This window comes from Dasypus novemcinctus, chromosome 7 (assembly GCF_030445035.2).
Source record: "Dasypus novemcinctus isolate mDasNov1 chromosome 7, mDasNov1.1.hap2, whole genome shotgun sequence".
Lineage (NCBI taxonomy): Eukaryota > Metazoa > Chordata > Mammalia > Cingulata > Dasypodidae > Dasypus > Dasypus novemcinctus.
Genome location: NC_080679.1, coordinates 25,364,582 through 25,505,210, shown reverse-complemented (window position 1 = coordinate 25,505,210; position 140,629 = coordinate 25,364,582). Strand labels below are relative to the sequence as shown.

The 140,629-nt window shown below is 40.5% G+C and overlaps 1 protein-coding gene and 1 pseudogene across 6 annotated transcripts; both read left to right on the top strand.

The window, feature by feature from the left end:
- Positions 1 to 30,744: 30,744 nt before the first annotated feature.
- TTLL4 (tubulin tyrosine ligase like 4) lies at positions 30,745 to 91,503 on the top strand. Of its 6 annotated transcripts, none has more exons than XM_004469547.5 (19): positions 30,745 to 31,029; positions 70,941 to 72,549; positions 73,435 to 73,541; positions 73,862 to 73,925; positions 80,136 to 80,260; positions 80,684 to 80,794; positions 81,155 to 81,231; positions 81,896 to 82,087; positions 82,188 to 82,270; positions 82,516 to 82,644; positions 83,236 to 83,358; positions 83,653 to 83,751; positions 84,266 to 84,400; positions 84,851 to 84,988; positions 86,058 to 86,160; positions 87,512 to 87,722; positions 87,860 to 87,930; positions 88,307 to 88,392; positions 88,966 to 91,503. In XM_004469547.5, exons 2-19 carry the CDS (start codon positions 71,039 to 71,041, stop codon positions 89,222 to 89,224), a joined length of 3,624 nt encoding a protein of 1,207 aa, XP_004469604.1. In that variant the 5' UTR covers positions 30,745 to 31,029; positions 70,941 to 71,038; the 3' UTR covers positions 89,225 to 91,503. The 6 variants fall into 6 exon arrangements, with proteins under 6 accessions (XP_004469604.1, XP_012384916.1, XP_012384913.1 ...); XM_012529462.4 differs by having other exon boundaries at positions 30,773 to 31,029; positions 73,417 to 73,541; XM_012529459.4 differs by having other exon boundaries at positions 30,774 to 31,029; positions 73,417 to 73,541; positions 84,203 to 84,400.
- Positions 91,504 to 129,504: 38,001 nt separating this feature from the next.
- On the top strand, positions 129,505 to 137,825 carry LOC101410673 (SMC5-SMC6 complex localization factor protein 2-like; annotated as a pseudogene).
- The last annotated feature ends 2,804 nt before the right edge of the window (positions 137,826 to 140,629 follow it).

Genomic DNA, 140,629 nt, shown 5'->3' with positions numbered 1-140,629 from the left:
TTTTAAGTCTTAGGCCTAGTCACTAGTTTTAATATTTAGTGGAGTTTCAATGTATAGGGCATCCCAGCTGCTACAGAAGGGCAACTGTTTGTGGAGGTTGTGCAACTTACCAGAAAAGCATATTTGGCAGATCCATTGTTAGAATTGTAATTAGCTAGAAACATACTGGAAAGCTTAAAAGCCTTGACTCACTGGATGACATGGGACAACATTCCCAGGGCCCTAATTTCTCCAGCTGCAAAATGGAGAGACTACTTTGTCCTTCTTTAAATTCCAAATGTTTTAGAAATGAAAGGTGAGTGAGGTGCCATTGTTTGTTTATTTTTTAGGAGGTACCGGGGATTGAAACTAGAACCTTATACATGGGAAGCAGGTACTCAACCACCGAGCTACATCCGCTCCCCAATAAGAGTTGTTTTTTTTGTTTTGTTTTGTTTTTAGGAGGTACTAGGAATCAAACCTAGGACATTGTGTGCAGGAAGCAGGTGATCAACCACTTCAGCCATAATATTAATACATCCACTCCCCCCTTATTTTTATTTTTCATTTAATTTTTTTAGATTTATTTCTCTCCCCTTCCATGCCCCCCCTCAGCCCCCCCCTCCCAGTTGTCTGTTCTCTGTCCATTCACTGTATGTTCTTCTGTGTCTGCTTGTATTCTTGTCAGTGGCACTGGGAATCTGTGTCTCTCTTTGTTGCGTCATCTTGCTGCATCAGCTCTCCGTGTGTGCGGCGCCACCCTGGGCAGGCTGCACTTTTTTCGCTCTGGGCGGCTCTCCTTACGGGGCTCACTCCTTGTGCATGGGGCTCCCCTATGCAGGGGACACCCCTGCATGGCAGGGTGCTCCTTGTGCACATCAGCACTGCATGTGGGCCAGCTCATCACACGGGTCAGGAGGCCCTGGGTTTGAACCCCATGTGGAAGGCAGATGCTCTATCCATTGGGCCAAATCCACTCCCCCCCCTTATTTTTATAAAGTATTTGATTTAGTCCTCATCTTCATTGCCCACTGTCTGTGTTTATACCTGAAAAAAAACAAACATTTTCCTGGGGACCACCATAATTTCCTCCTATCCAGATTATTTCAGTTCAACATATATTTATTGGGAGCCCTCTATGTGCCAGATACTCTTCTAGGCACTGGAGATCCAACAGTGAATGAAATTAGACAACAGTCTATCTGTCAGAGTTTCCATTCTAGTGTGGGAGACAGTGGACTTATTAAAATAAATGAATTATATATAATATGTAGGAACGTAGTAAAAACTCTGGAGAAAAATTAAGCAAGGAAAGGGTGATGAGAAGTGCTGAATTGAATGGTCAGGGTAGGCCTCATTGAGAAAGCAACATTTGAGCAGACTTGAAGAAGGAGAGTAGTACAGCTATCTGAGGGAAAAGCCTGATCAGAGAAGATGATTTCTTTAGAGGCCCTGAGATAGACACATGCCTGGCATGCTTGAGGAGTCATGACAAGGCATGGATGAAGCAGAATGAAGATGCGGGGAGAATAGGAAAGAAATGAGAACGGAAATGTAATGGGTGGCAGATTGATGTAGATCTTTGGGTCCTTGGTGAAGTGTGGGGTTTTACTTTGAATGAAGTAGGGATCTATTGGAGGGTTGCTGTTTTTTTTGAAAGGTTTATTTATTTATTTCTCCCCCACCATGTTGTGCTCACTGTCTGCTCTCTGTGTCCATTCATTGTGGGCATTCTGTGTCTTCTCATTTTCTCTTTAGGAGGCACCGGGGACCAAACTGGGATCTCCTATGTGGGAGAGAGGCATTCAATCATTGAGCCACCTCCACTCCCTACTTTGTTGTATCTCTCATCATGTTTCCTCTTTGTGGCTCCTTGTGTCATCTTGTTGTGTCAGCTGGCTGCACCAGCCTGTTGCATCAGCTTGCTGTCTTGCTTCTCTTCTCTAGGAGGTACCATGAACTGAACCCAGGACCTCCTATGTGGTAGGTGGGCGCCCAAATTCTTGAGCCACTTCCGCTTCCTATTGGAGTGTTTTGAACAGAGGAGTGATGTGATCTACCTTATATTCGAAAAGGTTTACTCTTAATTCTGGTAGTGCAAATGGACTGTACAGAGTAGGGAAGGGTGGGAAGAAGGGTGAGCAGTTAGGAAACTATTGTAAGAATCCAGGTAAGAGACAATGATATCCTAGACTGGGGTGGTAGTGGTAGAGATGAGAAGTAGACAGATTTTGAATATGTTTTAGAGGACAATTTTGCTGGATAAAGAATTCTTGGCTTGTGGTTTTTCTCTTTCAGGATCCTAATTGTATCATAGCACTGTCTTCTCACCTTCATGATTTCTGAAGAGAAATCCACACTAAGTCTTAGTGAGTGTAATGGTTTGCTTCTCCCTTGCTGCTCTGAGAATTTTCTCTTTATCTTTGGCATTTGACATTCTGAGTAGTATGTGTCTTGGAGTAGTTCTTTTTGGATTTTTTCTGATTGGAGTATAGTATGCTTCTTGGACTTGTAAATTCATTTCTTTTGTGAGAAATTTTCAGCTATTATTTCCTCAAATACTCTTTCTGCCCTTTTTTCCTTCTCTTCTTGTGGAACCTCCATGACACATATGTTGTTGCATTTCATGTTGCCATTCAACTCTCTGAGCCCCTTCTCTATTTTTTCCATTCTTTTCTTTCTTCAATTTCAGCTGTTCTGTCTTCTGTATCAGTTATTCTTTCTTCTTTCTAGTCCGCTGTTGTAGTTTTTAATGTGTTTTTTTTTAAAGATTTATTTTTAAAAATTTATTTCTCTCCCTTTCCCCTTTCCGCCCCCCAGTTGTCTGCTCTCTGTGTCTATTCTCTGTGTGTTCTTCTGTGACAGCTTCTATCCTTATCAGTGGCACTGGAAATCTGTGTTTCTTTTTGTTGTGATCTCTTGTGCCAGCTCTCTGTGTGTGTGGCACCATTCTTGGACAGGCTGCACTTTCTTTCATGCTGGACAGCTCTCCTTACGGGGTGTACTCCTTGCACTTGGGGCTCCCCTACGTGGGGGACACCCCTGTGTGGCAGGGTACTCCTTGCGTGCATCAGCACTGCACATGGGCAGCTCCACATGGGTCAAGGAGGTCCGGAGTTTGAACCACGGACCTCCCGTGTGGTAGGCAGATGCCCTATGCATTGGGCCAAGTGTGCTTCCCTTAATGTGTTTTTGATCTCTCCCATTATGTCCTTCACTTCCATGACCTCTTACTTTTCTGTTCAGGATTTCAAATTCATCTTTGTGCTCATTCATGTCTTTTTTTTAAAAAGATTTATTTATTTATTTCTTTTCCCCCCGGTTGTCTGTTCTCTGTGTCTATTTGCTGCATCTTCTTCTTTGTCCGCTTCTGTTGTTGTCAGCAGCATGGGAATCTGTGTTTCTTTTGTTGCGTCATCTTGTTGTGTCAGCTCTCCGTGTGCGCAGCGCCATTCTTGGGCAGGCTGCACTTTCTTTCGCGCTGGGCAGCTCTCCTTACGGGGCGCACTCCTTGCGCGTGGGGCTCCCCTATGCGGGGGACACCCCTGCGTGGCATGGCACACCTTGTGTGCATCAGCACTGCACATGGGCCAGCTCCACACAGGTCATGGAATCCCGGGGTTTGAACCGCGGACCTCCCATGTGGTAGATGGATGCCCTAACCACTGGGCCAAGTCCGTTTCCCCATACATGTCTTCTTTTTTTTTTAAAGATTTATTTATTTATTCTCCCCCGCCCCAGTTGTGTGCTCTCTGTGTCCATTCACTGTGTGTTCTTCTGTGACTGCTTCTATCCTTATCAGCGGCACCGGGAATCTGTGTTTCTTTTTGTTGTGTCATTTTGCTGTGTCAGCTCTCCGTGTGTGCGGCACCATTCTTGGGCAAGCTGCACTTTCTTTTGCGCTGGGTGGCTCTCCTTATGGGGCGCACTCCTTGCACGTGGGACTTCCTTACACTAGGGACACCCCTGTGTGGCACGGCACTCCTTGTGTGCATCAGCACTGCACATGGGCCAGCTCCACGCTAGGTCAAGGAGGCCAGGGGTTTGAACTGTGGACCTCCCATGTGGTAGGCTGATGCCCAATCCATTGGGCCAAGTCCACTTCCCCATTCATGTCTTCTTGATGTCATTTATCTCTTTAGCCATATTATCTTTCAACTCATTAATTTAATTTTGGAAATTTGTGCATATCTCACTAATTAGTTCTCTCAAACCTGGTGTCTGTTCTGGGGCTTTTAAATATTCCTTTTCGGGAAACAGACTTTGGCCCAGTGGTTAGGGCGTCCGTCTACCACATGGGAGGCCTGCGGTTCAAGCCCCGGGCCTCCTTGACCCGTGTGCCGCTGACGACAACAGAAGCGGACAAAGAAACAAGACACAGCAAAAAGACACAGAAAACAGACAACCAGGGGAGGGGAGGGGAATTAATTAAATAAAAATAAATCTTAAATAAATAAATAAATAAATAAATAAATAAATAAATAAATATTCCTTTTCTTGGATCATATCTTCTATTTTCTTAGTATGGCTCATAATTTTTTGCTAATATCTAGGCATCTGATTAGAATGTAGTTTAATCAGATGCTCAATTTCTTTCTCTTTTGTAGGGATTTATAGCAGGAGGCTGCGTATTACCACTGCTCTTTGATTCTTGGCTCAACCTGGATTGTTAGGACTGTCCCTGATGTTGCTTGAAACTGGGCTCTGGAGCCAATAATTGGTTGTAGACCAACTTCCTAGGGCCTTCCATAGGGAGGCTGTAGAGGCCAGAAAAAGGCTCTCTTACCTATTTTTAATTTTCTCATGTGCACTTTCTTGGTCTGCCAACAGGTGGACATTCTTTGGCAGCTCTCAGTTCAATTCCTGGTTGGAATGTATTTGTTGCAACACAGAAAAGATCAGTGTGATAGAGCTTCCTCGCCTGGAGGCTAAGAGCCTAGTAATTCAAACTTTCTCAGAGATAGTTCTTCAGCCTTCTATGGTAGCCCCCTCCTCTTTCCTGGTTGGAAACACCTCCACTCCTCTCTGAGTCCTCAACAATCAGTCCTAGTTAGTAGAGATGGAGAGATGAAGGGTTGTGTATCTTTAGCCCCCCTTGCTGGCTCCCAAGGCAAACAATGGTGTGGCCCCATCCAGCCTGGAAACGCTCCTGGGACATAGCCAACCAAATTTGTGAGTCAAAAGCTGAATTCCCTTTCCTGGGGAGATGAGTCCTTAAGAATCAGTTTTGGGAAGTGGATGTGGCTCAACTGAAAGAGCGTCCACCTACTATATAGGAGGTCCAGGGTTCAAACCCAGGGCCTCCTGGCCCATGTGGTGAGCTGGCTCATGCGAAGTGCTGCCACATGTAAGGAGTGCCATGCCATGCAGGGGTGTCCCCTGCGTAGGGGAGCCCCACGCTCAAGAAGTGCACGCTGCAAGGAGAGCTGCCCCACACAAGAAAAGAGCAGCCTGCCCAGGAGTGGTGCCGCACACATGGAAAGCTGACACAGCAAGATGGTGCAACAACAAAAAAAGAAACACAGATTCCTGGTACCATTGAGAATGCAAGTAGACACAGAAGAACACACAGCAAATGGACACAAGAGAGCAGACAACGGGGCGGGGGAGGGAAGGGGAGAGAAATAAAAAAAGAATCAGTTCTGGCTAGAAGAGAGGGAGATTGTGAGGGTGGGATTTCTCCAGTCCTGTGTTGGCTCCCAGGGCAAACCATTGTGTGGTCCCACCTGGCCTGGAAGGGCTGTTGGGAAACAGCAAACCAAATTTGTGGGTCAGAAGTTGAATCAGCCTTAGGCTGTGTCCCTTTCTCTCCCCTTTCCTGCAGTGGTGAATCCCTGGAGCCCCCTTTATCTGTAGTCGCAGGCCCAGAGGCCTGAGAATTCTAAAGTGTCTTTGTGTGGGGAAGGGTGCCAGCAGCAGAACCACTGGTTTCAACTCTGGTTTCAGTTCTGTGGTTGCAATTCCTCTCCTTTGTCCCTCTCTCTAGGTGGTGTCCAACCTTCACCTGGTGTCCTAAACCCTAGAAAATGTTTTTCCAGGCTGTTTCAGTCTGTCCTCTAGCTATTTTTCTGTGTCTTTCTAGTCTGCCATCTTTCCAGAAGTCAGTCCCAAATAAATTTTATTGATATATATTAATAAATCATACAGTTCACCCAAAGAGTACAATCAATGGTATTTGGTATAATCATAAAGTTGTGTAGTCATCACTTCAGTCAGTAGTGCATTTTCATTATTTTAATACTACTACTACTAATAAAAAACAAACAAGAAACTTCTTCACCCCTCAATCTCTCTTTCCCCTACTGTACATAGCAGCTATTTCTGATTATTCTTGCACAATTATTTATTAAGTAGTTTTATTCAGATATATTCACATACCATACAGTCTTTCTAAAGTATATAATCAATGGCTTTTAGTATAATCACAATGTGATATCCCGGGACTGGGGATTGAACCCAGGACCTCGTATGCAGGAGCTGGCACTCAGTCATAGAGCCACATCAGCTCCCTAGAGTTCAGTTTTAAACATGTTAAGTTGGCAAGATATGTTAATTGGGTAATTTCTTTTTTTTTTTTTCTTGGATATTTTAAAGCAAATCCCAGGCAACAAGACTGTTACCCATAAGTACTTCAGTATATATTTCTAACAGATGAAGAGTGTTTCTGTTTTAAACAAAACCACAGTACCTTACCACCTGTATTAGTGAGCCAAAGGGGTGCTGGTGCAAAACTCCAGAAATTGGCTGGCTTTCATAAAGGGTATTTATTTGGGGTAGGAGCTTACAGATACCAGGCCATAAAGCATAAGTTACTTTTCTCACCAAAGTCTATTTTCATCTTTTGGAGCAAGATGGCTGCTGATGTCTGCAAGGGTTCAGGCTTCCTAGGTTCATCTCTTCCAAGGTCTTGCTTCTCTCTGGATTCAGGGTTCCTCTCTTCCTAGGGCTGCTTCTTCCTTGGCTCAGGGTTCCTCTTTTTCTGGGACTTGCTTCCGTTTCCTCTGTGAGCTTACTTCTCGGGGCTCCAGCTTAAGACTTCAGCATCAAACTCCAAGCCCCACCAGAGGCAGGGCTGAAGCCTAGTCTAGGGCTGCAGGCTGACCTGTGTGAAAGAAACCGATTCCTACCACCACTGTTATTTTCAGTCAGCCTGGCTTCCCCTCAGGCTGGGGGTGGAGTCAAAATGGCGGCCACTGGCCTCTTTCTGACTTGGGCAGATTCACACCCCAGCTGTTCCCAGGGTTATATCTTAGTCAGCCGAGTCTACCAATCACTAGCCAAAATTGGCAGCCAACCATCTCCTCCTCCCCTGTTTTTGGGAAACGGAACTTCCAATTCCAGCCACAGAATAGCTCCTGGGGTGGCTCATCTGCCAGAGTAGTATAATCACCACCCTCCTCGGCTTGACCAGTAATTTCCCCAAGAGGCTGGCGCAGGTCCCCGCAGCTTCCTTCCTGCTGGAGGTGACTTAGGCTAGAGCTGAAGTCTGTTCTGGATGGAAAGAAGCTGGTCCCTACCAGCTTCCCTTGTGCCAGGCGTGGAGTTAAGATGCTGGCTCCTGGCCTCTTTCTGACTTGGACAGGCTCAAACTTTAGCTGTTCTCAGGGTTATACTTTATTTTATTAACACATTTTTAAAAATTATTAAAGTTAATAGATCACATAGAACTTAACATTAAAAAAACATGAGGTTCCCATATAACCCACTCCCCACCCCCCACCCCCATCATTTTTGTAAATTGTATTTTTTTGAAGACACATCACAAAAAAGGTTACATTATAAAAAATTTAAGAGGTTCCCATATACCCCCAACCCCCCACCCTACTCCTCCCACACTAACAACCTCCCCCATCATTGTGGCACACTCATTGCACTCGTCGAACATGTTTTGGAGCACTGCCACACCATGTGGATAGTAGTTTACCCTGTAGTTCACTCTATCCCCCTGTACATTCAGTGGGTTATGGCAGGATATATAATGTCCAGCATCTGACCCTGCAGTATCATTTAGGACAACTCCAAGTCCCATAAATGCCCACTCATCACATCTCTTCTTCCCTCTCCCTGCCCTCAGCAACTACTGTGGTCACTTTCTCCACCTCAATGATACAGTTTCTTCTATTACTAGTCATAATAGTTTTATAGTAGAATATCAGTAAGTCCACTCTAATCCATATTTTATCCCTCCATTCTGTGGACCCTGGGATGGTGATGTCTACCCACTTCTATATCAAGAGGGGGCTTAGATTCCACATGGCTGATGGATGCAATTCTCCTGCTTGCAGTTCTAGATACTCTCAGTTCCCTGGTGTGGTGGTTGACCATGTTCACCTCCCTGTTAGCTGACCTGCGTAAATCCAATGAACCAGAAAATAGGAGTTGCAACTCTGCTGAGACTCAGGGCCCAGCTGGTACATGGGCAGTCCAGAGATTCAAGACCCCTGAGTATACACCATCCCTAGCACCAACCAAAGGTTCAGTAAAAGTGACAGAAGAGGCATATGTAGAAAGGTCACATCTGAGTCCAACTCCATCACACTCAGGGACACAGATTCCAAAGTAGGGCCCACTGACATGGTACTGACCTCCAGTGCTATCTGCTATGATCATATCCTTGTGGGCCTCAGGAGCCGTCAGGAAAACCAGTACCTGGGGTTGTATCCACCTTTGCTGTTTCTGGGGTCCTCCTGAGGAGTGCATAAGTGTAACCCCTCTGATGACCTCCTGGCTCTTTTTTGAAGACTCTTAGCCATATAACTCACGTGTCTTTGCCATTTCCCCCTTTTATTCAAGGTCAAAAAGCAGTTTTTAACATATGAGCCTACATGTGGGCTGCGATATTCTGCTGGTCTGAGTTGACCCTTTCATTTATTTTTTTATTTTTTACTTATTTCTCTCCCCTTCACCCCCCGCCCCAGTTGTCTGCTCTCTGTGTCCATTTGCTGTGTGTTCTTCTGTGACCGCTTCTATCCTTATCAGCGGCACCAGGAATCTGTGTTTCTTTTTGTTGCATCATCTTGTTGTGTCAGCTCTCCATGTGTGCAGTGCCATTCTTGGGCAGGCTGCACTTTCTTTTGTGCTGTGTGGCTCTCCTTATGGGGCACACTCCTTGTGTGTGGGGCTCCCCTATGCGGGGGACACCCCTGTGTGGCACAGCGCTCCTTGCGTGCTTCAGCACTACACATAGGCCAGCTCCACACAGGTCAAGGAGACCCTATCCATTGGGCAAGTCCGCTTCCCTGAGTTGACCCTTTTATTCAAAGTCATTTTCTATTTACATCACCAGCTAGTGCTTGGTAGTAATCCCTCAGCGCCAGGGAGGCTTTATCCCCAGGAGTCAGGTCCCATGCAGGGGGCAATGTAATGCATTTACATACTGAGTTTGGCTTAGAGAGTGGCCACATTTGAACAACATGGAGACTCTCAGGAGGTAACTCTTAGGCATCCTGCAGCTCTAGGCCTAGTTCATATTTCAGGCACACAGACTCATAAACATTGCCATGAGTATCAAGGGCTCATTGTTGGAAAATCCTTCTTTGTTGGTCTTTTCCGTTGTACTTGGGGGATTGTTGCTGTTCCATTGGAGAATGTGATAGAGCTCCCCTGGCTAGGAACTCTGTACTCCCTCAGTGTCGTTTGTAACTCTTATCCAAACATTTTTACGTCCCCTAAATACATGCCCTGGAGAACTCCCTCCCAACCATGTGCCCCCCCATCAATAATATTCCATACCAGTGTTCCTCCTCTGCCATTGTTGAACCTCTCTGTGTTCCAAAACTTCTTCAGCAATGAAGCCTAATATATTGCCAAATTCAATTAATAGAAATGAAATAGGAAATGAAATATAGTGATGGGTTTAAAGATCAGAAGTATACATATTAATTTAGAAATACTAAGATAAAATAAAAATAAATTGTTGTATTAAAAAATGAATTATAAAGATTTATTTTTAACGTTTTGCCTTTCATCACTGTAATAGGTGTTGCCCTGTATGTACAGTGTCAAGGCACTTTCTTTCATTTCATTCTCAATGTCTACATCTATTCCTTAAAAAATTTTTTTTCTAATTTTTGTCATCAAAAAGTTTTAGATCACAGTAATTCATGTATACAGTAGAGGGAACTCCCATATATCCAATATCAAACCCTTTCCCCCTTCCCCAGCAATGATCTTTTTACATGTCCAAGTTTCATTTGCTGCAGCTGATGTACAGATTTTGAAAGATAGCTTTCAAACATGGTTCCATTTTGGTTTACTTTACAGTTTATATTTTAGACTATACAATTTTCTAAATTTTTAGTTTCCTGATGTTTTACATTATGGTTTACATTTTAGTTTATAGACTTGTATACGTTTTTGGTGTATGTTAACATGTCCTATATCCATTGTTACATGATCTTGTGGAACACTTTCATTGTCCCCCAGATGCCCTGCTTCCATCTATTTTTTACCTCCCTCCCCCTCTCCTTGGGGCTCAAAGTGACAATCAATCTTCACTTCTTGAGGGACCAGATTTACAGATACTTGCAACGATGTTGAGGGCTTGACACACTAGAATGCCCTAACCCATTGGGAGCCACTGATTCTTTTGAGGGACAGAATTCTGTTTGAGAACATCAGGTCTCCCCAGGATGTAGGTACAACCTCACACTCATTGTATGGTCTCCACCCAATGATTTAACACACTACGACAAACTGAGCACTCACACCCTCCCTAGTAGCTGCCCCTGTGCCAGATGCCCCCCCCCCCTTAGGGACCTTAAACATGTAATCCTTCTGTATCATATTTTCTAAAGAGTTTTCTCAACCTTATAGTTTCAACCATATAACTGAAATTCTCTCATTTTCAACTGTTTCCCCTGGTCGTCCCCCCAATTCCTTGGGCCATCTGACCCATCCTCCCAACCCTAGTCCCCCTCAAGCCTGCAAAACTCCACCCAATGGTATCCCTATGTCCCCATCTTATCTCTTTCCTGTACAAATACTTATCTCCAGCTTATCATAGAATTCATCCATGTAGGCGTCCGCTCTCAACCTTCCTCGCCCCCTCCAAAGTTCCTTTAAGCCTATCTTCCGGTCTCTAGTTCTTTGAAACAGCTTGATTTTCTTGTTTCATATCAGAGAGGTCATGTAGTATTTGTTCTTCAATGCCTGGCTTGCTTCACTCAACATAACATCCTCAAGATTCATCAATGTTATCACGTGTGTTTGTACTGTATTCCTTCTTACAGCTGAGTAGTATTCCATTGTATGTATACACCACATTTTATTAATCCATTCATCTGTTGATGGGCATTTGGGTTGATTACAATTTTTGGCAATAGTGAATAATGCTGGTATGAACATTGGTGTGCATATATTGTTTTGTGTCCTTGTTTTCAGTTTTACTGAGTATATACCCAGCAGTGGAATTGCTGGGTCATATGGCAAATCTATACCTAATTTTTTGAGAAACTGCCAAACTGTCCTCCAGAATGGCTGGATCCTTCTGCATTCCCACCAGCAGTGGACGAGTATTGCCATTTCTCCACACCCTCTCCAGCACTTGTAGTCTTCTGTTTTTTTGATAGTTGCCAGTATTATGGGAGTAAGATGGTATCTCATTGTAGTTTTGATTTGCATTTCCCTAATAGCTAGAGATTTGGAGCATTTTTTCATGTGCTTTTTAGCCATTTGTATTTCTTCTTTGGAGAAGTGTCTGTTTACATCTTTTTCCCATTTTTTAAATGGGTTGTTTGTCTTTTTATTTTCGAGATATAGAAGTTCTTTATACATGCAAGTTATAAGTCTCCTATCAGATATATGGTTACCAAATATTTTCTCCCATTGTGTAGGCTCTCTTTTCACTTTCTTGACAAACTCCTGTGAGATGCAGAAGGCTTTAATTTTGAGGAAGTCCCATTTATCTATTTGTTCTTCTGCTCCTTGTGCTTTGGATATGAAGTTCACGAAGCCATTTCTTATTACAAGGTCCTGTAGATGCTTCCCTATACTGCTTTCCAAAGTCTTTATGGTCTTGGCTCTTATATTTAGGTCTCTGATCCATTTTGAGTTGGTTTTTGTATAAGGTGTGAGTTGGTAATCCTCTTTCATTCTTTTATATATGGATATCCAGTTGTCCAGGCACCATTAGTTGAATAGGCCATTCTCTCCCAGTTGAGAGGGTTTTTAGGCTTTATAGAATATTATGTGACTATACATATGAGGATCTATATCAGAACTCTCAATTCTGTTCCATTGGTCAGTGTGGCTCTCCTTGTGCCAATACTATGCTGTTTTCACTACTGTAGCTTTGTAGTGTGTTTTGAAGTCAGATAGTGTGATTCCTCCAATTTTGTTTTTCTTTTTCAATGTGTCTTTGGCTATTCGGGGCCTCTTTCCTTTTCAAATAAATTTCATAGCTAGTTTTTCTAGTTCCTTATAGAATGCTCTGTTGATTTTTATTGGAATTGCATTGAATGTATATATCAGTTTTGGTAGGATAGACATCTTAATAATATTTAGTCTCCCTATCTGTAGGGAGCCACCCGCTGTGAGACCTACTTACAGCCTCTCACAACATGGCGGATCTCACAACATGGCGGAGTTCACAAATCTGCCCTGTCATTTCCTTATTCTTCCTCCCTCCTTCTTTGTTCTCCCCTTCCCGCTGCAACTCAGGTGACCACAGCAATACACATGCGCAAGGCGCGAAACACTGCAGACCTGGCATGAACTTTCAACCAATCCCCTCCTTGGACATCTGCCACCCGCAAAACCAGCCTATCACCTATGTACACGTTCCCTTCCCTCTCTATATATCCCCATGTTTTACCCCCAATAAACGAGGCTTGATCAGAATCCTGTCTTGCCTCCATTCTTCGTGTCTCTTGTCCCCGTCTCTGTGTCGTTTGCTTTGTTTCTAGATCCCCGAGCTTGGTCGGACGGGAGACGTCCTGTCGTATTGGCCTGGCCCGCGGGCGGGTCCGGGTCACCTATCCATGAACAGGGAATGTTCTTCCATTTATTTAGGTCTTCTTTGATTTCCTTGAACAGTGTTGTGTAGTGTTCTGTGTATAAGTCTTTTATATCTTTAGTTAAATTAATTCCTAGGTATTAGATTTTTTAATTTACTATTGTAAATGGTATTTGTTTCTTGATTTCCTCCTCAGATTGCTTATCATTAGTGTACAGAAATGCTACTGATTTTTGTGGATTGATCTTATAACCTGCAACTTTACTGAACTCATTTATAAATTCTAGAAGCTTTATTGTAGATTTCTCAGGGCTTTTTATGTATAGGATCATGTCATCTGCAAACAGTGAAATTTTGACCTCTTCCTTTCCTATTCGGATCCTTTTATATCTGGTTCTTCCCTCGGTGCTCGAGCAAGTACTTCTAAGACAATGTTAAATAGCAGGGGAGATAGAGGGCATCCTTGCTTTGTTCCTGATTTTAGAGGGAAAGATTTTAGGATTTCACCATTGTTAGTGATGTTAGCTGTGGGTTTTTTCATATATACCCTTTATCATGTTCAGAAAGTTTCCTTCTATTCCTATGTTTTGCAGTGTTTTTATCAAGAAAGGGTGCTGCATTTTATCGAATGCTTTTTCTGCATCTATAGATATGATTATGTGTTTTTTTTTCCTTCAATCTGTTTATTCAGTTTATTACATTAATTGATTTTCTTATGTTGAACCATCCTTGCATACCAGGAATGAAACTCACTTGGTCATGGTGTATAATTCATTTAATGTATTGCTGAATGCGATTAGCAACTATTTTGTTGAGGATTTTTGCATCTAGGTTCATTAGAGAGATTGGTCTGTAATTTTCATTTCTTGTGGAGTCTTTGTTTGGCTTTGGTATTAGGGTAAAGTTGGCATCATAAAATGAGTTAGGCAATGTTCCTTCTATTTCAATTTTTTGGAAAAGTTTAAGCAAGATTGCTGCTAGTTCTTTCCAGAATGTTTGGTAGAATTCACTTGTGAAACCATCTGGTCCAGGACTCTTCTTAGTTGGGAGGTTTTTAATGACTGATTCTATCTCTTTACTTGTGATTGGTTTGTTGAGATCATAGATTTCTTCTTTTGTCAATGGAGGCTGCTTATGTGTTTCTAGGCATTTGTCCATTTCCTCTGAATTGTCATTTTTGTTGGAATATAGTTTTTCAAAGTATCCTCTTATGACAGTCTTTATTTCTGTGGGGTCAGTGGTGATATCTCCTTTCTCATTTCTTATTTTGTGTATTTGCATCTTCTCTCTTTTTTCTTTGTTAGTCTAGCTAAGGGTTTGTCAATTTTATTGATCTTCTCAAAGAACCAGCTCTTGGTTTTGTTTATCTTTTCTAGTGCTTTCTTATTTTCTATTTCATTTAGTTCTGCTCTGATCTTTGTTATTTCTTTCTTTCTTCTTTCTTTGGGATTAGTTTGTTGTTTTTCTACTAATTCCTTCAATTGTAAATTTAGTTCTTCAATTTTAGCTCTTTCTTCTTTTTTGATGTATGAATTTATGGCTATGAATTTCCCTTGCAGTGTAGCTTTTGCTGCATCCCATAAGTTTTGATATGTTGTGTTATCATTTTCATTAGTTTCAAGGTAGTTATTGATTTCTGTGGAGATTCCTTTCTTGACCCACTGGTTTTCTAAGAGTGTGTTGTTTAACTTCCATATCTTGGTGCCAAATCTGGGTCTCTGGCCCTTGCAGATTTCCAGCTTCATTCCTCTGTGGTCAGAGAAATTGTTTTGTATAATTTCAATCTTCCTGAATTCATTGTGACTTTCTCTGTGCCTAGCATGTGGTCTATCTTGGAGAATGATCCATGTGCACTTGAGAGAATGTATATCCTGCTGTATTTGGGTGTAATGTTCTATATATGTCTATGATGTCCAGATCCTCTAATCCCATATTTTGTTTGGACTTGTGTTTGTCATATTTTGTTTGTTTGTTTCCTTCTTTTTTCTTTTTTGTTACTCTTACACTCTCCTCCAACTCTGCCTCTCCTGTTTTTTTCTTTCTTTCTGCAGAATTCCCTTTAGTATTTCTTGAAGGGCAGGGTTCTTGTTGGCATACTCTTTTAATTTCTGTTTATCTGTGAACATTTTGAACTTTCCATCATTTTTGAATGCTAGCTTAGCTGGGTAGAGTATTCTTGGTTGGAAATTTTTTTCTTTTAATACCTTGACTATATCATACCACTGCCTTCTTGCCTCCATGGTTTCAGATGAGAAATCAGCACTTAATCTTATGGAGCCTCCCTTGTATGTGATGGTTCTCTTTTCTCTTGCTGCTTTTAGAATTTTCTCTTTGTCTTGAGCATTGGATAATTTCACAAGTATATGTCTTGGGGTAGGCCTGTTGGGATTTATGGTGTTTGGGGTTCATTGTGCTTCCTGGACATGTACATCCATCTCCCTCAGTAGATTTGGGAAGTTTTCAGCCATTATTTCCTCCAACACCCCTTCTGTCCCCTTTCCCTTCTCTTTCTTCTGGGATGCCTATAATATGTATGTTTGTGCATTTTGCGTTGTCATTCAGGTCCCTAAGTCCCAGCTGGATTTTTTCTATCTTTTTACCGATCTGTTCTACTATCTGTTTGATTGCAGGTGTACTGTCTTCCACATTGCTAATTCTCTCCTCTGTCTCTTCTAATCTGCTGCTATATGCTGAGAGTGTATTTTTGATTTCTTGAACTGTGGTGTTCATCCCCATCATATCTGTTGCCTTTTTGCATATGTCTGCAATTTCCTCTCCAAGTGTTTTCTTCATATTGTTAATCTCTTCCTTTACTTCATTAAGTTGGTCTCTAATCTATGTTTTGAGAGCTTTTATTGCTTGTCCAATGTTCTGCTCCTCTTCCTGGTTTTTAGTTTGTTCATTGGATTTGGCCATATTTTCCTGACTATTGGTTTGGTTTGTAGTTTTTTTGTTGCTCTCTGTTCATCATTTTATCTTGACGGGTTTAATCAGTTCCTTAGCTTCTTTGTCTAGTCTTGGGGATTAATTAGTTGTTGTTCATGTGTAAGTGTTATGTCTTCTCTTTGTCGCTTTGTTCTTCTTACTCTATTTTCTTGTTGTTGGCTAAGTTCACTTTGAAGGAAAAGATTAGGGCCAGGGAAAGCAAAGATGAGTAAGAAAAGAAAATGTATAAAGTAGTATTCATAATAAATGTTAACAGAGCAACAATGTGAGATCTAGGAGAATGGATATTAGACTCATGTAAGTTGTGTAGAGTTATAGCAGTAAGTAGAGTACCTATAATGAGACAGTCAACTGAATATGGGGAGGAATATAGTATGAATTAAAAGGCCAGTGTTTTCATGAGAGAGGGAAAGAGAAAAGAAAGACAATAATATCAAGAGTGGATAAGAGACAGAAAGCAGAACAAAGGTATTAGAAATAAAAAGTCATACAATTTGGGGGCCAAAGAAAGGGAGGTGGAATGTAAGAGAAAAAGCAGATGATGGAGGATAGAAAGATGTGGGAAAAGCGGATAGTGTAGGTGGCCAAAATCAATACAGACAGAAAAGAGGAAATGGAGGATGCGGAAACACAGCAAGTGTGAAGCGCTCCCTGTATATATATAGAAATATATATATTTCTATATATGTAGAAATATATAATAGAAATATATTTCTATTACATAAAGAAAATAAAATAAAAAAAGAAGAAAAAGAGAAAAGAAAAAAAAGAAGAGAAAAGGAGTGGGGGGCAAAGAAAAGGGGGTAAACAAGCAAGAAAAAGAAAAAGAGAAAAAAACCTAAATAAATGAAAAAGTACCTTGGGGGATAAAACAGGAGAAAAGACCAGGAGACAATGCAATATTAGCAATCACATTAAAAAAAAAGAAAAAAAAAAGAACCAACATTTCAAGCTAGGAATCCTCTTTGCAGTTAAATAATATACTTAGGAATCTGACCTTCCCCCTTTCTCCTTTCCTCACTTCTCTCTCTCCCAGGGCAGCAGGAAAGCTGCCTGAGAGGTCTGATAGGAGATTCGAGTACGTCCTTGTTGAACCAATTCAACACAGAAGACTATGACTCTTTATTTCTAGTGTGAGAGAACCTACAGCTCATCAGAAACCCCAAATATGATATTGGAAGCTTGGATAGCACCTCCTATAGTCCCTCCCCCTTAGGTGTGCTAGGAGAGGTCTAATTGATTTTCTTTTTTCTTTTTTTTTTTTTTTAGGTTAAATTTAAGTTTTTATTTATTTATTTATTTATTTTTTTAATATTTATTTATTTTTTTAAATTACATTAAAAAATATATATGAGGTCCCATTCAACCCCACCGCCCTCGCCCCCCACTCCCCCCACAGCAACACTCTCTCCCATCATCGTGATACATCCATTGCACCTGGTAAGTTCATCTCTGAGCATCACTGCACCCCATAGTCAATGGTCCACATCATAGCCCAGACTCTCTCACGTTCCATCCAGTGGGCCCTGGGGGGATCTACAGTGTCCCGTAATTGTCCGTGAAGCACTATCCAGGACAACTCCACGTCCCGAAAACGCCTCCACATCTCATCTCTTCCTCCCGTTCCCCACTCCCAGCAGCCCCCATGGCTACCATTCCCACACCCATTCCACATTTTCTCTGTGGACATTGGATTGGTTGTGTCCATTGCACACCTATGTCAAGTGAGGGCTTAGATTGCACATGGGTACTGGATACACTCTTCCCGCTTCTAGTTGTAGACACTCTAGGCTCCATGTTGTGGTGGTTGACCTTCTTCAACTCCATGTTAGCTGAGTGGAGTAAGTCCAATAAGTCAAAGTGTAGGAGCTGAAGTCTGTTGAGGCTCTGGGCCTGGGTGTCATATTATCAGTCCAGAGATTCAAATCCCCTACATATATCTTAAACCCAGCACCAACTACAATTCCAATAAAGTAGCATGCAAGTCTTGTGAAAAGAGATCCCCTCGGAGTCCATTTCCATCATGCAGAAACACCAGCTCCAAAGAAGGGCCATCTGTCATGGCAGTGAACCCCTTCTGCCATGACCATAGAACCCGTGGGTCTCTTTATCCCTCAAAAGAACCAATACCTGGGGTTGTATCTACCTTATCTGTCTCTTAGACTCTGTTCGGTTGTACATAGGGGTATTCCTTCTGACAACCTCCAGACTCTTTTTTAGAGACTCACAGCCTTATAATCTCATTTCTCCTTTCCATTTCCCCCTTACATTAGGTCAAACCGCTTCCCGAAGTCATGTTATTATATGTAGACAGGTATATTCTGCTGTTCCGCATTGAATCTTTAATTCAAGGTCATTTTCTAGTTGCTTCTTCAGCTGGTATGTGGTAGTGATCCCTCAGTGCCAGGGAGGCTCATCCCCGGGTGTTGTGTCCCACGCTGGGGGGAATGCATCACGTCTACACGCTGAGTTTGGCTGTGAGAGTGGCCACATTTGAGTAACATGAAGGCTGTCAGGAGGAAACCCCCAGGCACAATGCTACTTTAGGCCTTGTTCTTATTGCAGGTGCATAGGCTCAAAAGTGTATCCATTAGTATCAAGAGCCCACTGTTGGGCCCTCCTTCCTTCCTGGTTCTTGCCGTTGCACCTGGAGGATTGCCACTGCTCTCCCAGGGCCCACAACAGTGACCCCCCGGCCAGGAGCCCAGTACCCCCCCAGCTGTTGTTTTTAATTGTTTCCACTATGAGTATATATAGACATTACCATATACCCTGGGCACATGCCCTGTATAACTCCCTGTCAACCATATATATCCTGTCAATAACATCCCATATCAGTATTCCTCCGCTGCCATTGTTGAACCACTCTGTGATCCAAAACTTCCCGTAAAGTGAATCCCAACATAATGTCAGCTTCAGAAGAGTCTTAGATAACCAAAATTCATATATACAATATACAGTATTTCCCCAGATCCACCATAAAACCTTTTCCCTTCCACAGCAATAATCTTTTAACTTATTCATATCATATTTCCTGAAACTGATGTACAGATTCCGAAACTATAGTTTTCAAACAAGGTAACATTTGTGCTTACTATGTGGTCCATACTTTAGGTTGTACAGTTTTCTAAATTTTTTAGTTATCCTATGTTTTGTCTTATGGTTTTCATTATTAGTCTGTCGTCCCCTATATGTTTTTTGGTGTAATATTAGCTGTTTTATATTCATCCTCGTGTACTCTCACATAACTCCTCTTTTGCCCCCTTATTTACCTTTGTTCCATCCATTGCACGTCCATTTTCCCCTCCCCTTAGGGCCCACAACGCCTGCCAATCTAATGCCCTGGGAGCCGTCCTTTCTCACGAGAGATACAGTTCTCTCTATTCGACGGCATTAGTCTTCCCCAGGATATGGGTCCACCCCACCCAATGGTAGAACCCACCTTGGCAAAATGAGCCTTCAGCTATTCCCTCCGGAGTCCGTCCCGCATCAGACCATACCCCCTGAGCGTCCTAACCAGGTGACCCTCCTACTTATACTTTGATACGTTTTACTCAACATTTAGTTCTCAATGAACTTCTGGCACTCTCCCATGTTTGTATGTTGCCCCTCCCTCCCACCTATTTCTTGGACCATATTACCCCTCTTCCCATCCCCAGCCCCCCTCAAACCCAGAAAACCCCACCCGAAGGTAACCCCTTGCCCCCATTTTGTCCCTTCTTTGTGCTCATACTTACCCCCAGCTCATCACAGATTCCACCCCTACAGACATTAACTCACAGCCTTCCTCCACCCCCCGATTTCCAGTAAGCCACTTTTCCAGACTCTAGCTCTCTGAGGTAGTTAACTTATTTCATATCATTGAGGTCATATAGTATTTGTCCTTCAATGCCTGGGTTGCTTCACTCAACATAAGATTCTCAAGGTTCATCCATGTTATCACGTGCGATTGTAGTGTATTGGTTCTTACAGCTGAGTAGTATTCCATTGTGTGTATATACCACATTTTATTGATCCACTCATCTGTTGATGGACTTTTGGATTGATTCCAACTTTTGGCGATGGTGAACAATGCTGCTATGAACATTGGTGTACATATATCGGTTTGTGTCCTTGTTTTCAGATCTGATGGGTATATACCCAGCAGTGGTATTGCTGGGTCATATGGCAAATCTATGGATAATTTTTTGAGAAACTGCCAACCTGTCCTCCAGAATGGTTGGATCCTTCTGCATTCCCACCAGCAATGGATGAGTGTTCCCCTTTCTTCACATCCTCTCCAGCATTTGTATTCTACTGTTTTTTTCATGGCTGCCAATCTTATGGGAGTAAGATGGTATCTCATTGTAGTTTTGATTTGCATTTCCCTGATAGCTAGGGATTTGGAGCATTTTTTCATGTGCTTTTTAGCCATTTGTATTTCTTCTTTGGAGAAGTGTCTGTTTAAATCTTTTTCCCATTTTTTAAATGGGTTGTTTATCTTTTTGTTTTTGAGATCTATGAGTTCTTTATATATGCAAGTTATAAGTCTCTTATCAGATATATGGTTGCCAAATATTTTCTCCCATTGTGTGGGTTCCCTTTTTACTTTCTTGACAAACTCCTTTGAGGTGCAGAAGGCTTTAATTTTGAGGTAGTCCCATTTATCTATTTGTTCTTTTGCTGCTCGTGCTTTTGGTGTGATATTCATGAAGCCATTTCCTATTACAAGGTCCTGTAGATGTTTCCCTACACTGCTTTCTAAGGTCTTTATGGTTTTGGCTCTTATATTTAGGTCTTTGATCCATCTTGAGTTGATCTTTGTATAAGGTGTGAGATGGTAATCCTCTTTCATTCTTCTACATATAGCTATCCAGTTCTCCAGGCACCATTTGTTGAATAGGCCATTCTCTCCCAGTTGTGAGGGTTTGGTGGCTTTATCGAATATTATATGGCTATATACATGAGGTTCTATATCTGAACTTTCAATTTGATTCCATTGGTCTGTGTGTCTCTCCTTATGCCAGTACCATGCTGTTTTCACTACTGTAGCTTTGTAGTATGTTTTGAAGTCAGGAAGTGTGATTCCTCCTATTTCATTTTTCTTTTTCAATTTGTCTTTGGCTATTCGGGGCCTCTTTTTATTCCAAATAAATTTCATAGTTAGTTTTTCTAGTTCCTTAAAGAAGGCTGTGTTGATTTTTATTGGGATTGCATTGAATGTGTAGATCAGTTTTGGTAGGATAGACATCTTAATAATATTCAGTCTTCCTATCCATGAACAGGGAATATTCTTCCATTTATTTAGGTCTTCTTTGATTTCCTTGAACAGTCTTGTATAGTTCTCGATGTATAAGTTTTTTACCTCTTTAGTTAAATTTATTCCTAAGTATTTGATTTTTTTATTTACTATTGTGAATGGTATTTGTTTCTTGATTTCCTCCTGATCTTGCTCATTATTGGTGTATAGAAATGCTACTGATTTTTGCACATTGATCTTATAACCTGCGACTTTGCTAAACTCATTTATGAGTTCTAGGAGCTTTGTTGTAGATCTCTCAGGGTTTTCTATATATAGGATCATCTCATCTGCAAATAATGAAATTTTGACTTCTTCCCTTCCAATTTGAATGCCTTTTATATCTGGTTCTTGTCTCAGTGCTCGAGCCAGTACTTCCAAGACAATGTTAAATAGGAGCGGAGACAATGGGCATCCTTGTCTTGTTCCTGATTTTAGAGGGAAAGATTTCAGGATTTTGCCATTGTAAACAATGTTGGCTTTAGGTTTTTCATATATACTCTTTATCATGTTCAAAAAGTTTCCTTGTATTCCGATCTTTTGGAGTGTTTTTATCAGGAAGGGGTGCTGTATTTTGTCAAATGCCTTTTCTGCATCTATAGATATAATCATGTGGTTTTTTTCTCTCAATCTGTTTATATGGTGTATTACATTGATTGATTTTCTTATGTTGAACCATCCTTGCATACCTGGAATAAATCCCACTTGGTCATGGTGTATAATTCGTTTAATGTGTTGTTGAATACGATTAGCAAGTATTTTGTTGAGGATTTTTGCATCTAGGTTCATTAGAGAAATTGGTCTGCAATTTTCCTTTCTTGTGGTGTCTTTGTTTGGCTTTGGTACTAGGGTAATGTTGGCATCATAGAAGGAATTAGGCAGTGTTCCTTCTGTTTCGATTTTTTGGAATAGTTTCAACAGGATTGGTGTTAGTTCTTTCCGGAATGTTTTGTAGAATTCACCTGTGAAGCCGTCTGGCCCTGGGCTCTTCTTAGTTGGGAGATTTTTAATGACTGATTCTATCTCTTTGCTTGTGATTGGTTTGTTAAGATCATCAATTTCTTCTTTCGTCAGTATGGGCTGCTTATGTATTTCTAGGAATTTGTCCATTTCCTCTAAATTGTCATTTTTGTTGGAATATAGTTTTTCAAAGTATCCTCTTATGATAGTCTTTATTTCTGTGGGGTCAGTGGTGATATCACCTTTCTCATTTCTTATTTTGTGTATTTGCATCTTTTCTCTTTTTTTCTTTGTTAGTCTCGCTAAAGGTTTGTCAATTTTGTTGATCTTCTCAAAAAACCAGCTCTTGGTCTTGTTTATTTTTTCAAGTGCTTTCTTATTTTCTATTTCATTTAGTTCTGCTCTTATCTTTGTTATTTCCTTCCTTCTTCTTCCTGTTGGGTTACTTTGTTGTTGTTTTTCTAATTCCTTCAAATGTGCAGTTAATTCTTCAATTTCTGCTCTTTCTTCTTTTTTGATATATGAATTTATGGCTATAAATTTCCCTCTCAGTACCGCTTTTGCTGCATCCCATAAATTTTGGTATGTTGTGTTATCATTGTCATTTGTTTCAAGGTAGTCATTGATTTCTTTTGAGATTTCCTCTTTGACCCACTGTTTTTCTAAGAGTGTGCTGTTTAATTTCCAAATTGTCGTGTGAAGTCTGGGTCTCTGTCCCTTGCAAATTTCCAGCTTGACTCCACTGTGGTCAGAGATATTGTTTTGTATGATTTCGATCTTTCTGAATTCATTAAGCCTTTCTTTGTGGCCTAGCATATGGTCAATCTTGGCGAATGTTCCATGTGCGTTTGAGAAAAATGTATATCCTGCTGTGTTTGGGTGTAATGATCTATATATGTCTATTAGATCCAGCTCTTCTAATATACTGTTCAAATGTTTTGTTTCTTTAGTGATTCTCTTTTGAGATGTTCTGTCCAGAGTTGATAGTGGTGTATTAAAATCCCCCACTATAATTGTAGATGCATCTATTCTTTCACTTAGTTTTTCCAGTGTTTGCCTCACATATTTAGAGGCACCCTTGTTAGGAGCATAAATATTTATGATTGTTCGATCTTCTTGACAAATTGTCCCTTTCACTAAAATATAGTACCCTTCTTTGTCTCTCACAATTGTTTCGGATTTAAAGTCTATTTTGTCTGATATTAATATAGCTACTCCTGCCTTTTTTTGGTTGTTGTTTGCTTGTATGAGTGTTTTCCAGCCATTCACTTTCTACCTCCATGAGTCTCTGGGTCTAAGATGTGTCTCTTGTAGGCAGCATATAGATGGGTTGTATTTCCTTATCCGGTGTCCCAGTCTGAATCTTTTGATAGGTGAGTTTAATCCGTTGACATTCAGTGTTATTACGTTTAGAGAGTTATTTATGGTAGCCATATTTTGGTTGGATTTGTGTTTGTTATATTTTGTTTGTATTATTTTATTTTCCCCTTCTATTTTTGTCTTTCTTGTTGCTTTTACACTCTCCTGCATCTCTGACTGTCCTGTTTTTTCCTTTCTTCCTGCAGAATTCCCTTAAGAATTTCTTGAAGGGGAGGTTTCTTGTTGATATACTCTTTCAGTTTCTGTTTATCTGTGAATATTTTGAACTCTCCATCATTTTTGAATGCTAGTTTAGCTGGATAGAGTATTCTTGGTTGGAAATTTTTTTCCTTTAGTACCTTGACTATATCATACCACTGCCTTCTTGCCTCCATCGTTTCAGATGAGAAATCAGCACTTAATCTTATGGAGTTTCCCTTGTATGTGATGGTTTTCTTTTCTCTTGCTGCTTTTAGAATTTTTTCTTTGTCTTGAGCATTGGATAATTTGACAAGTATATGTCTTGGGGTGGGCCTGTTGGGGTTTATGACCAGTGGAGTGCGCTGTGCTTCTTGGATATGTACATCTGTCTCTTTCAGTAGATTTGGGAAGTTTTCATTCATTATTTCCTGCAACACTCCTTCTGACCCCTTTCCCTTCTCTTCTCCTTCTGGAATGCCTATAATACGTATGTTTGAGCGTTTTGCGTTATCATTCAGGTCCCTAAGTCCTATCTGGATTTTTTCTACCTTTTTATTGACCACTTCTAGTATCTGTTTGATTTCCAATGCACTGTCTTCCACATCACTAATTCTCTGCTCTGCCTCTTCTAGTCTGCTGATATTTGCTGCAAGTGTATTTTTGATTTCTTGAACTGTGGTGTTCATTCCCATCATATCTGTTATTTTTTTGCGCATGTCTGCAATTTCCCCTCCAAGTGTTGTCTTCACGGTGTTAACCTCTTTCATTACTTCATCAAATTTGTCGGTGATAAATGTTCTGAGATCTTTCATTGCTTGTGCGAAGTCCTGCCCCCCTTCCTGATTTTCAGTTTGTTGATTGGATTCAGCTATGTTTTCCTGATTACTGGTTTGGTTTGTAGATTTTTGTTGCTGTCTTGTCAACATTTTTTCTTGACGGGTTTAATCAGTTCCTTAGCTTCTTTGTCTAGTCTTGGAGATTAATTAGCTGTTGTTTTTGCGTAAGTGTTATATCTTCTCTTTGTCACTTTGTTCTTCTTATTCCAATTTCTTATTGCTAGTTAAGCTCACTTTAAAGGAAAGTATTAGTGCTGGGGAAAATCAATTGTGTAAGGAAGGAAAAAGTGTGAAGTAGTATTGGTGATATATGTTTACAAAGCAACAATATGAGTTCTGGGAGGATGGAGGTTAGATCATGTAAATTGTGTAGAGTTATAGTAGTAGGAAAGTACCTATAATGAGGTAGACGACTGAATATGGGAGGAATGTGGTACGTACTAAGAGGCTATTGTTTTCATGAGAGAGGGAAAGAGAAAAGAAAGGTAATAGTTTCAGGGACGAATACCAGATGGAAAACTAAACAAAGGTATTAGAAATTAAGAGTTAGACACTTTGTGGATCAAAGAAAGGGAGATGGAATATAGGAGAGATAGCAGATGGTGGAGGATATCAAGTTGTAGGGGAAAGGGGATAGTGTAGATAGGCTAAATCTATTCACAGAGAAATGAGGCAGTGGAGGGTGAGGAAACCCAGCAAATATGAGGTATTTCCTGTAGGACCTATTGTATTGTTAAGGTAAAATAGTATAAGAAGAATATTGGGGACAAGAAAGAGAGGATTGAAAAAAAAAAAAAGAACAACAAGAACAACAACAACAAAAAATAAAAAAAAAAAAAACAAAAAAAAAAAACCAAAGAACATAAACCCCGCCGCCAGGCTCGGCTGGGCTCAGCTGGGCTCCGGTCCCCCGCCCGCCGCCCGCCGTGGCTCGGCTGGGCTCGGCTGGGCTCGGCTGGGCTCGGCTTTCCTGCCCGCCGCCCGGCGCGGTGCAGCGCGGCTCGGCTCTCCCGCTCGCCACCCGGCGCGGCGCGGCTGGGCTCGGCTGAGCTCAGCCGGGCTCCGCCCCCCCGCCCGCCGCGGCTCAGCCGGGCTCGGCCGGACTCGGCTACCCTGGCCGCCGCCCGCCGGGGCTCCGCACGGTGCTAGCTGCCTCGGCTCCACCTACCCAAGGAGGGAATCCTCCACACGTAGCTGGGATCTCCGTGTATATTTCACAGATGGATCCTCTCTGTTACCTTCCCTCCAAATCGATGTCCAGACACCTCCGGACCAGGAAAAATCCCGAAACAGCCAGTCCCAAAGAGTCTCCGACGCCTCCCATCCAATTCCCCCCAGGAGCTAGTAACCGGGAAGTTCACTCAGCCGCCATCTTGCCTCCCCCTCCTGAAAAGTCCCAATTTATATCTTATAGACCAGTCCTTCCCGTTACCTTCCCACCAAATCGATGTCCAGACACTTCCTGCCCTGAAAAAATCCTGAAAAAGCCTGGTCCCGGAGAACCTCCAGCGGTGCCCAGCTGCCTCTTCCCAGGAGAGACGGCAAGGCAAGCTCACTCAGCCACCATCTTGCCGGAAGTCCTAATTGATTTTCTGACTCCACTTTCTCCCAGATCAAGTTTCCTATCCCAGGACATTTAGGTAAATTGGGCTTTCTCAACAGATTCGCCTCTCCTTTCTTCCCAGACTCTCCCCAAGTCAGCTGTTATACTCCTCCAAGTTCAAGGAGAGAGAGAGAGAGAGAGAGAGAAACAACAACAAAAAACGCGGAGGGCTAGGGTAATCAAGGACCTCAGATGGACCTCAGGGCATGGTGGATTCGGGGATGGGAAGTCTGTGATATTGCAGACTCAGGGTGTGTGAGTCTCTGGAGCGTGGGTCACCAGGGTTTAGGGGACACAGACTTGGGAACCACATATCTGGTTAACATGGATCCTGGGAACCCCGCAGCTCAACAAAGCCTTCATGGATCACAGCTGCCGGCCGCCAGCCCTAGGAGGAGGGGTCCCGCCCACAACTTCTGACCTCTGTGTCAGAAACCCAAAATTCCACCTCTCACAGGAATCTCCTCCGTCACTGTCTCACGAAATCGACATCTGGACACTTCCTGCCCTGCAAGCTCCCAAAACAGCCCCTCAGGACTTGGGAAAACCCCAGCTCAACAAAGATTTCAGGGATCGCCATGGCCAGGCTGCCAGCCCCAGGGGAAAGGGCCCCGCCCACAACCTCCGACCTCCGTGCAAGAGACCCAAAATTCTAACTCTTGCAAGAATCTCCTCTGTCACCGTCCCACCAAATCGACGTCCAGACACCTCCTGCCCTGCAAACACTCAAAACAGCCCCATCCAGCAGGACTCCAACCCTACTCAGCTGCTTCTTTTCAGGAGAGATTATGAGGTGCACTCATTCAGATGCCATCTTGCCCCGCCTCCTCCTGAGGCTCTTTTTTTTTTTTTTTTTAATATTTATTTATTATTATTATTTTTTAATTACATTAAAAAAATATATATGAGGTCCCATTCAACCCCACCGCCCCCGCCCCCCACTCCTCCCACAGCAACACTCTCTCCCATCATCGTGATACATCCATTGCACCTGGTAAGTTCATCTCTGAGCATCACTGCACCCCATAGTCAATGGTCCACATCATAGCCCAGACTCTCTCACGTTCCATCCAGTGGGCCCTGGGGGGATCTACAGTGTCCCGTAATTGTCCGTGAAGCACTATCCAGGACAACTCCACGTCCCGAAAACGCCTCCACATCTCATCTCTTCCTCCCGTTCCCCACTCCCAGCAGCCCCCATGGCTACCGTTCCCACACCCATTCCACATTTTCTCTGTGGACATTGGATTGGTTGTGTCCATTGCACACCTATGTCAAGTGAGGGCTTAGATTGCACATGGGTACTGGATACACTCTTCCCGCTTCTAGTTGTAGATACTCTAGGCTCCATGTTGTGGTGGTTGACCTTCTTCAACTCCATGTTAGCTGAGTGGAGTAAGTCCAATAAGTCAAAGTGTAGGAGCTGAAGTCTGTTGAGGCTCTGGGCCTGGGTGTCATATTATCAGTCCAGAGATTCAAATCCCCTACATATATCTTAAACCCAGCACCAACTACAATTCCAATAAAGTAGCATGCAAGTCTTGTGAAAAGAGATCCCCACTGAGTCCATTTCCATCACGCAGAAACACCAGCTCCAAAGAAGGGCCATCTGTCATGGCAGTGAACCCCTTCTGCCATGACCATAGAACCCGTGGGTCTCTTTATCCCTCAAAAGAACCAATACCTGGGGTTGTATCTACCTTATCTGTCTCTTAGACTCTGTTCAGTTGTACATAGGGATATTCCTTCTGACAACCTCCAGACTCTTTTTTAGAGACTCACAGCCTTATAATCTCATTTCTCCTTTCTGAGGCTCTTTTTGACTGAGACAGTTTCTGAGAATTTCCTTGTTTTTGATGACCTTGACAGTTTTGAAGATTATAGGTCAGGTGTTTTTGTAGATGCATCCTGCCTTATGGCTCATCTCCTCAGCCTTGAGCTGCTCTATGGGCCCAGCCCCTTGGAGACTTCTTTCCATGCCTCTGTAATCTGCTGATGCCAGACCTGTGACCTCTCTCAGCCTCTTGGGTTTCTCTACCTTTCTGCAGCTATAGGTGAACCTGGAATCCTCTCTCTACTTTCTCCTTTCTCTCACATGGCAGGATGAAAATGGCAGCTTCCTTTTCTGGATTTCTCTTTTCTCTCTGTGTTCTCAGTTCATATAAGACCCAATAAAAGGACGGAGATCCAACCTGTATCAAGCCTCATTACTGGGAGCTGTTTTAGTTAGCACCTATTCTCCTTTGACATACCCCCATCAAGTGATCAAGTGTGTGTGTAACCCTTCCTTATTTTCTGGTACTACAGGATACTCCAGACTCATCTTGTATATTTCCTAACCCAGTCCTCTTCAAGAGCCCTGGTTCATTTAACAGAGAATGGAATAAAAATCAAGATCTGATGCTAGGTGTGCTCATTGCTCCTGGATGTTTCCTGTAGTATTTGAATCAAAAGCAAATCTCTGACATGTCATTTAATCCCTAAAAAATGTCTGTATGTGTCTCTAAAAAATAAAGATCTTTTCTTAACTAAAATGTCAAAATTACCTTTATTAGTTTCTGTGGCTGCCTTAACAAATTATCACAAACTTTGTAGCTTAAAACAATAGGATTTTATTTTTTCAGGTTCTGGAGACTAGAAGTTCAAAATCAAGGTGTTGGCAGGGCCATACTCCCTGCCAAAGGTGTGGGGAGAATCTGTTCTTTGTCTCTTCAAGCTTCTGGTGTTCCCAGGCATTCCTTGGCTTGTAGCTGCAGTACTCCAATATGTGCCTCCATGAGCACATTGCCTTCTCCTTTCCTCTGTGTCTCTTACGCGTGTTTAAAATCTCCCGCCACCTCATTCCTGTAAGGGAATTTATTGCATCTAAATCATTAACTTAATTACATCTTTTACCATAAATGATGATAACCACTCTTTCATCATATAAAGTAATAGCCATGGCTCTGGAGATTAGGGCAGGGACATATTTTTCTGTGAGGCCACCATGAAGCCCATTACAATAGTAAAATTAACAATAGTTTCTTAATATCTTCTATGTTCTTAATCTCCCAGTCCATATTCTGATTTCTCCATTGTCTCAAAAATGTCTTTTTTTTTTTTGAGACTTTTTGTCCAAACCAGGTTTGCATTTGCTGGTCTCTTAAATGCCTTATAACTGAGAATAGCCCCTCCTTCTTTTTTATGCCCTTGAGTTGTTGAAGAAAATAAGACTTTCATCCTGTATATTGTCCCACATTCTGGATTTGTTTGACTGCTTTCTTGTGGTGGTGTTCCTCTTTATTTCCTGTAAATTGGAAGTTAGACCCAAAAACTTGATTAGAGTCAGATTCAACTTTTTAAATTAAAAATACTCTGCATAAATATTGCTGTGTAATTCATATTGCATCACATCAGGAGACACATAATGTATACCTGGCCTACATTTAATTATCTAAGATTGAAACTAATTATGTATGTGATGACAAGACATCCTTCCAGTGTAAAGCTCTCCATCAGTCTTCTAATGGTCTTAGCATCCATAAATGGCTGTTGCCTGAATCTATTGAGCATCCTTGCTGTCTCCCAGATTGCTTTCATTAGGTTAGTTTCATCTTTTGAGTTTTCTCATGTTTCTGTTGCCAATAGTTCCAGTTCCCTTTAGGTTTCTTTTAGTTTGCCAAAGGGCTGACGATGCAAAGTACCAGAAATATATTGGCATTTATAAAGGGTATTTATTTGGGGTAAAAGCTTACAGGTCCAAGGCTGTGACAAATCCAAACCGAGACCATCAGAGATGTTTTCTCACCAAAGTCAGCTACTGTTGATGCTGGCATGTTGTCATGTGGTGAAGCAAGATGGCCATTGATCTCTGTCTAGGTCTTTCCTTTCCCTCCAGGCTCCGTGGGGCCCACCCTCTTGAGGGCTTCATGCCTAAACAATCCTCCCTCACACGTTGCAAGATCACATATACCAGCTCCTTTTTTTCTCTGAGTGTCCATTTATATCAGACCCAGAAAGGGTGTGGAGACTCAAACCTGCCACACCTCACGAATGTGGTCAAATGGAAGCCCTAAAACAATCTCATCTCATCAAAGGCCTCTCAACTGAATTTAATGCAACCAAGGGTTATCACACCCAGAGGAATAGATTAGTTTACAAGCATAGTATTTCTCTTTTTGGGATTCATAAAATATTTTCAAACTGCCACAGTCTCCAAATCTTTTAGTTTCTAGGACATCTGCGACTGGGGGCCGGCATCTGTCTTGCCTGCGGAGATAACGAATTGAGTTAGTATTTCCTAAACTTCAGGCTTGAAGCCCAGGGCACGCTTTAAGCTGTGCAGTGCTGAGTGGGTTGGAGCTGGGGAAGAGGGATCTGAGGGAAGCAGATATTAGATCAAGTGATCTCCCATTTCTGGGGATTAAACCCAAAGGCTTTTACTGGAAAATACTCAGAAAATTCTTTAATAGAGCATGGACTCCTTAAGTTTAGAGAAGCGAACTGAAGTACGCCCAAGGAAGAATTCCACAGGGTTAGATGGCGTCAAAACCGGGCAGATAGTCCCGGCGTCCCAGAACAGAGCCATTAAGGGATTTAACCCGGGGACTACATCTCCCAAAATCCTGTTCGCCGGGTCCCTCCTCCCAGAAGCGACTGCGCCTGCGCGAGGCAGAAGACGGCCCTCCCTCCAAGGCCTTCCAACCCCCGAGATTCCGTGCGCCTGTCTTGGCCGCTCCGTGACCGCCCCTTCCCCGCCCTCAGTGTGTCGTCTGGGGGCGCGCGCAGTGCGTGGAGGCGGCATTGGCGCCGGCGGCTGGGAGCGCGGGTCGCGTGGCGGTGAGTGGTTGCTAGGGGCGCCTGAGGCCGTCCGCCGGCTCACCAGGCCGTGGGAGGAAGCAACGCCGAGCCGGGGCGAAGCTGGGTCTGCCAGGTGAGTGCAGCTGCGGAGGCGAAGAACCGACCCCCAGACCCTCCGCTGGCCCGACTCTCCCGCCCCCCTGTGCCGGGGGCCCTTTCGCGCCAGTCCCCAGCCTTCCGGCCGCTCCCGCCCCTGCCCCTTTTCCTGCTCGCCATCCCTCCATTTCCCGGAGGCTAGGGAGCCGTGGCCTCTTGTCCGGCCAGGATTTCGCGCCCCCTCGGAACCCTTCTCGCCCTTCTCCGCGCCCGGTGAACTTAATCTGCCTGGTGAATTTAGCTCCGCCTCTGGGTGCCGGAGCCCGGCAGCCTTGTCTTGTCCTGGGCCTACGTGCCTCCTCTTTCCTGCCGCGCTGAGGTTTAAATTCTCCTCGCTTGGGTGAGTCCAGCTCCTCTCGGGCTTCAGGGCCAAATTTAACTTGGATAGCCACCTTTTTACTTCCCCACTCCCCGTAGCTATGGAGATATGCATCTCTAAAATGTAGAGATTCAAATAGGGTTCGAGATCCTGTGGAATTTTACACTTTCCATTTAATCATTCCATTCATCCATTCCTTCATTTAATCATCCACTCAACAATTTTAATAAGCATCGACAAATATTTAACGAACCAGGCACTTGGAAGGATTTGAAGACATACACTGGCAAACAAGACAGACATATTTTCAGATTTTACTTAAGTCAACAGACATTTGCCATATTTTATATTGTGTGCTCTTATAAAACTGAAAAAGGTACTTAACCTAGACTTACTTGGAAAACAACATTATCCCCATTCCTTGGTGTTTGCATTCCCATTCCGGATCTAGGAAATGGTTTATCCTTTCCTTGTTTGCGGAGTCATCCCTGCTCTGGCACATAATCCAGATCGCATCTTCCTTAGCTTTAGTACCTGTTGATTTAGCCAAATCCAGGAGTTTTGATTGGGTCATAACCTGTTGATTTAGCCAAGTCCAGGAGCTTTGATTGGAAACAAGCAGCCGGGGTCCCTTTTCCATTTCTTGCAGTAAATACTGAGACACTAATTGCATAAAACCCACCTCTGTTGTGCCCAGAAAGTTACCAGTTGCATATTGGACAAACCTTGAAAAATTATCAAGTGTTTTCTGGGAATAAAGAGGTTGGAGCACATTCCAGATACAGAGTAGCTTCAGAAAACATGCAGCAGGCTGGAAAAACACACTGGAAACAGTTTGACAGGCTTGAGCTGGGGTTGGAGAGAGCCATCCAGTGAGGAATAAGGGGGAGGGAGGTGAATAGGTGCAAGATCCCAAAGGGCCTTGAATATTTTGCTCAGGAATTAGAGCTCTGTCCTCTGGAGCAGTGTTTTTCAAGTTGAGATCGTTAGGGCCCGAGACTTTCAAGCAGTATACTTGCAAAAGAATCACTTTCTAGATCAACTTCCGAATGAACTGTTCTTAAAATTGCCCTTACAAAAAAAGAATGGGATAGGGAGTTATAACCCTCATGCTTCCCAGGTCTTACTCAGGTGTATTGTCTCTAGTGCAAAAACCTCCTCAAGTTGCCAAACAAGAGATAATTTTGAAATATTAATTTCAGGGAAACCTCCTTTTGTGATTAAATTTACCTCTCAAACCCAGAAGGATTCCTATCTTTCCCTGTCTAACAAATATCATATTGCTGTTTAGGGCGAAGTTTTTTGTTTTTTTTTTAAGTTGAGATTTGTGTTACTCAGCAAGATAGTTAAAACCAATTTTATCGAATCAGGTCATGAAATGTTTGTTACAATTACAGTCAATGCTTAACTTATTTCTTCTAAAAAATGTTTAATATTTTCTGCATCCTCTTAACAAAACTTGTTTAAATATGATGAAAAATTTTGGGTGCCAAATTGAAAATATGCAAGGGATATATACATGGTTTTAAAAATTCTTTGGGGGTGTACATGTGAAAAATAATTTGAATACTCTGTTCGAGGAAAACCATAGAAAGATAATTAGCAGGAAAAGAATATCAGATTTGTGTTGAGAGAGATTATTATAGTGTCAGTGTCCAGATGGAATAGAAAGGACTTTGGACTGGAGGCAGGGAACCAATGAGAAAACTATTACAGTGGTGCAGTGGATATGGAGAGGGTTTAGAACAGCGGTTCTCAAACTTCTTTGTTCCTCGGATCCTCTAGCCAGTCAGGTGAAAACCACGGACCCCTTACTAAGTCCCCACTATACTGTGTATTATTTAATAAAATATATTATACCTGAACCAACATGTCCCCAGAATAATGTTTTCTGAATTTCAATTCAAGGTCACGGACCCCTTGTTAAGAACCCTGGGTTTAGAGAAGTGTAGGGGGTAGAATCGACAAAACCTGGTGGCAAAGTAGATATAGGAGGATGGGAACAAGCAGTCTGGAAAGATTCCAGGCTTCTGACTTCAGTTACTAAGTGGGAGGTGATACAAAAGGAGAGCCGACTATCAGGAGGAGGGACAGCTTTGTGTGTGTTGGGGGGGAGATAAAGGAGTTAAGTTTAGGCCATGTTGAGTTGAGGTCCCTGCAGTGCATCCACGTAGAAAGGTGCAGGAGGTCAAGGTCTGGAGCTCATAACAGAGGTCAGGGTGATGACGAGAGCTGAGAATGTAGGAGACAATTAAAGTCATGGATGGAATATGTTCTGGGAGAGCTTATTGGAGCTGCCATTTATTGGGTGCGTACTATGTGCCAGGCAAAGTGAAGGGATGGGCAGAAGAAAAGGGGTAGAAGAAGTGGGCAGAGAATGCATACCCGAATATGAAAATAAACGTGAAAGAAAATCTGTCACTTGTTGAAAACTGTATTGGGAACCTTAGTTTCTGATACTCATGTGCTGGAGTTGGGTTTAGCTTCCCCACCAGATTCTTTGAAAATATCTAATCATGGTCTGTCTGGAGTTTAGTATGGTATCAGATGCTTTGGTCTGTTAGTGAAATGCAGAGAAAATGCATTTCTTTGATGCCCTGAACTTTTCACCCTCTCTTCTGGTGGGATTGGAAAACTAGACCTGGCATTTTGGAACAAATATTGACAGTCCTAATTTCTGTTAGGTCCTGAATTACAAAGGACCCTGTCCTTTAGGAGCCTACATGGGTATGCTGGATAGGCAGTGCTGCTCTAGACCAGCAGTTGTCAGACTTTTTGTCTCAAGACTCCTTTTTCAGTACAAAATCTCTTTGGAGATTTTGATAATTTTTTATGTGTGTTATGAATATACAGCTATAAATATAGTGAAATTAAAATACTTATTAATTTCTTTAGAAATAATGAATCCATTATACTTTAGCATAAGTAGCATTTTAAAAAAGAAAAATGCTATTGTTTCGAAAAATTAATGAGTAGCATTGTTTTTGCATATCTCTTTAATGTCTGGCTTAATAGAAGACAGCTATATTTTCATATTAGTTTCTGTACTCTGTCATGATATGTTATTTTAGTTGAATTATGATGAAAATCTTTAGACTCACATAAATATTTAGTTAGAAAAAGGAGGAATATTTCAATAGCCTTTTCAGAGAATTGCAGTTTTTCTTTGGCATTACAGAAAACCTAACAGTGTGGATTTGTAAAGGTTAATTGCAATGTGGAATCTAAAATGATATCAGTGAACTTTTCATAATTGATTAAATTAAAATCCATTGGTCTGTCTCACACTTTGAATAGATCTTTTACCCACGCATGAATCTGTAGATATTTCGATAATACAGGTTCACTTAGTTAGGCAGATCCTCCAAATGTTGCTGTATTTTATTATATAATATGAAAAACTCATAGTATCACCATGAACTCATCAGAAAAACCTTTAAGAATTGAGAAACAGTCAGGTTCATGGTGGCAGATATGAGTTTTCCAAAATTCCTGTTTTCACTAGAAGTTCAAATTTTATCATCGGCAACAAATAATGTCAGTTGTTTTCTATAAAGTTACAGTATTACTTTGTTTCATTTTTGAGAAAATGTCTGCCAGATACTAAGGTTCAAATATCCATATTTATGTGTCATTTTTTGCCAGGTAAACATGGTTACCACCAAAAAAAAAAAAAGCTTGTAATTCAGTCATACAAGTGCTTTATTTAGAGTCAGTCATTGTCTTCTGTATGCAGCTCTAGTGCTTTATATGTACTTCTCATTTTCTAACAGAATATTTAAAAGATGCATACTTGAGGGTTGTGATTTAATATACTTCTTTTTTTTTTTTTAAGAGCTTGGAGAACATTCTTAAAACTGGCATTGACTTTTTTTCTAATTAAAGAAGTTATATTTTTACAGAAAAGTCATGCAGAAAATACAGAGTTCCATATACCCACCCCCCCCCCCACATACAGTTTTCCCTATTATTAGCACTTTCTCTTAGTGTGGTAACTTTGTTACAGATTGATGAAAGAATATCATTATAGTTGTACTATTAACTATAGTCCCTAGTTTAGGTGAGGGTTCACTGGATTGTACAGTCCTATGATTTAAAAAAAAAAAAAATTCTAACAACATATTTACAACTTAAAATTTTCCTTTTTATTCTGTTTATTTATATTTATTATTATTTATTTTTTGTCTTTATTTTTTTAATATTACATTAAAAAAATATTAGGTCCCCATATACCCCCACCCCTTTCACCCCACTCCTCCCCCCAAAATTTTCCTTTTTAACTACATTCAAATATTTCATTCGGTAGAGTTAATTATATTCACAATTATGTGCTACTGCCACGTCTGTCCATAACCACAACTTTTTCATAACCCCAAACAGAAACCCTGTACCAAGTAAACGTTAACTACCCATTCTAACCCACCCCAGGCCTTGGTAACTTGTATTCTGGTTTTTGACTCTGAATTTGCTTATTCTGATTATGTCATATTAGCAAGATCATACAGTATTTGTCCTTTTGTGCCTAACTTATTTTATTTTACATAACATGATGTCTTCACGGTTCATCCATGTTGTTGAATGTATCAGAACTACATTCCTTTCCGTATATGAATAATATTCCACTGTATATATATACAGAAACAATGTATATTATATACATAAACAATGGATTTTTTGTTTATCCATTCTTCTGTTGATGGACCCTTGGGTTGCTTCCATCTTTTGGCAATTGTGAATAATGCCACTGTGAACATCACTGTGCAAGTATCTGAGTTCCTGCTTTCAGTTCTTTTGAGTATATACTTAGGATGGGATTGCCAGATATTTGATAATTCCATACCTAACTTTCTGAGGAACTGCCAAACTGTTTCCCACAACTGCTTCACTGGTTTACCATTTTACTTTCCCACCATCAATGAATGAGTTCCCCTTTCTCCACATCCTCTCCAACACTTGTAATTTTCTTTTCATTTTTTATTTAATAATAGCTATTTTAGTGGGTCTGAAATGGTATCTCATTGTGGTTTTGTATTTCCATAATGACCCATTTTTTTAATTGGGTTGCTTGTCTTTTTTATTTTTTTTTAAGATTTATTTATTTCATTTATTTCTCTCCCCACCCCAGTTGTCTGTTCTCTGTGTCTGTTTGCTGCGTCGTCTTATTTGTCTACTTCTGTTGTTGTCAGCGGCATGGGAATCTGTGTTTCTTTTGGTTGCGTCATCTTGTCGTGTCAGCTCTCTGTGTGTGCAGCGCCATTCCCGGGCGGGCTGCACTTTCTTTCGCGCTGGGCGGCTCTCCTACAGGGCTCACTTCTTGCACGTGGGGCTCCCCTACGTGGGGACACCCCTGCGTGGCACGGCCCTCCTTGCGGGCATCAGTGCTGCGCGTGGGCCAGCTCCACACGCGTCAAGGAGGCCCGGGGTTTGAACAGTGGACCTCCCATGTGGTAGATGGACGCCCTATCCATTGGGCCAAGTCCGCTTCCCTGTCTTTTCTTGAGTTGTAGAATTTCCTCATGTATTCTGGATAGTAAATACTTATCATATATGTGGTTTCCAAATATTTTCTCCTACTCTCTTAATTGCTTTTACATTCTGATAAAGTCTTTTGATGCACAAAAGTTTTTTTTTTCTTTTACACTCAAACTATTTTTATTTATAATAGTTAACACTGAAAGAAGTATTCATTTAATGATCCCCAATTTAACAGAATGTAGAATTGGACCTGTAATTACAAACCTGTAATTTGGAGAATAATTTTCTCCAGTTTTCATTGAACATTTTTAATTGAATCTTTTCTTATGAAGTTAAAAAATACAGAGATGCAAGTTACAAATTTCTTTGCAAGAAATAACACAGACATGTATACTACACTTGATCTATTTTTAACATGTCTCTCATGAAGATATTACTTTAAAGAAAATAGCAGAAATTTGAGAGGATGAAGGTGAAGAAAGGAGTGAAATAAGTATAGATGTTCTTCCACTTCAAAAATTGACTGACATGAGAGCCAGGAGAAACTTTCTGCCTCCATCAGTGACTTCCTTTTCATGTGTCCTAGAAAGAGTTCATTGTGCTTTACAAAATCATTACATCTCCAATATCTGGTATCATAAATCAAGAAATCCATTTATTCAAGCTTACTTATGGAGAATTAATAATGCAGAAAATTTTAACAGCTCCTTTTTCAGAAATTACTTTCCTGTACTTGGTATTCCTACACATGATAATGTGGATTCAAAGACTGAAAGCATTAAGGGCGTATAATTAAAATTCATAGGCTTAGACATTTAAAAAAGTTTAATATATAAAATTCTCTATAACAAATATTCCCAAAAGCTAAATTAGAATATGAACACAATGCAGTCTCCTTTGTTTATCTATCTACTTAAGTAGGATTATGTAAGTTGTTCCAAAACACTTTTATGTACTTGATATCTCCTCAAAGACATAATCAAAAAATCTAAAAAATTGAGACCAACAGAACTGTGTGCAGTTATCTAAAGCAATATGCATCAATAGCAAAAATTCATGAATTTCTCTATTTGTGATAGTTTCTAAATTCTGTCTTCCTAATTTGAAGGGCAAACTTAAAAAAAAAGGGAAAAATAAACAACTTAGCTACACAACGTTTACAACCTTTATTAATAGGGTTTAGCCATTGTAGCAGTTTGATATAGATATGAATTCCAAAAAGAAATACTGGATTATGTTTGTAAACTGATCTTTTCCTCTGGGCATATTAAATTATATTGGATTCATAGGTTTCCTTGAATTAAGTAATCATGTAAACCTCTTGTGCCAGTAGGGCATTGAGTCCCCACCTTTTAGAGGGTGCGGACTCAGAGATAAAAGGCAGGGCAAATGACAGAATTGAGGGTTTTTGATGTTGGAGTTTGATGCTGAAGCCTTAAGCTGGAGCCCTTGGAAGTAGCAAACAGAGGAAAGAGAAGCAAGCCCCAGGAAGAGAGGAACCCTGAGCCCAGGAAGAAGCAAGATCCTGGAAGAGAGGAACCCAGGAAGCCTGAATCCTCCCAGACATAGGCAGCCATCTTGCTCCAACACGTGAAAATAGACTTTGGTGAGGGAAGTAACTTATGCTTTATGGCCTGGTATCTGTGAGCTCCTGTCCCAAATAAATATCCTTTATAAAAGCCAACCAATTTCTGGTATTTTGCATCAGTACCCCTTTGGCTGACTAATAGAGCCATTATGCCAAAATTCCAGCCATTTACATACAACTTAAAATGTAATGGATTTTGTAAAGCATGAGAATAAACTATTTTATTTTATTTTTTTAAAGATTTATTTATGTATTTATTTTTCTCCCTTTCCCCTCCACCCCGGTTGTTTGTTCTCTGTGTCTATTTGCTGTGTCTTTTTTTTTTTTTTAAGATTTTATTTATTTATTTCTCTCCCCTTCCCCCTCACCCCAGTTGTCTGTTCTCTGTGTCTATTTGCTGCGTCTTCTTTGTCTGCTTCTGTTGTTGTCAACAGCACAGGAATCTGTGTTTCTTTTTGCTGCGTCATCCTGTTGTGTTAGCTCTCTGTGTGGGCTTGGGCGGCACCATTCCTGGGCAGGCTGCACTTTCTTTCCCGCTGGGTGGCTCTCCTTATGGGGCGCACTCCTTGCGTGTAGGGCTCCCCTGTGCAGGGGACACCCCTACGTGGCACGGCACTCCTTGAGCACATCAGCATGTGCATGGGCCAGCTGCACACGGGTCAAGGAGGCCCGGGGTTTGAACCGCAGACCTCCCATGTGGTAGACAGATGCCCTAACCACTAGGCCAAGTCCGCTGCCAAAATATTTTATTTTAAATGAGATGTAGAGGCAAAGTGCCAAGAATTAAAGTGTAACTTTAAAGTTTTTATTTCATACTTTAAATATTAAAAAAGCAATAATTCCTAAAATCATGAAAACACGATGAAATAACTATGCAGAAAAAAATAATCTTTTAAGTTATTTCTTTCTTAATGTTATATAATGAAAACACTTAGACTTATAACTTCGTTCGTCAGATGGCATATCTCATAAGATCATTAGTCATTTAAATAGTACAAAATGTTTATGAAAGAATGTTAAACTTAAATTTCACACTTATTTATGAAATAGTACATGAAAGAATGACCTATTTAAGGAAATAAGAGTCTTGTCCAAAGAGATGGTAAACTATGAATATAAAATATACCAGTCTTAACCTCATAGCTCTCCATAGGAAAAATCAATAAATATAACTTAATTGTTGTAGGAATAACGTATATGGCATTAGAAATTTAAAGTGTAAACTTTATATATGAATTAAAAAATACATTTAAAATTTAAACCTTTAAAAAAAAGTAAAAAACAAAAATTAAAAAAAAAATTTAAACCTTGCATTGCCACATGGTCTTCATGTGTTTTGTGGAAAACAATAAAAATGATACATATTTTTTTCAATGATATACATCAAAACCAAAAAGTTAGTTTTACTTATCCTTTACTGGCAACTTTCGATGCCTTTTTAGGTTTTGATTCCCAGAGAGCATTTTTTACAAATCTTGAACCTGTACCTCTGTCCAGCTTGCCAGCCTTTTTAATCTATTATTTCTTTGATTCTGTTCATGTATACTCTGATTCTTTCCGATTCTTGCTCTACTGGATGTTCCTTAGGATTAACTCCTTGAGTTCCCAGGTAAACCCAAAACATTGAATTTAATGTGTATGTAGAAACGAAATCCACTTTTGCTTGTTCACGTGGCTCCAATTTCTGTAACAATTCATTTCTAGAAACAGACATCGTAGTCTTGAGGATCTCATCCATAGCATCAGTGGAATTCTCAAATGATGATAAATAATCATGAATTTCTACTGGATAGTCTTCATTAATTTCTTCACCTACTATTATGACCAACTTACTGGTCTTTGACTCCAGTCTCCTGGAAAGAGGTCAGATAGCCCACAAAAGTTTTTAATTTTAAGGAGCAGGCATCGCTTGGTGGTTTGAGCTGCTGCTTCCCAAATACAAGGTTCCAGGTTCAATCCCTGGTGCTGTCTTAAAAATGAAAAAAAGTTTCTAATTTTGATGAAATAACACTTATCTAATTTTTCTTTTGTTACTCGTGCTTTTGATGAAAAGTATAAAAAACCATTGCCTAACACAAGATCCTGAAGATGTTTTCCTATGTTTTTTCCTATGAGTTTTATAGTCCTGGTTTATATAAGTAGGTCTTTGATCCATTTTGAGTTGATTTTTGTATACAATGTGAAGTAAGGGTATGCCTTCATTCTTCTATGGATATCCAGTTTTCCCAGCACCAGTTGTTGAAGACTATTCTTTTCCAATTGAGTGGACTTGGCAGCCTTGTCAAAAATCAGTTGACCAACTTCCAGGAAGATGGGAGACTGGAAAGACAGTGCTGTCTTCTCTCCCAGGAAAATAACAAGTGGACAGACAGAAATGGCCTGGAAAAAAAAATCTTCTAGGGTTTAGGATACCAGGGAAAGGCAAGACACCACCCAGAAGAGAGAGGGATGAAGGAAAAGAATTGCAATGGCAAAAGTAAGTTAAAGTGACAGCTGCTACTGCTGCTCCCCCCCCCCAACACATTCATTAAAAACACTTTTGAATTCTCAGGCTTAGGGGCTGGTGGCTATAGACAAATGGGGGCCCCAAGGGGGCCTAAGGCTGACTCAGTTTTTGACCCACAGATTTGGTCTGCTGTGTCCCATGAACCCTTCCGTGCTGGGTGGGGCTGTACCATTGTTTGCTTTGGGATCCTGCACAGGACTTAAGAGATTCAACCTTCTCAATCTTCCCCTCTACTAACGAGGATTGTTGAGGATGCAAAGGACAGTGGAATTATTTCCTATCCTGGAAAAGGGAGGGGCCTCCAGTGAAGATTAGAGAACTGTCTCTGAGAAAGTTTGAATTACAAGTCTCTTAGACTCCAGGCAGGGGCCTATATCACATTGATCCAGTACTGTTGCAGCAAACACTCTTGACCAGGCATTGAACTCAGAGGGTAACCAAATAGTGCCATCTGCTGGAAGACAAAGGAAGTACATATGAGGAAAGTAAAAGTAAATAAGAGAGGCTTTTTATAGCCTCCTTCCCAAGGCTCTAGGAAGCAGGTTTGCAACCAATTACTGGGTCTATAGCCTAGATTTGAGCATCTAACAGGGACAATCCCAAAGACCCAGGTTGAACCAAGAATCAAAGAATAGCAGTAACACACAGCCTCCTGCCACTAAATCCCTATGAAAGACAGAAACTGAGCATCTTAGTAAACCATCCTAATCAGATGCCTAGACATCAAAAATTATGTGCCATACTAAGAAAATGGAAGACATGGTCCAAGAAAAGGAATATATTAAAGCCCCAGAAGAGATGCAGGATTTGAAACAATTAGTTAACGAGATGCACACAAATTTCCAAAATAAAATTAATGAGTTGAAAGACAATATGGTTGAAGAACTAAATAAAATCAAGAAGACATTGAATGAGCACAAAGAAGAATTTGAAAACCTGAATAGAAAAGCAACAGAGCTCATGGGAATGAAAGACATCATAGATGAGATAAAAAACACATTAGGGTGGCAGACTTGGCCCAGTGGTTAGGGCATCTGTCTACCACATGGGCGGTCTGCGGTTCAAACCCCAGGCCTCCTTGACCCGTGTGCAGCTGGCCCATATGCAGTGCGTGCAAGGAGTGCTGTGCCACGCAGAGGTGTCCCCCGGGTAGGGGAGCCACATGGTGCAAGAAGTGCGCCACCTAAGGAGAGCCGCCCAGCGTGAAAAAAAATGCAGCCTGCCCAGGAATGGCGCCACACACACGGAGAGCTGATGCAACAAGATGATGCAACAAGGAGAAACACAGATTCCTGTGCCTCTGACAACAACAGAAGCGGACAAAGAAGACGACGCAGCAAATAGACACAGAGAACAGACAACCGGGGTGTGGGGGGGAAGGGGAGAGAAATTTAAAAAAAACAACACATTAGGGAGCAGATGGCTCAAGCGGTTGAGTGCCAGCTTCCCACAAGGCAAGTCCTGGGTTTGGTTCCCAGTGCCTCCTGAAGAAAACAAGAACAAACAGCAAGCAAAACAAATGAAAAAATCAACTCAGAGAGTAAATAATGCATTTACAGTAATAGCACTGTGAATGGATTAAACTTCCCAATCAAAAGCTATAGGCTGACAGACTGGATAAAAAACATGAGCCATCCATATACTGCTTATAAGAGGCTCACTTAGGCCTAGGGATACAAACTGGCTGGAAGTGAAAGGTTGGAAAAAGATACTCCACACAAATAGTAACTGAAAAAGAGCAGGATTAACTATACTAATATGGGACAAAACAGACTTTAAATGCAAAAAAGTTATAAGAAGGAAGTGGACTTGGCCCAGTGGTTAGGGTGTCCGTCTACCACATGGGAGGTCCGCGGTTCAAACCCCGGGCCTCCTTGACCTGTGTGGAGCTGGCCCATGTGCGGTGCTGATGTGTGCAAGGAGTGCTGTGCCGTGCAGGGGTGTCCCCCGCGTAGGGGAGCCCCATGTGCAAGGAGTGCTCCCCATAAGGAGAGCTGCCCAGCACGACAGAAAGTGCAACCTGCCTAAGAATGGCTTGGTCCACAGGGAGAGCTGACAGAACAAGATGATGCAACAAAAAGAAACACAGATTCCCGTGCTGCTGACCACAACAGAAGCTGACAAAGAAGACGACGCAGCAAATAGACACAGAGAACAGACAACCGGGGCAGTGTTGTGGGGGGAAAGGGGAGAGAAATAAATAAATAAATCTTAAAAAACAAAACAAAACAACATAGTTGTAAGAGATACAGAAGGCCATTATATATTTAATAAAAGAGACAATCCACCAGGAAAAAATAACGGTCATAAATGTCTATGTACCGAACCAGGGTGCCTCAAAATTTGTGAGACAAACTCTTGACAAAACTGAAGAGTGAAATAGACGTCTGTACATTAATAGTTGGAGACTTCAGCACACCCCTCACATCATTAGATAGAATAGCTAGAAAGAAATTCAACAAAGAAACAGAGAACTTGAGTAATGTGATAAATGAGCTAGACCTAACAGACATATATATAGAGTGTTGTACATGAACTCAACAGATTATACATTCTTTTTTTTTTTGCCAAGGTTGATTGATTGACTGATTGATTTTTCCCCCTTCCCCTCCTTCTGTTTTTGCTGTCTGTGTTGTCTTCTATTCTCATTTTCTCTTCTCTAGGATTCAAACCTGGGGACTTCTGATGTGGACAGAGATTGCCTGTCAGTTGCACCACCTCAGTTCCTGGTCTCTGCTGCACTTCACCTTGACTCTCCCCTTTTCTCTCTTTCGTTGTGCTATCATCTTGCTGTGTGACTCACTTGTGTGGGCACTGGCTCTCTATGTGGGCACTCGTATGGGCACTGGCTCACCATGTGGGCTCTCACGCTTACCATGCGGGCACTCACACTCACCATGTGGGCCCTTGCATGGGCATTGACTCACAGCACGGGCACTCACACGGGCACTGGCCTGATGTGCGGGCATGCTTTCTCTTCTTCTTTTTCACCAGGAGGCTCCAGGGATCGAACCTGGGTCCTCCCATATGGTAGAAAGAAGCTCTTATCACTTGAGCCACATCCGCTTCCCTATAAATTCTTCTTAAGTGCCCATGGATCTTTCCCCAGGATGGACCATGTGTTAGGGGACAGTGTAGCTCTCAATAAATATAAAAAGATTGGAATTATACAAAGCACCTTCTCAGATCATAATGGAATGAAATGGGAAATCAATAATAGACAGGAAAGTGGTAAATTTGCAAATGTTTGGAGGCTAAACAACATACTGCTAAATAATCAGTGGGTCAAAGAAGAAATTGCAAGTGAAATCAGTAAATGTATTTAGACAAATGAAAACAAGAACACATCTTATAAAAACTTATGGGACACAATGAAGGCAGTATTTAGAGGAAAGTTTACAGTCCTAAATACCTTTATTTTAAAAAAAAGAGCTAAAATCAAAGGTCTAACTGAACAACTGAAGAAACTAGAAAAAGAACAGCAAACCAATCCTGAAGCAAGCAGAAGGAAATACATAGTAAAGATTAGAGCAAAAATAAATGAAATAGAGAACAAAAAAGCAGTAGAGAAAATCAACAAAACCAAAAGCTGATTCTTTGAGAAGATCAATAAAATTGACAACCCCCTAGCTAGACTAACAAAAAAAGAAGATGCAAATATTAAAATCAGGAATGAAAAGGAGGCCATTACGACTGAGCCCACAGAAATAAAGATCATAAGATATCATAAGAAGCTATATGCTAACAAATTAGACAACCTACATGAAATGGACAAATTCCTAGAAATGCTCAAACATCTTATACTGATGCTACAAGAAATACAAGAACTTAACAAACCAATCACACTTAAAGAGATTGAATCCATCATCAAAAATCTCTTAACTAAGAAAAGTCCAGGACCAGATGGCTTCACAGGTGAATTCTACCAAGCATTTCAAAATGAATTAACACCAACCTGTATAAACTTCCAACAAATGGAAGAGGAGGGAAAATTACCCAATACATTTTATGAAGCCAACATCACCGTAACACCAAAGCCAGATAAAGATACTACAAGGAAAGAAAATTATAGACCAATCTCTGTAATGAACATAGATGCATGAATTCTCAACAAAATACCTGCAAATTGAATCCAACAGCATATCAAAAGATGTATACATCATGACCAAGTGGGATTTATTCCTGGTATGCAAGACTGGTTCAACATAAGAAAATCAATGAGCATAATATACTACATTAACAAATTGTAGGAAAAAACCACATTATCATCTCAATCGGTGCAGAAAAGGCTTTAGACAAAATCCAGCATGCTGTCTTGATAAAAACATCTCAAAAGAGGAATAGAAGTAAAATTTGTCAGTATGATAAAAGGCATATATGGAAAACTCACAGCCAACATTGTACTCAATGGGGAAAAGTTGAAAGCTTTCCCATTAAGATCAGGAACAAGACAAGGTTGCCCACTGTCACCATTGTTATTTAACATTGTACTAGATGTTCTAGCTAGAGTAAATAGACAGGAAATAAAACTAAAAGTCATCTGAATAGGAAAAGAGGAAGAAAACCCTCACTGTTTGTGGATGACATGATCCTGTACTTAGAAATTCTAAAGTATCCACTACAAAGCTACTTGAACCAATAAACGAGTTCAGCAGAGTGGCAGGATGCAAGATAATCACACAAAAATCAGTCATGTTTTTGTATACTTCTATTGAGCAATCTAAGGAGGAAATTGGGAAAAGGTTATATTTACAATAGCAACAAAAAACTCAAGTACCTAGTACTCAGTTTAACCAAAGGATAGGACCTGTATGCAGAAAACTATAAAACAATGCCAAAAGAAATCAATGAAGACCTAAACAAATGGGAAGGCATTCTTTGCTCATGATTTGGAAGACTAAATGTCGTAAAGATGTCAATCCTACCCAAACTGATTTATAGAGTCAGTGCAATACCAAAATTCCAACAGCCTCCTTTACAGAAATAGAAAAGCAATTATGAAATTCATTTGAAGGGAAAGTGAACCGAAACAGTCGTAAACAGAAGAGTGCCATGGAAGGAATTTCACTGCCTGACCTTGAAAACTATTACAAAGCTACAGTGGTCAAAACAGTATGTTATTGGCATAAAGACAGACATATCCATCAGTGGAATACAACTGACAGTCAGAAAATAAATCCTCACCTCTATGGCCAATTGGTTTTTGACAGACCTACCAAACTCATGTTAACAGGATAAGAGAGTCTCTACAACAAATGGTGCTGGAAGAACTAGGTATGTATAACCAAAAGAATGAAAGAAGACCCCTATCTTACTCCCTATACTAGAACCTACTCAAAAAGGATTAAACACCTAACTATAAAAGCCAGGACCATAAAACTACTAGAAGAAAATGTAGGAAAACATCTTAAAAACCTCGTGATAGGTGGTTGTTTCTTGGACCTTACACCCAATGCAGGCACAAGAAAAGAAAAAAATTGATAAATGGGACCTCCTCAAAATTATACACTTTGTACCTCACAAGACTTTGTCAAAAGGGTAAAAAGGCAGCTGACTCAATGGGAGAAAATATTTGGAAATAACATGTCTGATAAGGGTTTAATATCCATGATATATAAAAAGACTCAACAGTAAAGACAAATGACTTGATGAAAAAATGGGCGAAAGACTTTATGAATAGACATGTGTCCAAAGAAGAAATACAAATGGGAAAAAACAACACATGAAAAAATGTTCAGCATCACTAATGGTTATGGAAATGCAAATCAAAACTACAATGAGATATCATTTCTTTTTTTTCCAAAGATTTATTATTTCTCCCTCCGCCTTGTTGTTGTACTTGCTGCCTGCTCTCTGTGTCTGTTTGTTGTGTGTTTTTGTCTTCTTTTATTTTTATTTTTTTTAAGGAAGCACAGGGAACTGAACCCGAGACTTCCCATGTGGGAGGGAGTGTCTTTAGCCACTTCTACTCCCTGGTTGTTGTGTCTCTTCATTGTGTTATCTCATTGGGTCATCTTGTTGGGTCAGCCTGCAGTGCCAGCCCGTTGTGTCAGCTCACTGTCTTGCTTGTCTTCTTTTGGTGGCCTTGGAAACCGAACCTGGGACCTCCCATGTGGTAGGCAGGCACCCAACTGCTTGAGCCACATCCACTTCCCAAGATATCATTTCACACCTGTCAGAGTGGCCACTATTAGGAAGACAGAACTACAAGTATTGGAGAGGATGTGGAGAGATAGTAAACTTCTTCACTATTGGTGGGAATGCAGAATGGTACAGCTGCTGTGGAGGTTCCTAAAGAAGTTGAATATATAGACTTGCCATGTGACCCTGCAATACACTACTGGGTATATACCCGGGAGAACTGAGAGCAGTGACACAAACAGATATCTACATACTGATGTTCATAGCAGTGTTATTCACAATTATGCCAAATACCTTGGACCTCCCATATAGTAGATGGGAGCCAATTGCTTGAGCTATATCCACTTCCCAGTAATATGCTGTTTTGACCACTGTAGCTCATAATACATTTTAAAATCAGGAAGTGTAAATCCTCCAACTTGATTCTTTTTCAGGGTAGTTTTGGCTATTTGGGAACTCATACCATAAATAAATATTTCCATATAAGTATGTTGATTGACTTTTCTGTATCTGCCAAGAAGGCTATTGGAATTTTGATTGAGATTCCTTTGATCTGTACATTGCTTTGGCTGAAATTGACATCTTATTGATATTTAGTCTTCTAATCCATGAACATGGAATGCACTTTTATTTATTTAGGTCTTCCTTGATTTCTTTTAGCAAAGTTTTGTGGTTTTGTCTGTACTTCTTTGGTTAAATTCATTCATAGATATTTGACTTTTAGTTACTATTACAAATGGAATTAAAATTTGTTCTTTTCAGAACCTTCATTACTTGTGTATAGAAAAAGTACTGGGAAACGGACTTTGGCCCAGTGGTTAGGGCGTCCGTCTACCATATGGGAGGTCCGCGGTTCAAACCCCGGGCCTCCTTGACCTGTGTGGAGCTGGCCATGCGCAGTGCTGATGTGCGCAAGGAGTGCCTTGCCACGCAGGGGTGTCCCCCGCGTGGGGAAGCCCCACGCGCAAGGAGTGCGCCCGTGAGGAAAGCCGCCCAGCGTGAAAAGAAAGAGCAGCCTGCCCAGGAATGGCGCCGCCCACACTTCCCGTGCGGCTGATGACAACAGAAGCGGACAAAGAAACAAGACGCAGCAAATAGACACCAAGAACAGACAACCAGGGGAGGGGGGTGAAATTAAATAAATAAATAAATCTTTAAAAAAAAAAAAAAAGAAAGAAAAAGTACTAAAATTTTGAGTGTAGATCCTGCACCTTGCCACTTTGCTGAATTTGTTTATTCTATTAGCTTTGTTTTGGACTTTTCAGGATTTTATGTATATAGAATTGCATCATCTTCAAATAGGGAAAGCTTTACTTCTTCCTGTCCAGTTTGGATGCTTTTTGTTTCTCTTGTTTTGACTAGCTTCCGATACAGTATTGAATAACAGTGGTCAAGTGATTTGTTCTTGATCTTAGAGGAAAGCTTTTAGTTTTTCACCATTGAGTATGTTAGCTGTGGGATTTTCATGTCAGCCCTTTGTCATATTGAGGAAAAGTCTTTCTATTCCTAGTTTCCTAAGTGTTGTTATCAAAGAAGGGGAGCTGGGTTTTGGTAATTGCCTTTTCTGTATCGATTGAGAGGCTCACGTTTATTTTCACCTTCATTGTAATAATGTGGTATATTACATTAATTGATTTACTTATTTGAAACCACCTTTGCATACATGGGATGAATGAATCCTACGTGATCATGGTGTATCATTCTTTTACTGTGCTTTTGAGTTCAGTTTGCTAGTGTTTTGTTGAGGATTTTTGCATCTATATTCATAAGGAATATTGGGGTACAGTTTTCTTGTGGTATCTTTATCTGGCTTTGATATTAGGGTGATGTTAACCTCACAGAATGAGTTATGAAGTGTTCCTTCCTCTTCAGTTTTTTGGAAGAGTTTGAGCAATTTTGGTGTTGATTCTTTTCTGAATGTTTGGTAAAATACACCTATGAAATTTGGTTGCTTTTTTTGGAGGTTTTTATTATTGGTTCACTTTCTTACTTGTTATTCGTCTGTTGAGATCTTCTGTTTCTTTTTGAGCCAATATTGGTAGTTAGTCAGTGTTCTCTAGGGAAATAGAACTGACACGAGATATCTGTAAATAGTATGAGATTTTATAAAATTCTCTTATGCCACCATGGGGATGCATGAGTCCAAATTTCGCAGGCAGACTGCAAATTAGGGGCTTTGATGAAGGTCCTTGATGAGTTCCCAGGAGACTTTGGCTATCAGAAGTAAAGCTGGTAATTCTCTGTGAATGCTGAAATCACTTCCCCTTTTAAGGCATTCAACTGATTTGATTGTCACTCATTGCCGATGGCATTCTCCTTGATTGATTGTAGATATAAACAGCCATCTATGAAGTCACCTGGTTGATTATTAAAGTCCATAAAATTTTCTTGTATTACAGTTAGCCCAGTAATTGCTTGACCAAACAACTGGGCCCTCTTACCTGGCTGAGTAGACACATTAACCTAACCATCATAATGTATTTCAAGGAATTTGTCCATTTCATTTAGGTTATCTAATTTATCTAATTTGTTGGCATACAGTTGTTCATAGTATTCTCTTTTAATCTGTTTTAATTCTATGTAGTCAGTAGTAATGCCCCCCTTTTCATTTTTGTTTATAGTTATTTGGGTTCTCTCTTCTTTTCTTTGTCAGTCTACCTTAAGGTTTGTCGATGTCATTGATCTTTAAATTTTGTTGATTACTTTTTTATACCCTATTTCATTTCTTTCTGTTCTAATATTTGTTATTCCTTTCATCTACTAGCCTTGAGTTTAATTTGCTCTTTTTCTAGTCCTCCAGTTGGGAGATTCAGTCTCTGATTTGAGGTTTCTTCTTTTTAATGTAAGCATTTTGAGCAATAAATTTCTCAACACTGCCTTTACTGCCTCCTGTAAGTTTTATTATGTTGGGTTTTGTGTTCATTCACCTCAAGATAGTTCCTAATTTCTTGTGATTTTTCTTTGACTCATTTGTTGTTTCTACATATTCATGAAATTTCTATTTGTTCATGTGTTATTGAATTTTACCTTCATTCCACTGGTTAGAGAAGATACATTGTATGACTTAAATATTTTTTGAATTTATTGAGACTTATTCTGTGACCAATGTGTAGTCTATCCTGGAGAATGGTCCACGTGTACTACGGAAGAATATGTGTTCCACTGCTGTTGGGTTAAGTGTTCTATAGTTATCTGTTAGGCCTAGTTGGGTTATTGTTGTTCAAGTCTTTTATTTCCTTGTTGATCTTCTGTCTAGATATTCTATCTGTTATTGAAAGCAGTGCATGGAAATCTGCTATTAATGTAGAACTGTTGATTTCTCCCTAAAAATCTGCCATTAATTGCTTCATATATTTTGGGGTTCTGCCATTAGGTGTATATATATTTATAATTGTCATATCTTCTTGTTGAATTGTCCCACCATCAATATATAGTGACCTTCTTTGTCCTTTAAAACGTTTTTGACTCAAAGTCTATTTTATCTGATATTAGTATAACAACTCCAGCTCTCTTTTGGTTACTATATATTTTTGGTATATATATATATTTTTCATCCTTTTCATTTTTTTTTTCTTATTTGCTTATTATTTCCATCCTTTTCAACGAGTTTAAGATGAGTTTCTTATAAACAGCATACAGTTGGATTACGCTTTTTTATCCATTCTTCTAACCACTGCCATTTGACTGGAGAGTTTAATCCATTTGCATTTAAAATAGCTACTGATAATATAAACTTTTTTCTGCCATTTTACTATTTCATCTTTGTAAATCTCTTATCTTTTTTGTCTTTCACTTCTTCTGCTAATGCCTACTTTGATATTTGTTACCTTATTTTGTATTATTTTGAGTCCTTTCTCATTTCTTTCTGTATATATTTTTCATATATTTTCTTTGTGGTTACCATGAGACTTAAATTTAGCATCCTTTAACAATTGTGTTTAATTTGTGTTACAGCCCAGCTCCTGAATTGCAAGGGTTGGGATGGCAGCAAGAGCAAAGGACACTAGGCACATAATCAGACATGAGCTATATTTATTGGGACTTATGGACGGGAGAGATACTTTCTGGTGGTGGTGGTCCAGAGAACAAAGATAGTGTTCTGCAAAGAGGCGGGAAAATGAGTGGCAATATATAGGGTCTCAGAGCAAAGACATTTCAAACCAAAGCTTCTGCTAGGGTCACATGAAGCACATAAATAGGGTCTGGTGATATTACTGTAGTAAGGAATTGTGCAGCCTGGAGAACATTACAGTTTATGATATTATCTGAACATTATTTCTCTGTGAGGAGATTTGTACATTTTAACTTGTGTCCTGGGTCATTTAGGTGGCTGAATACTATGGGTAATTTCTCTTAGCCAGAGCTGGAGACCCATTGGATCCCCACAATTTGATACCAACAGAACTACTAGCATACTCATACAGTGTTCCTATACCCCTCCATTCCCCACGTTTTTGTTGTACTTGTTATACATGATATCTTTCTACCTTGTATGCCTGTAACCATAGATTACTTTCTTATGTATTTGTATTTTAGAACTGTAAGAAGTGAAAAGTGGACTAACATACCAGAAATTATAATACAATAGTACTGGCACTTATAATTAGCCATATGGTTACATTTACCAGAGATCTTTATTTCTTTCTGCCACTTCAATTCACTCTATTATCCTTTCCTTTCATTATGAAGGACTCCCTTTAGAATTGCTTGTAGAGCAGGTTTAGTGGTGATGAATTCCTTTAGCTTTTAATTATTTGAGAATGTCTTAATCTCTCCCTGATTTTTTTTTTTAAGATTTATTTTTTATTTCTCTCTCCTTCCCCCCTGCCCCCCTTCTCCCCAGTTGTCTGCTCTATGTGTCCAATTCTCTGTGTGTTCTTCTGTGTCCACCTTGTATTCTTGTCAGCAGCACCGGGAATCTGTGTCTCTTTGTTGTTTCATCTTGCTGCATCAGACCTCTGTGTGCAGTGCCACTCCTGGGCAGGCTGCACTTTTTTCATGCAGGGCGGCTCTCCATGAGGGGCGCACTTCTTGCGCGTGGGTCTCCCCTACACAGGGGACACCCTGCATGGCATGGCACTCCTTGTGTGCATCAGCACTGCACATGGGCCAGCTCATCACATGGGCCAGGAGGCCCTGGGTTTGACCCCTGGACCTCCCGTGTGGTGGCGGACACTCTATCCATTGAGCCAAATCCGCTTCCCTCCCTGATTTTTGAAAGACAGTCTCTTTGAGTATACAGTACTTGGTTGGATAATATTTTCTTTTAGCACTTTAAATATTTTGTTGCACTGCCTTCTTGCCTCCATGGTTTTGAGTCACCTTATTCTTACTGGAAATCCTTTGTACATAATGTGTTGTTTTTCTCTTTCAACTCTCAGAGCCTTCTTGTTTTTGGCATTTGACAGTTTATTGTGTGTCTGGGTGTGGTTTTCTTGGAGTTTGGGTTTGTTGGGATTCTTGAATGTGCATAGTTATGTCTAGTGTTAAATTTGGGAAGTTTTCTGCTTTTATTTCTTTGATTATTCCTTCTGTCCCTTTCTCTTCTCTTCTGGGACTTCTATGATGCACGTATTGGTATGCTTGATGGTATTCCACAGGTTGTCTCTCAGGCTCTGTTTACTTTTTAAAATTCTCTTTTCTTTTTGTTCCACAGCCCCAATCATTTCAGTTGTCTTGCCCTTGAGATCATTGATTATTTCTTCTGTCATCTCCAATCTACAGTTGAAATCCTCTAGGGAATTTTTCATTTCTGTTATGATCTTAAACTTTGGTACTTTTATTTGGTTCCTTTTTAAAATTTCTGTCTTTTTTATTGAGATTGTTACATTGTTCATTCATTGTTTTCCTGATGTCCTTTGGTTCTTTCTCTGTTTTCCTTTATCTCCTTGACTATATTAATGATCAGTTTTTTAAAGTCTTTGTCTGGTATCTCCAAAATATGGTTATGTTCATTGATAGTTTCTGGATTTTTATTTTGTTCTTTTGGATGGACCAGCAGTCTTTTTTGTTTTGTAATCTTTTGTTGCACATGTATGTTTTATTATTTTAAAATCTTAATTCTGGGATATAGTTACTGTGCTGTCTGTCTCTTTAAGTTTGTATCCAGATAGTGGTGTGACAGAGATTTCCTTGGTTGTCAGAAGCTAGCAAAAACAAACAAACCAAGGCAGAATCACTTTTCACTGTCTTAGCAAATTGACTTTCTGTTGGCCGGTGATCTCCTTCAAGAAATCAGTCCAAGGTGAATGTGACTTTCAGGGTCCTCTCCATCTCTCTGGTTCTTTGTCTTGTCCTCGGCTTCTGCTTGCTTGTGGCCTTATGAATACTTCCTGTTTTTAGGACTTTGAATGCCCTTTGTATTTTCTGTGAAATGTACTTTCTCTCTAGTGTATGATTTAAAGCAGGTACTTCTCTGTTGTAGCCTTGTTTCTTTTCTTTTCTTTTCTTTTTTTAAAGATTGATTTATTTCTCCCATTCCCCTTGTTGTCTGCTCTCTCTGTCCATTTGCTTTGTGTTCTTCTGTGTCTGTTGCGTCTCTTATTGTCTCTCCTCTGTGTCTCTCTTTGTTGCATCATCTTGCTGCGCCAGCTCTCTGTGCAGGCTAGCACTCCATGTGGGTCAGCACTCCATGCAGCCCAGCACGCTGTGTGGGCTAGCACTCCACTTGGGCCAGCTTGCCTTTACCAGGAGGCCCCGGGAATTGAACCCTGACCTCCTATATGGTAGATGGGAGCCCACCTGCTTGAGCCACATCCGCTTCCCTAATTGTTTCTTACACTGCATTTGCAGTCTGCAAGATGCTTCCTGACTGCATGGCAAGTTTGGGGAGGGCAAGCCAGAGATGAGTGTCCTGGTTCAGTCTTTCATGGTGCCACCTGATAGACTGTCACTGACATATAGCCACCACAGTAATTGCTTAGGGATTGCTCTGCTCCCTCCAGAACAGGGCCAGGGACCGTCAGTGGGAGCACAGGCTGGCTTCTGTCCGTACCAGAGAGGGAAAGGACCAGCAACAGTACCACAAGCTTTTCCTGCCATTTTTTTTGGAAAGATTTATTTATTTATTGCTCACCACCCCCTCATTGTTTGCACTTGCTGTGTCTGTTCGCCTTCCTTGTTTCTTTAGGAGACACTGGGAACTGAACTCGGGACCTCTGATATAGGAAGGAGGTGCCTAATTGCTTGAGTCACCTCTGTTCCATGCTTTGTTGTATTTTTCTTGTGTCTCTTGTTGTGTCATCTTGTTGCATCAGCTTGCTGTGCCTGCCTATTGTTCCAGCTTGCTGTCTTGCTCCTCTTCTTTAGAAGGCACCAGGAACTTCCACTTCCTGCTTCGTTGTGTCTCTCATTTTGTTTTCCTTCTTGTGTCTCTTGTTGTGCCAGCTTGTCACGCCTGCCTGTTGCGCCAGCTCGCTGTCTTCTTTAGGAGGCACCGGGAACTGAACCAGGGCCCTCTTGTGATAAGTGGGAGCTCAATTGCTTGAGCCACATCTGCTTCCCCCTTAACCATTTTTAAAGTTGCATTTTCTTGGTTTGGCACTTTGCCAGTTACTGCAATCCTTTAACTGTTTTCCGGAGTTGTGAGGAAGATAGCTCTGCTAGTTTTTGGTAGTTGTTCAAAGATTCTGTGGGGGATTGTCACTCTGGAATACCACTGTCATGATTGGAAGCCCCGACATTTACTTTTTCACTGAATGGTAAAGAAGTGTGAGATGGTAAATAATATAAGGATTACTGAAATAACTTGGTGGCATTGTCTTGATTCATATAAGATGCTAGTACTTTTATCTGCCAGTACTTTTATCTGCCATTTCTTTTACACAACAAGGCTGAAGTCAGCACAGAACAAAAGATAAATAACATTGTAATATTGTTATGAATTATATTAATATTGACCTAGTGTAGGAGTTCTTAACAAGATGTCCATGAGCTTGAATTGGAATTGAAAAAAACATGATTCTTGTGGGGACATGTTGGTGTGGGTGTGATATATTTATTAAAAAAATACACCGTATAGTGTGGACTTAGTAAGGTATCTCTCGTTTTCACCTGACTGGCAAAGGGATCATTTGGAACAAAAAAGATTAAGAAACCCTGACCTAATGGAACTCCTGAAAAGGTCTCAGGGTTCCCTCTGGGTTGCTCTCACCTGAGGAGAATGGAAAACATTTCTTTCTGAAGCTGATAAGAGATCAAGACATAAAAGATCAAGGGCTCGGGAGAGCTAGTCATTTAATTATGTTAAGCCTTTAACTGGTTTCACTTTTCAGTTAATTTGTAGATTCCTGCAGCTCAGGTTTGCTGACTTGTTTTGCATTACTTAACTGTATTTTACACGAGCTGAGCTACCCATAACTTCTTATCTTAACTTGTGGTACTTACCTTCCCTTCTTAGGACTGACCTACCAGACCTTTCTCTGTAGGGCTATAAGAAGTTAATTGTTCCTCTAACTTTCTTTAAGGAGTCATAGCTTGAGGTTTATTTATCTCATAAGAAGAGAAAATGGGTCTGATTCTTACCCTCTTTCCCATTCTATTTAGTTCCAGGAAAGTCAAGTCTATCTTCTATATAACTACTGAACAATTGAAGTAATCTCATTAGAGAGTTTTGTGGATTGTAAAATCTGAACATTTGATGTTTTTGAGTTCCCTTGATAACTGAGGGAAACACTTAGTGGAAGAGGAAAAGGAAATCGCAGATCCCAAGAGTCACACATACTCCTATAATAAAGGAGAGTGATTTAATTATTATACTGTGGTATAAGATAGTCTTTGCTAAGTACCAAATAAGAGTATTATACAACAGGGTACTCATGGAGAGGGTGGTGCTTGAACTAGGCCTGGAAAAGGAAATAAAAGATCAATAAAATATGGTAAGGAAGAGGTTTAGTGGTCTGCAGACTGGCATTTGGAAGATTTGTTCCAATTTAGTATAAGACCAACACAGTTCATATAGCAGAATTCATGGTGGCAGGAAATGCAAATAAGCCTTAAAAAGAGATTGAGGCCAGACTATGGGGTCCTTCAACCCTAGCTAAGAAATACGAATTTTGTTTATTGAATAACCTGAGGATCATCTGTAATTCTTGCTAAAAATACAGATTCCTGGCTCTACACCAGACTGATTGATCCTCTCTGAAGGTGGGGCTCAGAAAGCTGCACCCTAGGTTATTCTAATGCAGGTGGTTGGTGGAATACTGTGATATTTAGTGAGTACTCCAACAATTCTTGAAAAGGGAATGCTATCTGTTATAGCATTATTTTAGCAAAGTTAATCTGGAGGTTGCCTAAAGGATTGAATTAGGAAGGTTAGACCCTGGAGACATAAGCTTCTGTCTTGATGCTGTTTCAATAGTCCAGATTTGGGGTGGTGATGGAAATAATAAAAGGAGGACACATGCTATGAAGAAAGACTCTCCTAAGTTCATGACTGGTTAGGCTTTGGGAAATAAGGGAAAGGAAGAAATTAAAAGTGACCTAAGCTTTCCTCTTGGGTGACTAAGAGAAAGGGAGTTCCCTGAAAGCAGTTGGACCATCGGGGAGGAGTGCTAGTCTGACAGGTTGACATGATGTGATGGGTATGCATGTGGGAAAGGTGGGCAGGCAGTTGGTGTTACAGACATGAAGCTTGTGAGAGGTCAGGCCTGAAAACTGACTGTTCTTGCAGGTAATAGTTGAAATTGTGAGAAGCAGATTGGTTTGATGTGGGATTGAGGATAAAAGAGAGGACCTGTGGAGAATTTTGGAGGGGTTCTCAGGACAAGGAAAGGCACAACAGGAGGAGTTGGTTGTGACTGTGGCAGAGTTCATGCACTCAGTTAAGATATAGTGACAAGGAGATCGTAGCAAGACAGAAGCACCTGTTTGATATGAAGAGGTCCAGTTTGTGGCTTTGCTGGTGGTGCTATTGTAGATTTGTTTCCTCAGCAAATGGCTAATGAGCCTTGACTACATTCCCAGGCCTGGGCATGTACTGTGCGAGCAAGTTTCCTGTTTCAAAGACCTTTCATTCTAGAAGAGAAAACAGACAAATAACAGAGAAATGTATAAGGTAAATTAATTTTTAAATTTAAAAATGTAATTAATATGGTTTTTGAATAGGCGATTCATTTACATAGCTCAGAAATTAAAATTGTAGAAGGTATATGAAGTTAAGTTTCTCATCTGTGGCTGTTTCTGACCCTATTGGTAACGTCTTTTAAAAAATCAGTTCCTTGTTTATCCTTCCATTCTTTCTTTATGCAATAATGAGAAAATATTAATATATAATAATTTTGATAGTAGAGGAATGAAACAGAATAAAACAAGGTCATGTGCTAGGGAATGTCCGGGGGTGGGCAGTATTAGATAGGGTCCTCAAGGGAGGCCCCTTTGAGGAGGTGACAGCCAAGTATGGAACTGGCCATTCAGACATCTGAGCGTGTTACAGGCAACAGCGAGTGCAACGACCCTGAGGTGGGAACATGCCTGATGAGGGGGAGAGTAGCTCTGGAGGAGGTCAGAACAGTGATCAGAGTCAGATTTTTAGGGCCCTGGAGCCATCATAGGGTTAAGCTATGTTTGAAAAAGAGCACCATGGCTACTGTGTAGAAAATAGATTATGATGATAAAAAGAAATAAGTTTCCAAAGCAGGGAAACCATCAGGGGAGAGAAGATGGTGGCTTAAATTAATGTAATATTAGTGGAAATGGAGAAGAAAGCAGTACTCAGAGAAGAATAGATGGATTCAAAGTACTGGAAAGCCTCATTGATAGGTTGGGCAAAGGGAATGAAGATCTGAGATGAGAATGAAATCATCATACCATAAGGAATGTTGGCAGTCTCTGTGTTGCATGAACTCCCATCCCAGGGATTTAGCCCCTTCTGCTAGAGCATTTTTTAATTGAAGTCTTCTTTGTGCAATTGCAGCTTATTTCCTGCCCCAGACTCTAAAAGCTTAATTGAGGCAAGTAGGGAATGTTATTGATCCATTCTTGACCCCCCTGAGACTTCCAGGTAGCCCATAGCTAAGTCTCATAATTAGTGATATGCCCTTTAATAAGGATTTTAGAGAGGATAAAAAGCTTCATATTCTAGCCCTCCTTCCACTTCCCTATCCCCTAGCATGACTCTACTAAAATCTGGCATTCCCATCTAATTTCAAGGGGATTGAAAGGTAACTTGTTCTCTCCTTGAATAATGGCAGTTAAAAAACTGTTGAGGTGGCGGACTTGGCCCAGTGATTAGGGTGTCCGTCTACCACATGGGAGGTCCCCAGTTCAAACCCTGGGCCCCCTTGATCCGTGTGGAGCTGGCCCATGCGCAGTGCTGATGCGCGCAAGGAGTGCCGTGCCATGCAGGGGTGTCCCCGCGCAGGGGAGCCCCATGCACAAGGAGTGCGCCCCGTAAGGAGAGCCGCCCAGCACGAAAGAAAGCCTGCCCAAGAATGGCGCTGCACACACGGAGAGCTGACAGAAGATGATGCAACAACAACAACAACAAAAAGAAACTGTTGAGCTTCCCTTAGTGGCCCTTTGTTTCCTTGACTCTAGTCCTAGAGTCCTTATCTCAGCCTGTAGGCTCCTTTTTTTAGCTTGGTGTGGACAGCAGCTGCTTTTTCAGTTGACGGCAAGACAAGGATTGGTGTTTTGACATACAGTGAGATTTTCGTAGAATCTGGTTTAAATAACATTTCTCCCCTAAAAATTGGAGTCCCTTTCTCCTTACCCCTACTTTGCATGTTGATGGGCCCCAGAGAAAGTGCTTCTATTAAACTTCATCTGACAGGCTCTGATGCCTTCTCATACCTGTCTCCTTGAGTTTGGAAATTCAGCAACAGGTTAGAGTAATATGTACTGGGTGGTTTGTTCATATTAAGATGCCACCAGTGGCTACATTTAAAAGACTTGCATTCTGGGAAGGGCCTTCATAAGGCATGTGGCCTCAGTTCTTGTACCTTGGGCATGATGAATGGCCAGCCATGGTCTGGGATCCCCCAGTCAAGTCTGCTTCAGGCACTGGTGCTAGGAGTGAGTCTCTTTACATTGGCTTGAGTTGTTCACTGGTAAAATCCATTCCTGCCAGTATAATTTCAAAGAAAAGTTACTTACAGGTAAATTATTACTATCTTTGCATTTAAAATATGTTTGGTCCCAATCCATTTAAATAGTCTCTTTCTTTATATAACAAAGAAGTTGATTGTGTGCTGTTTACCTTCTGGTCTGAGGAGAACCAATCTTTCTTTGAGGTAGTAATGATTTTTTTTTTTTTAATTTAAATTTTGGAATTATTTCAGACTTGGAAAAATGTTGTAAAAATAGTACAAAAATTTGTTTACCCTTTACCTATGTTCATCAAAAGTTAATATGTTATTACCTTGCTTTATTATCCATTCATATATACATACACACACTTTTTTCTAAAATGTTTTAAGAAATTGCCCTTTATATCTGAATATTCTTTAAAAGTTTCCTAAAACAGAGTATTTTCTTTCATTGTCACAATATAATGATCAAAATCATGAAATTAACATTGCCATAATACCACATACTATAATACTATAATCTACAGACCTTATTTATATATTGTCAGTTGTTCGATTGATACTCTTTTTTGGCCCAGGATCCAATTAGGATCACATGTGCCCCCAAAATATGATGGAAACTTTAAACTGACCCATAGAAGAGCAACAGAATTCAAGAATAGAATTCAAGCCTGCCCTTGGCTGGTGCAGACATGATGGAATAAAGACTGAGCTTTATAAAACATGTCTTCCATCTCTGAGCAGATGAACATCAGATAGCATAGACCCCATCTCCAGTATCCTCAGCACCCCCCACCCCCACCAGCACTTATATCAGCCCTTGCTGCTCCATCATCTCTTTGCCTTCTAACTTTATGTATAAAACTGACTCTCTGCCTTCAATGTTAGATACAAATGAAGCCAGTTTTTCTGAGACTCTCTGAGAGTGTGAATGACCAAGAAGAGTTAATATCTTTGTATCCCTTGCCTGTGTCTCCCCTTGGTATAATACCTACAAGATTTTTGGAAGAGGAGGAAATGGGGTTTCTTCATATTCTAGAATACCTGGATGCCCACAATGAAGAACTATCAATAAAAAGGGAGAGTGAAAAGACAGTGAGAGACTTCACATCCAGCCCTTAAGCAGCCTTTTAAAGAAATCACAAACTTGGACATAAAAATAAACATTGAAGAGTTACTGTAATCTGAAGTAGCAGCTCTTTCAAAACATGTACATATAAAAATTCAGAAGATACTTCAAGTAATACAGTTGTGAAGAATTCTGAAAAATTGATATGCATTTTCAGTGCACTGATTTATTTAACTGACTCCTCCCAACAATAACATGTAAGAATAAACCATTTTGCTGGACAAAAAAAAAAGTCCTTTTAGTCTCCTTTAATCTGGAATAGTTCCTCAGCCTTTCTTTTTTCCAGTAAGCCAGACACTTCTGAAGAGTACAGGGGAGCTATTCTGTAGAATGTCCCTCAATTGGGGCCTGTCTGATATTTCCTCATGCAGTCAGGTGACGCTTTTTTGGCAAGAATATCACAGAAATGATGTGTCCTTTGGTGTATCATGTCATGAGGCATATATTTATGCTATTACTGATAATGTTAACTTTTGATCACATGATTCAGGTGGTATCTATCAGATTTCCCCACTGTAAAGTTATGGTTTTTCCCTTTGAAATTAATAAATGTATTGTGGGGAAATATTTTGAGACAATATAATTGTCATATTTCTCAGTACTCTTTTATCTACTAATTTATTTATGTATTTTTAAAAAGATTTATTTATCCACCCTCCCCCCCATTGTCTGCTCTCTCTGTCCATTCGCTGTGTGTTCTTCTGTGTCTGCTTGTATTCTTGTTAAGCTACTCTGGGAACTGATCCTGGGACCTTCCAGAGTAGGAGAGAGGTGCTGAATTTCTTGCGCTACCTCAACTTCCTGATCTGCTGTGTCTCTTATTGTCTCTCCTCTGTGTCTTTTTTTGTTGCATCATCTTTCTGCACCACCTCTCCCCATGGACCAGCACTCTGTGTGGGCCAGCTTGCCTTCACCTGGAGGCCCCGGTTATTGAACCCTGGACCTCCTATATGGTAGATGGAAGCCCAGTCACTTGAGCCACATCTGTGTCCCATACCCACTAATTTAAACATCCCCTGTTGAGTCTTGCTTGAAGCAGTTATTACCATGGTGGTTGTCAGTGGTGATGTTCTACATTTATTAGTTGGAATCCTACTGTGAAGAAGAATTGTCCCTTCTCTCTGATTGATTGATTATCAGTGTGGATTCATAGTTTCTTGTTTTATTTAATCTGATACTCTCAATTTGCTGCTCATATTGTCCTGTATTTGGTCAGAGAGTGCCTCTTAACCTGGCTCCTCTGTCCTTTTTTCCCCTTTAACCTTTTTTTTAGTCAGCAGTTATATTTTATTATCACAATAAAAAAGTTTTAAAACCATAGAACCATACAACAGAGTGAACCCTAATGTAAACCGTGGGCTTTAGTTAATTTTGGTTCATCAACATGAACAAATGTAACACACTAATGCAAAATGTTAAAAGAGAAGACTGTGTATGTGTGTGTGGGGGGTTCCTCTTACTTTTGATAGCTTTTTTGAGGTATAATCTTTGCACCATACAATTGATTCGGCCACTATGAAAGTATAGTTTGGCTTTTAGTAAATTTGTGCTGTTGTGCAGCCATCACCACAATCCAGTTTTTTTTTTTAAATTTATTTTTTTTATTAACATCCCCCTTCCCTCCATTGTTTACACTTGCTGTCTACTCTCTCTGTCTTTTCGTTGTGTGCACATCTTCTTTTTGGGAGGCACTGGGAACTGAACCTGGGACCTCCTATGTGGGAGGGAGGTACCCAATGCCTTGAGCCACCTCTACTCCCCCAGTCCAGTTTTAAAACACTCCCATCAGCCCATAAAGTTCCCTCATGCCCATTTGTTCCTTGTTTCCATCTCCAGCCCCAAGCAACTACTGATCTTCATAATTTAGCCTCTTCTAGAAATTTTATAAAAATGGAATCATGTAATATATAGTCTTTTGTATCTGGCTTCTTTCACCTAGCATAATGTTTTTGAGTTTAATCCATGTTGTTCCATGTATCAGTAGTTCTTTTTATTATTAAACAGCATTTCATTATGTGGATATACCACATGTTGTTTATTTCTTTACCAGCTGATGGACATTTGGATTTTGTCCAGTTTTACTTCTTACTTTCCAGTGTGTGTGCCTTTAAGTTCTTTTTCCTGCCTTATTGCACTGGTTAGATTTTCTAATACAGTTTTTTTTTTAGATTTATTATTTTCCCAGACCCCCTGCAGTTGTCTGCTCTCTGTGTCTATTCACTGTCTGTTTTTCTGTGACTGCTTCTATCCTTATCAGTGGCACTGGGAATCTGGGTTTCTTTTTGTTGCATCATCTTGTTGTGTCAGCTCTCCGTGTGTGCGGTACCATTCTTGGGCAGGCTACACTTTCTTTCACGCTGGGCGGCTCTCCCTACGGGGCACACTCCTTGCGTGTGGGGCTTCCTTACGTGCGTGGCATGGCACTCCTTGCGTGCATCAGCACTGCTCATGGGCCAGCTCCACACAGGTCAAGGAGGCCTCCGGTTTGAACCGTGGACCTCCCATGTGGTAGGCAGACACCCTGTCCATTGGGCCAAGTCCGCTTCCCTCTAATACAGTTTTGAATAGAAATGGGGAAAGTAGACATCCTTGTCTTGGTCCCAGTCTTAGAAGGAAAACATCTAGTCTTTCACTATTAAGTGGAACAATAGCTGTTCCTGTGATCTTTTGACATGTCCCTATCAATTCTTGAGCACTTCCTTACCTCTTTTTAAAAAATATTTATTTATTTATTTATTTATTTATTTATTCCCCTCCCCCATTGTCTGCTATCTCTGTCCATCCATTGTGTGTTCTGTGTCTGCTTTGTGTTCTTATTAGGTGGGTTGGGGAAACCATCCTGGGACCATGAGAAGAGAGGCAATCATTTGTGCCACCTAAGCTCCTTGATCTACTGTGTCTCTTGTTCTTTCTCCTCTGTGTCTCTTTTTGATGTATCATCTTGCTGTGCCAACTTTTTTGTGTGGGCCAGCTCTCCATGTGAGCCAGCACTCTCTGCGTGGGGAAGCATTCCTGCACCGGACAGTACTCTGCGCAGGCCAGCACTCGGCGTGGGCCAGCTTGCCTTCACCAGGAGGCCCTGGGCATCGAACCCTGGACCTCCTATATGGTAGATGGGAGCCCATCTGCTTCCCACTTCCTTACCTCTTGGTAACTCAGGATGTTCCAGACTCATCCATACCTTCCCTGCCTCAGCTGAAATCAGCTGTTTCTTCAAGGAACTTTGGTTCTTTTTATTGACGAATGATATTAGAAACTAGGTCTGGGCACTGGGTGAGTAGCAGTCATTTTTTAATTTCCTCACCCAGTATTTTCAGAATTCTCAGCAATGTAGTTATTTTATTTAATTTTTTTATATTGATTTCTTTCCCCCTCCCCCCCGCGTTATCTGCTCTCTGTGTCCATTTGCTATGTGTTCTTCTGTATCCGCTCGCACTGTGTATTCTTCTGAATCCGCTCACATTCTTGTGAGCAGCACTGGGAATCTGTGTCTCTTTTTGTTGCATCATCTTGCTTCCTCAGCTCTTGGTGTGTGCAGCACCACTTCAGGGCAGTCTGTGCTTTTTTCGCACGGGGTGGCTCTCCTTGTGGGGTGCACACCTTGTGCATGGGGCTCCCCTATGTGGGGGACACCCTTGTGTGGCAGGGCACTCATTGTGCGCATCAGCACTGTGTGTGGGCTAGGTCACCACATGGGTCAGGAGGTCCCGGGTTTGAACCCTAGACCTCCTATATGGTAGGCAGATGTTCTATCCATTGAACCAAATCTGCTTCCCAGCAATGTAGTTATGAAAACCATAGGAAGATCCAGATGCATGGAAATAGAAAGAGGTTTTGGTTGCTACCTACCTTTTTCTAGTATGTTCCATAGCACTTTTCATTTACTCTTTAGTGCCAAGTCATGCCTGTTGCTGAAGAATCTAGTTACTGATAATATGATAAGTCTCACAAACGTCCCCAAATCACAAGACAATAATGTCTTTGTTCCAGCAGAAATTTTGCTGTGGACTTTTTATTGCCTGCTCCTTGTGTTTTTTTCCCCCTTTCATTGCAGCTTGCAAAAGGGCTGAGGGGAAAGTTGAGATCATTTGGTCTCAGTAAGAATGAGAGTGATAGCCACTATGCACTGAATGTTTACTGTGGGCCAAGCACTGTGCTTTATGTGCTTTACATGAATTTTCTAATTTGATCTCACAACTATCCAGTGGGGGTTATAGTACTTCCTGTTCCTCTTTTTCCCCAAACACTCCAGCTGTGGTTTCAGCATTGAATATGATTCCCTACTGATCTGAGCTTTGCTTGGCATGAGTCACCAAAGGGTGGGAGTTGCTGCTGCAGCATGGCAGTTCCTGAACACTCTTGAAAAACTTTTCACACAAGCAACATATCTTTTTTTTTTTTTTTTAAAGCACAAACAGTACAGACACTTACAAAGTAAACTGAAAAAGTATCCTACTCTTCTCCCCCTGCCCAGTCCCTTCATTCCAACCTTTTCCTGAATATAGCCACCATTAACAGTTTAGTGTATATTCTTCTCGACCATTGTTTGTGCAGACATATTCAGGTGTCTTGAGAGTTATTTCAGAGGAACTTTTCTTCCCAAGAACTCTCTCCTCAGCTGTTCTGCCCTCAACTAACCTTTAATTTCTTTTTAGAGGTTGTTTTCCTTTTTGGATTTTGATCAAGAAACTCAACCACAGAAATAGGGTTGTTATCTTCTTAACTTGAACTCTGAAAGCTAGAGCTTAGTGTTTGTGCTCCCTCTTTAGTCCTGAAACCCTCTTAATCCCCAGGGATAATGTGTAGAAACAAGAAAGATAAGAAATTAATAGCTCTGTAAAATGTTAGATTCTTCAAAATATTATTTTCCAGGTGAGGTCAGTTTATTGACTCCTAAAGTAATTTCTTTGCAAGCTGCTAATTGGAAGGTCAGCTGATGGTGGATCCTTTGGACTTAGTCAGAGGAGTAATAATGAATGACTTTGCCTATCTTTAAGTGGTATACCTATGTGGCTAAAAATGTGTGTTTACTGAATGAAACTAATGGAGCGGTGCTAAAATTCTTTGTAATATACATAATTGGCCATTAATTTTTTTTGTTCTTCCTTTTTTTTTTAAATTAAGAAGTTGTAGGTTTACAGAAGAACAGAAAAATCATGCAGGAAATACAGAATTACCGAATACCCTCTCACACTCTCAGTTTTCCCTATCATAACACTTTGTATTAGTGTGATACCTTTGTTACAATTGATGAAACAATATTATTATAATTATGTTACTAACTATAGTCCAAAGTTTATTAGTGTTCCCTGTGTTGTACAGTCCTTTTTAAAAAATTTTAAATCTTAAAAAAAAAAAAAAATTGAATCTAGTAAGCTATATACAACCTAAAATTTCCCCTTTTTAACCACATTCAAATATATCATTCAGTGGTGTTAATTATGTTTACAATGTTGTGCTACCATCACCAACATCCATTACCAAAACTTTTCCATCACTCTGTATAGAAACTCTAGACCAATAAGCATTAACTGTCCATTCTCTCCCCCACTTCAGTCCCTCATAGCCTATATTCTGGGTTCTGATTATGAATTTGTTTATTCTGATTATTTGAAATCAGTGAGATCATATACAGTATTTGTCCTTTTGTCCCTGGCTTATTTCATTTAACATAATGTCTTCAAGGTTCTTTCATGTTGTTAAATTTTTCAGAACTATATCCCTTTCTATGGATGAATAATATTCCATTGTATGTAAATACCACATTTTGTTTATCTATTCATCTGTTGATGGATACTTGGGTTTTTTCCATCTTTAATTCTTTTGAGTATATACCTAGAGTGGGATTGCCAGATCCTATGGTAATTCTATACTTAATTTCCTGAAAAACTGTCAAAACTGTTTTCCACAGTGGCTGTACCATTTTACATTACCGCCATCAGTGAACAAGAGTTGCTCTTTATCCACATCCTCACCAACACTTATTTTCCTTTTTTGTTTGTTTGTTTTTTACTAGTAGCCATTCTAGTGGGGGTGAAATGGTAATTCACTGTGGTTTTGATTGCATTTCCTTAATGGCTCTGGTGTTGAGCATCTTTTCATGTGCTTTTTGGCTATTTGTATATCTTTTTTGGAGAAAGATCTATTAAAATCTTTTGCCCATTTTTAAATTAGGTCGCTTGCCTTGTTGAGTAGTTGTAAGATTTCTTTATATATTCTGGATATTAAACTTTCATCATATATGTGGCTTCCAAATATTTTTTCCCATTCTGTAGGTTGTCTTTTTACTTTCATGATGAAGCCCTTTGATGCACACAAGTTTTAAAGTTTGATGAAGTTCCATTTATCAATTTTTTTCTTTTGTTGCTCGTGCTTGTGGTGGAAAGTGTAAGAAATCATTTCTAACACAAGGTCCTGAGGACCTGAAGATGTTTCCATACATCTGCTAGGAGTTTTGTAGTCTTGGTTCTTATGTTTATGTCTTTGATTCATTTGAGTTGATTTTTGTATGTGATGTGAAGTAAGGGTCCTCCTTTATTCTTTTTCATGTGGAGATCCAGTTTTGCCAGCACCATTTATTGAAGAGACTATTCTTTCCCCATTGAATGGACTTGGCATCTTTGACAAAAATCAGTTGGCCATAGATGTGAGGGTCTGTTTCTGAACTCTCAATTTGAGTGCATTGGTATGTTTGTCCTTGTGCCAGTGCCATGTTCTTTTTTTCTTTTTTTAGGAGGTACTGGGGATTGAACCTAGAACCTCATACATGGGGAGCAGGCACTCAGCCACTTGAGCTACATCTGCTCCTATCCTGCTCTTATTTGCTCTAGTTTGTAATAAGTTTTCAAATCAGAAAGTGTAAGTCCTCTAACTTCGTTGTTCTTTTTCAGGATGGTTTTGGCTATTCTGGGACCCTTACTTTTCATATAAATGTGATGATTGGCCTTTCCATTTTCTGCAAAGAAGGCTGTTGGAATTTTGATAGTGATTATATTGAATCTGTAAATTGCTTTGGGTAGAGTTGACATCTTAATGATATTTAGTCTTCCAGTCCATGAACATGGAATGTACTTCCATTTACTTAGATCATCTTCAATTTTTTTTAAGCAAAGTTTTGTAGTTTTCCATCTTTTACATCCTTGGTTAAATTTACTCTGAAAAATTTGATTTCTTTTAGTTGCTATTTTAAGTGGATTTAAAAAAAAAATTTCCTCCAGATTGTTCATTACTAGTATATAGAAGCACTACTGCTTTTTGATATTGAACTTGTAACTTGTCACTATACTGAATTTGTTTATTCTAGTGGTTTTGCTGTGGATATTTCAGTATTTGTTTATTGCGAATAGAGTTTTGCTTTTCTTTTCCAAATTGGATGCCTTTTATTTCTTTTTCTTGCCTAATTGCTTTGGTTAGGATTTCCAATACAATGCTGAGTAACAGTAGTGACAGTGGGCATCCTAGTCTTATTCCTGATCTTAGAGGGAAAGCTTTCAGTCTTTCACTGTTAAGTATGATGTTAGCTGTGGGTTTTTTCATTTATGCCTGTTGCCATTTTTCTGTATGGATTTAAGTTGGGTATTTCTGAAACTAACGCTTCTGTTAGTGGCCAGTGTGGCCTTCTACATATATAAATAAATTTCTTCTCTATTCTCTTTCCTTTGCATATCTCATCATAAAAGATTTCCTGGCCAATGGGCAACCCATGTCTTGGTTCCTAAAGGCACATACATAAAGACATATATACACCCAAAATGTTATCACCATGCACTTAGTAATTTGAGGGAGTCTGGAAGAAGAACCTTCCAGATATTGACTTGTGAGTCCAGAGAATACGCAGGAGACAAGTTCAATGACCTCACTGCCACACTGCCTCCTGAGTGTGTGCTCTTTGTGGGGTTTGAGTGTCAGTTATTTTTCACTTATCTGACTTCAACTTTATAGCTTAACTCACTCTTCTCAGAGTGTTTGATTTTGAAATTATTTTTTCTCTTCCTCCCCTTCTAGATTTCGTACCCTCTAAAAAAGTTTTTTAAAAAAATTTATCACTCATTCCTGTTGGGTGACCGGGTCATTCCCTTAGTACTTGAGCTGCATCGCATCGAGGGCAGTGTACAGGAAATAGTATTGTGTGGCAGTGGTTGGGAAACATGAATGATCTAGCTAGGCCTCTGCTTCTTCATCATTTGGGGTTTGGCCTCATCAGAAATCGCTGTTAGGAGAAAGAAGAAAATTGCTTTTAGCAGTCATAATTTCCTTGTCCAAACCAGATACTACTTCTGAACCAAGGGCAGTGAAACCAGACTGGAGCATTTATATGTGGTATGGATGTGAGTGACTGTTTACTTGGTGTTCTTGAAAGTTCTCTCTACAGAGTATCTGATGTGACAGATTTTTCTTTGTTTGGCAGTTCCTGACACATCCATCTTGGCCAACCCTGGATGTTTCTTACTAGCTGTGGAGCTATCTCCCAGAAAGAGAGCTTCAGAAACATTTTACCTGTTTGTTTCTATGGGAAGATAGGTGACACCTCCCCTTTGCTATGTTACACATTTTGGGGAGTATGAGAGGAAATTGGGGTGGGGAGGTGGGAAATGGCCATTGTAGAGATGTATGAGATGTGAGAGCATTCTATTCTGACGCTTGCCCAGCTGGCTTGCTTCATACCCTGCCTGGGAGCAGGCCACCTGCAGTAGCTTCCAAGGACTGTGTCCTTAGCCTTCCTCTTCCTCATTTGGATGAAAAATTGAGCCAATGGATGTTGAGTCATTTGGCATTCAGTGTTCATTGAGGATTCACCCAGTGGGATGCAGCGAGGCAAACATGGAGTGGTGTGTGTAGAGGCCTGAAGTGTGGGTGCCCATAGCTATGAGGGAAAGTGGGTTTGGCTGTGGTGTTGATGAGAAGGCAGTGGTCACTCACAAAGAGGCTGAGTATAAACAGTGGGAGAGTGTTTCCTGCTTGACTTTTGTCTTGTACCTGAAGGTTAGGAGTAATTGAAGGGGCAAGTACTAAGTATGTATTTCATTCTTCTTTAAGAGGCAGTGTAAAGTCAGACAAACTTGGGTTTTAATCTAGGCACTACTATTTATTGGTGTATAATTAAAAGTTACTTGACTTTTCTGAGTCCCAGATTCTTTATCAGTATGTTGAATATAAGGTTTTTGTGAGGATTAAATGAGGTAACAGAGATAAAATACCTAACGTGGTACCTGGCATTCATTAAGTGCCCAGTAAGTGCTAGTTTCTTTCCCCTTCATTTGCTATACTGTCTGAGTTTATTTAACAGAATATTTATTGAACAGTTACTGTGTGCTGTACGCTATACTGTCTGTCAGATGGAAGATGTGCTCCCTGCTCCATGTCAGATAAGTTAGTCTCTTATTAAAGCTTCATGCAATGTGTACAGTGATGGTGGCATGCATCTAGGTGGGAATCCTGTTCAAACTGAGGAGTTGGGGAAGACTACTGGGGGAAAGTAGTGTTGGGGCTGATTTTTTTAAAGCTAGGTGAAGGAGAAGGAAAGGCCCCTAGGGAGCATGAAGTTCTAAGATAGCATAATGTTCGCAGGGAGCCACAACCTGGGTGTTTATTTGGGGGACCAGCTGGAGTTTCTAATTCCTTAGCTCTTTTCCTCCCATCACTTAGGTGTATCTGCTGTGTTGCTTTGGTCGGGACAGGCTGTGGATTCCTAAAAGAGAACTAAGTGATTTGGGGCTGTGAATCTGTTGAGTATACACAACACTAAACTCACATACACATGCACACACACACAGTCTTGTAAAGTTGTTGGTAGGATTTGGCTCTTTCCCCTGTGCAATTCTTATCTACCCTAAGTGCTCTGCACAGCATTTCCATAGTTTGGACTTGTGTGGAGGTTCATTTTCTGTCACCTCAACTTGAGGTTAGTGGCATCAAAATCTAATTATAGCAGTTATGCTGTTTCTAGTCTACTATCATTTTAAATATTGACAGTGATTAATTGAAAAAAGACACTTTAAGTAAAATCATGTTGGTGTCTAGTTCTATTTTTTTTCTTCTTTTTCACACCAGCATGTGGTATAGAATTTACGTGTATATTTGTCAAGACTCTTGAAGAAATGAAATTATTGTCTTAGCTACAGAATGAATTCTAAGGGTTGGCACGAGAATACTCTGCTTGTATCTAAACTTGTCACACTTAGGTAGAAAAAGCAGTACCAACCAGAGGCAGATGGGAGTTGGTCAGGGGGCAGTGAATGTAAAATAGGTTTTTGAAATGATCTTTGATCTTTCAGAATTGGTTAGTGAGGAAGAAGATTTCTCTGCTACCCCCAGACTTGCCTCATTCCTTGCTACGCTGATGTTAAATGAGGGAAGGAAGCCACTCGTGTAAAGTCTTGGATGATGAAAGATTTACTTTTCTTTGGAGAGAGAGGAAAGAGAGCTTTCTGAGTGTGAGAATGGAGATGTGTGAGCAGACTTAGAATAGTGGAGCCTTAGAAGGCCCAGTCCTTGAGAAAGTCAGCTTTGATTTGTGAAGGTAGTAGGAAGAGCCCTGAAAACTCCCTAGAAACCTAGTGTTCTTCTCCCAGGGTCCCAAATGACAACCAAGAATGGTTGCTCAAGAAGTGCTCCAGTGGGACTCTGGCTTACCTGAGGAACATTGTAGCATGGTGTCTATCCTCCTGGGACTGTAACGTTCCCAATTGTTTTTCCTCCCTTCAGGCTGACAGATTTCAAGGATGCAGCTACTATTACTGGACGTGCATGACACCTTACTGGAGCTGGGCCAGTGGGCCATGTGGCCATGATGTCGGCCCCTCATGGCCTCAGCAGGAACAGAACACTATGGTATTGGCCTCCGCCGGGGAGACAGCTTCAAGCAGAGTGGTCCCTCAGGCACAGTGCCTGCCCCACCAGCTGAGAAACCTGCTGAAGGCAAAGTCTGGGCTCAAGCTTATCAGCAGGTGAAACCAATCTGGAAGCTGGAGAAGAAGCACGTGGGGACACTGTCAGCAGGGTTGGGTCCAGGCCTCCTGGGTGTCCCACCCCAGCCAGCATATTTCTTTTGCCCCAGCACTTTATGTAGCTCTGGGACCACAGCTGTCATTGCGGGCCACAGCGACTCCTGTTACCTGCACTCCCTCCCAGACTTATTTAGCAGTACCCTACTGTACCGCCGCTCTAACTACAGGCACAAACCATACCAGCAACTGGAGTCTTTCTGCTTACGTTCAAGCCCATCAGAAAAAAGACCTTTTTCTCTCCATCAAAAGAGCCTCCCTGTTAGTCTCACTGCCAGTAAGGTGACTTCTTCCACAGTGTCCCCCATGGCCCAGCCTATGGCATCCTCGTCCACAGATCCATACCTCTCACTTGGAGCACCTGGGGAAAACCCTTCAGGGAAGATCCTGGCCTCTGCCATCTCAGGGAGGATCCCATCTCCACTCTCTCCTTCCTCCTCCTCCATTTCCTCCTTCTCCTATAAGCCCATGCTAAATAACAACTCCTTCATGCGGCCCAATAGCACTAAAGTGCCTTTACCACAAGCCTCAGAGGGCCTCAAGCCAGGATCCTCTGCCAAGATCCAGCTTGTCTCCTGGCATCATTCAGGGGATACTGGAGACTGTGCACCCCAGCCTATTGAACATAAGGTGCCCAAAAGCAATGGCACTGTCCTAGATGATGCCACTGCTTATACCACCATGTCTAACCCTAGCTCCCTAGACATATCCATCACCAGTGTTGCCTCTCCTGAGTTCAATCGGAATAACTCAGCCACGAGGACAGAGCCACATCCCTGTGGCCTGTATGACAACTATGATTCCCAAGCTCAGACTAAAGAGGTTCGGTTCACTGAGGCTGTGAGGAAGTTGACTGCAAGAGGCTTTGAGAAGATGCCGAAGCAAGGCTACCATCTTGAACAGTCTTGTTTGGTGAGCCCCAGCTTTCAGTGGAACCTTCTCAACAGGAACAGGCGATGGAAACCTCCCATGCTAGGTCAGCAGTTTCCTCAAGAGGATGCTGGAACAGACAGCAAGATCCTCCCTGGTGCTTCCGACACCTTGGGGTTGGACAGTACAGTCTTCTGTACCAAACGAATCAGCATTCACCTCCTTGCCTCACCTGCCAATGGGCTCAACCATAGCCCTGCCTGTGAATCTGTGATCCACAGCCCACCACTTGAAGGAGACAAAGCTCTGGTTCCCTCTTTTCCTCCTCAACCTCTTGGTGTAGCTGATGTGGCCACTCGCCTCTCTTCCATCCATCTGGGCCAGCCTGTGAAGGGGCCTGAGGAAGCCGGGCAACTGGACTTACCTGCAAGGGATATTGGGTAAGTTGGAGAAAGTTTTTGGTTCATTTAGAGCAGTAGAATGTATATACTATATTTTGATGACACTGACCCTATGCCTCCGAAGGTTGGTTTGATTTTTTCTTTTAGCTGAACTAGAGTTTTGGTTTTCACTTTAGGGCAGGGGTCAGCAAATGATAGCCTACAAAATCAAATCCTGCTTACTGCCTGTTTTCCTAAGTAAAGTTTTATTAGAATGCTGTCATGCCCATTCCATTTAAATATTGTCTGTGGCTGTTTTCTCACTACAACAACAGATTTGAGTAGTTGGAACAGACCAGATGGCCTGCAAAACCACAGTATTTATTGCCTGACCCTTTAGGGAAAGAATTCACTGACGCTTGCTTTAGGGTATAACCAGGGGAGAAATAGGAATCCCCAACACCAAGTGTTGGGACCTGTGACATTCCTACTTACTCCAAACCAGTCAGGTTCCCATTTACTCCTGGTATGATAGCTATTTTGGACTTTGGCCCTGCACATACTTGGCTCCTTCTCTTGTGCTGTTACTTCTCTGGAACCTTGGTCCACCAGGGCTTTTTTCTGAGATTCCCAGAGAGAGGCCTAGGGACACTTGACACCAATTACCAGGTAGTCATCTCTGGCTTTTTGTATGTAGAATGTTGTACTTATGTGCTATTAGGGACTTAAAAGGAAATGGAAGACCTAGTTCTTCTACTCAGAATGGTGGATGGTAGGGTTGAGGAACTGTGGCTAGAGCTAAGCGTTGAGAATAAAAGAAATGAGTTGTGAGCTCCAGGCAGGAGGCAGTAGATTGGTGATTGAGGAAGAACAAACATTAGGAGAGATGAAAGAATGAGAATTTAACTGTGACGTCTCTTATGGGAGACTGATTCATTCTTACAGTTCAGCTGCTGACCTCCAGCTTGACCAGGTTGAGACTGAAGAAGAAGAAGAGCTAGTCGATGGTTTGGAAGACTGCTGTAGCCATAATGAGAATGAAGAGGAGGAGGGTGAGTAGGGGACCCTTTTACCTCTGACTGGGATCTGGTTTCATGAAGACGGGAAGGGGGCTGACGGTATACCAGGTCCTTGGCTCACATCATCACATTAATCATTTGCCTTGGTGGTCTAAAGTGGGCAGCGACTTCTCAGGGGCTTTGGTCTCTAGTCCTCCTGTTCCACCAGTTTTGCCGTCTTCCTGCCGCTCAAGGAAGGCATTACAAGGCAGCAGGGTGCAAGAAGGGCTAAGCACAGTGTGTCCGAGGAAGAGCTGCCTAGGTTTGGCGGGCTTCTCCCAGTTGGAACTTCTGTGCTCTTCCTCTCCCTGCAGGAGACTCAGAGTGCTCGTCATTTGGTGCTGTCTCCCCCAGTGAGTCGGTAGCAATGATCTCTCGGTGAGTATTGGCTATGTAGATCATTTGATAGATGCTCATTTTCTAGCTCTTCAAGATTATATAAAAAGCTTAGGCACCAGGTCATTAATGACCCTGAGAACCCTAAATTACTTTTCAACACTTTTAGGTTTGGAGTTTTAGTTTTTGAACTTGGAACAATGGAAAGGAACAGAAGCACATCTCATCAGTACCATATTTCTTTGGTGCAGTTTGGTCTTCAGGCCCTAGTAAATCGTTGATATAAAAAGCAAATACTTTCAAGAAGTGTTTAGAAAATTAGCCAATTAATGTGAAAAACCATAGTAATATTTGAGTTAAATTCTTAGATCTTAAGCCACCCACTCAAGGGTAATTGCCACTTTGCACTGTAAAATGTGTTCCACTATCAGAAACAGTTCTGAGATAGCTGTACCACTAATCTAAGCTTTTTAAAATGCTCTTTTGCTCTCTTCCAAGCTTAGTTTTATTTTGGAAAATAACACTGACATTAACCTTAGTAATAAGAAATTGAATTGAAAATTCTCTACCTTCAACCCAGATTATTTTAATGACTGTTTTTGGAGGAGTCTAAGTGATGTTCATCTCTAACTAGGGAACCAAAAAAGACTTTCCCTTATTATTCACTTATTTTGTAAAACAGATAGTTGTAGGATGCTGGATCGCTGAGATGGGGAGTGGGAAAGAAAGGAAGGAATGTAGGATTCTGAAGGAATTACTCTAAATGAAGGCATGTCATTGTGCTAAGGATTTTTTAGAACTTCCTAACGGATAATTTAAAATCACCTTTTTATGTAAAAAGTTAACATTCGTCAACATAATCTTCCTTTGTTCCTGTATTAGTAAGGGTTCTCTAGGGAAACAGTATCGAGGAGATATCTGTCAATAGTATGCGATTTTATAAGAGTCTCTCACGTGGCCGTGGGCATGCATAAGTCCAGGTTCTGTAGGCAGGCTACAACCAGAGGCTCTGATGAAAGTCCAGAAAAGGTTCTTGACGAGTTCTGGGACATTTTGGCTGTCCAAAGATAAGCTGGGAAATTCTCACTCAATGCTGGAATCACTTCCCCTTTTAAGGCATTTAACTGATTGGATAAAAGCATCACTCACTGCTGATGGCAATCTCCCTGATTGATGTAATTGTAATCAGTTATCTATGATTTACCACTGTAGTAAAGTCAGTGGTGACTAAAGTCCATAAATGCCCTTGTATTGCAGTTAGTCCAGTGCTTGTTGACCAAACAACTGGACACAGATACCTGGCCAAGTGGACAAATTAGCCTAACCATCATAGTTCCCCTCACCACTTCCAACCCTACCTCAATTTGAGACGCTGTCTTAATTAATTAATTAATTAAACTTTAATTAAATATTGACTATACACAAAAGAATAAAAAAGAAAAAAGTACCAAATATGAAAAATTTTTTCTTTTTAAAAATCACTTTTTATGTAAGAAACATAAAATACAAGTATAGAAAATAATTGTTTTTTATTTTAGTACAAAATAGTAATTCCAATTTTTAATTAAAATCTAGACATATTTGGCAAGGCTTGCCCAATATATGGGGTACCCAAACTCTGGTTCATTTTCTTTGTGTCAACTCTGCCTTAGATAAAACTAGTAGGAAAAGGGGTTTTCCATACCTTGGAATAAGGCAAGCTGCTTCTCTATGAATATAAAGGTTGCAGTAGGCATGCCAATTTTAGAGCCCAGAACTAGCAAGGTGGAGGCAGAGCTGATTGGAAAGTGGGAGAGAGAATTGGGACTGTGAATGTGGATAGAAATCCTGTCACAGGTATCCTGAATCTTGTGCATAAATTGTCACTTTAAGCCTAATCCACCCTATTCTCAGAAAAGCAAAGCTACTTCTGTTTCTATATTGGATTTTTTTTTTTTTAAGATTTATTTTTTATTTATTTCTCTCCCCTTCCCCTCCCCCTTGTTGTCTGCTCTCTGTGTCCATTTGCTGTGTGTTCTTCTGTGACTGCTTCTATCCTTATCAGCGGCACTGGGAATCTGTGTTTCTTTTTGTTGCATCATCTTGTTGTGTCAGTTCTCCGTTTGTGTGGCACCATTCTTGGGCAGGCTGCACTTTCTTTTGCTGTGGGTGGCTCTCCTTACAGGATGCACTCCTTGCATGTGGGGCTCCCCTATGCGGGGGACACCCCTGCGTGGCATGGCACTCCTTGCGCGCATCAGTACTATGCATGGGCCAACTCCACACGGGTCAAGGAGGCCTGGGATTTGAACCACGGACCTCCATGTGGTAGGCAGATGCCCTATCCATTAGGCCAAGTCTGCTTCCCTGTATATTGGATACTGATTCAGATCGAGTACCTCTACTCTCCATGAGAGAAAGATATTTAATAGGTAATGACTTGGAATCCCCATTTCCACACTTTTAAAAAAAATTATCTGTGTTTGTTTTCAGTCCTCTTTCAGGACAGCCACACAGCCCTTTATCTAGCTTCCCTGATATAAGATAACAGAATACACAATAGGTATTGTTTAATTATTTGTCCATTAATTAACTCCTATGAATTGTGCAGACCTTCTAATCTATACAAGGCTTAAAACATGGTTTTCAAGCAAATGGAGATTGATTAATTCCAAACCACTTTGCATTTTAAGAATGACTAAAATCAGAAATATTTTTGGATTACCAAAAATCTTTTTTTTTTCAATTAAAGATTTACATATTATAGAAAAGTTGCTAACTTCAGAAGAACACAAAGAAGATCATTATCTCTCTTCCTTTACCCAGTAATAACTATTAATGGCTCATTGCATTTCCTGCTGCTGTATTCTTTTTCTGAGAGTCATGTAATTTTAGAAATGGAGGTTATCAAGTCTAGGTCCTTTTTCAGATGTAGAAATTGAAGACTAGAGATATAGTAACTATTCCAAGGTCATAGTTGGCAGCATGACTTGCCCAGCTTATGGAGCATCCAGACCTGGAACCCAGGTCTTTTGAGAATAAGTCCAATACTCTTCAAGAGGCTAGCTAAAAAGGGTTTCCTGTCTTTTTTATTTTTTAAATTAAACCTTTGATTTTGAGATAATTGTAGAGTCACATACAGTTATAAAAAATAATACAAAGACATTTCTTGTACCCTTTACCCGGTTTTCCCCAATGGTAACATCTTGCAAAACTGTGGTACAATATAGTACAACAGGATGTTGATATTGAGAAAGTTAAGATATGAGCATTTCCATCACTGCAAGAATCCCTTCTGTTGCTCTGAGGGCTATACCTCCATCCCTCCAACCCCCATCCCTTCCTTAACCCCTGGCAACCACTAATTGGTTCTCCATTTCTACAATTTTTACATTTTAGAAATGTTATACAAGTGGAATAATACCAGTATGTAATCTTTTGAGATTGACTTCTTTTTCATTCATCTAATTCTCTGGAGAGTCATCCAGGTTGTTGTGTATACCAATAGTTCTTTTTTTTTTACTGCTGAATAGTTTTCCATAGCATAGATGTGCCAATTTGTTTAACTGTTCATCTATAAAGGACATTTGGGTTGTTTCCAGTTTGTAGCTTAAGAATAAAGTTGCTATAAACATTCATGTTCAGGTTTTTGTTTGAAAATAAGACTACCTAGGATTGCAGTTGCTGGGCCATAAGGTAGTTACATGTTTAGTTTTCTAAGAAACTGTCACGACTTATTTCTCGAGTAGCTGTACCATTTTATTTTTTTAACTTATTTTTATTTATTTTTAAAGAAGCTTTAGATTACATAAATGTTACATAAAAAATATAGGGGATTCCCACATGTCCCCCCCCCCCACTTTCCTACATTAACATTTTCATTAGTCTGGTACATTTGTTAAAATTGATGCACACATATTGAAGCATTGCTACTAACCGTGGGCTGTAGTTTGCATTGTAGTTTGCACTCTGCCCACACAATTTTCTAGGTTATGAAAAAATGTATAATGGCCTGTATCTGTCATTGCAGTGTCTTGCAGGACAATTCCAATGTCCCAGAAACGCCCCCTTGTTACATGTATTCTTCCCTCTCCCACTCCTCAGAACCTGTGTTGACTACTGCCTTTATATCAGTGATAAAACTTCTTCATCACTAAAATAATAAGTCTACTTTAGCCCATTGTTCATTCTCCAGTCTTGCGGATTTTGGGATGGTGATGTCCACTCTTGTTTCTAATTGGAAGGGGGCTTAGATTCCATGGGACAGATGGATGGAATTATCTTGCTTGCAGTTGCAGACATTCTCTTTTTCTTGGGATGGGTGTTATCCATCATCATCTCCTTTTCAGTTGTCCTGGGTGAGTCCAGTGAACTGGAAAGTAGGTGTTGCAACTCTGTTGAGATTCAGGGTTCACCTGGCATAGGAACAGACCAAAGATTTAAGTCTCTGGGACATATATTTAACAAGTGAAGTGCTAATTATAGGATCAAATAAAAGGGGCAGAAGAGTCTGTTACACTGGGGAGCATAAATTCCAGAGTAAGGCTCTCTGACAGGGTGCTGAATTCCTGAGCTTGTCTGCCCTGCTTTTAGTGTCTAGATGCCTCTAGAGCCCTCAGGAGCCACGCTGTTTGAGGAACAGTTTATTGTGGCACTCACTGAGATCTCGCTTAGATGTGCATAAGTGTAACCTCTGGAATGATCTCCTGACACCTTTGAAATTGCTTAGCCATAACAACTAATTTTATATAGTATTTCCCCCTTTGGTCAAGGTCTTTTTTCCAGATGCATCACTAGTTGGTGCTTAGTAATAATCCATTGGTGCCAGCGAGGCTCATCCGCAGAAGTCATGCCCCATGCCGTGGGGAAGGTAGTGCATTTGTATGCTGAGTTCGGCTTAGAGAGAAGCCACATTTGAGCAACAAGGAGGCTTTCAGGAGGTAACTCTTAGGCAATATATAATACTAGGCTAAGTTTCAATTTCACCAGAAAAGGTTCATAAGTATAATTATCAATGTCAAAGGCCTGTCTTCCTTCACTAGGCACTGACCATATACTAGGGGATTCTTGCTGTTCTATTAGGGATTATAGCAGGACTCAACAAGATAAGAATTCAGTATTCTTTTGGTTATTTTGTGGATCTCCACCCACCGAGAGCCTGTATCATTTTACATTCCCATCTGTCTTTGTTTTTAAATTTTAATTCATTTTTGATTTTCAGTAATCTTAAAAGTCTGTGAAGTTAAATTTTTTTTAGAAATGAGGACTAGAGTTGAATTAATTGGAATTATTTAATTGAGAATATTTAACTTGACCCAATAAAATTCATGAAAAATCTATTGTTTTAAAATTCTTATTTTATATAGTGTCTATTTCTATTGTGCTGAAAATAATACCTTTTTAAAAAAGTTTTTTATATGCTAAAAATTAATCTTATAATAGCATTTGTGGATCATACCAGCTCAGTATAGAGAGTAATTACTCTTCTCAATGCTATTTAAAGAAATGATCTGCATCTGTCAGTTGGTACCTGACAGATAGTTGAGGTGCTTGCTATTTTGAGACTCCTTGAGACAGCCTTGACAGAGCCATTTTCAGAGCAACAGTAGAGATCCTCAAAGCCCATGGCCCCAGATTCTCAGCCACATCTGTTTCTGTAAGAGCTAGATCTGAGTTTCCACACTGTTATTTAAATATCTGGTGTCAGAAATTATTTCCAAAATGGAGAAGGACATTAACTACCATAGTATCTTTAGAGAAATGTAAATATAAAATGAGTTAGTTAAAATGAGTCATTATTTCTTGTTTGTTGCTTTTTTCTTTTTAAAAATCTCTATCTCTTTTTAGATCTTTTCTGCTTTTCCTGTCTTTAAATTATCCATATCATTCTTTTTTCTTTCCTCATTTATTCTCTTTGTTTTAGTGTAGCAAGTCCCTTACTAATATGCATCCAAATTCATTACCCCCTCTCAGAACCACTCTTTTTAGGGACTTCCTCAGACTGACTTGTCACAGGAAAATTTGGAGCCATATTACAGAATGAACTTTGGAAAACTTTATCTTTAGGTAGCATTTTATAGGGTAGCTATAATTGGTTTTCCCTAGCACATTACAATTTAATATTTGCAAAATAATTATTGAGCACTTATCTTTTTAGAACCATAATTTAAATGAAAGCACTCCCCTCCCCCACTTACAATTATACATAATATAAGCAACACTTGAGGGCTATTACCTACTCTTTCTCTACCACATATTTGTTTTTCATCTTAGGAGCTGTATGGAGATTCTGACCAAACCCCTTTCCAATCATGAGAAAGTTGTCCGACCAGCTCTCATCTACAGTCTCTTTCCCAATGTGCCCCCTACCATCTATTTTGGCACTCGGGATGAGAGAGGTAAACCTGGCCAAGTGTCTAAGCCCAGAAGGGTCCCCAGGGAGAAGGATGGTAGCTAAGCTGGGAGGAGGTCTATTATGGGTTGTTATCACACTCTGTGCCCAGGTTCCCACCTGATCTGTAGGTCCAGTATGGGGACCTTTTTCTTATCTGTCTTTCAGTTTACTCTTCTCAGACTTCATAGTTCACGTTTAGCTCATGTCTTCTATCCTTATTTTTTCCCCTTTCAACCTCCCCTCCTTTCTTTGCTTCTCATTCCTGTGCAGCCCCCTTTCTTCTCCCAAATATATTCCTTAGAAACCCTGATCTGGAGCTATACCTAGTGACTTGCCCAGGGAAGGATGGGCAATGGTGCCATCTTTTTCCTCTTCTCACCATGGCTCCCCTGCCTCTCCCTGTCCCCACCCCTACCCTTTTCCCCAGTGGAGAAACTACCCTGGGAGCAGAGGAAGCTGCTCCGGTGGAAGATGAGCACAGTGACCCCCAACATTGTCAAGCAGACCATTGGACGGTCCCACTTCAAGACCAGCAAGAGTGAGTCACTGCCTTACTGTGAGCCTGTCTTCTTTATTCCCAAAAGATGGGCTTTGGACAGGACAAGAGTCCTAGATCTCCTGCTGTGTGGGGGCAGCTGTGGACCCTGTCCTGGAATTTCCAACCTCACAGGGATGACATAGCTCTGAAGAACTGAACTCTGTGGGCCTGGGCTTGTCATTCAAGATTGGGAGACAAAAGGGCCACTGTTCTGTCCTTGGCAGAGTAGCTCTGGCAACTCTTAGAAAACCAGGTCTGAGAGCTGTATCCAGGTCCAGTGGTATTTTGGGAGCTTCTGGGCCTCTTTCTGTTTAGGAGCTAAGCTGCCACAAGATTGACTCCCTGATGTACCTTCTGCAGGAAATGATGACTGGCTGGGTTGCTGGGGTCACCACATGAAGTCTCCTAGTTTCCGATCCATTCGGGAGCATCAGAAGGTAGGGGACATTTTTCGGGAACTGTTCCTTTGGACTAGGGGGTGTGGTATGGGGAGGAAAGAAGAGGATGACCATGGAAAAGTCAGGTAGATTCATAGGGGAGTGGAGAAGGTACAGAACGAGGATGTAGTATGAGACCCCAGGACACCACACACAACTCCTGTTGAGCCTGCAATCCCGTCCTCAAAAGATATTTCTCCCTCTAATATGTCTTGAGACGCATCATTTCATTTCAGTTTCTTATGCTTTCCTCATAACCACTACACATCATCTCCGTTTCTCCAAGCTAATACTGGAAAGAGGACTTCTAATCTCATGTTAGGAAGAATGACTCCTTAGCCCCCAGACTTACTAAAGGCCTGGTGCTTTCCTGTCCTCCCATAGGCTGTCATGGAAAAAGATTTAATAGCTCTTTCTTTGTACCTAAGTTGAATATCATGTCTGCCTTAATCCCTGTTATATGTCGTGAACTGTTAACTCCCAGAGAACACTATGTTTTTTGTTTTGTGTTTTAATCATATTCTGGTTAGTGCTCAGCAGCTGAATACTTAAAGATGGAAACAAAACCTTGGAATGTTGCTAAGGAAGTTGGAACAGTGTAGTGGATCTTGTCATCTTCCTCATGGTCTTACCTTGGCCACTCTCCCTGTTCTCCCTTCTGTAGCTGAACCACTTCCCAGGCTCATTCCAGATTGGACGGAAGGACCGGCTGTGGCGGAACCTTTCCCGCATGCAGAGCCGCTTCGGCAAGAAGGAGTTCAGTTTCTTCCCTCAGTCCTTTATCCTGCCCCAAGATGCCAAGCTCCTGCGCAAAGCTTGGGAGAGCAGTAGCCGCCAGAAGTGGATTGTGAAGCCAGTGAGTAGATCACAGTGGGTCATAGACCATGGTCTGGGAGTGGGACCAGGAAAGCATTGGTCCAGGAACAAATTTCATCTCCTCTCCATTTAACTTCTAGCCAGCATCAGCTCGAGGCATTGGCATCCAGGTCATTCACAAGTGGAGTCAGCTCCCCAAGCGAAGGCCCCTCCTGGTGCAGAGGTGAGCCTGTCTTCAGCTACAGATTCCTCTCCCCTTTTTCCCATCTCCTTTGGCCTAGAGGTTCTCTTCTGACAATGTCATTCTGCCCTTTGTCTTCCAGCCAAAGACCTTCCTTAGCCAGCTATTGAAGGTCCTTATCTCATGGAGTCTTAGCTGACTTTTAGTATGCAGAATTGTATGTCCTGTTACCCTCTGGACTCTCTCTCATCTGAAATTTCCCTGATGCTGACCCTTCCCTTTCATAGGTATCTGCACAAACCCTACCTCATCAGCGGCAGCAAGTTTGATCTGCGGATCTATGTTTATGTCACTTCCTACGATCCTCTACGGATTTACCTCTTTTCAGATGGACTTGTCCGCTTTGCTAGTTGCAAGTATGTGATAGTAGTGGTGTGTTACCTGATGGCTTTGGGGGTTTATTTTCTTCAGAGAGGAGAGATAAAGGATACCAAACAAAACATAACAAGTGTTATGATGGTTTTGTTTTGTTTAATTTTTATCTTAGTAACATATGTAAAGCCTAAAATCTCCCTTTAATCACATTCAAATATATAATTCAGTGGTGTTAATTACATTCACAGTATTGTGCTACCATCATTATCATCAATTACTGTAACTTTTCCATCATTCAAAATGAAATTCTGTCCCTGTTAAGCATTAACTTCCCATTTGGCAGTTTTTATTAGCAAAGGGGAAGGTGGGAAATGGGAAATAAGGAGGTTTTCTACTTCACTGAATCTGTGGTCTGAATCTGTGGTCTTCCTGCACGACTGAAGTAGGGTAAAGGAGGTGGGTTTATCTGTGGTGTTTAAAACCTTGCTAATAGACATTCTTCTCAGGCCCATGTGGATCAGAAAAGATTTGTGCACTTGTCCTTTACTTCCTCAGGATTATTTGTGAAAATGTTTGGACCGTTCTCCATTTCTGTCTCACCAGCTTGCCTCTGCCCTTCTTCTCTCACCCAGGTATTCCCCTTCCACGAAGAGCCTTGGCAATAAATTCATGCACCTGACCAACTACAGTGTCAACAAAAAGAATGCTGATTACCAGGCCAATGCAGATGAAACAGCCTGCCAGGGCCACAAATGGTACTGGGGAAAGTGTAGTTCCACTCAAGGGAAGACCTAGAGGAGTACAGGGATCTGGGGCTTGGAGAGGTTCAGTGGGATGGTGATTGGAATTAAAATAAAACCCAAAGATAACATAAACACTTGTAGATTCAGAATTGGCCTGCTTGTTTCCAAGTTCATCTTTATCTTAAAATGTCAAAAGCAGAGATAAGAAGGGATACCTATAGGCTTCTTGTTCCTTTTTCTTTGTCTTTTCTTTAACATCTATTCCTAGACTGTAATCCCAGGCATTCTCTTCTCCTCTTCCTGCAGGGCACTGAAGGCTTTGTGGAAGTATCTGAGCCAGAAGGGAGTCAATAGTGATGCCATCTGGGAGAAGATAAAGGATGTTGTTGTCAAAACTATTATCTCGTGAGTCACTGTCACCCTGGGTGTGGGGCCTGCCACTGAACTGCCTCTTTTCTCATTGGCCTCCACCTCGCTTTGCTCCAGACTTTGACCATGCTGGAGTTCCATTTCTCAGGACAGGACATAGGAAAGAGTGGATAAAATTAAATTCTGTTCTTCCACTGAATTTCATCCCCAGGCTCTGGCTCCAGAATAGGGCATCTCTTTTTCTGAGGTATCAGGATTGGGGATTGAACCCAGGACCTTGTATGTGGGAAGCCAGCACTCAACCACTGAGCTACGCCAGCTCCCCTGAGTTGGTTTTTTCATTTGATTGATTGTTCAGGCCTGGGACCTCCTACACGGGAAGTAGATGCTCAACTACTTGAGCCATATCTGCTTAGGGGCATCTCTTGAGAACTTGTTTTCCTGGGTTACTTCTTACCTCCCATCTCTGAACCTTCTCCCTTGGCAGAGCAGCTCTGGGAGAACCCTCTGGGAGGGGCTGGACTGAATATTTCCTTCTGCTCATGACCAGATCAGAACCCTATGTGACTAACCTGCTCAAGATGTATGTACGGCGCCCCTACAGCTGCCATGAGCTTTTTGGTTTTGATGTCATGCTGGATGAGAACCTCAAGCCCTGGGTTCTGGAAGTCAACATTTCCCCAAGGTGGGTAGTAGTCTCAGAGCACTCAAGTAGAACCCTCCCTGTGTTTTCATGGTTCCATTCCCACTCTAATCTGCTCACTTTGGGAAAACCTTTCCTTCACTAGAATTTTTGTTTTCCCTTTATGGTTTGCTTATTCTCTCCATTCTTTCCTATTGTCTCAAGGTTTTTTGGGAATGGAGAAAGGTTGTTAAAAGTTAACTCTTTTTACACTTGATCCTGTTGTTTGCTTTTCCCTGGCAAACCAAGGTCATGGAAAGTTACCACCCTGAGTGAGATAATTCACTATTTTGGGGGCAAGGAGATTCCTATCATGGTGCTCCTGAGTTTAGATATTTGAGCCTCTTTCATCCTCAGGAACAGGGAGTAAGTGGGGCTAACACTGACCGGAAATCTGACTGGAAATAGTTTTGGAGTGTTCCTTTGATTATTCTGTGCATCCTTTCCCTGAAGCCTTCATTCCAATTCTCCACTGGACATCAGCATCAAAGGCCAGATGATCCGTGACCTTCTGAACCTGGCTGGTTTTGTTCTGCCCAATGCAGAAGATACCATTTCCAGCTCCAGCAGCTCCAGCAGCTCCACCACCAGGTCAGCCTCCCTGCTTCCTTGAGGTTTGCTGGCAGAATGACTATCCTACTTGTGAGCCTGGGAAGAGGTGCTTTCTGGGTGCTCTCACTGGGACCGTTTGATGATATCCTCTTGCTTAGTCTTGCTTGCTTCTCCGTATGCTTCTATGATCCACCCGTACATCATGGCCACCTTATGCCCCTAAAGACTGGTTATAGTGCTCCCCTGCTCAGCAGTCTCTGCAGGGCTGAAGAATCAACACTAAATCCCTTATCGAGACACTTGAGGCCCCAGCCTCCCTTTCCCAGCTGTATCTCCCTTTGCTATTTCCCCCTGTACTTCTGACAGACTGGATCACTCAGAGAACCTCAAGGATGGAAGAATACTTAAGGGACAGCTAGGCTAGTCTTTACCTTTTCTTCTTCTCCATAGTGCACTCTCCTCTTTCCCTGGGGTTTCTTCTTCCCAAGATGTCCCTTAGCCACCCACTAAAGCCTAGTTCCAGGCAGCATCTTCATGAAGCTAGCTCAAGGTGGGCTCTCTTTCTTCCAGATACCCTAGAAACAAAACAAAGCCCCAAGAAACACTTTCAGAGGAGATAAGTAATAATTATTTGCTACCTGCCACATGTAAGGAAAAACCTGTTACCCTCACAACAACCCCATGTGTTTGGTATTAGTATCCTCAGTTTATAGATGAGGAGACTGAAGATAACTGGGTTTAAGGAACCCATCCAAGGTCATTCAGTTAGAAAGCAATAGAGTTGACCAGTAGGGCAGAGCTGGGTATTTATTTAGTAAGTATGCACTAAATCAGACTAAACCGAAGTACACAGTGATTTGGCTTATTCTGGGGTCCTCTTTTTTTTTTAAATTCGGTTGCTTTGTACTCTTTCAATTCTTCCGTGATACTTAATTCTCTGACAGGCTACTTGGGTGGAATGCTTTTTAGTCTGATTTATTCAGGTAATAAACATCTGCCCATGCTTTTTTTGTCTTCTCTTGAAGAGGGTGCCTTATGGATTGCCCCTTCTCTCCAGGATGTGAAGTGGTTGATCTTACACTTTGTTTCCTTTCCACCCCTGCTGTAGCCTGACCAGCTCTCCCAGGGATAGATGTCGAATGGCTCCAGAGCACTTCACTGCCCAGAAGATGAAGAAAGCCTATTATCTGACCCAGAAAATTCCCGATCAGGTAGGAGATTTGCCTTCCATCCATTGCCAGCAGAAAGCTCTTTTTTTTTTTTTTAAAGATTTATTATTTCTCTCCCCTTTCCCTCATTGTCTGCTCTGTGTGCATTCACCATGTGTTCTTCTGTGTCCGCTTGCATTCTTGTCATGTGGCACTGGGAAACTGTGTCGGTTTTTTTGTTGCATCATCTTGCTGTGTCAGCTCTCCATGTGTGTGGCGCCACTCCTGGGCGGGCTGTACTTTTTGTGTGGGGTGGCTCTCCTTGTGGGTGCACTCCTTATGTGTGGGACATCCCTACACGGGGGACACCCCTGTGTGGCACGGCACTCCTTGCACGCAGCATTACTGCACATGGGCCAGCTCACCACACAGGTCAGGAGGCCCTGGGTATCTAATCCTGGACCCTCCATATGGTAGACAGATGCTCTATCAGTTGAGCCACAACTGCTTCCCCAAAAAGCTCTTAAAGTCAAACATTTGGGACCCTGAGGCAACTAGTTTCTCCTTTTTCCAGAGTAGAATTTCCCTTCCTTTCTTCCCTCCCTCCTTCTTTCTCTCAACATATGTAAAAATGCCAAAATTTTCATTTTAACTATTTTTAAAGTGTATTCTTCAGTGCTATTAATTACAGTGTTGTGCTATCTTTCCCACCATCCATTACCACAACATTTTTGTCACCTCAGACAGAAACTCTGTACTTACACATTAACACCTAATCCCTTCCCCCCACCCTGCCCTCAGCCCCTGGTAACCGCTTATCTACTTTTTGTCTCTATGCATTTGATTATTCTGGATTAGAGCAGGGTTTCTTAACCCAGGTCTGTGATCCTCTTGATGTTTAGAGATTTGTTGATGTATACATCTTCTGGGAGGGAGTTAATGGCCTTTTATCCTACTTTTCAAGAACCACTCCTGTTAGCAAAACTCTGTGCTGACCCACCCTTGTTGTCAGAGCTTAGACCTTTGCTCTTTGGGTTTCTTTCCTTGAGAGGTACAGTGAGGCCCTGGAGAGGAGTGAGTCCTTCAGAGCAGACCTGGAAGCCAAATGGAAGAGTGGTAGAACACAAGGCCAGTACCCAAATTTGAGTTGTTGGATTCTGCTCTTGACTCCATCCAACAAACCACTTGACCTCTTTTCCCCAGTAGTGCCTCCCTGCTCCCAGCTAAGTGTCCTGTTTCTCCAGCTAAGTTTAGAAGACTTAGAAACAGATGAGGTCCGGGATTATGCCAGGCCGCCTTGGTGGTCCTGTGAGTGTCCTGGAACTCGAGGACCCCAGGCTGTACTCCCTCTCCTCCAGCTTCTTGATTCTCTGCCTCTGGCTCACATTCTTCCTCCCTGTTCCTTCCGCCATAGGACTTCTATGCATCTGTGCTGGATGTCCTGACACCAGATGACGTTCAGGTTCTGGTTGAGATGGAGGATGAGTTTTCTCGCCGTGGTCAATTTGAACGGATTTTTCCTTCTCGAGTTTCCTCTCGCTATCTCCGCTTTTTTGAGCAGCCACGATATTTCAACATACTCACCACTCAGTGGGAACAGAAGTACCATGGCAACAAGCTCAAAGGTAATGTGCCCTCCCTGCCCTCAGGAAGCCGTGTCAGTAAGACTGAATCCTAGTAGACCAGGAAATGGACTTCTCTTGCAAGGTAAATTAGCCAGTTGATTCTACCCTCTTAAGTCCCAACCCCTGCTAATCTTTAGGAGTAGATCTGCTTCGGAGTTGGTGCTATAAAGGGTTCCATGCAGGAGTCGTCTCTGATTCTGCTCCAGTGGTAAGTGATGCCAGTGGAGGGGGGATAGCTTCGTCCCAGTCCCTTCCCTCTGCCTTAAGAGAGTAGCATGGGTGGGTGTAGGTGCACCCTCTCATTTCTCCCTTAGGCCCTGCCTCAATGTGTTTGGAATAATTGTCTCCAGGATTCCCTGGGTGCCTTTCGTTCAAGGATCAAAAAGTGCTTTGCAGGCATCAACTTCTAGTCTGGTTCAGGAAAGAACCAAGACTTTTTCTTTTGGAACCCATGTCTGAAGCCTAGAGAAGGGAGAGTCCCATGATCACTCAGAGTCAGAGCTGGAAAGAATGTCCCAAGACCCCAGACACTCCTGTCTGACCTCCCCTGTTCCTTTTAGCCTCATTGCTTCCTTTGCTTTTAGTGGTCTCTTCCAACGTCACATCTGACTATCGCAAAGGGTGATGAGATGCTCAATACCTTCTGCAAATTGGAGGTTGGCAAGATGGGGTGAGTGCTGTCTGGGCAAGAGAAGGGTATTGGGTATGAGTTTGGGTAGCTGTCTTCCTTCTCTCTACCCAGATTATGAAGAGATCAGTACTCTACAACCAGGGATTTATGGGGGTATCAGGTTAGGCAGCCACGATATCCCCGTTCTGGTGGCTGCTTTTGATATTCCTAGTGAAGTGGAGCAGGAGTCACAGAATCATCTCCTGAAGTGGCCCATTTAGCCATACCCACCAGCTGTAGTAAATCCTTAGCCCTCCTACCCTCACACACTTTGACACTTACACTTAAGCTCTCAAGCTTTCAGGTAAAATAAAGTGTATTTTATGATATTTATATATCCATTAAAAATTTTTTTTTAAGGGTGGAGCAAGTATAGATCAGTGGTTGAGTGTGTGCTTTGCATGTATGAGGTTCCGGGTTCAATCCCTGATACTTCCTAAAAATATCGTATAATTATGGTCCACAACACCAAAATGTTGTGATTGCCTGCTCTGGTCTCTGAAGGCAGGTCACATGTTAAGGTCTCAGCTACACAGTTTCTCACCCATGTTTTTCTTCACCTCTTCCCTTCAGAAAACATAGCGCCTCTGAGGGAAGTCTACCAGTCTCTGAGGATGGGGTCACCTCCAAGCCCAGGAAGACTCGAGCTGGCCTTTTTCCTTTCCCCAAGAAACCCAGTTCCTCAAAGGACAGTGAGGACACCAGCAAAGAGCTCAGCCTCTCTACCCACATGTTGCCTGTGATCAAGTACACTGGGCAGACTGTGAGACTTTCTGCTTCCCCCACTTCCCAGGCAATCAGTGATTCCCTTCTTGCTGCTGCAGGTCCATGACTGGCCTCCCTCCACTAGCCGCTCCGCAGGAGCACCAGCGTTAGCTACCTCATGGGAACCAGCCTGGCGGCCAGCTTGAACCCCTGTTCCCTCCATCTTGCCCCTCATCAGAGTATTTTTTTTTCTTTTTTCTTTTTCCAGAGTATTTTTTTAAATGGTTGAATTGCAGAGGTGGGCATCTATAGGGATGGAGGGATGGTTGGGATGTAGAGAAGGTGAGGAAGGCTCACCTTCTGTCACCTGTCTGTCTGGGTGGCACCCCATATCTTAACAGAAAAGCCAGTGATGGCCACAGAGCCTTATAAAGCAGGGTTTGGTTTCTACCTTCAGAGAGCCATGTGTGGTTTATTTTAGGCCTTGATGAGGTAATCAAGTTGTAACTCAAGAGGAGAAAACATAACATATTTGAGTCTGAAGTCCTTTGTTCTCTAACTGAGGGGGTTCCTTTGAAGGTCCTCATCTCCTCAGGTTCTCACCCTCACCCTCTCCTCCGCTGCTAGCTTGGGCAGCCACCTTTAGAAACTTTCAGAGAGAGGCCATGACATATTGACTCTACTTCCTATAACCATATACCCCTCCTAGTCTTGGGAGCTTTACCATCTCTAGACCACTTTGCCTTCCATGTACTAACCCTCAGTCTTCCTATTCTGACCTCACATCACTACTTGTTCCGCCTTCTGGACTTGGTGATGTCACCTCTTCAGCTCTTGACTCTCTCTGAGGTGAGAGGTTCTGTGGACTTGCTGAATTTCCCATGGCCCCAGTGAAGGGTCCCAGATTATCCCAGTTGCCTGGTATTCGGTTCATCTGTCAATGGATCACAATCCTGGGGGAGAGTGGAAGGAGCTGTGATTTCCCCACAACACAGGAAGTCTCATATTCTGCTCTTCTCCCTTCACTACCTCTGATTAAGTGGGGTCTAGCTCGCTGGTCACAAGGACAAGCTGGGTCCCGTGGCTTGGCTGGTGGGTTTCAGGAGCAATCACTGCCATCGAATGGAATTCCAGTCAGACCTCTGACTAAACTCTTGTACTCTTTATCTCCCTCCTGTAGGCTAAGTAAACAGTGTTAAATAAATGTTGACCAAGAGAACTGTATACACACACAGATTTCAAAGGACATGAGCTCCTGAACCAAAACTCTTCTCTCTCCTGGGGAAAGTAGAGTTCAGAAAGCATAATGGGGAGAGGTTGGATCAGAAACGTGGTTTCCCCTTGAACTGTGTATCTCCCTAGCCCAGCACTTCTAGCTGCTGTTTGCCCCCTCCCCAGCCCCTGCAGTACCTTTACTTTGTTTTCCTAACAGTGGAGCACCCAAGAATCCAACTGGCCAAATGTCTCTGATACTCAAGTTTCCTTCTTTGCACATCAGGCAGGAAGCTCAGCTACTAAGGCTTACCCTGCACTCTAGATGCCCTCATTCTCTCTGAGGTTTGGAAAGGTAGAACTGCCCTGCATTGTGACTCCTGGAGTTCTGTGATGAATTGGGTGTAGAGCTATGGAAAGATGACTGAGAAGCCTGACTGGGTTCAAGGCCAGATCTGAGACCATGTTGACATGTGCTGGCCAGATCTGAGACCATGTTGACAATTGGAAAGAGTTTGGTGGCAGAGTCCTTGGCAGCAAGTGCTGCGGAGTAAAGACTTCAAAGCCAGGCCTTAGTGGGAGAAGTCCTTGACAGTATTGTTAAATCTCTCCCTTGTAGTTGAAGCCAGCTCCCCCTGCCCTACCTGGTTGCAGCATTCTACTGTACACGTCAATAGCAAGCATGTGATAGGGACTGTAAGCAGCTTTCCTAAAAGAAAACGAGGCACTTGCCACATGGCTTTTTTGTGGAGGTCTGGCTGAGCTGATGTTGGTTTACTCCTTGGAAACCAACCTCAGTTCTTTGGCCTGCCTTCCAGGAATCTCTGGACAGCACAGCCAGGCCATATCTATTCCCATAACTGGAGAAGGGGCCAAAAGTGCAGCATGATGGGGATGGGTGTGTGTGTGGGGAAGGGTTCTTATGAAATCAAAGAGTGATGAAAAGAGTGCTCTTTTAATCACATTTGTGTATCTGGTAGGTGTGGGTAATATGGCTGGACAGGAGAAAGGTATGGGGCTTATGTATTACATTTCAAAATTGAATCTTGCTTACTAAGCAATTCAGCATGCATAGTGAGCACTGAATACCCACTGTAACTTATTCAGCTAAATAAGGAACTTTGGGGAAGTAATGAGATTTTTTTTTTTAAGTTTGAATTTGGGAGTATAGTAGAATAAATATTTCTCAGAATGTGTCAGTTGTTTTACTAGGTTGAGTAACTTACCCAATCCCTGTTTGGAGGAAGGGGAGTAAGTGCTCCTGAGACTTCAAATACAGGGTATTTCTGGAGCAGTGAAGTAAGAATTTGGGCTGAGTGGTCACTATTCCCCTTTATTTCAAATCCAATCAGGATTAATGAGAAATTAGGTACCTTAGAATGAACACTATGAATAGGTGGCGTTGGACCTTGGAGGCTGACCTTTAGATTCAAATCCCTGTTCTGCCACTTAATAGCTATTTTAAATTTGGGTGTCATATAACTTCTGAAATCTCAGTTTCTTTATAAAATAATGCAACACCCACATTTCAGGGTTGTGAAAATTAAAGAAGATATAAAAGCACTTAGAACATAGAACATAGAATATACCATTGCTCCTTTTTCATTTTGTTACCCAAGGTCTATTCCTCACGCAAGAAATGTAAATCCCTTTCCACAATGGACGTGGGGAAGTTAGAGTTATTTTAGAAATGAAGAAGGCCAGAAGAGTTTCTAGATACCTCCTTACCCCCATTACACACAGATGCTTAGAAACACTATCAATCAGTCATCCTGTTGTTACATTATCATTCTTGGGGATTTATGTCTATGGTTAACACTTCACAGTCAGAAAGCAAATATCTTGGTAAAGGAAGAACATTAAGCATTAGAAGTATGTGATCTGAATGAGATTATTTAATTCTGTCCTAAGAAAAACTTTTGTAAGAAACAGCAAGGGAGCAGTGGATGCCTGATAGCTGAAAAGAGAGAACCAGGGTGTAGAAAAGAGACCTTGGACTGGAGCTGGAGCCAAGGACCAAATGTACCAGCCTAATGGTTATGCCTGGGCTGCTCTAAGGAACATTTGTCACAGGTACATTCTCATGGTGGCAGGCTGTTTGGCTGAGGGTGATCCCTCTCCACTAGTACCCTAGCCAAAGTACACTCACCTGATTGCTGTCTTGGGCAGATCAACACTGGTGAGGTCAAAGGAGGTTGATATCTGATCTTTCCACTTCTCTCAATTGAATTATGATTACCCAGATGAGGTGGTCACCAAAGACAGCTGGGTCAGCTGACTAGGGTTCAAATCCCCCAACTGCTTTGAAACTTGGAAACATTAACAGTTTTCAGAGATGTGTGGCTAAAAGAGCTCTATTTCATGCCACTTGAGATTCTGACCCAGCCTCTCAGATGATCCTTCTTGGCCTTTTAGATTCTTTCTTTAGCACAGTTTGCACGCTCCTTAAGATCCAGGAATCTGTAGAGGCCCGTTTGACTTGGTTCTTCAGCATCTTCCAGGGTTTCAAAATGTGGATGTCAGATCAGTGAAAGCTACAGGCAGTTTCATGTTGCTCTTGTAGATCTCATGCATAGGTGAAAGAACACAAGAAGGATCAATAGCAGGGTATTGGTTTTCTAAAACCCATTTGTGCCTTAATTACATTAGACTGAGACACATGTAATGTCAAGGACTGTCACAGGAAAAGCTAACAAAATTTTGGAAAGATGTTTACTCTCTCTAAGCTTCAACTAGTAAACTTGGGATATTAATGTCTATCTCAAAGGGTAATTATGAGGATTAAATGAAAAGCAAAAACAAAAAACAGATGCATGTAAAGCACCTAGCAAAGTGTCTGAAACATATTTAATGCAGATATAATAAGGTTGATTCTAAAAGGACCAAAAGAAAACAAAAACAAAAAAAAATTATAGTAAAATATACTTTGGTCCTGTACATGGAAAATTGAACTTGAGGATTTAATCAAACTTGGAAAACTCAACACCTTTATCATTAGATATCAGGGAATTGCAATTAAAACTTCAATGAGGCATCACTTATATCCAAGTGTTTTTTTTGTGTGGCTCAAGTTAAAAAGACAATATCAAGTATCAGAATGTTGAGCAATTGGAATTCTTATACTTTGCTGGTGGGAATGGAGACTACTTGTAAAACAGTTCTATAGTTTCTTATAAAGTGGAACACCTTTAACACATAGCCCAGCTATTCTGTGCTTATACACAGATGTTCACAGCACCTTTGTTCGTAATAGCGAAACAACCCTAAAGTCCAACAAGTAGTGAATGAACTATCAAATTGTGGTATATCTGTTCAATGGAATTCTGTTTGTTTATAAAAAAAGGAATAAACTGATACATGCCACAACATGGATGCAGCAAGAGCATTATGCTAGGTGAAGGAAGCCAGAAATAAAAGAGCACATTATTTTAAAAAATTGTATTGAAATATAATGATTCATAAGTGAACATAAATGAACAATTAGTATATAGCAAAAGTTGTGAACTTCCCAAACAAACATGCGTAATGTCATATAGGGTTCCCACATGTCACCCCACCACCACCACCACCACCTTGCAGTGTTGTGAAACATTTGTTACGAATGTAGCATTTGTTACAAATGTAATATTTTCCACATATTACTACTAACTATAGTCCATACCTTACATTTGGTGTATTTTCTTCCAACCCACTTTATTATTTTTTGAACCCGCAAACCGTACAGTTTATCTGAAGTTTACAATCAGGGAAGCGGCTGTGGCTCAAACAATTGAGCTCTCGTTTACTATATGGAGGCCTGGATTTGATCCCTGGGACCTCCTGGGAAAAGAAGAAAAGGGGTCCCGGACCAGCGTGGCGAGGTGCAGGCCCCTTCCTGGTGTGGCGAGGTGTGGGAAGCGAAGCACCAAAAAGATGACGCAACGGGATAGAAAGTAAGGTGTACAATTGATGAAATTTTCGTATAATCAGAGTTGTGCATTTATCAGTTCAATCAATATTATAGCATTTTCATTACTCCAAAAAAACAAAACAACACACACAGTCATACCCTTTAGTAGTCATTTCTCAACCTCTATCCTTCCTCTGCCATATGTAACTGCTGAGGTAGTTCCATCTCCAGTTTATTTGTATTTACATTTTGCCTAGATGGAGTCAAACAATATGTAGTACTTTTTGTTTAGTTTCTTTCCCTTAGCAGAACACATTCTTTATGATTCTGTTTATATGACATTCTAGAAAAGGTGAAACTAGTGATAGAAACGCTAGTTACTACCAGTGGTTGTCATAGGGCTGTGGATGAGGTAAGGAATTGACTGCCAAGGGGCACAGTGGAAATAGTCTTTATCTTGATTATGCGTTTGCCAAAACTCATTGACTTGTATACCTAAAATGGATGAGTAAATATAAATAATTTCTTAAAAAGCATGACATGCCATTTCATCAGGCAAATGCAAATTAAAATAAAATAGATTATTTAAAAAGCAGCCAAGACCTAATGTTGGAGAAGATGCAGAGCAATTGGAGTTTTCGTATGTGGCTGATAGAGTGTGGGGTGGTACAACCACTGTGAGACACTAGCAATTTCTTATAAAAACATTTCAACATATGACTCAGCAATTCTACCCATAGGTATTACCACCCCCCCAATAAAATCATATGCCCACAATGTTTATTGCAGCTTTATTTGTAATAGCAAAACAAAAACAATCCAGATGCCTCTCAAGAGATCAGATAAGCAAATGTATAATCATACATTGAGCAATAAGGAAAAAATGACTGATTGATGAAATGACATGGTTGAATCTCAAAAACATTTTGTTGTGTAAAAGGAGCCAGGCACAGAGGGTGCATGCTGTGTAATTCTGTATGAAGTTCAAAAACGGGAAACTGGCTATATTGTAGGGATTGCTTCTTGGAGTTAATGGTATAGCAAGAAAATGAGCATGAGAATTTTCTGGGGTGATGGCAATGTTCTATTTCTGTTTGGAGCATTGGTGACATAACTGATATGTTGTTAAAACTCATTAATTGTACACCTAAGACTTGTGCATTTTAAGGCTACTGTGTTAGCCGAAGGGGTGCTGATGCAAAATACCAGGAACTGGTTAGTTTTTATAAAGGGTATGTATTAGCCAAAGGGTGCTGATGTAAAATACCAGAAATTGTTTTGTTTTGTTTTTTTTGTCTTTATTTTTTTAATGTAACATTAATGTAATTTAATGTTACATTAAAAAAATATGAGGTCCCCGTATACCCCCCACCCTACTCACCCCACTCCGCCCATAACAACAACCTCCTCCATCATCATGAGACATTCATTGCATTTGGTGCATACATCTCTGAGTACTACTGCACCTCATGGTCAATGGTCCACACCATAGCCCACACTCTCCCACAGTCCACCCAGTGGGCCATGGGAGGACATACAATGTCCGGTAACTGTTCCTGCAGCACCACCCAGGACAATTCCAACCCCCGTAAATGCCCCCACATCACATCTCTTCTTCCCACTCCCTAACCCCAGGAGCCACCATGGCCACTCTCTCCACACCAATGCCACATTTTCTTCGGTTACTAATCACAATAGTTCATAAATAGAATATCAGTAAGTCCACTCTAATCCATACTCTATTCCTCCATCCTGTGGACCCTAGAATGGCCATGTCCACATCTATATCAAGAGGGGCCTTAGATTCCACATGGATGCTGGATGCAATTCTGCTTTCAGTTGTAGGTACTCTTGGCTCCCTGGTGTGGTGGTTGACCTTCTTCAACTCCATGTTAGCTGAGGGGGGTAAGTCCAATAAACCAAAGTGTAGGAGATGGAAGTCTGTTGAGGCCCAGGGCCTGGCTATCACATGGACAGTCCAGAGATTCAGGTCCACTGGGTATACATTAAAGCCCAGCACCAACTACAATTCTGGTAAAGTAAAAGGAGAAGCTTGTGTACAAAGATCACATCTGAGTCCAGCTCCGTCACACAGGAACAAACTCCAAAGTAGGGCCAACTGACATGGCACTGAACTCCTTCTGCCATGACCATAGAACCTGTGGGTCTCTGTAGCCCCCAGAAGAACCAATACCTGGGGTTGTATCTACTTTATCTGTCTCTGGGACTCTGCTGAGGTGTGCATAAGGGCAACCCCTCTGATAACCTCCTGGCTCTTTTTGGAGACTCAGCCATATAAACTCATTTGTCCTCTCCATTTCCCCACTTTATTCAGGTCAAAAAGCATTTTTAACTCCTGGTATTATATGTAGATTGAGATATTCTGCTGGTCTGAGTTGACCCTTTTATTCAAGGTCATTTTCTAGTTACATCATCAGCTGGTACTTGGTAGTAATACCCTTGGCGCCAGGGAGGCTCATCCCCAGGAGTCATGTCCCACGCTGGGGGGAAAGCAACACATTTGCACGCTGAGTTTGGCTTCGAGACTGGCCACATTTGAGCAACATGGAGGCTCTCAGGAGGTAAGTCTTAGGCACCCTGCAGCTCTAGGCCTTGTTCTTATTTCAGGTGCACAGGCTCACAAACATAGTCATTAGTATCAAGGGCTCATTTTTGGACCTTCCTTCTTTTTTGGTCTTTCTCGTTGCACTTGGGGGATTGTTACTGTTCCTTTAGGGACTGTGATAGAGCTCCCCTGGCTAGGAACTCAGCACTCTCTCAGTGTTTTTAATAGTAAGCACTATGAAAATATCCACACATTTTTATGTACCCTGGATAAATGCCCTAGAAAACTCCCTGCCTACCATGTGTCCCCTGTCAATAACATCCCACACCAGTATTCCTCCCCTGCCATTGTTGAACCTCTCTGTGATCCAAAACTTCAAAAATGAAGCCTAATATATTGCCAGTTTCCATTAATAGTAAAATGGAATATAGTGATGAGTTTAAAGGTTAGATATAGAATACATACTAATTTAGAAAAATTAAGGTAAAAATAAATTGGGGTATCAAAAAATTTTTGTTTTGCCTTCCATCATTGCAGTAAGTGTTGCCCTGTATGCAGACTGACAAGACAACTTCTTCCATCTTTTCCTCAATGTCTACGTTCTTTCTTTTTCTTTTTTTCCCCCTAATTATTAAGCTTATCTTCACGAAAGTTTTAGATCACAGTAATTCATATATATAATATACAGCACTCCCACATATCCAACATAAAACCTTTTTCCCTTCCACAGCAATAATCTTTTTACATGTTCATACTATATTTACTGAAACTCATACAGATATTAAGAAAATAGCTTTCAAACAAGGTAACATTGGGTTTTACATTGTGGTTTATATTTTAGACTATACAATTTTCTAAAGTTTTAGTTATGTTTTACATAATGATTTACATTTAAGCCTATTGGACCCTATATAATTTTGGTGTAATTTAACATGTCTTATCTCCATCCTTGCGTAAACTTGTGGAACACTTCTATTGCCCACACAGTTACATTGGTTCCATCTATTCAGTACCTCTTCCCGCCTCCCCTTAGGGCCCACAGTGACAGTCAATCTTCATTGCTTGAAGGACCATGTTCAGAGATACTTGTAGCAATGTTGAGAGCTTGACATGCTCAATTGCCATAATGCATTGGGAGCCATCATTTCTCTTGAGAGATACAATTCCCTCTATTTCAGAACATCATCCTCCCCAGGTTGTGGGTATACCTTCACTCTCATTATATGGGTCTCTGACCAATGATATAATCCACTATGGCAAAATGAGCACTCACTCCCAAGAAGCCTGTCCTGCGTCAGATTATCCCCTTTAAGTGTCCTAAACAGGCAATCTTCCTTATTATATTTTTGAAAAAGTTTTCTCAGCATTATACTCTAAACCAAACACCTGACAATCTTCTATGTATGTATGTTCCCCGACCCTCCCCCCAATTTCTTGGGCAATATTACCCATCTTCCCATCTCTAGACCCCTCAAGCCTGCAAAGCCCCACCCAAAGGTAACCCTATTCCCCCATTTTATCCCTTCCAAAGACTTACCTCCAGCTTATCATAGATTTCACCCATGTAGGTGACAGCTTGCATCCTTCCTCTACCCCCCAATTTCCTTTAAGCCTATCATCCAGTCTCTAGCTCTCTGAGGCAGCTTGGTTTACTTATTTCATATCATTGAGGTCACGTAGTATTTGTCCTTCAGTGCCTGGGTTGCTTCACTCAACATAAGGTTCTCAAGATTCATCCATGTTATCACATGTGTTTGTAGTGTATTCGTTCTTAAAACTGAGTAGTATTCTATTAATGTATATACAACATTTTATTTATCCATTCATCTGTTGATGGGCATTTGGGTTGATTCCAACTTTTGGCAATAGTGAACAATTCTGCTATGAACATTGATGTGCATATATTGGTTTGTGTCCTTGTTTTCAGTTCTACTGGGTATATACTCAGCAGTGGGATTGCTGGGTCATATGGCAAATCTATACCTAGTTTTTTGAGAAACCAACAAACTGTCCTCCAGAATGGCTGGATCCTTCTGCATTCCCACCAGCAGTGGATGAGTGTTCCCATTCCTCCACATCCTCTCCGGTATTTGTAGTCTTATGTTTTTTTCATAGCTGCCAATCTTATGGGAGTAAGATGGTATCTCATTGTAGTTTTGATTTTCATTTTCCTAATAGCTAGAGATTTGGAGCTTTTTTTCATGTGCTTTTTAGCCATTTGTATTTCTTCTTTGGAGAAGTGTCTGTTTACATCTTTTTCCCATTTTTTAAAATGGGTTGTTTTTCTTTTTCTTTTCGAGATATGGAAGTTCTTTATATATGCAGGTTATAAGTCTCCTATCAGATATATGGTTACCAAATATTTTCTCCCATTGTGTAGGCTCTCTCTTCACTTTCTTGACAAACTCCTGTGAGATGCAGAAGGCTTTAATTTTGAGGAAGTCCCATTTATCTGTTTGTTCTTTTGCAGCTCATGCTTTGGGTATGAAGTGCACAAACCAATTTCTATTGCAAGGTCCTGTAGATGCTTCCCTACACTGCTTTCCAAAGTCTTTATGGTCTTGGTTCTTATACTTAGGTCTCTGATCCATTTTGAGTTGATTTCTGTATAAGGTGTGAGTTGGTAAACCTCTTTCATTCTCTTACATATGGATATCCAGTTGTCCAGGCACCATTAGTTGAATAGGCCATTCTCTCCCAGTTGAGAGGATTTTTAGGCTTTATAGAATATTATGTGACTATACATATGAGGATCTATATCAGAACTCTCAATTCTGTTCCATTGGTCAGTGTGTCTCTCCTTGTGCCAATACTATGCTGTTTTCACTACTGTAGCTTTGTAGTGTGTTTTGAAGTCAGGTAGTGTGATTCCTCCAATTTTGTTTTTTTTCAATATGTCTTTGGCTATTTGGGGCCTCTTTCCTTTCCAAATAAATTTCATAGCTAGTTTTTCTAGTTCCTTTTAGAATGCTGTGTTGATTTTTATTGGGATTGCATTGAATGTGTATATCAGTTTTGGTAGGATAGACATCTTAATAATATTTAGTCTTCCTATCCATGAACAGGGAGTATTCTTCCATTTACTTAGGTCTTCTTTGATTTCCTTGAAGAGTGTTGTGTAGTTCTCTGTGTATAAGTTTTTTACATCTTTAGTTAAATTTATTCCTAGGTATTTTTTTTTTTAATTGACTGTTGTAAATGGTATTTGCTTCTTGATTTCCTCCTGAGCTTGCTCATTATTGGTATACAGAAATGCTACTGATTTTTGCGCATTGATCTCATACCTGCCACTTTACTAAACTCATTTATGATTTCTAGAAGCTTTGTTATACACCTCTCACGGTTTTCTTTGTACAGGATCATTATCATCTGCAAATAACAAAATTTTTACTTCTTCCTTTCCAATTTGAATGCCTTTTATATCTGGTTCTTGCCTCAGTGTTCGAGTAAGTACTTCTAAGACAATTTTAAATAGAAGAGGTGATAGTGGGCATCCTTGTCTTGTTCATGATCTTAGAGGGAAAGATTTTAGGATTTCACCATTGTAAACGATGTTGGCTGTGGGTTTTTCATATATACTTTATCATGTTCAGAAAATTTCCTTGTATTCAGATCTTTTACAGTGTTTTTATGAAGAAAGAGTGCTGTATTTTCTCAAATGCTTTTTCTGCATCTATAAATATAATCATGTGATTTTTTCCCTTCAATCTGTTTATATGGTGTATTACATTGATTGATTTTCTTATGTTCAGCCATCCTTGCACACCCGGAATTAATCCCACTTGATCATGATGTATAATTTGTTTAATGTATGGTTGAATATGGTTAGCAAGTATTCTGTTGAGGACTTTTGTGTCTAGATTCATTAGAAAAATTTGTGTGTAATTTTCCTTTCTTGTGGTGTCTTTGGCTTGGTACTAGGGTAATGTTGGCATCATCAATGAGTTAGGTAATGTTCCTTCTGTTGATTTTTTTGGAAGAGTTTCAGCGAGATTGGCGTTAGTTCTTTCTGGAATGTTTTGTAGAATTCACCTGTGAAGCCATCTAGCCCAGGACTCTTCTTAGTTGGGAGGTTTTTAATGACTGATTCTATCTCTTTACTTGTGATTGGTTTGTTGAGATAATCAATTTCTTCTTTCATCAGTAGAGGCTGCTTATGTTTCTAGGAATTTGTTCATTTCCTCTGAATTGTCACTTTTGTTGGAATATAGTTTTTCAAAGTATCCTCTTAAGATAGTCTTTATTTCTCCTTTCTCATTTCTTATTTTGTGTATTTACATCTTCTCTCTTTTTTTCTTTGTTAGTCTAACTAAGGGTTTGTCAATTTTATCGATCTTCTCCAAGAACCAGCTCTTGGTTTTGTTTATGTTTTCAAGTGCTTTCTTATTTTGTATTTCCTTTAGTTCTGCTCTTATCTTTGTTCTTTCTTTCTTCCTGTGGGGTTACTTTGTTGTTGTGTTTTTACTAATTCCTCCAAATGTGCAGTTCTTCAATTTTGCTCTTCTTTTTTGATGTATGAATTTATGGCCATAAATTTCCCTCTCAGTACTGCTTTTGCTGTGTCCCATAAGTTTTTGTATGTTGTGTTATAATTTTCTTTAGTTGCAAGGTAGTTATTAATGTCTTTTGAGATTTCCTCTTTGACCCACTGCTTTTCTAAGAGTGTGCTGTTTAATTTCCATATCTTGGTGTGAAATCTCGGCCCCTGGCCATTGCAGATTTCTAGCTTCACTCCACCGTGGTCAGAAAAATTGTTTTGTATGATTTTGATCTTTCTGAATTCATTGAGCCTTTCTTTCTGGCCTAGCATATGGTCTGTCTTGGAGAATGATCCATGTGCGCTTGAGAAAAATGTATATCCTACTGTATTTGGGTGTAATGATCCATGTATGTCTATTAGGTCTAGCTCCTCTGATATACTGCTCAAAGTTTTTGTTTCTTTATTGATTCTCTTTTGAGATGTTCTGTCCAAAGTTGATAGTGGTGTATTAAAGTCTCGCACTATAATTGTAGAGGCATCTATTCTTTCACTTAGTTTGTGCAGTGTTTGCCTCACGTATTTGGAGGCGCCCTTGTTAGGAGTATAAATATTTATGATTGTTTGTTCTTCTTGAAAGATTATCCCTTTCACTAATATGTAGTATTCATCTTTGTCTCTCAATTGTTTCACATTTAGTGTATTTTGTCTGATATTAATATAGCTACTCCTGCCTTTTTTTGGTTATTGTTTGCTCGTAAGATTGTTTTCCAGCCATTCACTTTCAACTTCCTTGAATCCCTGGGTCTATGATGTCTTTCTTGTAGACAGCATATAGATGGGTCATATTTCCTTATCCAATCTTCCAGTCTGAATCTTTTGACAGGTGAGTTTAATCCATTGACATTCAGTGTTATTACTTTCAAGGAATTATTTATGTTAGCCATATTTTGTTTGGACTTTGTCATATTTTGTTTGTTTGTTTCCCTTCTCTTTTTGTCTTTTTTGTTGCTCTTACACTCTCCTCCAACTCTGCCTCTCTTGTTTTTTTTTTTCTTTCTTCCTGCAGAACTCCCTTTAGTATTTCCTGAAGGGCAGGGTTCTTGTTGGCATACTCTTTTAATTTCTGTTTATCTGTGAATATTTTGAACTTTCCATCATTTTTGAATGCTAGCTTAGCTGGGTAGAATATTCTTGGTTGGAAATTTTTTTCTTTTAATACCTTGACTATATCATACCACTGCTTTCTTGCCTCCATGGTTTCAGATGAGAAATCAGCACTTAATCTTACGGAGCCTCCCTTGTATGTGATGGTTCTCTTTTCTCTTGCTGCTTTTAGAATTTTCTCTTTGTCTTGAGCATTGAATAATTTCACAAGTATTTGTCTTGGGGTAGGCCTGTTGGGGTTTATGGTGTTTGGGGTGTGCTGTGCTTCCTGGACATGTACATCCATCTCCCTCAGTAGATTTGGGAAGTTTTCAGCCATTATTTCCTCCAACACCCCTTCTGTCCCCTTTCCCTTCTCTTTCTTCTGGGATGCCTATAATACGTATGTTTGTGCATTTTGCATTGTCATTCAGGTCCCTAAGTCCCAGTTGGATTTTTTTCTGTCTTTTTACTGATCTGTTCTACTCTCTGTTTGATTTAATATGTACTGTCTTCCACGTCACTAATTTTCTCCTGTGCCTCTTCTAATTTGCTGCTGTTTGCTGAGAGTGTATTTTTGATTTCTTCAACTGTGGTATTCATCACCATCATATCTGTTATCTTTTTGCGTATGTCTGCAATTTCCTCTCCAAGTGTTTTCTTCATATTGTTAATCTCCTCCCTTATTCATTAAGTTGGTCTCTAATTAAGTTGGTGTAATTACTTGTCCGATGTTCTGCTTCTCTTCCTGGTTTTTAGTTTGTTCATTGGATTCGACCATGTTTTCTTGATTATTGGTTTGGTTTGTAGTTTTTTGTTGCTGTCTGGTCATCATTTTATCTTGACAGGTTTAATCAGTTCCTTAGCTTCTTTGTCTCATCTTGGGAATTAATTAGTTGTTGTTCGTGTATAAGTGTTATGTCTTCTCTTTGTCACTTTGTTCTTCTTACTCTATTTTCTTGTTGCTGGCTAGGTTCACTTTGAAGGAAAGTATTAGGGCCAGGGAAAGCAAAATGAGTAGGAAAAAAAATGTATAAGGTAGTATTGGTAATAAATGTTAACAGAACAACAATATGAGATCAGGAGATGTATATTAGACTTATGTAAGTTGTGTAGAGTTATAGCAGTAAGTAGAGTACTTATAATGAGATAGTCAAATGAATACGGGGAGGAATATAGTATGAATTAAAAGGCCAGTGTTTTCATGAGAGAGGGAAAGAGAAAAGAAAGACAACAATATCAAGAGTGGATAAAAGACAGAAAACAGAACAAAAGTATTAGAAATAAAAAGTCATACAATTTGGGGGCCAAAGAAAGGGAGGTGGAATGTAAGAGAAACAGTAGATGGTGGAGGATAGAAAGATGTGGGGGAGAGGGGATAGTGTAGGTGGCCAAAATCAATAAACACAGAAAAGAGGAAATGGAGGATGAGGAAACACAGCAAATGTGAAGCACTCCTTGCAGCACCTATTATATAAAGAAAATAAAAGAAAAAAGAAGAAAAAGAAAAGAAAAAAAGGGGAAGCAAAGAAAAAGGGGGGGGATCAAGCAAGAAAAAAAAAAAAAGGAAAAAAACCTAAATAAATGAAAAAAGAATCTTGGGGGATATAATGGGAGAAAACACCAAGAGACAATGCAATATTAGCAACCACAAAAAAAATAATAAATAAATAAAAAGAGAGAACCAGCGTTTCAAGCTAGGAATCCTCTTTGCAGTTAAATAATATACTTAGGGATCTGACTTTCCCCCTTTCTCCCTTCTTCACTTCTCTCTCTCCCAGGGCAGCAGGAAAACTGCCTGAGAGGTCCAGTAGGAGATTCAGATAGGTCCTTGTTGAACCAACTCAACACAGAAGACTATGACTATTTCCAGTGTGAGAGCACCTACGCCTCACCAGAAACTCCACATATGCTATTGGAAACTTGGAAAGCACCTCTTACAGTCCCTCCCCCTTAGGTGTGCTAGGGGAAGTCTAATCGATTTTCTAACTCCACCTTCTCCCAGACCAAGTTTCCTATTCCAGGACATTTAGGTAAATTGGGCTTTCTCAGCAGATTCACCTCTCCTTTCTTCTCAGACTCTCCCCAAGTCAGCTGGTACACTCCGCGAAGCTCAAGGAGAGAGAGAAAAAACAAAAACAAAAATTGTAGAGGGCTAGGGTAATCAAGGACCTCAGATGGACCTCTGGGCATGGTGGATTCAAGGTGTATGATTCAAGGTGTGTGAATCTCTGGACTGTTGGTCCCCAGAGTTTAGGGGATACAGACCTGGGAACCACGCATCTGGTTAACACGGGGTTTGGGAACACTGCAGCACAACAAAGCCTTCAGGCACCACCACAGCCGGGCCTCCAGCCCCAGGGGGAAGGGTCCCGCCCACAGCCTCCAACCTCCATGCAAGAGACCCAAAATTCTACCTCTTGCAAGAATCTCCTCTGTCACCGTCCCACCAAATTGACGTCCAGACACTCCTGCCCTGCAAACACCCAAAAGAGCCTGGTCCAGCAGGACTCCTACCCTACTCAGCCACTTCTTTGCAGGAGAGATTATGAGGTGCATTCACTCAGACGCCATCTTCTATATTCGGTTGGTTTTTATAAAGGGTATTTATTTGGGGTCGGAGCTTACAGATACCAGGGCATAAAGCATAAGTTACTTCCCTCACCAAAACCTGTTTTCATGTTTTGGAGCAAGATAGCTGCTGATGTCTGTGAGGGTTCAGGCTTCCTGGGTTCCTCCCTTCCTGGACCTTGCTGCTCTTTCCTCTGTGCTTACTTCCTGGGGCTCCAGCTTAAGGCTTCAGCATCAAACTCCATCATCCAAACTCCAACATCAAAACCCCTCAACTCTGTCCTTTGCCATGCCTTTATCGGTGAGTCCCCACCCATCACACCCTAATGATATGGCCTGTTCAAAGCCCTGATCATAACTTAATCACTCCCAGGTACAGACCAGATGACAAACATAATCCAATATCTATTTTTGGAATTCATAACCATATCAAACTGCTATGGGGTATTTGGGGTAGGAGTTTGCAGATACCAGGCCATAAAGCATGTTACTTCCCTCACCAAAGTCTATTTTCACATGTTGGAGCAGGATGTCTGCTGTTGTCTGCCAGGGTTCAGACTTCTTGGGTTCTTCTCTTCTAGGGTCTTGCTTCTCTCTGGGTTCAGAGTTCTTCTCTTCCCAGGATTCAGGGTTCCTCTCTTCCTGGGTCTTGCTTCTGTTTCCTCTGAGCTTACTTCCCAGGGCTTCAGCTTAAGGCTTCATCTTCAAACCCCAGCATCAAAAAGCCCTTCAACTCTGTCTTTTGCCATACCTTTTATCTACGAGTCCTCACCAACCAAGGGGTGGGACTTAATGCCCTACTGACACAAGAGGTTTACTTGATTACTTAATCAATATGGTTTCATATGCCCAGAGGAAAAGACCACTTTACAAACATAATCCATTATCTATTTTTGGAGTTCATAACCATATCAAACTGTTACAGCTACCTTTTTTAAAAAAGGTGAAATTGACAATACAAAATTATCCATATTAAAGTGAACATTTCAGTGGCTGGTATGTTCACAGTGTTGTGCAACTATTGCCTCTATCTAGTTACAAAATATTTTCATCAACCTTTAGAAAACCACCTACCCATTAAGAAGTTGTTCCCCAGTTACTCTTCCCCCCAGCACCTGGCAACCACCATGATGCATTCTGTCTATGGATTTACCTATCCTGGATATTTAATATAAATGGAATCATACCATATGGGACTTTTTGTGTCTTCTTCCACTTAGCTTAATGCTTTTAAGGTTCAACCACATTGTAGCATGCATCAGTAGTTTATTACTTTCTATGCTGAATAATATACCACAGTTTGTTTATCCATTCAATGATGGACATTTGGGCTGTTTTCACCTTTTGGCTATTGTAAATAATGCCGCTATGGCCATGAATGAACATATATATGTTTTTGAGTTCCTGTTTTCAGTTGTTTTGGGTATGTAGGTAGGGCTGAAATTGCTGGGTCAAGTGGTAATTTTATGTGTAACTTTCAGCAATTGCTAGACTGTTTTCCACAGCAACTGAACCATTTTACATTCCCACCAGCAATATACAAAGGATCCAATTTCCCCAAATTCATGTCAACATTTTTTATTTTGTTTTTTCTTTGATTGTAGCTATCTTGGTAAGTGTGATGTGGCATTTCATGATGGCTTTGATTTGCATTTTCCTATGAGATTGGTCATCTTTTCATGCACTTTTTAGCTATATAGTTCTGCAGTAATAGATGGAGACTTTAATTCAAGATTCTCAATAATTGGTAGAACATCTAAATAGAAGTTCAATAAGCTAAGAGAGGCCTTGGAAAACACTATTAGCCAATTATACCTAATGGACATATATAAAACACACCAAAGAACAATAGCATAATGCACATTTTTCTCAAGTGCACATGAAATATTTTCTAGGATTGACCATATGTTAGGCCATAGATAAGTTTAAAAATATTGAAGTCATACAAAGTATTTTCTTGGACCACAGTGGAATGAAGCTAGAAATAAATAACAGAAGGACAAATGGAAAGTTAAAAAAATACGTGGAAACTAACACATTATTAAACAACCTAATGAGCCAGAAAAGAAGTCACAAGGGAAATGAGGAAATATCTTGAGTAAAAACGAAAACGCAAAATACCAAAACTTGTGGAATGCAGAAAAGGCAGTGCTCAGAAGGAAATTTATAACTCTCAAGTGCCTACATTAAAATGAAGATCACGAAACTTCACATCTAAAGAAACTATAACAAGAAGAGCAAACATCCCAAAGTGAGCAGAAGAAAGGTAATAAAGATTTGAACAGATAGAAATGAAATATAGAATAGAAAAACAATGGAATCAATAAAATCAAAAGTTGTTTTTTTAAAAAGATCAATAAAATCAATAAATTTTTTATCAGATTAACTGAAAGAAAGGACAAAAATAATGAAAATAAGGGGGCATTACTACTAAACTTACAGAAATAAGGATTTTAAGAGGATACTATAAACAATTATACCACCAAATTTGAAAATCTGGATGAAATGGACAAATGCCTTGAAACATACAAATTACCTAATCTGATTCAAGAAGAAATAGAAAATCTTAACAGACTTATAACAAATGGAATGAATTGATAAAAGTCCAGGACCAATGATTACACTGCTGAATACTAACATTTAAAAAAGATATAACACCAGTCCTCAAATTCTCCAAAAAATAGAAGAGGAGGATTACTTTCTAACTCATTCTATGAGGTCCGAATTATCCTGATACTAGAGACTGCACAAGAAAAGAAAATCACAGGCCAATATCCATATTAATATAGCTATAAAAATCTTCAATAAAATACTGGCAAACCAAATTCAACAGCTGAGTAAAAAGATTATAAACCACGACCAATAAGATTTACTGCAGGAATGCAGTGGTTCACCATAAAATCAATGTAACACAACATTAATAGAATGAAAGGCAAAACATCTGATCATCTTAATTGGCACAGAAAAAGTATATGACAAAATCCAACATCTTTTCATGATAAAAATGACTCAGAAAACCAGGAACAGAAGGGCGCTTTCTCAACATGATAAAGAGCTTTAAAGAAAAGCCCACAGCAAATATCATACTCAATAGTGAAAGACTTGAAAGCTTCCCCCTTAAGATCAGGAAAAAAACAAGGATGCCAGCTGTGCCCACTGTTACTCAACATTGTACTGGGATCCTAGTCAGAGCAATCAGGCAAGAGAAACAAAAGGCATTCCAATTGAAGGGGAAGGAGTCAAATGAGCCCTAATCACAGATGTCATCATCCTATATATTGAAAACCCCCAAAAATCTACAAGAAAACAACTAGAACTAATAAATTCAGCAAAGTTGCAGGATAAAAGGTAAATACACAAAATGCTTTTGGGTTTCTGTATGCCAGTAATGAACTATCTGAAAAGCAAATCAAGACAATTCCATTTACAAATAGCATCTAAAAGAATAAAATACTTAGGAATAAATTTAACCTAGGAGGTGAAAGATTTGTACATTGAAAATACAGAACATTACTGAAAGAAATTAAAGAAGACCTAAATAAATGAATAGACATGTCTTGGTTTGGTTTGGTTCTTGGTTTGGAAGACTTAATATTATTATTAACTGTCAATACTGTAAAATTGCCAATCAATTCAATGCTATCCCAATCAAAGTCCCAGCACCCATTTTTGCAGAAATGGAAAGGATGATCCTCAAATTCATATGGTATTGCAAGGGGCCCACACACTCAAGACAACCTTGAAAAAGAAACAGTTGAAAGACTTGCACTTCCTGAATTAAAAACTTAACTATAAAGTAGCAGTGTTATTTCATAGTAACAAAAAAACTGTGATACTGGCATGAGGATAGACCTATTGACCAACAGAATAGAACAGAGCCAGAGATAAATCCACACATCTATGGCCAGGTGATTTTGTAAAAAAAGATTTATTTTATTTATCTCTCCCCACCCCCTGGTTTGCACTTGCTGTGTCTGTTAATCTTCTTTGTTTCTTTGGGAGGTACTGGGAATTGAACCCAGGACCTCTGATGAGGGAGGGAGACACCTAATTGCTTAAGCCACCTCTGTTCCCTGCTTTGTTGTATCTCTTCTTATGTTTTTTCTCTTGTGTCTCTTGTTGTATCATCTTGTTGTGTCAGCTCGCCATGCCTGCCTGTCACACCAACTCACTGTCCTGCTTATCCTCTTTAGGAGGCACTGGGAACTTCTGCTCCCTGCTTTTCTGTGTCTCTCATTTTGTTTTCATTCCTGTATTTCTTGCTGTGTCACTTGTGTCAGCTTGCCGTGCCTGCCCATTGTGCCAGCTCACTGCCTTCTTTAGAAGGCACTGGGAACCAAACCACAGACCTCCCATGTGGTAGGCAGGAGCCCAGTCTCTTGAGGCAGGCGATTTTTGACACAGGTGTTAAGTTCATCCAATGGGGAAAATAGTGTCTTCGGCAGATGGTCCTGGAATAACTGGAAATCCACATACAAATGAATGAAAGTGGACCCCATACCTCTCACCATATACAAAAATTAAAAATGGATCAAAGACCTAGATGTAAGAGCTAATACAATAAAACTCTTACAAGAAAACAATGAAGTATCTTCAGGACCTTGTAGTAGGCACTGTATTTTTAGATTTTACACCAAAAGCATGAGCAACAAAAGAACAAATAGATAAATAGACTTCATCCAAATAAAAAACTTTTGTACAGCAAAAGACATCATCAAGAAAGCAAAAATGCAACCTACAGGATGAGAGAAAATATGTATGATAAGACTTAAAAAAAAGATTTTATTTATTTATTTATTTCCCCCCTTCCCCTCCTCCCACCCTGCTGTTTTTACTGTCTGTGTTGTCTTCTCATTTTCTCTCCTGTAGGATTCACCAGGATTCGATCATGGAGACTCTTGCACAGGCACTGGCTCACCACATGGGCACTCACCTGGGCATGCTTTCTCTTATTCTTTTTCACCAGGAGGCCTCAGAGATTGAACCCAGATCCTCCCATATAATAGGCATAAGCTCTATCGCTTGAGCCACATCCGCTCCCCGATAAGTCTTTAATATGCAGAATATATAGATAACTCATACAACTCAACAACAAAATGTAAGTGGATTAAACCCCCTGACCAAAAGACACAGATTGGCAGACTGGCTATATCTTTCACAATCCAATATGTTGTTTACAAGAGACTCACCTTAGACCCAAAGGCACAAATAGATTGAAAGTGAAAGGATGGACAAAATATTTCATACAAATAATAAGTAGAAAAGAGCTGGGATAGCTATATTAATATCAGACAAAATAGACTTAATGTCAAAAGCTGTTATAAGAGACAAAGAAGGACATTATATATTAATAAAAGTGTCAATCCACCAAGAAGAAATAACAATACAAAATATTTATGCATGTAATCATTGTGTCCCAAAATACATGAGGCAAACTGTCAAAACTGAAGGGAGAAATAGACATCTGTACAATAATGGAGACCTCAATACACTACTCTCATCAATAGATAGAACATCTAGACAGAAGACCAACAAGGAAATAGAGAATATGGTAAATGAACTAGACCTAATAGATACATACAGAACATAGCACTCCAAAACAGCAGGATACATGTTCTTCCAAAACAGCAGGATACATGTTCTTCTCAAGTGCACATAGATTATTCTCCAGGATAGACTGCATATATTGGGTCACAAAGCAAATCTATTTTTCTAAAAATTTATTTTTTTATTTTTCTCTCCCCTTCCCCCCCCCCCCTCCCCAGTTGTGGGCTCTTCGTGTCCATTTGCTGTGTGTTCTTCTGTGTCTGCTTGTATTCTTGTCAGTGGCACTGGGAATCTGTGTCTCTTTTTGTTGTGTCATCTTGCTGCATCAGCTCTCCATGTGTGCGGCACCACTCCTGGGCAGGCTGCCCTCTTTTCACATGGGGCAGCTCTCCTTACAGGGCTCACTTCTTGGGCATGGGGCTCCCCTTTGCAGGGGACACCCCTGTGTGGCATGGCACTCCTTACACACATCAGCACTATGCATGGGCCAGCTCACCACAAGGGTCAGGAGGCCCTGGGTTTGAACCCTGGACCTCCCATGTGGTAGGCAGACACTTTATCTGTTAAGTCAAATGTGCTTCCCTCAATACATTTTAACAGGTTGAAATTATACAAAACTTCCCTGACCACAATGGAGTGAAGCTGGAAATCAATATCAAGGAGAGAACTGGGAAATCCACAAATATATAGAAGATAAATAACATTCTTAAACAATCAGTGAGTCAAAGGAGAAATTAAAGGGGAAAACAGTAAATATCTTGAGAAGAATGAAAATGAGAACATAACATATCAAAACTTATGGGATGCAGTGAAGGCAGTGCTGAGAGGGAAATTTATAGACCAAATGTGTAACTTTAAAAAGAAGAAATTGCTAAATTCAAAGACATAACTCTATACCTGGAGGAATTAGAAAAATCACAGCAAACTAAAACCAAAGCAAGCAGAAGGAAAGAATAAAGACTAGATCATAAATGAATGAAATAGAGAATAAAAAAACCCCAATAGGGAGTGTTAACAAAAACAAAAGTTGTTTCTTTGAAAAGATCAAGGGAGGGTGGAAATGGAGAGAACTAAATAATAAAAAAAGAAAAGATCAATAAAATTGGCAAGACTTAAGGTAGACTGACAGAAAAAGAGAGAGAAGACACAAATAAATCAGAAATGAAAGGTGGGACACTACTACTGACCCCATAGAAACAAAAAGAATCATAAGAGGATACTATGAACAACTCTATGTCAATAAATTAGAGAACCTAGATCAAACAGACAAATTCCCAGAAACACAAACAACCTACACTGATTCCAGAAGAAATAGAAATCTCAACAGACTAATCGTAAGCAAAGAGATGGGGTCAGTCATCAAAAATCTCCAATAAAGAAAAGCCCAGATCTAAATGGCTTCACTGGTAGGTGAATTCTACCAAACATTCCAAGAAGAATTAATACCAATCCTGCTCAATCTCTTCTAGAAAACTGAAGAGGAGGTAACATTCCTGAACTCATTCTATGAATACAACATCACCTTAACTCCAAATCCAGATAGATCCTACAAAAAAATTTTAAATAAATTTCTCTTATGATTATAGATGCAAAAATTCTCAACGAATATTAGCAATTTCAATCCAACAGCACATCAAAAGAGTTATACACCATGATCATATGGGATTTATTATGGGTATGCAAGGGTAGCTCAACATAAAATCAATTAATGTAATACACCACGTTAAAAAAAGAAGGGAACCCCCCCACATGATCATCTCAATTGATGCTGAAAAGGCATTTGACAAAATCTAGCATCCTTTCTTGATTAAAACAATAACAACAACCATTAGAAAAGTAGGAATTGAAGGAAACTTCCTCAATACGATAAAGGACTTATATGAAAAACCCAAAGATAACATCATTCTTGATGGTGAAAGACTGAAAACTTTCCATCTAGAATCTGGAACAAGACAAAGGTGTCCACTGTTGATGCTGTTTTTATTTTTTTTAATTTCTCAAAAATATGCTATTTATATTAACACAGAATGTGGTTCAATTATTGTTATTTGAAAATGAATATGTACCTATTTTAAAATTTCTGTTTCCATTTCTAATATGGTAAATATATTTTTTAACAAATCAATTTTATTGATATATATTAATAAAGCATAAATCCATCCAAAAGGTACAATTAATGGTATTTGAAATAATCACATAGTTATGCATTCATTACTTCAATCATTATTAGAGCATTTTTTTATTCCAATAATAATTGTATTAAAATAATAAAACAAAGAACAAAAACCTCATCATTTCTCATTCTCTCTATGCTTCCCCTGCCATACATAACTACATACATAACTTTCTGTCTCTTTAGTTTGTGTTTATATTTTACAAAAACAGTCTTATATATGTAATATTACCCATATTCATATTTCACCTGAGGTTTCACTATGTTATACAGTCCCATGTTACATTTTTTAGCTTTCCTTCTAGTAATATACATGTCCTTAGACTTTCCCTTTCAATCATTGTCATACCCATTTAATAGCTGTTAATCACAAACACCATGATGTGCTCTCACCATTTCCATTCATTTCCAGAGATTTAGAAACCTTTTTTTAAAAAACCAGTTCTGCACAGACTGACCATTAGCTTTCCATTCTCTATCCTCTTTCTTTCTTTTTTTTTTTTAAAGATTTATTTTTTATTTTTTTATTTCTCTCCCCTTCCCCCCTCCTGCCCCAGTTGTCTGTTCTCTGTGCCTATTTGCTAGGTCTTCTTCTTTGTCCGTTTCTGTTGTTGTCAGTGGCATGGGAATCTGTGTCTCTTTTTGTTGCGTCATCTTGTTGTGTCAGCTCTCCGTGTGTGCAGCACCAATCCTGGGCAGGCTGAACATTCTTTCGCGCTGGGCGGCTCTCCTTATGGGGCGCACTCCTTGCGCGTGGGACTCCCCTACGCGGGGTCACCCTGCGTGGCAGGGCACTCCTTGCGCGCATCAGCACTGTGCATGGGCCAGCTCCACATGGGTCAAGGAGGCCCGGTGTTTGAACCGCGGACCTCCCATGTGGTAGACGGATGCCCTAACCACTGGGCCAAGTCCGCTTCCCACCTCTTTCTATTTTCTGGGGACTTATTCTAATTATTAACTCCATGAGTTCACACAATATATTTAGTTCATAATAGTGCAGTCATACAGTGTTTGTCTTTTTGTATCTGGCTTGCCAGCATAATGTCCTCCAGGTTCATCAATGTTGTCATATGTTTCATGACTTCATTTCTTCTTACAGCTGCATGATATTCCATTGTGTGTATACACAACAGTTTGTTTATCCATTCATTGGTTGATGGACCCCTAGGTTTTTTCCACCTTTTGGACACCTGGGTTTTTTCACCTAATGCCACTACGAACACTGGTTTGCAGATGTCTGTTTCTGTCATTGCTCTCCGTTCTTCTGGGTATGTAGTCATGATATTGGCTGGTCATGTGGCAAGTCTATATTCAACTTCCTTAGAAACTGCCAAATATTCCTGCACAGTACCATTCTACATTCCCACCAACAGTAAAAAAACTCACCATTGTTATTAAACATTCTACTGGAAGTTCTAGCCAGAACAATTAAGCAAGGAAAAAAAAAAAAAAGACATCCAAATTGGAAAAGAAGTAGAACTTTCACTATTTGCTGATGACATGATCTTATATATAGAAAGTCCCCCAAAATCTACTAGATTTAATAAATGAACTCAGCAAAGTGGTGGGTTACAGGATCAACAGTAATGTTTCTATTCATCAGTAATGAGTAATCTGAGGAGGAAATAAAAATTCCACTTACAGTAGTAACTATAAGAATCAAATATCTAGGATTAAATTTAACCAAGAATGTAAGAGACCTATCCATGGAAAACTACAAAATTTTGCTAAGAGAAATCAGAGATCAAAATAAATGCAAGAGCATTCCATGCTTATGGATTGGAAGACTAAATATTGTCAAATTTACACAAAATGATTTACAGAGTCAGTGCAATCACAATAAAAATTCAATAGCCTACTTTGCAGAAATGGAAAAGCCAATTCCAAATTTATGTAGAAGGTAAGGGGCCCTGAGTAGCCAAAGCCATCCTGAAAAAGAAGAATGAAGTTGGAAGACTCATACTTCCTGACTTTAAGTCTTATTACAAAGCTATAGTGGTCAAAAGAGCATGGTACTTGCACAAAGACATATGGATTAAATTGAGAGTTCAGAAATACACCCTTACCTCTATGGCCAATTGATTTTTTACAAGGCTGCCAAGTCCACTCAATTGGGAAAGAATAGTCTCTTCAACAAATGGTGCTGGGAGAATGGCTATCCATATGCCAAAGATTGAAGGAGGACTTCTATCTCATTCCATAAACATGAAACAACTCAAAATGTATCAAAGACCTAAACATAAGAACCAGAACTATAAAACTGCTAGAAGGAAACATAGGGAAGAATCTCAGGATCTGTGTTAGGCAATGGTTTTTTAGACGTTATACCCAAAGCCCTAGCAACAAAAGAAAAATATAGATAAATGGGACTTCATGAAATTTCAAAACTTTTATGCATCAAAGGACTTTATCATGAAAGTGAAAAAGCAATTGGAGAAAATATTTGGAAACCACATACTCAAGAAGGGTTTAATATCCAGAATATATAAAGAAACCCTACACCTCAACATTAAAAAGACAAACAACTGAAGTAAAAATGGGCAAAAGATTTGAAGACATGTCTACAAGGAGGACATATAAATGGCTAAAAAGCTCATGAAAAGATTCTCAATATCATTAGCTATTAGGGAAATGCAAATCAAAACCACAATGAGATACTATTTCATCCCCACTAGAATGACTACTATTTTAAAAAACAAAACAAATATAGAAGTGTTAGAAAGGATGTGGAGAACTAGGAACACTCATTCATTGCTGTTGGGAATGTAAAATAGTGCCGCTGCTGTGGAAAACAATTTGGCAGTTCCTCCAAAAGCTAAGTAGAGAATTACTCTACCACATGACACAGCAATCCCACTATTAGATATATACCCAACAGAAGTGAAAGCAGGGATTAAAACAGATATCTGCATATTGATGTTCATAGCAGCATTATCCAGAATTGCCAAAAGATAGAAACAACCCAAGTGTCCTTCAACCGGTGAATGGATAAACAAATGTGTTATATACACACAATGGACTATCATTCAGTGTTAAAAAGGAATGAAGTTCTGATTCATGCAGCAACTGAATGAACCCTGAAGACAGAATGTTGAGTGAAGCCAGACACAAAAGGACAACTAATGTGTAATCTCCCTGATATGAAATTTTTAGAATAAGCACACTCATAGAATCAGACTCTAGAGTATAAATTACTAGGGACTGAGTTGGGGGTAGGGATTGTGGAGTTAATGCTGAAATTGTACAAAATTTATATTGGAGTTGATTGTAAAGTTTTGGTAATGGATGGTGGTGCTGTGGCACAACACTGAATGTAATTAACAGCACTGAAATATATATGTGAACATGGTTAAAAAGGGGGAAATTCTGGGTTACATATGTTACTAAAATAAAAATTAAGAGAAAAAGCATAGGACTGCACAACTCAGTGAATCCTGTTGTAAATGATGGACTATATATAGTTAATAACACAATTATTAAAATGTTCTTACATGAGTTATAACAAATGTACCACCACACTAATGAAAGGTGTTAATAATAGGGAGGGGAATGTGGTAACTATGTATTTTATACATTTTATGTATGATATTTCTGTAACCTACAACTTCCCTAACAAAAATATTATTGCACACCTCAGCAGAGTCCCAGAGACAGATAAAGTAGATAGAACCCCGGGTACTGGTTCTTCTGAGGGCTACAGAGACCCACAGGTTCTATGGTCATGGCAGATGGAGTTCAGTGCCATGTCAGTTGGCCCTTCTTTGAAGTTTGTGTTTCTGTGTGATGGAGCTGGACTCAGATGTGATCTTTTTTCACAAGCCTCTCCTATTACTTTTACCAGAACTGTAGTTGGTGCTGGGGTTTAATATATACCCAGGGGATTTGAATCTCTGGACTGACCATGTGATAACCAGGCCCTGAGCCTCAACAGACTTCAGATCCTACATTCTGGTTTGTTGGACTTACCCACTTAGCTAACATGGAGTTGAAGAAGGCCAACCACCACACCATGGAGCCAAGAGTGCCTACAACTGAAAGCAGGAGGATTGCATCCAGCATCCATGTGGAATCTAAGCCCCCTCTTGATATAGATGTGGAGTGGACACAACCATTCCAAGGTCCACAGGATGAAGGAATAGAATATAGATGAGAGTGGATTTACTGATATTCTATTCATGAACTATTGTGATTAACAATTGAAGAAAATGTGGCATTGGTGTCGAGAAAGTGGCCATTGTGGCTGCTGGGGGTGGGGAATGGGAGGAAGAGATGAGAAGTGGAGGCGTTTTCAGGACTTGGCGTTGTCCTGGGTGATGCTGCAGGGACAGTTACCGGACATTGTATGTCCTCCCATGACTCACTGGATGGAACGTGGGAGAGTGTGGGCTATGATGTGGACCATTGACTATGAGGTGCAGCGGAGCTCAGAGATGTATTCACCAAATGCAATGAATATCTCATGATGGAGGAGTTTGTTGCTATGGGGGGAGGAGTGGGGTGAAGGGGGTGGGGGTATATGGGGACCTCATATTTTTTGAATGTAATATTAAAAAAATAAATAAAGACAAAAAATATTATTAATTTAAAAAATAGTGAAGTTCTGGTACATGCCTCAACATTGATGAACCTTGAAGTAAGTCATCATGTTGAATGAAATAAGCCAGACACAAAAGGACAAATATATTGTATGATTTCTCTTACGTGAAATACTTAGAAGCAGCAAATTTATAGAGACAATAAGCAGAATAGTGGTTACCAGGGATGGAGGGAGAGGGGTTATTGGTAAACAAGCATGCGTTTTAGTTTGAGATGATGAAATTCGTCTGGAAATAAATAATGGTGTAAGCTCACAGTTTTGTCAATGTAGTTAATGTCAAAAAATGTCTACTTAAAATGGTTAAAATTGTGTTTTTGTTGTGTATATTTTACAACTAAAAATTAAGTATTTTAAAATTTGGATGGGGTGATAGTTGCACAATTCTGTGAGTATACTTAAAACCACTAAATTGTATACTTTAAAACAGTAAATTTTATGACATATGAAATATCTCAATAAGCTTACTATAAACAGAAAATTAAAAATGCATATAAGGGAAGCTGACTTGGCTCAATGGATAGGGCGTCTGCCTACCACATGGGAGGTCTGCGGTGCAAACCCCGGGCCTCCTTGACCCGTGTGCAGCTGGCCCATGCACAGTGCTAATGCGCGCAAGGAGTGCCCTGCCACGCAGGGGAGCCCCACACGCAAAGAGTGCGCCCCATAAGGGGAGCCGCCCAGTGCGAAAGAAAGTGCAGCCTGCCCAGGAATGGTGCCGCACACACGGAGAGCTGCCACAGCAAGATGACGCAACAAAAAAAGAAACACAGATTCCCGTGCCGCTGATAAGGATAAAAACGGTCACAGAAGAACACAGTGAAAGGACACAGAGAGCAGACAACTGGGGGGGGGGGGGGGGCGGGGAGAGGGAGAGGGGAGAGAAATTTTTTAAAAATGCATATAAAATGAAAGATTTGCAGCAAAAATTTGAAGTTCTCTGAATATCAGAAAATTGCTCATGGAATTGGATGCTCTAATGTTTCCTCAACCTCCTCAGTGCTTGACTCTTTCCATTCCTGTCATGGGTACAAATAGTTCATAGTCAGCCATTTTGAAGAGGGGAATGTTTCCAAAGTGCATCCATACATCTCCAAATCAAGAATGTTTATGAACAAAGAGGGAGCAAATGTCAAGCCACAATTTCCTCCTAAGTTTTTTTTTATTTTGAAAAGTTTCATATCTAAGTTCAACATATAATACAATGAACTCTGGTATCCTACACCTAGATGCACAAATTCTTATTATTTTACTGCAGGTGCTTTGTCTTTTTCTTAATATATACTCTTTTTATCTAAACCATTTGGAAGTAAGTTACAAAACATTATGACACTTCAGCATTTATCTCTTAAGAATATGGACACTTTCTGCATAACTGTGATACCATTACCACACCTAGAAATTAATAATAATTCCATATTATCATTTCATATCCAGTCCAAATTTAAATCTCTAGCTGGTTTTTTTTTTCTTTTCCAATTTAGGATCCATTCAAAGTTCATGCATTCTTTTGTTTATCTCTTTTATACAGAAGAGTCATCCCACCTTATTCTTTATCCATTGATTATTTTTAAAAGGCTAGGTCATTTATCTTGCAGAATGTTCCACATTCTGGATTTGTCTGATTATTTCTCATACTCTCATTTAATTTGTTTCATGATCCCCAATGTTTCTTATAAACAGAAAGTTAGGTATAAAGCCTTGGTTTGATTCAAGTTAAATGTTTTTTATAAGATATTACCTGTATGATAATATGTACCTGATATTGCATCATTATCAGGAGGCTTGGTAATGTCAGATTGTTCCACTATTTTTAAAATTTTATTTCTCTCCCCACCCCTGCCCCAGTTGTCTGTTCTCTGTGTCTATTTGCTGCATCTTCTTTGTCCGCTTCTGTTGTTGTCAGCGGCACGGGAATCTGTGTTTCTTTTTGTTGCATCATCTTGTTGTGTCAGCTCTCCGTGTGTGCAGCACCATTCCTATGCAGGCTGCGCTTTCTTTTGTGCTGGGAAGCTCTCCTTACGGGGTGCACTCCTTGCACGTGGGGCCACTCTACGTGGAGGACACCCCTCCATGACATGACACTCCTTGTGCGCATCAGCACTGCACATGGGCCAGCTGCACACGGGTCAAGGAGGCCCGGGGTTTGAACCGCAGACCTCCCATGTGGTAGATGGATGCCCTAACCACTGGGCCAAGTCCGCTTCCTGTTCCACTATTAGAGATACAAGATTTGATCATGAAATCTCTTATTACTGGCCCTTGGAAATATAATCTTCCCAGGTCAGATGAACTTTTGGTAGAGCTGTGGCAATGTGACATTATCAGTCTTGATGTTCAGCTTTCTGAAATGATCATGATAGTGACTGGGTTGCATCTAGGCAAATGAACTCTGATATGTGCTGAGTTACAAACAGATCAGGAACTTTGACATTGAGAATCTCATCATGCTACATTGTAGAAAAGAAATCTTAGTCACTGGAAAGGTATTGTACACATTTTATTAATGTAAGTGAAGTTCTGTGCTTAAAGTGAGTGCTCAAGCATAATAAATAATAACTATCATTTACTGAGTTTGTTGTACATGAATACAGTTTTACTCATGTACACACACAATTCTCAAAAAATTACTTGATTTTGGTATTATTATTATTATTATTTTTTAAAGATTTATTTATTTTATTTAATTTCCCCCCCTCCCCTGGTTGTCTGTTCTTGGTGTCTGTTTGCTGCGTCTTGTTTCTTTGTCCGCTTCTGTTGTCGTCAGCGGCACCCGCTTCTGTTGTAGTCAGCGGCACGGGAAGTGTGGGCGGCGCCATTCCTGGGCAGGCTGCTCTTTCTTTTTCACACTGGGCGGCTTTCCTCACGGGCGCACTCCTTGCGCGTGGGGCTCCCCCACGCGGGGGACACCCTTGCGTGGCACGGCACTCCTTGCGCGCATCAGCACTGCGCATGGCCAGCTCCACACGGGTCAAGGAGGCCCGGGGTTTGAGCCGCGGACCTCCCATATGGTAGACGGACGCCCTAACCACTGGGCCAAAGTCCGTTTCCCGGTATTATTATTTTTATCCTTATTATTCAGACAAGGAAAAAGAGATTCAAAGAGGATGGCAACTTATCCAAGGTTGGTGAATGAATTAATGAATGCATATACTATCTTATTTCCTCATACTTTGTAAAAGTTGCTGACTTTGAAAATCAGTGGGGGTGGGGAGGGGGAGTGGACGTAACTCAGTGTTTGAGCGCCTGCTTCCCATCCTTGAGATCCTGGGTTCAATCCCTGGTACCTCCTAAAAAAAAAAAAATCAATGGGAAGTCCTGGCTGAAGAAAGAATGGGATATGAAGCTAAAAAAGAATGACAAATACCAAGAACTTGAAAAAGGTGACAAAGTGACATGTGACCAAGGGCTGAATAGTTCATAAAATAATAACAAAATAATTTGTAAATTTTTAGTTTTTGCATATAATTAACATTTCTCTACATTTTTCCTCAGTGGGAATGCCCAAATAAAAACCTTTGTCAGTTTTCAACTAAGATTTCCATATCATTATTGAGAATACGCCCAAATTGTGGACTTGGGAATGGAAGTGGATCCATTGGTTTTATTCTTATCTTCCCTTTGCCCTGGTGAGAACACTTCATCATTGATCCAGCCAGCCCTCTACTACGCAACAAACCGCTAGAGTGAGGAATCTTGGGGGTACAAATTAAATGCACAGGTAGGAGCATTGACACAGAATCTAGTTTTGCTCAGTGGAATACCATGCCTGATTTCCCCGTACTTCAGTCCTGGACTGGTTTTGGTCTCTTTCTTTCCCTCATATTTTAAAGGCAAGCTTTTTATTGCAGTATTACATATAAAAGCATACATATCATAGGTATACAGCTTGATGAATTTTCACAAAGTATACGGAGCTGTGAAACTAGCACTCAGAACAAGAAACAGGTATTATTATAATCCCAGACACACTTTATGCTCCCTTCTAATTGCTAACCACTCCCTTCCCACTCATTAGAAAACACTGTTAACGCCTAACACCATACATTAAATTTTTTTTTTTAAGATTTATTTATTTAATTCCCCCCCTCCCCCGGTTGTCTGTTCTCTGTGTCTATTTGCTGTGTCTTGTTTCTTTGTCCACTTCTGTTGTTGTCAGTGGCATGGGCCAAGTCCGCCTCCGTCTTATGTTTTTTTAATGTAATGTTCTGTGTGATCTATCAACTTTAATTTTTTAAATGTGTTAATAAAAATTTTTAAAAATAAATAATAAAAATAAAATGATAAAAAAATGAAATCATAAATACTTGTCCTTCTGTATCTAGCTTATCTCACTCAACATAATGTTTCAAGATCATAAAAAGGGAAGTGGATGTGGCTCAGGTGACTGGGCTCCTGCCTACTACATGGGAGGTCACTGGTTCAGATCCCCAAGCCTCCTAAAGAAGACAGCAAGCTGGCATGACAGGCAGGTGCAGCAAGTTGACATAAGAGACACAAGAAGAAAAAACATAATGAGAGACTCAACAAATCAGGGAGCATAGGTTCTCAGTGTCTCCTAAAGAAGACAGCAAGCTGACATGGTGGGCAGGTATGGCAAGCTGGCACAACAAGATGACCCAACATGAGACATGGGGAGTAAAAACAGAATTAAAAATAAATAAATAAATAAAAACAGAATGAGAGATACAGCAAAGCAGGGAGTGGAGATGGCTCAAGTGATTAAGCCCCTCCCTCCCACATCAGAGGTCCCAGGTTCAGCCCCTGGTGCCTCCTAAAGAAACAAGGAAGACAAACAGACACAACAAGTGAAAAACAAGGGGGTGGGGAGAAATAAATAAAATAAATCTTAAAAAAAAGACTACATACTATATGATTCCATTTACATAACATTTATAAACATAAAATTAATGTATGGTGGGAAACGGACTTGGCCCAGTGGTTAGGGCATCTGTCTACCACATGGGAGGTCCGCAGTTCAAACCCCGGGCCTCCTTAATCCATGTGGAGCTGGCCCATGCGCAGTGCTGATGCGCGCAAGGAGTGCCGCACCACGCAGGGGTGTCCCCTGCATAGGGGAGCCCCATGCGCAAGGAGTACGCCCTGTAAAGAGAGCTGCCCAGTGCAAAAGAAAGTGCAGCCTGCCCAGGAATGGTGCTGCCCACACGGAGAGCTGACACAACAAGATGATCCAACAAAAAGAAACACAGATTCCTGTGCCACTGACAACAACAGAAGTGGACAAAGAAGACGCAGCAAATAGACACAGAGAACAGACAACTGGGGTGGGGGGAAAGGGGAGAGAAATTAAAAAAAAAACAACAAAAAACAACCAAAAAAACACATAAGAGGTTCCCATACAACACACTCCCCACCCCCTCACCCCCATCATTTTTGTAAATTGCATTTTTTTGAAGATACATACATCACAAAAAAGGTTACATTATAAAAAACATAAGAGGTTCCCGTATACCCCCCAGCCCCCCACTCCACTCCTCCCACACCAACAACCTCCCCCATCATTGTGGCACACTCATTGCACTCGTCAAACATGTTTTGGAGCACTGCTGCACCATGTGGATAGTAGTTTACCCTGTAGTTCACACTCTCCCCCTGTACATTCAGTGGGTTATGGCAGGATATATAATGTCCAGCATCTGACCCTGCAGTATCATTTAGGACAACTCCAAGTCCCATAAATGCCCACTCATCACATCTCTTCTTCCCTCTCCCTGCCCTCAGCAACTACTGTGGCCACTTTCTCCACCTCAATGATACAATTTCTTCTATTACTAGTCATAATAGTTTTATAGTAGAATATCAGTAAGTCCACTCTAATCCATATTTTATCCCTCCATTCTGTGGACCCTGGGATGGTGATGTCTACCCACTTCTATATCAAGAGGGGGCTTAGATTCCACATGGCTGATGGATGCAATTCTCCTGCTTGCAGTTCTAGATACTCTCAGTTCCCTGGTGTGGTGGTTGACCATGTTCACCTCCCTGTTAGCTGACTTGCGTAAGTCCAATGAACCAGAGAATAGGAGTTGCAACTCTGCTGAGACTCAGGGCCCAGCTGGTACATGGGCAGTCCAGAGATTCAAGACCCCTGAGTATACACCATCCCTAGCACCAACCACAGGTTCAATAAAAGTGACAGAAGAGGCATGTGTAGAAAGGCCACATCTGAGTTCAGCTCCATCACTCTCAGGGCACAAATTCCAAAGTAGGGCCCATTGACATGGCACAGAACTCCAAGTCCATCTGCCATGACCATATACCCTGTGGGTCTCCATAGCCTTCAGGAGAACCAATACCTAGGATTGTATCTACTTAAGCTGTTTCTAGGATCCTGCTGAGGCGTGCATAAGCGTGACCCCTCTGATGACCTCCCGACTCTTTTTTAAAGACTTAGCCATGTGAATCCTTTCTCTTTGCCATTTGCCCCTTTTATTCAAGGTCAAAAAGCTGTTTTAACACACGATCATACATGTAGGCTGAGATATTCTGCTGATCTGAATTGACCCTTTTATTCAAGGTCTCTTTCTAGCTGCATCACCAGTTAGTGATTGGTAGTAATCCCTTGGTGCCAGGGAGGCTCATCCCTGGGAGTCATGTCCTATACTAGGGGGAATGTAATGCATTTACATGCTGAGTTTGGCTTAGAGAGTGGCCACATTTGAGCAACATGGAGGCTCTCAGGAGGTAACTCTTAGGTCCCCTGCAGCCCTAGGCCTAGTTCATATTTCAGGCACACAGGCTCATAAACATAGTCATCAGTATCAAGGGTTCATTATTGGACCATCCTTCCTTGTCGGTCTTTGCTGTTGCACTTGGGGGATTATTGTTGTCACTTGGGGGATTATTGTTGTCAGGGGATCTGATCCCCTGAGTAGGAACTCAGCTCTCCCTCAGTTGTCATTTGTAACTCTAACTACTATGAAAATGCCCAACATATATCAGAACATTTTTATGTCCCCTATATACATGGGGAACTATATACATGGAGAACTGCCTCCCACCCATGTAACTAACAACAGATCTTCAAATTAGGAAACAAAAATTCTTGGAAACCCAAGAACATCTGACAAATCTACAAATCCATACTATTTTTTGGAAGACTTGAACATACACTTCTCAGAAGTTAACAAATCAAATAGATAAAAAAAGTTGGGTGAGGAAAAGGCTGAAAAACAATTCTCTCTCTCTCTTTCTCTTTTTTAGGGTAGGCAAGGGAGTAAAGAGTTTATTAAGAAACAAGAAAAGAAAAACAGTATACAACTCAAGACATGGTTGCCAGGGTGCTGCAGGGTGAGACTGGCCTGGGGCCCCAGGTTAGGCCTTCTGAAAGCCCTTGCTCCCTCCCTTTCCTAATGTTGGGGAGGGGCCCCAGCTGTTTGCTATTCTAATTGGTTGCCCCACCTGTTAGCTCTCAGGGGGCCAATGGGGAGACCTGTTGTTTGGAGGTATCTGGGGCTTCCCCTTGATGCTGGAAAGAGTTCCAAATGGGACTTCCTGGCCAGGGTTTGGCAGGTCTTTCTGGCTTTGTTCTTAGTAGAAGGGGGTTTTCTTGGCCATGTTCTCTGCTGGGTTCCAGCTGTGAGAGGAAGTCTTCAAAAACTCTTATTAGGTTCATCAGAGAATTGATGAACCCAGGGTAAGGAGCTGCCCTGAAATTTGGAGAAAGAGGCAGATACTAGAATTACAGTTTACTAAAGGAGAAACCAAGGAATAGAAGTCTGCTTGCTAGAACCAGTACTGGTATGAATACTTAAACTAATTAACAAACTGCTGGAGACTTGGCATGGACTAGCTTGATGGTTAAAAACTCTCAGCTATCCAGTCTTAGTGGGATCCCTACCCTTTCATGAGTTCCACCTCCAGGATCCTTGATAAATAGAAAACTCCCCACATCCTTCCAACAGGTTGAGAGGACTGGTAACTATTTTGAAATACGCCTAGAATGTTATTTTCTCTTTAAAAAAGGACTGCTTTCAAAATAAACTGTTTTACCATAGCCTAGCTAACTTGGGGGAAAGAAAAACCCAACCACAGCTCTTTCTAGCCTTCCATGTGGGGGCAAAGAAATACCTAACTGCAGCCTCCTTTAACCTTCTTGTCTCTCCTAAGTGTGTGTGTGTGTGTGTGTGAGAGAGAGAGAGAGAGAGAGAGAGAGAAAGAGAGACTGCAAAGCACTTGTGGAGGTCATTGCCCAGGACCAGGCTCACCAAAAAACTGAGACCTAATGATAGGATAACAGAAACGCATCCCCTCCTCTCACCTCCATATCAATTGGACTCCTGTGTAATAAGAGGGCTGTGCAAGGGAAAGAACTGCAAGACTCAGACCTTAATTAAGAAGTCTCTTGAAAATCCAAAGACAACAGGGAGACAAAAACAAGGACATCAAAGGAAATTTTAGCCTCTGACACCTTCACCTAGAGCAAACAATAAACACAGCCTAAGTCCTAGCAAAACATAAAACCTCACACCAAAGCCTTATTTACATGAGTCCCTTTTTCCTGGCACATCATGTCCAGATTTCAACCAAAATCAATTACAAGGCATACTGAATGGCAAAAAACACAGTCTGAATAGACAGAGTAAGCTTCAGAACCAGATTCAGATATGGCAGTGATGCTAGGATCATCAGATCAGGAATTTAAAATAACTATGATTATTCTAAGAGCTCTAATGGAAAAACTGGACAACATGCAAGGGCAAATGGGTAATGTAAGAAGAGAGATGGAAATTTAAAAATGAATCAAAAGAAAGTGCCAGAAATTAAAATAAACTGCCATAACAGAAATGAAGAATGTTTTTATTGGGTTCAGTAGACTGAACACAGATGAGGAAGGAATCAGGGAGGTTGAAGATATGTCAATAGAAACATCACAAACTAAAATGCCAAGAGAAAAAAGAATAAACATGATGGAACAGAATATCCAAGAATCGTGGGACAACTACAAAAGCTGTAACATATGCATAATAGAAATACTAGGAGAAGAAAGAGAGAGAGGAACAGAAGAAACTTTTGAAGTAATAGTAGTTGAGAACTTTTCAAAATTATTGACAGACATCAAACTGCAGATCCAGGAAGCTGAGAGAACACCAAACAGAATAAATACCAAAAAACCCAAAAACAAAAACAAAAACCCACATCTGGCCATATCTAATTCAAATTGGAGAAAATCAAAGATAAAGAGAAAATCTTAAAAGAAGCTGGAGATAAATAAAACAAACCAAATAAACAACAACAACAAAAAATCTCCACACCTTACCTAAAGAAGAACAAAGGTAAGAGTTAGATTGGATTTCTCTTTAGAAACCATGCAAGCAAGATGACTATGGAGTGAAATAACTAAAGATTTGAAGGAAAAAAATCACCAGGTTAGTTTTAGGCATCCAGTGAAATTATCCTTCAATTGTGAAGGATAAAGACTTTTCCAGACAAACAAAAATTGAGGGAATTTGTTGCCAATAGACCTGCCTTGTAACAAAGGCACCACACTAATATAAAATGTAAATAATAGGGAAAACTGTGTGTATGAGGATGGGGTATATTGGAACTGCCTATTTTCTGCATGACTTTTCAGTAAACCTACAACTGCGCTATAAAAAATAAAATAAAATAAAAAACAGAGAAGGAAGTAAAAGAGTGGGAAAAAAACCCCAAAGAACAAGGGCAACAAATAGAAAAAGTTACAAATATGGCAGATATTAATCCAACTATATCAATAATCACTCTATTTTATTTTATTTTTCAGTTGTTACAAATGATTTTATTTTATTTTATTTTTTATGGGAAGACAACATTTTATTTATTCATTAATTCCCCTCCCCCACTATCTCTTTATATATTTATTTTTTAATATTACATTAAAAAATATTAGAGGTTCCCTTATACTCCCCCACCCCCTCATCCCACTCCTCCCACATTAACAACCCCACCCCCACCACAGCACACTCATTGCACTTGGCAAACACATGCCGAAGCACCACTGCACCATATGGATATCAGTCCACATTGTAGTTTACACTCTCCCCCAGTCCACCCGGTGGGTTATGGCAGGATATATAATGTCCAGCATCTGTCCCTGCAATGTTATTCAGGACAATTCCAAGTCCCAAAAATGCCCCCACATCATATCTCTTCTTTCCTCTCCCTGGCCCCAGTGACTACCATCAATAATCACTTTAAATGTGAATGATCTAAATACATCAATTAAAAGACAGTGGATGATCTATTTATCTTTAAAAAATATATATATATATTTAAAAAAAGATGGTGGATAAGAAAATAAGACCCAACTATATGTTGTCTACAAAAAAAAAAAAAAAAATTTAAACCTAAGGACACAGAACAGTTAAAAGTAAAGAGATGGGGAGTGGATGTGGCTCAAGCAGTTGAGCACCTCCCTCCCACATGGGAGATCCTAGGTTCGGTTCCTGGTGCCTCCTAAAAAAGAAGATGAGGAGACACAAAGAGCACACAATGAACAGACACAAGAGAGCAAACAGTGAGTGCAAACAATGATGGTGGGGGAGAGAAATAAATCTTTTTTAAAAAGTTACTGATGTTATTTTAAATGATAAATTTAAGTTAAAATGCTTTTCATTCCTAAGCCTCAATTTAGAGGTAAAAAGTTACGTTTCAAAACTTATGTTCTCATCCCTCAAATCATAAACTTCAAGTCCAGTTCCCTTCCCCTACACCATCTCAATACCCCTCATGCCCCCAACTGGGAACATTACTGTGCTCAGAACAGTTTCACCCAAGTCAATTGAAAAAAAATAAATAAAAGGAAAAAGTTGGCATTTTCTTTTAGGAAGCAAACCCTTCCAAAAGTGATACTGTGTTATTAAAATATTTTTTTCAGTTAGCTATTAAGAGTCTGTTACTACCAAAAGCTTCAAAGTGCCTTAGGACTAAGACCACCATGTGCACTATTACTAACTCTCCACCATTTAAACCAAAGGATGGTTTTCCAGCATTTATTAATTTAGAGCAGCTGTGATTTTCAAGTACAACAACTTCAAAATACAAGCACATGCATGTACTTGTATTCTCTTATTCTTCCTCCCACAGTATCCGAAAGAATAAATATCATCCAGGTCTCTGCCAAGGTCATGTACTCATAGAAACAAGGTTTTTGGAAACTTATTCAGAGCTTTAGGCTTTTACAATATGAACTTCTGTGATATGGCTATCAAGAGGCAGAATGGTAAGGTACTCATCTAGCCTTCCCCCTTAGACTCCAAGCACCAGCCATGCTGCTTGTGCTTCCCTAAATTTGCCAAATTATTTTGCATTTTCATGTCTTTGCTCAAAGTGCATCTTTCACAATTCTCCTATGCCTAATTCTCCCCAAAATTCCCTGCTCCTCCATTGTAGCATTAACTATCTCTTCCTTTGTGCCCCACCAGAGTTTATGGTTCATCTCTTGTCTTCCTGTGACAAATTGTAGTATCATTATTATTTTTGTATTTCTAGCTTCTAGCACATTGCCTGACAAAGATTTGATGTTCAGTAAATGTTAGAGAAGAAAGTTGAATTAATTTTGATTAGCTTTGTTGGAAACTTTGTTTCTGGTAATTAAAAAACCTTTATTTTGGTGTGGGGAAAAAAAAGTAAAGGGAAGGAGAAAGACATACCATGCTAACACTAATCAAAAGAAAGCTGGAGTAGCTATAATAATTTCAGACAAATCAGATTTCTAAGGAAATCTCAGAAAGAGAGGAAGGAAAACTAGGAATGAAAGGGAGCATTACATAATGAGAAAGGAATCAATCTTTAATGTCTTTGCACCTAACAACAGAGCATCAAAATATATGAAACATGAACTGACAGAAATAGACAAATCCCCTATTACTGATGAAAGAAGAAATTGACGATCTCAACAAACCAATCACAAGTAAAGAGATAGAATCAGTCATTAAAAACTTCCCAACTAAGAAGAGCCCTGGGCTAGATGGCTTCACAGGTGAATTCTACAAAACATCCCGGAAAGAACTAATGCCAATCTTGCTGAAACTCTTCAAAAAAATCGAAACAGAAGGAACATTACCTAACTCATTCTATGATGCCAACATTACCCTAGAACCAAAGCCAAGCAAAGACACCACAAGAAAGGAAAATTACAGACCAATTTCTCTAATGAACCTAGACTCAAAAGTCCTCAATAGAATACTTGCTAACTGTATTCAACAACACTTTAAACGAATTATACACCATGACCAAGTGGGATTCATTCCGGGTGTGCAAGGATGGCTGAACATAAGAAAATCAATCAATGTAATACACCATATAAACAGATTGAAGGAAAAAAATCACATGATTATATTTATAGATGCAGAAAAAGCATTTGAGAAAATACAGCACCCTTTCTTGATAAAAACACTGGAAAAGATTGGAATACAAGGAAGTTTTCTAACATGGTAAAGAGTATATATGAAAAACCCACAGCCAACATTGCTTACAATGGTGAAATCCTAAAATCTTTCCCTCTAAGATCAGGAACAAGACAAGGATGCCACTATCACCTCTTCTATTTAACATTGTCTTAGAAGTACTTGCTTGAGCACTGAGGCAAGAACCAGATATAAAAGGCATTCGAATTGGAAAGGAAGAAGTCAAAATTTTATTATTTGCAGATGACATGATCCTATACATAGAAAACCCTGAGAGGTCTACAACAAAGCTTCTAGAACTCATAAATGAGTTTAGTAAAGTCGCAGGTTATAAGATCAATGCACAATAATCAGTAGCATTTCTGTATACCAATAATGAGCAAGCTCAGGAGGAAATCAAGAAGCAAATACCATTTACAATAGTAAATAAAAAATCAAATACCTAGGAATAAATTTAACTAAAGATGTAAAAATGTATACATAGAGAACTACACAACACTGTTCAAGGAAATCAAAGAAGACCTAAATAAATGGAAGAATATTCCCTGTTCATGGATAGGAAGACTAAATATTATTAAGATGTCTATCCTACCAAAACTGATATACACATTCAATGCAATCCCAATAAAAATTAACACAGCATTCTTTAAGGAACTAGAAAAACTAGCTATGAAATTTATTTGGAAAGGAAAGAGGTCCCAAATAGCCAAAGACATATTGAAAAAGAAAAATGAAATTGGAGGAAACACACTACCTGACTTCAAAACATACTACAAAGCTACAGTAGTGAAAACATCATGGTATTGGCACAAGGAGAGACACACAGACCAATGGAACCGAATTGAGAGTTCTGACATAGATCCTCATATATATAGTCATATAATATTCGATAAAGCCAACAAACCCTCTCAACTGGGAGAGAATGGCCTATTCAACAAATGGTGCCTGAAGAACTAGATATCCATATGTAAAAGAATGAAAGAGGATTACCAACTCACACCTTATACAAAAATCAATCAAAATGGATCAGAGATCTAAATATAAGAGCCAAGACCATAAAGACTTTGGAAAGAGTATAGGGAAGCAGCTATACGACCTTGTAATAGGAAATGGCTTCGTGAACTTCATACCCAATGCACGAGCAGCAAAAGAACAAATAGATAAATGGGACTTCCTAAAAATTAAAGCCTTTTGCACCTCAAAGGAGTTTATTAAGGAAGTGAAAAGAGAACCTACACAATGGGAGAAAATATTTGGTAACCACATATCTGATAGGAGACTTATAACCTGCATATATAAAGAACTCCCATAAAGAACTCGAAAATAAAGAGACAAACAATCCATTTAAAAAATGAGAAAAAGATTTAAACAGACACTTCTCCAGAGAAGAAATACCAATGGCTAAAAAGCACATGAAAAAAATGCTCCAAATCTCTAGCTATTAGGGAAATGCAAATCAAAACTACAATGAGATACCATCTTACTCCCATAAGATTGGCAGCTATGAAAAAATCAAAAGACTACAAATGCTGGAGAGGATATGGAGGAAGGGAAGGCTCATCCACTGCTGGTGGGAATGCAGAAGGATCCAACCATTCTGGAGGACAATTTGGCAGTTTCTCAAAAAGCTAGCTATAGATTTGCCATATGACCCAGCAATTCCACTGCTGGATATATACCCAGCAGAACTGAAAACAAGGACACAAACCGATTTATGCACACCAATGTTCATAGCAGCGTTGTTCACTATTGCCGAAAGTTGGACTCAACCCAAATGCCCATCAACAGATGAATGGATAAATAAAATGTGGTATATACATACAATGGAATACTACTCGGCTTTAAGAACAAATACACTACAAACACACATGATAACATGGATGAATCTTGAGAACCTTATGTTGAGTGAAGCAACCCAGGCCTTGAAGGACGAATACTACGTGACCTCAATGATATGAAATAAGTAAACCAAGCTGCCTCAGAGAGCTAGAGACTGGATGATAGGCTTAAAGGAAATTGGGGGGTAGAGGAAGGATGCAAGCTGTCACCTACATGGGTGAAATCTATGATAAGCTGGAGGTAAGTCTTTGGAAGGGATAAAATGGGGGAATAGGGTTACCTTTGGGTGGGGCTTTGCAGGCTTGAGGGGTCTAGAGATGGGAAGATGGGTAATATTGCCCAAGAAATTGGGGGGAGGGTCGGGGAACATACATACATAGAAGATTGTCAGGTGTTTGGTTTAGAGTATAATGCTGAGAAAACTTTTTCAAAAATATAGTAAGGAAGGTTACCTGTTTAAGATACTTAAAGGGGATAATCTGATGCAGGACAGGCTTCTAGGGAGTGTGTGAGTGCTCATTTTGTCATTGTGGGTTATATCATTGGATAGAGACCCATATAATGAGAGTGAAGGTATACCCACATCCTGGGGATGTTCTGAAATAGAGGGAATTGTACCTCTCGAGAGAAATGATGGCTCCCAATGCATTAGGGCAGTTGAACATGTCAAGCCCTCAACATTGTTGTAAGTATCTCTGAACATGGCCCTTCAAGCAATGAAGATTGACTGTCACTGTGGGCCCTGAGGGGAGGGGGAAAGAGGTATTGAATAGATGGAGTCATTGTAACTGTGTGGGCAATAGAAGTGTTCCACAAGATTATGCAAGGATGGATATAAGACATGTCAAATTACACCAAAAATGTATAGGGGCCAATAGGCTAAAATGTAAATCATAATGTAAAACATAAGATAACTAAAACTTTAGAAAATTGTATAGTCTAAAATATAAACCACAATGTAAACCCAAATATTACCTTGTTTGAAAGCTATTGTCTCAATATCTGTACATCAGTTTCAGTAAATATAGTATGAACATGTAAAAAGATTATTGCTGTGGAAGGGAAAAGGGTTTTATGTTGGATATGTGGGAGTACTATATATTGTATATATGAATTATTGTGATCTAAAACTTTTGTGAAGACAAGCTTAATAATTAGGAAAGAAAAAGAAAAAGAAAGGATGTAGACACTGAGGAAAAGATGGATGAAGTTGCCTTGCCAATTTGCATACAGGGCAACACTTATTGCAGTGATGGAAGGCAAAACATCAAAAACAAAGCTTTCACATTTTTAAAAAAGATTTAGTTATTTATTTCTCTCCCCTCGCCCCCCCCACCCGGTTGTCTGTTCTCTGTGTCTATTTGTTGCATCTTCTTTGTCTGCTTCTGTTGTCAGCGGCATGGGAATCTGTGTTTCTTTTTGTTGCATCATCTTGTTGTGTCAGCTCTCTGTGTGTGTGGCAGCATTCCTGAGCAGGCTGCACTTTTTTTCGCGCTGGGCAGCTCTCCTTACGGGGCGCACCCTTTGCACGTGGGGCTTCCCTATGCAGGGGACACCCCTGCATGTCATGGCACTCCTTGCGCACATCAGCACTGTGCATGGGCCAGCTGCACGCGGGTCAAGGAGGCCCGGGGTTTGAACTGCGGACCTCCCATGCGGTAGATGGATGCCCTAACCACTGGGCCAAGTCCGCCGTCAGCTTTTGCATTTTCAAATTTTTTGATACCCCAATATATTTTTACCTTTATTTTTCTAAATTAATATGTATTCTATATCTAACCTTTAAACTCTCACTATATTCCATTTTACTATTAATGGAACCTGGCATTATATTGGGCTTCATTTTTGAAGAAGTTTTGGATCACAGAGAGGTTCAACAATGGTAGGGGAGGAATACTGGTGTGGGATGTTATTGACAGGGGACACATGGTTGGCATGGAGTTCTCCAGGGCATATATCCAGGGTACATAAAAATGTTCGGATATTTTCATAGTGGTTACAACAAAAAACAACAACTGAGGGAGTGCTGAGTTCCTAGCCAGGGGAGCTCTATCACAGTCCCTAAAGGAACAGCAACAATCCCCTAAGTGCAACAACAAAGACCAAAAAAGAAGGAAGGTCCAACAATGAGCCCTTGATACTAATGACCATGCTTGTGAGCCTGTGCACCTGAAATAAGAGCAAGGCCTAGAGCTGCAGGGTGCCTAAGAGTTACCTCCTGAGAGCCTCTGTGTTGCTCAAATGTGGCCAGTCTCAAAGCCAAACTCAGCATGAAATGCATTGCCTTCCCCCCAGGGTGGGACATGACTCCTGGGGATGAGCCTCCCTGGCACCAAGGAATTACTACCAAGTACCAGCTGATGATGTAACTAGAAAATGACCTTGAATAAAAGGGTCAACTAGGACCAGCAGAATATCTTAGTCTACATATAACACCAGGAGTTAAAAATGCTTTTTGACCCAAATAAAAGGGGGAAATGGAAAGGACAAATGAGTTTATATGGCTATGAGTCTCCAAAAAGAGCCAGGAGGTTATCAGAGGGGTTGCCCTTATGCACACCTCAGCAGAGTCCCAGAAACAGATAAAATGGATACAACCTCAAGTATTGGTTCTTCTGAGGGCTACAGAGACCCACAGGTTCTATGGTCATGGCAGATGGAGTTCAGTGCCATGTCAGTTGGCCCTACTTTGGAGTTTGTGTTTCTGTGTGATGGAGCTGGACTCGGATGTGATCTTTGTTCACAAGCCACTCCTGCTACTTTTACCAAATCTGTAGTTGGCATTGGGGTTTAGTGTATACCCAGGGACCTGAATCTCTGGACTGACCATGTGATAACCAGGTCCTGAGCCTCAACAGACTTGCATCTCCTACACTCTGGTTTATTGGACTTACCCCACTCATCTAACATGGAGGTGAAGAAGGTCAACCACCACACCAGGGAGCCAAGAGTGCCTACAACTGAAAGCAGGAGAATTGCATCCAGCATCCATGTGGAATCTAAGCCCTCTCTTGATATAGATGTGGAGTAGACACAACCATTCCAAGGTCCACAGGATGGAGGAATAGAGTATGGATTAGAGTGGACTGACTGATATTCTATTCATGAACTACTGTGATTAGTAATCAAAGAAAATGTGGCATTGGTGTGGAGAAAGTGGTCATGGTGGTTTCTGGGAATAGGGAGTGAGAGGAATAGATGTGATGTGCGGGTGTTTTCGGGACTTGGAGTTGTCCTGGGTGGTGCTGCGGGGACAGTTATTAGTCATTGTATGTCCTCCCATGGCCCACAGGGTGGACTGTGGGAGATGTGGGCTATGGTGTGGACCATTGACCATGAGGTGCAGTGGTGCTCAGAGATGAATTCACCAAATGCAATGAATGTCTCATGATGATGGAGGAGGTTGTTGTTATGGGGGGAGGAATGGGGTGAGGGGGGTGGGAGGGGTATATGGGGACCTCATATTTTTTGAATATAACATAAAAAAAATAAAGACAAAAAAATTAAAAATTTTCACCAGTTTGGGTTTCACCATAAAAAATAAAAATAAAAAAACAAAAAACCCCCAAAAAACAAAAAAAACCCAACAAAGGCATTTATGGACTTTAGTCACCATTGACTTTACTGCAGTGGTAAATCATAGATAGATGATTACAGATTACATCAATCAGGGAGATTGCCATCAGCAATGAGTGACGCTTTATCCATTCAGTTGAATGCCTTGAAAGGGCAAGTGATTCCAGCACTGAGTGAGAATTTCCCAGCTCGTCTTTGGACAGCCAACGTCTCCCAAAACTCATCAGTGATCTTCAGTGGACTTTCATTGGAACCCCTGGTTGCAGCTTCCTGCGGAATCTGGACGTGTGCATCCCCATGGTCAAGTGAGAGACTCTTATAAAATCGCATACTATTGAGAGATATCTCTTGTGATTCTCTTTCCCTAGAGAACCCTGACTAATACATTTGAAAATAAGCATATGAAAAGATGTTCAACATCATATGTTATTATGAAATTGCAAATTAAAACAATGAGATGCCACTACACTCCTGTTAGAATGGCTGAAATAAAAAACACCAACGACACCAAATGTGGCGCAACAGGAACGCTCATTCATTGCTGGTAGGAATTCAAAATATTACAGACACATTGCAAGACAGTTTGGCAGTTTCTTACAAATTTAAGCATAGGCTTAACGTACAATCTAGCAATCGCACTCCTAGGTATTTACCATATGAGCTGAAAACTGATGTCCATAAAAATCTGTATATGAATGTTTAGAGTAGCTTTATTCATAATTGCAAAAAAAAATAGGAGCAACTGAGATGGTTACTTCATGAAAAATCTGCATTTAAAAAAGCTAGCAACCATCAGAAAAATAAAACTGCTAACTCTGTGACATCAAAGGAGAAAAAACTTTTACCTTTACTTTCCCATGTTCCAAGTGCTGGCTCTTCTCAGGCACCATTAAATGCTAAAAATTGCATTCTTCCAATTCCTAAAAAAGATAAAAGAGCGTTTCTCATCTAGAGAATATTCTAGGCATTCTGCAGAATCTTCCTAATACAAGGAACATGAAGAAAAGACTAATGAGGCTGATTCTAGTGTAACTTCAGAGAAAGTTTCTGGGGGATCTGTGTTCAGAATATGGCACTCCTACCAAGTCTCCGGAGGGTAGGGGGGGGGGGGGGGGGGGGGGGGAGGGGGGGGGGGTGGTGGGAGTGATCTATACATAGTGATGTTGAGAGTTCAGGAAATTCCAATGGAGGTAGCAATGGACTGAGAAGAAAACTAAGTTGATTTTGATAGTGTTGAAGAAATTTTAGGTTACAACCAAGACAGTGCTGAGGATGAGGAAACATTAAAATCACTGGAAGAAATGATGGCTTTGAACTTCAGTCAGACTCCTGCAACTACAAGAAAGTCTCCTGCTCTTTCCAAGGGGCTTGCCCCTCAGACATCAGACTACACAGAACATGTTCACAGTAAAATTTATACAAATACTTTAGAGCATCTAGTGAAGGAGACAGAAGACACACAGAGGTTAGGTGAACTGCAGAAGCAACTACAGAAAGGCATAAGGCAGGGTTGAGGCATTAAATCCCTAGTCAGAGCACAGGGAATTTCTAAAGAAATTTTCAGTTATGATTGATGCTATTCCTGATCATCATCCAGGTGAAGATATATTTCATTTCCTCAATTGTGGAAACATTTTCAATCAGTATAGCCTGGATTTAAGGGACTGATTTTATTGGACAAAGTGCTGTAGAAAAGCTTATTCTAGAATCAGGAAAACCAGGTAAGATTTTAATTTTTTTAAACACACAAGGCTTCCTTACCTCTGCTTATCACTATGTCCAGTGTCCTGTACCTGTGTTAAAGTGGCTGTTTTGGATGATGTCGATTCACAGATTATACTGTGTCAGTGCAGATTTGAGTACATTGGTACTGCTATTGGAAATAACAATTAGAAATGATACTTTCAGTGACTCGCCAGTTTGGCCCTGGCTATATCATTGTCTGATATAGCAGCTGTGTTTTTCAATATGGGGATTGATTTTAGATCTTAATTTTCTCTGGAGAATCTTCAGTCAGACTTTAATGAAGACAGTCTAATTTCTGAAACCACAGATGACATCAGGGGATAAAGGAAGTGAAGACTTCCAATAATAAATATACCACTGCTTGTAAAAAAAAAAAAAAAGAAGTGAAGACTCATCTTGCAAGCCAACTTTTTCAGCTCTTCCTGAAACCAACGTTCTAAATGTGGTTAGGTTTCTAGGCTTATGGACATCTATACATCCAGAAAGTTACCAGGATCATGACATCCTGATTTTAATGTTGTTTAAAATGAATTTGGAGAAATAGCTGAAACATTCCTCTAGTGGACTTTCAAAGCCTCCTGATCAACTTAATGAAAAGCATAAGAGATTGGAACACAAAGGTGCCTGAACTCTGTTGAGTCATAAACTCTCCGGTCATCCCCACAACCTTCTGTGGTTGGTACAGCTGGTCCCTGATTGTATATCATGGGGAAGGCAACTGAGAACGTACCTGAGTCTAGTGATTAGTTCAAAGTTCTTGGATAAGAAACATGAAGATTGCTCTAATGTCAATAATTTACAGATGTCACTGCTTCATCACTATCTTGTGCAAATGAAACTTTCAGATTTGCTAAAGAAAATGGTCTTGAAGAAAAGGGTGGAACAATCAAATTGTAATATTGAGGACAGTCTTCCTTTGGAACTTGAAAAGCAGGCATACTACCTGACCTACATAAGGTTTGGACCAACCCTAGGGGTTTGACATGGAAATCAAGACCAATTTCCAGTTGGATTTAATTTTCCCTCTTGTCTGTTTTAGGGAAAAGAGAAATCTTAGAACTGAACTCAGTAAACAAAAGCATAAATCTGTAACCCCTATAAACCACAGGGAGGTTTCAATCTATGTAGTTTCCTTCACTACTCAAGACTGTAAATCCATTAGGTTTTTAAAATACATTTAAACAACAATTGGGAAACAGAACTTTGGTATATTGTCAGAGCCTCTCAAGGGGAGGAGGTTAAGTTTTTTAAAGCTGAAACATTTTACACCATTTGCTTTTGATTTCTTTTAAGTGCGTATATATATATATAAAGATTTATTTTATTTATTTATCTTTCCACCCCCACCCCCATTGTTTGCACTCGTGGTCTGCTATGTGTCTGCTCATCTCCTCTTTAGGAGGCACCAGGAACTGAACCTGGGACATCCCATGTAGGAGAGAAGTGCTCAGTCGCTTGAACCATCTCTACTTTCTGCTTTGTTGTTTCTGTCATTGTGTTCTCTCTTTGCGTCTCCTTGTTGCATCAGCTTGCCATGCCAGCCCATCACACGAGCTTGCTGTCTTGCTTATCTTCTCCAGGAGGCACTGGGGACCGAACCTGGGACCTCCCATGTGATAGGCAGGAGCTCAATTGTTTGAGCCACAACCACTTTCCAAGTGCATATATTTTTGAAAATACTGGTTAAATCTTACCATTCTGGCCATATCACAGAAGTTCACATTGTAAAAATTTCAAAAACCTTGTTTCTATGAGTACATGACCTTGGCAGAGACCTGCTTATTCTTCGCGTTACTGTGTGTGTGGGGGCGATAGAAATGAGAGTGCACAAATACATGCATGTGCTCACTCACGTGTGCTTGTATTTTGAAGTTGTTGCACTTGAAAACCCCAGCTGCTCTAAATTCGTAAACACTGGAAAGCCATCCTTTGGTTTAAATGGTGGAGGGTTAGTGATAGTGTACATGCCGGTCTTAGTCCTAAGGCACTTTGAAGCCTTTGGTAGTTACAGACTCTTATTAGCTATTATTAAATATTAAAAAATATTTTAATAACACAATATCCTTTTGGAAGGGTTTGTTTCCTAAAAGAGAATGCCAACAATTTTTCTTTTTCTTTTTTCGACTGCCTTGGGTGAGGCTGTTCTCCTGAGCACGCTAATGTCCCACTGAGGGGTATTGAGATGGTATAGGAGAAGGGAACTGGACTTGATGTTCATTGTTTGAAGGAAGAGAAAATAAATTTTGAAAAGTAGCTTTTATCTCTAAATTGAGGCTTATGAATAAAAATCATCTTAAATTTATCATTTAAATTAACATCAGTAACTTTTTGAGTCCCCGTTAAGCATTGGGGATTTTATGGGGATTTTATGCCAGTTCCCAAGAACCCTGGCAGAATGAGGCACCAAGAGTCAGACCAATAAAAGTTTTATTCTGTCTTGAGTTTACTAGTAAGAATATTATCTTTTTAAAAAAAGTTTATTTATCCCCCCTCCCCCATTGTTTTTGCACTCGCTGTGTGCTTCTCTGTGTTCATTCCCTGTGTGCTCTCTGTGCTTGTCTTCTCTTCCCATTTCCTCTTTTGGGAGGCACCGGAACCCTCGATGTGGGAGAGAGGCACCCAATTGCTTAAGCCTCCTCAGCTCCCTGGTTTGCTGCATCTCCCATTGTCCCTCCTCTGTGTCTCCTTTGTTGTGTCATCTTGTTGCCCAAGCTCTCCACATGGGCTAGGTCTCTGTGTGGGCCAGCTTGCTTTCATCAGGAGGCCCCGGGAATTGAGCCCAGGACCTCCCCTATGGTAGACAGGAGCCCAATCACCTGAGCCACATCCAGTTCTCAAGAATATTATCTTGATACTACCTCTCAAAGGTATTGTTACAAAATGCCACTTATAGTTAAAGAGATAGATACAAAGACATATTTGACAGAAGCTTAAAACTGGCATCTATCTGCCCAACAATGGGAGCTTTCATTCTGTCATTTAATACATTGTAGATCTGTTATTTGTGTGTAATTAAAAAATATATATTTTAAAGGTTTATTTTTATTTACTAAACTCTCCCCCCCATTATTTGCAGTCACTATCTGTTCTCTGTGTCTGCTTGTCTTTTTTTTTTTCTACTCTCATCTTTATTATTTCTTTCCTTCTCCTTATTTTGTTTTTGTTTTTTTTCTTTATTTTCTTTCAAATGCTTGTCTTCTCTTTAGGAGGCACCGGGAACGAGCTCAAGACTGCCCATGTGGAAGAGAGGCGGTCAATCACTGGAGCCAGCTCAACTCCCGGTTTGTTGTGTCCTTCACTGTCTTTCCACTTTGTGTTTCTTTTGTTGTGTCATCTTGTTGTGCAAGCTCGCCTTCTCCAGGAGTCATCAGGAACCAACCTTGGGACCTCCCAGGTAGGCAGAAGTCCAATTGCTTGAGCCATATCTGTTTCCCTGAAATTTATTTTTATTACAGAGGTTGTGAACTTACAAAACAATTATGCACATGTGTAGAATTCCCACACAACACCCCTTCACCAACATAGCACATTGTGGTGCAACATTTGTTACAGATTATGAGATAAATATCACCAGACTATTACCACCAACCATGGTCATAGTGTACATTTGGCACACTTTTTCCTTATCCGCATTATCAACACTGTACGTCTTTGGCAATAATGCAAGAATTTTACAGTATTGCTGTTAACCACTGTTGTGGGAAACTGGCTTACCTGTTCCTTATTGTAAATGTTACACCTGTTCTATTATAGATGTTGCAGTTCTTCCCTATTATTGTAGATGAT

Coding starts and splice junctions, on each gene's coding strand:
- TTLL4 (XM_012529459.4), top strand. CDS start 71,039: ATGGCCTCAGCAGGAACAGAACACTATGGTATTGGCCTCCGCCGGGGA. Junction 84,401..84,850: donor GAAGTCAACATTTCCCCAAG/GTGGGTAGTAGT, acceptor CTTTCCCTGAAG/CCTTCATTCCAATTCTCCAC. Junction 84,989..86,057: donor TCCAGCAGCTCCACCACCAG/GTCAGCCTCCCT, acceptor CCCCTGCTGTAG/CCTGACCAGCTCTCCCAGGG.